The sequence below is a fragment of the Medicago sativa genome, chromosome 4 (genome assembly GCF_051527215.1).
Source record: "Medicago sativa cultivar Bolivia chromosome 4, Bolivia_mono, whole genome shotgun sequence".
Taxonomy (NCBI): Eukaryota; Viridiplantae; Streptophyta; class Magnoliopsida; order Fabales; family Fabaceae; genus Medicago; species Medicago sativa.
This window is the reverse complement of record NC_140752.1, coordinates 27978868-28093152: the sequence shown is the minus strand read 5'-3', so window position 1 is coordinate 28093152 and position 114285 is coordinate 27978868. Positions and strand designations below refer to the sequence as shown.

Genomic DNA, 114285 nt, shown 5'->3' with positions numbered 1-114285 from the left:
ATAGCTAGGCATCTTGGCATCGGTGAGGATGAGCGGATCAAACAAATTGAGGGAAACAATAGACTTAACATGGACACCCTCGTTGCTATAAATTTCATCAAACCTCGTCCACCACTCCATCACCAACTCAAAGCTTAATGTGCCTATTATGCTTTTACTTCCTAACCCATCTCGGACTACCACCGAGGTGGAAGCAAATTTGTTGTATGTTGATGATGTGCAGGTTCTTAGTGAGCAAGATGATGATGAGGGAGACGATGCTAACTTGCACTATGATGTGGGAGAAGGTGCTAACTTGCACCAAGAGGAAGAATATCATGGCCATGAAGCCAGTGAGTTTAATGAAAACCAAAGATGGGCATGGATGCATAATAGAGTAGGAAAGAGGTACATAATGATGGAGATGATGGTGGTAATGAAGAGGAGGTAGGTGCAAACTTGCATCATAAACAAGAAGCCGGTGGAAGCTATAATGATGAACGGCGGGCATAGATGCAAACCAAAGTTCAAAGAATAAGCACCGAGAAACAAGGACAAGGTGTTGAAAGGAACAATGTCCAAAGGAGCAATTGAATAAATAAAGAAAATAATCACATGCTCCGAAACATGACGCAACACCTTCACCCTCCAAAGTCCACCTTATGGACCTCAATGAACAAATGTGAGCTTTCCTCTTCCTCTCTTCCCTTATCTCTTCTCTCTTTCTACTACTCTCTCTCTTCTACTCTGTCTTCTTTCCTCTTCTTCTACTTCTTCTCTTTTAATTTCTTTTTCTTTGAATCATTGAGGACAATGCTTCCCCTAAGTGTGTGTGGGGGGGGGGGGGGGGGGGGGGCTAATAAAGTGTCTAGAGTCGTAGTGTTCCCAAACTCCCTTGAACTTTATTCTTTTGTTTTGTTTTTATAGCAAGAGGCATGATTAGTAGCTTGTTTTTAATGCAAAATATGACATAAAATTTTTTGTTTTGTCTCTTCTTTAAAGGTTGTTTCTTGTACATGAAAGTAGTTTCTTGTGTTCTCGCTATACCCACATCTTGTTTTATTGTGAAAAATCTCCAATGAGAAAAGCACCCAGTTGCAATCTTTGAGCAAGTGTATGAATAGGTATTTTAAGGAGCACGTTCTATCTTTAGTGTTAACTTAGACCATTTAAAGTCTTCAGAGTAAAAGTAATATAAGTTTGTGTGGGAAAATCAAATGTTCTTAATTGTTATATGCTTAATTGTTAAAGTTATAATGGGGCGGGAGAATGGCACCAACATGTGGGGGAAAGGATAATCCCTAACTTCCTAATTGTGGTGGGGACTCCCTAATTTGAACTTAAAGTGAAACAAATTCATCAATGCTAGGGGGAAAGGACAATTACATCCGAGAAGACTTCCTACGCGGAGATGAAATAAATAAATAATTTTGCAACACTGCTTAGGGTGATTTTGAATCTAGGGGAAAGGACAATTACATCCGAGAAGACTTCCTACGAGGATAGATAGCCCCTAAGCATCTGCAGCCCCTTTGTGCTTAATTGTTAATTTAATTTAATTTTAACTTAAATTCCCATCACTCTTATATGAAATGAAGAAAGGACTTTTCTCGGTTACTTTAGCATTAAGGATAGAACCTGTTCCTCATAATATCTGTCTTATACAGGAGCAAGAAAAGGGTTGAACTGCACACACACACTCACTTGAGACTTGATGTTGGGTTGAATAGGTTCACAAGGAATGTCTGAAATTGTGATTAGTGTACTTGAAACAAAATCTTCAAAGAGACTTGTGTTTTCAATTGCATTGCCATAATTAATCTTTTTATTGCTGCTATGTCCATTGCCTTTTGCTTGAGGACAAGCAAAGATTCAAGTGTGGGGGAGTTTGATGAGTCTATATTTAGTCTATTTTTATGCATTATTTAGTTTCGTTTTAATTAGATTTAGTTTTATTTTATTTAAATATTATTTCCTTTTTAAGCTAGTTTACTACAAATTGCATATTTTATATTTTAGGAACGAATATATGATGGAAGGTGTCTTGGAGCAAAAGAAAGGAGTCTGGAGCTGATTTGGAACGAAAATACAAAAGATTCAGAACAAAAATATAAAGCCCCCAAGTCAGAAGCTTGGCACGGCCCGTGCCAACATGTGGCACGGCCGTGCCACCTCTCAGGATGCCTTTTGCTGCTTTTGCTTGAAGCCCAAGTTACCCTGTTTTAGTTTTACCGAATAGCCCTTGTAGTTGCTTAGATTTTAAGTCAATTGTAAAGCTATAAATAGAGTAGCACTCCATCATAAACATTCATCTTTTGTTCTTGGAATAAAAGTTCACTTTTATATTATTGTTCTTTTACTTTATTGCTTTCTCTCTTCTTCCCCTATGTTTACAATGAACGTTAGTGAGTAGACACTTCTTTGTCTTGGGATTGTTGGTAAGTCTAATGACATAATCCTAAACAAACCAAGCTTAAACCCTAATTTCTATGTAACCCTAATTTCTAATCTAGATTCACCGTCTTAACGTGGATTAACAATTATCAAACTTTGGAAGCGAAAGTGGAGGGTTTGATAATCGTTAATCCATCATCCCAAACATCAATTCATAAAGCGAGAGCGGAGCTTTGATGTTGGAACAAGTGAATCTAGACAATAATTGCAAAACAGTGAAATAGTCTTTGCAATTATTGAGACAAAGAGTAGTTTCAATCCTCTATGCATCTTCTAGTAATCAAGTCAGCGAAATAGGCTTGGTTACTAGAAGTAAACTCTCACCGGACTTTCATCGAAAAGGTGAGGGGCTAAGGGAAACCGGTCTTTAGAAATTAAGGTGTAAACCATGAAATTAGATGTTTAAGTCTTGTCTAGTGAAGGGTTTGTTATTATGATAAACCAATAATCCCAAGGCTCTTTTATTATTATTGTTATTTATCTTCAGCAATTAACCCCCTATTTCATAATCTTTCTTCTCTTCTAATCATTCTCTAAAAGCTAATTGAATTCACAACTCCCTAGCGGAACGATACTCTTCTTACTACTATTACTTCGATAGGCCGTGCACTTGGGGTTTGGCTCTATCAAAGTTATTTTGAAAAATTTACTTGTTTCTCCCGTAAAACAAATTTGTAACTTATAAAAACATGCCACAATGCCTTCCGGAATGGCCACCGGAGCAATATCCATCGATTCTGAACATTATAACTCCTGGGAAAACTTATTTGAGGCTAAACTAACAATAAATAACAAATTTAGCAAAAATACCCCAATTTTCTTAGGGTTTGAATGGTACCTATTAAAATATAAAGTAATATTACCTATACTAGTTTCTATTACTAATCAAAGCTAGATATCGCTTGTACATTATATAAATCATAAAACTTTACCTTAAGGAATACCAAAGATCAAATCCTCCATGATTGGGTATTCCACTTCTCACTCAAACATGAAATGGGAGATGGAAAATTGATAGAGTGAAGAAATTAGGGGAGGTTAGAATGGGTTACGAGGGAGAGAGGAAGAACAGAGGAGTGGTTGAAGTGCAAAGAGGAGAAAATAACACTAGGTGGTGTGTTTCTGTTAGTGGCAGAGTGGCCTTGCTGCCACGATCCACTGAGATTCAGCTCTTGTCGGTTCGATTTGTCTTGAAAAAAAGACTAAGTGGTGTGTTTGTGTATACAGGTATGGAAAAGAAAAACTAATGACCCCCTCTATATTTATTTCTATTTTATTTATTTAATTATTTTCACTATTATTATTATTATTATTATTATTATTATTATCCTTATATATATATGACATATCAAATGAGAGCACTTGTTATGGTGAGAGATGAGAGGAGTAAATATGGACCTTTGGATTAAAATGAAAGGTGAAGATTAAAAGCTCCATTTTAAGTTTCACATGCTACTCTTTTTTTCTTCTTCTTCAAGCGCCTCCTTCCTTTCTTCCTCACCCCTCCCCCTTCCTCGGTTCCCTCTCTCTCAAACGCTTAATTTTGCCTGCTCCCGAATTCTCCCTTGAACTTCCTCCCAACAATTTTGGATAATCACCAAAACACTAATGTTTTGCAAAATCATTTTAATGTTTTTTGTTATCTCAATCAATGTCAGTTGAGACCCATAATCTTTTTTCCAACTCCATCGTATTGAAATTAACCCAGCAACTAGAAAACCATGGGTTTTATCATCGAGTCCAAATTACAATGGCCTTTTACCTTTATTACCTTACCTAAGCTCCTTATAATCTTCTGTATTTTCCAAGTCAGATTTTTGGCTTAATTTGTTTGGAAGCAAATAAAAATCATTTCGTAAATCAAAAGGAAAAAAATAAAGAAAAGAGCAGATGCATAAAAATGATAACATGATGATAGTTCTTTTACTTTGAAGGCAAAGGGAAAGAAGGTTTTAGCAGCGTTCAGTGTGAGAAAAGAGAGAAGACCGTGTTTTTTAAGCCTACACGTGACTGACTTAATCTTTCATTTAATCTCAACCATCTAATTCAATCCAAGCGTCTTTATTTAATCCTCTCACCTTCTCATAATAACAACTCCTCTCATTTGATACATCCCATATATATATATATAGATCATTTCAGATATGACCTAATTGAACTAGGAATGATCCATGAATTCGAATTTCGTACTTCGTTCTTAATCCTCTTAGGTCTTGTTCAACGGTTGAATTAATTATATAGAAGAGAAATACTTAGTTTGACACAACCCCAAATCAAAAAATTTAGGCACACAAACAAAAATAATGATAAAATTTAAAAATCGTTTCTCTTTTAAATTTTAACATTCATGTATGTGTGTTCATATAAATTTTATTTATGCTTGTGTCTATGTAAGACTTGTTCTATATAGAAACCCAAAGTAAAATTAATTAAATCATTGAACCCAGACCTTGCATATATTATGCATTGTCCATACCAACTGAGCTTAGCTCACGAGGACAATCATTGAATATTTGATCACAATTCAAAACTGTTAACAGAAATTAAAAATTAATTAAATCATTGATTATTTTATCACTATTCAAAACTACTAACTGTAATTAAATAAAGTAAAAATTCTTGTAATGAATAATTCTATGCGCGATGTAGTTGGTGATGTTTAGAGTATACCGTGTCATAGGGTGCTGGTTCAAGTCATGTGATGCCAAAAGTTGTTTTTTTTCAACTATCTTCTTCGCCAGTGGATTCTAAAATGGGTTATTTTGACCCGCGACTCGACCTGATCGGATCTTCTTTGGTACACAATGTTTGCATGTTTGATATGAGCTGTTAAATTTTATATTACCATTTGTCAGATATCAGTTAAACTTAAAGGAAAACTGGAAGGATGGGAACGAATCCAAACTTGGGAATTACACTTATATCATAAAATTTGGAGATAGTGGGGAAGTCCTGTTATTTGTGCAGCATGTGATATATCAATTTTCATCTTTTTTGTAACTGCCAAATAGCAGTATATATACAACATTGCTGCTCTTCCTTTTGTATTCATTCACTTGCAAGAGATAAATGACTATCAATGGTAGTGGTAACGGAAAAACTTCTTGTCAAATATCAAAAAGCCCGTGAGGAGGTAAGTTTGTCTACATTATCCCCTTGTTTCTTATTCCTTTCAACCCATCTATTTTAAACTATTGTTAATGTTTACAAATTTAATCAAAGTCTTTGGATGAAGTTTTGGCTATCGTTCAAACTTTAAGTTTCGGAATAGATAAGGCCACGAACATTCTACAGGTATGACCAACTCACTGTATTTAAGTTCATTTAGGTTATCATCTTTATAAGTTGTCTTTAAGGCCATGAACATTCTGCCGTTTCTTTATTTAATATGTTATTATGTCATCCCCATAAACACTATCAGGTATGCGAAATTATGCATATCATTAATGTTACATTGTTGTGGCTTTAAAAATTAAAGGTGCAGAGGATTGCTATATGGCGCGACAAATTGTTCGCACATATTGGACGGATGCTTGAAACAAGAAGCAAGCATTTTTGACTTTTCAACCGTTTGTGATATATATAGGATAAAACAAAAAATTAAATTAAATTAAATAGCACCTCTTGTGAATGTCTTCTCATTGGTCATACAACAGTTGCAAAGACCCTTTATGCTTGGCCTTCAATTTTTAAGCCACTAATTTTTGAGCCACTAGAGAGGTTGTTGAGTAGAAAAACCAAGAAAACTTGTTCATGTATAGATGGATGTCATTATTGGAGAGGTTTGTGAGTACCATCAATGGAAGCGATAAAGAGATAACCTCATCTTTGAAAATATGATTTGTCTTTGCACCATAAGGATCAGGGAGTAATGATAAGTGATAACTTTTGGTCAAATGGTTTTTTTCTTTCGGTTTTTCATGAAATTATAGGAATTAAAAAACACATAAGTCTTGTGTAATTGAATTGAATGGCAAGCCTATTGTTTCACATATTCGTGGGATTTGCACGAATTTGTTTGTCGTACACATTATCATTTCTCTTAGAATAATTGGATTCATTTATTTTCAAGAAGATGCATGAACCTGTCAAACGCATATATAACTGCTTGGAATACTCTCATTATTCTTTTTTCAATTCAGCGTTATTATTGACCAACTTATTAAGTATCGGGTTTGCATGTTTAATTGCACGTATTTCTATAATATGTGTAATTTATACATAGTTAAATTGAAACCAACTTATACAAAGAAATATAGTTGCGTATAAATGTATGTCAGCGCAATAGAAAAAATGGATTGCATGCAAGTCCTTATAAGTTATCTTATTAATTGCCAACAAATCATGGCTGATAGGTTCATGCATCTCAATTGGATGGGTTATAGAACATGGCAAACATCAATGTTAAGCAAAATTGTCAAGATAGAAACCACGTTGCAGAAGCCAACATAAATCGACAGACTCAACTTGTGTCAGGGATCTCCCCCAACATCAAAAAGAAGCAAAATTGTGGTTTCTAAACAAAAGTTTATTGCTAAGTCTCCATTTAACCGTTCCAAATCTTTGTCATAACGCAATGTCGACAATGTTAAGTCTCCCAATTTCGATATTAAGGAGGCTAACATAATGTCTAAGGTGAGCATATATCATTAAATTATACTTTTATATATTTTTATTTTTATTTTCTCACACCGTATATGTAATTGATTTCTAATTAACAGTTTGTTGAGATCAACTTCGTAACGACATCAGAAATGAAACTTTAACACGTGGAAGAACATGTTTCGTGTTATGTTTTTCATGCTAAGAATGATCTAAAGTATTGATTTTGTAGCATTAATCATTTTCAAATTCCATGTTGACAAATAATGACATCATATATAACTTTAAAATGTAGTGAGGAATTGTTCAAGGTTGAAACCCTCATAGGCTCACGAAAGGAATTTAAGATTGTGTTCTGGAAGAATAGTTGACACCAATATAATTTCACTTACAACTTTTAAAATAATTGTTTGCAGTCAAGTAATAATACTATTAAGCGATTGTAGATACTTCATATGATGTCCTCTAAGGTGACATGGATTGAGAAGACTATCGATTTACCAACTATCCCATAAATTTAAATATTTTCCTATTAATTTTAGAATTTAGAGTATAAAATTAACTTTTAAATAACCATACTTTATTGTCTTTAGTAATTTGTCACATATTTTAATTTTATTCCGGGTTGTTTCATATTTTATAATAAGGATTAAAACTATATGTTAATGAAATTGCGAATAAAAAATACTGAAAAAATATGTATTCAAATTTTGATTATATTAAAATAGACGAACAATACTATTCTTTTTTAAGTGTGTTAGATTATTATTTTTTTCTTCTAGATTTTCAGAAATAAAAAAATTATTGAGGGAGTAAAGTGTAGATTTTAACATAAGATGGTTGATGAGGCTAAACGTCTGAACAAGGAGTTATTATTGTTTAAAGTGGATTTTGAAAAAACTTATGATTCGATTGATCACAATTATCTAAATTTGGTGATGCTGAATATGAATTTCCCAACACTTTGGCGGAAATGGATTATGGAGTGTGTCGGAACGGCTTCAACTGCAGTCCTTGTCAATGGGTGTCCGACAGACGAATTCCCTATTCAAAAGGGGCTTCGTCAAGGGGACCCTCTCTCGCCATTTTTATTTTTATTGGCGGCTGAAGGTTTCGATGTTTTGATGTAGGCCTCGGTGCCAAATGATCTCTTTCATGCGTATGGTGTGGGAGTTTAAAGGGAGGTCAGGCTGTCTCATCTTCAGTTTGCCGATGATACTCTCATTCTTGGTGAAAAAAGTTGGTTGAATGTGCGTACGATAAGGGTGGTGTTGCTTTTACTTGAGGAGGTGTCAGGCCTGAAGGTTAATTTTAACAAAAGTATGCTAACAAGTGTTAATATTCCTTCATCTTGGTTGTCAGAAGCGGCTTCAGTTTTGAATTATAGAACTGGGATGATACCTTTTGTGTATTTGGGGTTACCTATTGGTGGAGATAGTAGGAAACTCAGTTTTTGGAAACCTGTGGTTGATAGAATTACTGCTAGATTGTCATCTTGGAATAATTAATGCTTATCTTCTGGTGGCCGCCTGATTCTTTTGAAGTCTGTCTTCTCTTCTCTTCCAGTTTACTTTCTTTCCTTCTTCAAGGCACCTACAAGTATAATTTCCTCTATCACCTATTTTTAATTTTTTTTTTTTGGGGGGGGGGGGGGGGGTTGTGAGGTTTCTAAAAAAATTGCTTGGATTAAATGGGATTTTGTTTGCTTACCTGTGAATAAAGGTGGTTTGGGGGTTCGGAGGTTAAGGGAATTTAATTTGTCTTTACTAGGGAAGTGGTGTTGGAGGTTATTGGTGGATAAAGAGGGGTTGTGGTATCGTGTCTTAAAGGCACGGTATGGGGAGATTGGTGGTTGAATTAAGGAAGGAGATATAAATGCATCTAGGTGGTGGAAGATGATCTGTAACATCAGGAAAGGGAGCGGGTTGGTTGTTGGTAATTGGTTCGAAAACAATGTTAGGCGGGTGGTAGGTAATGGGTGTAACACATTCTTTTGGACTGATAATTGGTTGGATGGAGTTCCTTTAAAAATTTAGTTCAACCGTCTTTATGAGTTATCAGTGCTTAACGATTGTTCGGTGGAAGAGATGGAGAGAATGAGGTGGGGGGGAAGGTGGCAATGGGTGGGTTTGGAGGCGTCGTTTGCTGGCTTGGGAGGAGGATAGTGTGAGGGAATGTGTTTCTTTGTTACATAACATTGTTTTGCAGGAAAACAGTCAGGACCGTTGGCGGTGGTTGCTTGATCCAATCCATGGCTATTCAGCTAGTGAGACTTATCGTTTTCTAACCAATATGGAGGAACATGTGACTGATGGTTTGTTAAAAGATGTGTGGCACAAATTGGTTCCTACAAAAATTTCTTTGTTTGCTTGACGTCTCCTTCAAGATAAAGTTCCAACTATATCTAATTTGGTTCGTCGACATGTTCTCCAACCTAACGACAATTTATGTGTTGGTGGATGTGGTCTCAACGAGACGGCAGATTATTTATTCATAGGATGTGATGTTTTTGGAAGTGTCTGGTATCTTATTTGTCATTGGTTGGGTGTCCCGTGTAACGCCCTCCTTTTTATTTAATTATTTTAAATGAGTTTTAGAATATATTTATATGATTAGTGTGATTTATAAGATTTATGTGATTTATATGATTTTAGAGAAATTTATGAGACGTTGTGACTTATTTTATTGTTTAATAAAATAAGATTCGAAAATAAAATAAATATTAAGTTGTGGGGATATTTTGTGTAGAAATATATTTGTTATTTTGCGTGGAAATATATATGTTATCTGGTGTAGAAATATATTTGTTATTCAATGAAGAGGTATATTTGTTATTTGGTGTTAAAATATTATATACATATATATATTGATGAAATATGCTATTATTTGTTATATGGTGTATTATTATATATTTAGTTGAAGACTATATTTAGTAGAGAAATATTATTCATTAGAAAATGAGGATTATTAGTGTGAGTGGATTTGGGGGTTAAAATAGAAAGAAGAATAAGTTGTTGGGCCTAAATAGATTTGGGAGGAATATTTTAGTATTATAAATAGAGAAGCTTAGGTTAGAAAGAGTTTACCGGAAACCGCTTCTTGGAAAGAAGAGAAGAGAAAAGTCAAGAGAATAGAAGAAGACCTTAGGAAAGAAGAACGTTGCTGCTGATTCAGGAATTAATCTAAGGTAAGGGTGAGACTAACTCTCAATATTATTAAGGGTATGATTCTGAAAAATGAATTTAGCATGATTAGGTCTGTGAATCATTAGATTGCATCTAACATGCTTTATGATGAGTTTGTAAGATTATGAGAAATTAGGGTTGTATGAACATGTGGGTAGTGAAGGGTTTTGTTTTTCGTTATTTTTCATCTTCATGATTAATTTGTTGTTTCTGAATTACGATGTTTTTCATACGGTTATGCTATGTTTTGAAATATATAGGAAAACTTCCATAAGATTTTAGTTTCTGTTTTTTCTTTTTATGATATATGCGATGTGGTGCGCCGTTGACTTCCTAAATAGCTTGTGTTTTACGGTTTTCTTAGCAAGTACACATTTGTTTTCCTTTTTGGCCATTATCGTAAAATATTATTATATTGTTTTTGGCTTATGATTTGTCCATAACTTGAATTCGGTTTGTGTGCGATTCTTGCGGTTCAATCCTGCTATTAAATAAACAAATTCAACCCATATATGTATATTTTCTCCAGGGCCTGCTATGGAGAAACAATATTATTATTATTTGGGAAAATTATATTGACCTCCCTTGAGGTTTTATTAAACAACACTAACACCCCCTCTAGTTTTAAAAAAATAGTCACCTCCCTTCAAAGTTAACGGTGTTAGTACTGTTAGTGAGAAAAATACACTTCTGCAATTCTGCAATTTGCCTCTTAACTTCTTAGCACATGACCGTAGCTTTTGCATTTTTACCTTAAATTCCTTTAACGGGTTTCCATTACGTAACTTTCATTTCAATTCTTTGAATTTTTGTTTCTCTAAAACGACACAAATTAAACCTTTCAACAAGTTTGTGTAAGCTGAACGAACGAGTTGACAGTAATGTTAAACCAAACGAATTCATTTCCCCTCTAGTACCATAGTTTTGCCATCATGCACCTTCTGTAGTGACAACACTTTGGTTTTAAATACCAGTTTTTGATTGTATATCTATTGATTTGAATTACAGATATAAAAAATAAAGGCCATGTTATCTTATGCCCTAAGGGCACATGTTAAGCAACCCAGAAATAGAAATATTCTTTTAAATTTTGTGCATTCAATTAATTAAAAGTTAAAAAGTTGAATTCAATACACAAGTTCCAACAAAATTTTTCTACATTTGACACATTAACTTGTGCCCTTCTTAAGGGCACAAGTTAACATTTCCCAAAAAATAATAATAATAAAAAAAAGAGGACATAACAAGGAATTTCAAGGGAAATATAGTGGGTGGAACCGTGGAAGAAAGAAAAGAAAGAATCAGTGCTGCTGTTTCAAAAATTGAGGAAGAAGATGACGATTTATTCGTGTAATTTAACAGAGTGCAAACAGTGTTAACCAAGAGGGGAGGTGTTTATCACATTGAGGATTGAGTAGGGGAGGTTTATGTCTAATTAAAAAATAGAGGGGGTGTAAGTGATATTTTAATAAACCTTAAGGGAGGTCAATGCAATTTGCCCTTATTATTTTGGTTAGCCTGATTCCTTTAAGTTTGCATGGGGAATTTATAAGCCTGAAGTTTTGACAATGTGATGCTTTGTTAATAAGACCAACTTTATGATAAGAATGCAAACATACTAGTAGTGTATAAGTCTTATTAATATGCTTATTGTTTTTTATTATTTCTACGTGCATATATGATTTCGGGAATCCCAAGATATCATTTTCTAAATGATTAGTTAGTGAAGAAAAAAAATATTAAGGGAAAGATGATGTTGTAAAACACCTAACATATTGAAGAAATTTAGATAAACTGAAAGTGATTATTAGGACACAAAATAAATATATTTTGAATGATAGTTCGAAATCGTGAAATAATTAATTGATAATGTGTTATATAGTTAATATTTAAAGATCGTGTAGTTTTAAGATGAGCTTGAAGTAGGAAAGGAAGGATGTCTAGATTATTAGAAGCTGTCCAGGAAAGCCTAAGTTAAGATGTGGTATGTAAAGATGTGATATTTAAGAAGTATAGTTGATGTATTATTTGACTAAGTGTAATTTGTGAATTATTTGATGATGTGAAATTGATGTGTTAATTGATGATGTATAACTGAAGTGCTATTTAATGATGTGTATTTGATAATGATGCTATTTAAAGATGTGTTATATAATGAAGTGCTATTTGGAAGATGTGTGATTTAAATATGTGTTATTTATGATGCTTATGTTGATGCGATGTTTAAGATGTTGGTGTTTATCGTTTGATGCTGTTGACCATTAATGTCATAAAGTTGTAAGTGTCGGTCTAAGTTGTGAAGTCGTAAGAAGTTGTCCAAATTATTGGAATCATATAAGTTGTTTAAGAAGTTCAAGATGTCTAAGTTGTAGGAGTTGAGTCCATTGCATACTCATTAAAGATGGGGGCTTGAGGCCCGGCAGCTTTATGCTCAAACTATGTTGGGGGCTTTAGGCCCAGCAGCTTTATGCTCAAATACGTTGGGGGCTTTAAGCCCGGCAGCTTTATGCTCACTTGTTGAAGAGCCTAATTACGCTCATATATGTTGTTGAATGGTACCACATGCATTTGCATATCAAGAAGTTTCACGATGATTTGAGTCGTTAAGTTGTTAAGAGTGACATTGTCAAGTTGAGTCGCATTGTCGAGTCAAGTATCAAGTTGTATATGATGTCTGATGTTGATTTAAAAGATGTTTGATTATGATTTGATGATGATATTTAATGATGATATATGATGGTAATATTTGATTATGAATTGATATGAAGCTAATTGATAAAGGTTGACATGTTAAGATATTTTGTGTTGTTAAATGCATTTTGATGAATTATATGTTTAATTTATTGACTGTGAAATCTCACCCCTTTGCTTGAAAATGTTGCCCTTCGTATGGGTAACTTACAGGTAATAAAGACTAGAGGCGTTCGTGAGTGGACTCCTCACTTTGTGTCTAGGTGCTCTGATACGTAACGGGATGGGGCTTGCTTTCATAATTCATTCCTTACGTGTCTTTTATGAACCTTTTTTATGATTAAGTATTGAACTAATTTATGAGATTTTCTGATAAGGCCTGCATGCCAAGACTTTTACCATACTGAACTATTTTTCGCTGCGTAGTTTCAGATTTTATGATGTTGAACTTTGAAGGATAATTATTATTATCTATTTATGATTTTTAAGAAGTATGTGACATTCCGTTTATGAAATAAAGTACTCTGATTTATATGAAATTTTTATGTTGGAGAAAACGGGGTGTTACATCCCGTGTGTCCTTCCTAGCTTGGTAACGAAACATTATTTTCAGTTTATTCATTTGGTGGGTCTTTCCGCGAACCTCTCTGGTGTACCTTAATGTTATTTGGCTTGCTTGTACTTGGGCAATTCGGAAGGAGAGAAATAAATGTGTATTAAAAAACGCGGGTATTGATCCTCTTAAAATTGTTGAAAAAGTGAAGCGGAATTCCTTTTTGTGGCTGTCTTCGAATTCTGTACCTATTTCTTTTGGTTTTCATGATTGGTGGCGACACCCACTTCTTTGTATGGGTGTCATGTAATGTAATCTTCTTTTTTGTTTGGTGGTGGCATCGTTGTTAGGCGCTTGTCGTTTGTAACAGACTTTGAGTGATTTATCACTTTAAGCACACCTTGTGCGGGGTGAATCACTTTGTTTTTGAGCAATTTATACCATTTTGATTTGTTCAAAAAAAAAATATATATAAGATGACAGGATAATGTAATTCAAATTTCTCTTAGGGATGGAGGGTGACATATTTTTTAATATATTTAAAATAAGAGGGATGAGAAGTGTATATTTTAAAATGAATGTAATTCAAACATCTTTGCAATAAGAAGACTGTAATTTACTCAAATAAATATTTAAAAAAAGAAACTATTTAAGGGGGACAACTTGCATAATTTAGTGTTTTTTTTCTCCTTAAAAATAAGATTAAAAAAAGAAAAAGTAAAATGGCGAAGTAAGGTTGGGGGTAGAAAAGAAAGAAGAGTTGAAACACGTAGAAACAGAGTTTCAGAGAAGAAGAAGACACAGATCCGTTCCGTGCATCTTCAACAAACTCACACTCTTTTAATTAATCTCAAAATCAATCTCGAATCTCTCAACACTCTTCTCAAAATTCTCTTTCTCCACCACCACCACCACCACCATCATCATCATCATCACCACCATCATCATCAAAAAATCAAAATCAACACAATTCACAATGTCCCTTAACATGAAAACCCTAACCCAAGCCTTCGCAAAAACCGCAACCCTAATAGAAAAAACCGTTTCAACAACCGTTCAAGAAGTAACCGGTCCAAAGCCTCTTCAAGACTACGACCTTCTCCACCAGATCGGTTCCGCCGGTCCCGCTTTAGCCTGGAAGCTTTACTCCGCCAAATCACGCGATCCGTCTCGGCAGCATCAGTATCCGGTTGTTTGTGTTTGGGTGTTGGATAAAAAGGCGTTGTCGGAGGCGAGATTGAAGGCTGGATTGACCAAGGCGGCTGAGGATGCTTTTTTGGATTTGATTAGGATGGATGCTGGGAAGATGGTTAGGTTGAGACATCCTGGGATTGTGCATGTTGTTCAAGGTTTGGATGAGAGTAAGAATGCGATGGCGATGGTTACCGAACCGTTGTTTGCTTCCGTTGCGAATACTCTTGGGAAGCTTGATAATGTTCTAAGTGTTCCTAAGGATCTTAAGGGAATGGTTAGTGTTTTGATCATTTAATGCAAATGCTGTTAATTTTAGTTTATTACATGTAAGTAAGATTTTGAATCACGTCGTGATCTATGAAGCATTGATACAGACATGGACATCAGACACGTCACTGACACGTTGGCACTATAGTGATTTAAGAAAATGACATAATTGAATGTAAGCGGAAGTAGGATTTTAGAAAATGATATCATTGTAATTAAAATTTTAAATTACGTTCGCGTCGTGATCTATGAAACACTGACACAAACGTGGACACCAGACACATCATTGACACGTTGACACTGGTGGTTATTTAAGAAAATGACATAACTGAGTCTAATCATATTTGTTGGTGTCAGACACACATTCCATCAGAAGTGTCACTGTTGTAGAGGCTGTGATCATTGATTGCCATGGAGAATCATTTATATTCTGGGGAATTGGGGATTAGTATGACTGAGATCGGCTTAATTATAGTCTTGTTGTGGTTGTAACTGGTATAGATCTTGTGTAAAATTGCAAGGATATGGGAAAAAATTACGCAAAATAGAGGTGTGAAATTCCACCGTGCATGATTAGGGAGAATTTTTTTCTTGGAATAGATAGATAGATAGAAGATATCGAAAACCTTGTTACTACAGACTAAATTGCAGCTGCTTACCTTTTTTAAAAGGTGTTATTGGTTGTAGCTAGTAATGATCTTGTTTATGATTGCATGGATTTGAGGAAAAGAAAATGTAAGTAGTGGTGTGAAATTTCACCCCGTGTGATTAGGGAGAAGATTTTTCTTTAAATAGGTAGATAGAAGGTATCGAAAAGCTTGTTACGACAAACTAAATTGCAGTTGCTTACCTTTTTTTATGAGGTGTGTTATTTAGACACATAAAAGTCAGACATCGTATCCGACCCTGCATAAAATACAACTCAGATGTGCGTGTCTGGTGTCGAAAATGAGGAGAGAGAAAAACAGTATAAAAGTTGAGAACCATATATACATGTGCTATTAATGTCGGATTATGTCCTAGAAACATTTCCGATTTTTGTAATAAACTATGTATGTACTTGCAGTGCTGTACTTATTGCATTGGTAATTTTGTGTTTTGTGTTGAATGCTATGTTATTGTTGCAATTCATTAATTTGCAGGAAATGGGACTGTTGGAGGTGAAGCATGGTTTACTTCAGATTGCGGAGTCTTTGGATTTTCTCCACAACCATGCCCATCTTATTCATCGAGCTATAGCACCCGAGGTGACAACTTTTTTCATTTCTTTTTGTCCTCTAGTTATCCTTTAGTATACTTTGATTTAGTTAATATTTCGCCATCAGTAATTTTTCTTTTGACAAGAATTTTTTTTTTTGGAAAATAATAAGACCAGTGAAAGTGAGTGCAATTGTAGTTAGAGATGGTATAAAGCATGTGAACCGTGTTTTTGAATTTGGAGATTTTTTTTCTACGTGAGCAACATCTATGAAATTTCAGATTGGTTTATTGAATACAAATTTTATGCTTTGCAGAATGTTTTTATCACATTGAGTGGAGCCTGGAAACTTGGTGGATTTGGTTTTGCAATTTCTTCTCAGAACCCTGGTGACTCATCTAATCTGCATGCTTTCCATTATGCTGTGAGTGGAACATTTGATAAGATTAGGATTTTCTACATTGACATTGTTTACTTCACTTACATGTTGATGTATTAAATGTGACTATACAATAATGATGCAGACAATATGGATATTCTCGAGAAATATAGGATGCAATATATCTGCTATATCTAGGATGTATATAGATAACATAAAAGAATTCATAAAACGTAATATACATCTAATTGCCATTCATAAAATTCAATTAAGAACACACTACCTTGACACTTTTTATAAGCCCTATATCACTTTTCACATATACTAAGAAAAAGTTGGCAGTATAATTGACTTGGACAATTTCTGTATGAATATTACTGAATTTCCCTTCGTGTATAGATGTGTCCGATTATGACTTTTCATCTCCCAAAACAAATTAGCAGTATTAATCTATGATGTTGATGGCGGAGAGCCAAAATCCTACCATAGCGGCGTAGCGGGAAGAAAACACTACGTTGGGCGTAGTAGCGGTACGGTTCAGGATAGCGGCCACTACAGCTGCAATAGCGGTGCATGATCCACTATTGTATTTTAAGGGGAAAATCCAAAATTGACCCTAATTTTAAAACGTTTTGAGGGCATTTTTGGGATTATATACTAACCCTTTACCTCTTCTCTCACAAGATCTGCCAACTCTTTCTCTCTTCTCACCTGACGCCCCTAAACACAAAACACGATCTGCAAAAAACAAAACATGATCCTTTCTCACCTGCCGCCGCCAATTTCCGCTGCCATCGTCTTCCTCTGTTCAGATTCCATCCATTTTCCTCTGTTCTTTCTTCTCTTATAGCTTATGAGCTAGCTTATAACTTATAAGCTATAAGTTCATACGACTAAAAAAGATCCCGCCATTTTGTCACGAGCCTATATCTTATTCTTACTAGCTTATAGCATTTTTTGATATTTCACTTCAAATAGCTTATAGCTTATCATTTTTTCTCTCAATTTTAACCTTGTTATCTTTAATTGAAAAAAATTAAATATTAATTAAACTTATTTTATTTGTCATTTCATTCATATTTATAAGCTAATTCAATCACAAATTTTACCGAACACTACAAATTCGACCAGCTACATATCCTCTATCCGTTATCATCTAGCTTATCAGTTATTTGCTATATGCTAATTTTTCAGCTAACCGCTATTTTTTACCAAACAAAGCCTTAGAGACAATTTTTTGTCCTTTCCAAATGAGGCTTATATTAGGGACTGAGTAGTACTTATTAGACATTATTATTACTAGTATGTGGTCTTAGTTTTGGTTTGGATTTGTGTTTGAATTTCCGGATAGAAGTTTAACTAATGGATGCAACACATATGCTGCAAACCTAGTTGTGAAAAAGAAAGCTATGCAGCACATTATATAGCTGCAAAATATTGAACAATCTGATGATAAAAAATACTTGTTCACTTGGGCAGAAAAAAAAGAAGAAGAGAAATAGCCGTGTTTATTATAATCGCATTTGTGGCAAAGAAACTGAAGATTACTTTCTCTGAATGAAAGGGGCGGAGCCTTACCAAAACCTCTTCGGCTGTATTTAAAGACCGTCAGCCATATCCGAATTAATAATGTTTTTTCTCTTTTCAGAAAAGAAGAGGTTGATTTGATGAAGTATCCAAAAGTATTAGATACATATCCTATAGGATACCAGAATGAAATGTAAGGGGGCATTTCATTTGGTTAAAATTGAGGGACAGGATATGGCAAAATTTACTTTCCATTTTTTTATTTTAAATAGTGAGATTGAGATAAAATCTATGTTGTCACTAAAATAATGAAATATAATCTATGTTGTCGATAGCGGCAAATAGCGCCACGCCGCTATCGCGCCAGAGGCTTAACTTGTTTGTTTTCTTGATTATTGTTTGTATTTACAAGTAAGTTTTGCTCAAGACTCATGACTTTTCTAATAATGAACATTTCATGAATTTTGTATAATCTGTTTCATTTTTCAGCAATTGTGTGTTCATTAATATTAACTGTATGACTTCAAAAGAAAAATTAATATTATCAAGTGAATAATACCTAAAATCTGTAAAAGAATAAGTGTATAATACCTAAATATCAAATAGCTGTCATCCTGCGCCCTATCCCGCAATCACATTTTTGACGCCGGCAGCTCTGCTATCTGGGACTGGCAACATAGGATAGAATACGTCCAGAAATGAAATAAACATAAAGCTCTAATTTTTTTACTCAACAAAACACTATATTATATTTACATCTCCTTCTAATCCTCTCGGACGGGAAATAAATTTTTCTTAAATGATCAGTATCTTATTTCACTATGGCTGTTGCACAGGAATATGATGTTGAAGACTCTGTTTTGCCACTTCAGCCATCCATTAATTACACTGCTCCTGAGATGGTGAGGAGCACCGCTTCTTCAGCTGGGTGCTATTCTGATATTTTCAGTTTTGGATGTCTTGCCTACCATTTAATTGCTCGCAAGCCTTTGTTTGACTGCAACAACAATGTCAAGATGGTAAATGCAAATCTCTGTCTTCCTTTTTCATACACTCGTAATGACATCTGAAATAAATTAGCTTGGTATCACATAAGAAACTGGAACCAGCAAAACTTATGGAAAGAGGTTTATTTTGGTCCCGATTGAGTCTTGTGTTTTTAAAAACAGGAGTTTAAATTTCTAGTAAGATATTTTCCATCTGAGTTATTTTTTTCAGCTTCTGTTACTTGCAATTAGGTTTTCATGTAGCTAGCTACTTTGCAAGATTTTCTAGCACAATATATTCAAGGTATATCATTTTCAATATGCAGAAGCACTAAAATACAACTAATATAATAGTCAGTCAATGCTAACAATACTTAAAGTAGGTTACTATGACTTCGAAAGTTATCAGCGTTCAAAATTTTCTAAGCACGTAGTTGGGGGTTTGTGGCAATGGTTGCATGTGTCTACTCTCTAGTTGAGAGAGAATATTTTTTTTTTTATTAATGATCGAATACATTTCGTTAGATAGATAGGTTACTACTCTATATGTATTTAGATAGACAGAAAAAAAAAATTTTATAACTTGATAACAACAGGCTTCATTATTTCATTAATTAGAAAAGTAATAAGAAATTGTGATTTTCTACTATGCAGTACATGAATACATTGACTTACTTATCCAGTGATGCTTTCTCATCTATCCCATCGGATCTGGTTCCTGACTTGCAAAGGATGCTCTCTTCAAATGAATCTTTCAGGCCAAGTGCAATGGATTTTACAGGTAAATATGGCTTGTCAAATCAATACATTTTCTTCATTCCTTGAATGAAAAGGAAAACAGTCTTGGCACCAAACATTGGCAGGATATCTTGGGGAATTTCTCTCAAACAAAATTTTAGTGGTTGTTAATAAATTAAACTTCTGGTGTCTGATCTGAAGAGGAAGGTCTCAATTAAGGGTGCGTTTGTTTCAGCTTTATAAAAAATAGATTTTGTGTCAAAAGAATCTTGAGATTTTTTTCTAGAGATTTTTTAAAAAATCTGAATCTATTTGTGTTTGCTTACTATCCATAAAAATCTATTTTTTAAAAAAATGAGTTCTAACATGCACATGTGTTATCTCCTTGTTGAAAAAAATAGATTTTGAGAAAAGCTAATCCTAATAGCTTTTCATTTTAGGGTCAAAATAGATTTTTTTGATAAAATGATTTTTCTAAAAATCCTAAACAAACACTTAAAAATGAAAAAAGTGATTTTTTTAAGGGAAAAAAAATATATTTTTTTTGAAAAAAATCTGAAACAAACGGGCCCTATGTCAGATGTGACGAGTGATAAATCTAGACTTCCCTATTTATTAGCTGTGAGTTGGTTATACTGACAGGAAATTGTTAGAACTTTAGAATATTAGGATCATTATTATGTTAGTAGCCTACTTGGTGTAGGCTAGTGCTGATAATTAAACAGTAACAAACGAGGATAAATAGGTGTAACTTTGTCTCACATCACATCCAGTATCAATCTAATGTCATCCATACAGAATATTGTCGCTGTTCTCTCCTTTCCTCCTTTCCTACCTAAACTATTACCCAGTCATATCACCGCGACTTCAAAGTGGTACCGTCTTCAATGGCACAATCCTGCCACTATTCATTCGTTTTCACTCTACTGTAGTTTCTAGTTGCTCTTACACATTTTACAGATGTGCAGCAGCAATATATCTGGTCAAATCTTTACCAGATTACTAGAGCATGCTTGCGTTTGTGGAAAACTCAGCCCTGTCTTGTCCCTCGTTATAATTGAGTTTGGGGCAAACTCAGATTACTGGTTTCATTTCTCCACAACTCATCCGTGGCTTCTTATGGAGCTGATATAATTGATAAGATGCGGGTACAAAATGACACGGGTAACAGTACATAGATTCTTCAAAACTTAAGCTGGATACAACCTAATTACATCGACACTATTTTATAAAAAAATATACATATTTTGGATAATTGCATAATATTTGTACTGAGATGATGAAGCTATGGGGTTTTTGATAGAGGAGAGATATAATAAAGACAGATATGATTCAAAAAGATTAAAATAACTATTATATGTTGAAGTTACGGGGTTTTTGTAAAAATTATTTCATTCAATAATGATATATGGATTTTTACGATTAGATATCTCTTATAGTAACTTCAAATAAAATGAGCTTTTGTTATAAAATTAAAATATTTTAGCAAGCAACTTTTACCTTAAAAGTAACCTTAAATTAAAAATATCTTGGAATTACCAAACAACTTCACTTTACTTTAGAGGCTAAACATCCTAATTGTTTTATCTCCCTATTCTCATCATTCAAAAAACATAGTTTCCAAGTCTAGTTCACCTCTTTTAGTAAAAAAAATGTCTAGTTCACCTATAGACAACTATGATAATTCAAGAAGTCGGTCACCACCATTATCAAATGGATCATGTACATCTCCACTAATTTCTCACAATCATGTCTCTCTTTTTTTACATCCTCAAAATGGATAAAGGAGTATGTAGTCTGATTCCACTCACCATATGATCAACAACAATCAAACCTTATCCAACTAGATGTGGTCAGTTACTTAGATCAAACAACGCCATAATGCTCTCTTATATATCATACCTTTATCCAAACCAAGTCTTCAAAGTCTTTATTGATGATAGTCTCTCCTATGAGAAGAACAAGACTATGCAAATAGCTTTAAGACAAGCATTTGTCATTGAATCCCAAAGTATCGAAGAACATAATGCAGAGGAATTAATGTCAAATGGGAAATAATACAGAAGGATTATACCTGTCCTAACGTAGACCTAAAATAGTGCATTTTACATATTTACAACATTTATTATGATTATCTTTACAGGATACCCCTCATTTTGCAGGCTCACCATTTTTTCGGAATGACACTAGGTTACGTGCTCTGCGTTTCCTGGACCACATGCTTGTAAGAATTTTGATTTATCTTGTTAGAATCACAAAATCATATCATGCAGAATATTTAGAGGTGAGTTTCTTAATGACGTATCCTGTTTTCGTTCAGGAAAGAGATAACATGCAGAAGTCAGAGTTCTTAAAAGCATTGTCAGATATGTGGAAAGATTTTGATTCCCGTGTATTACGATACAAGGTATGTTGTTTGGTTATGTAATATATACAGTGGTGGATTTAAAATAATTTAGTAGCTAGGACAAGAAATAAGTTATCATATTTTTAAAGAGAAAATATTGGACATAAATCTCTAATTGATCTTGACAAAAGACATGAAGACTTCTTTGGTCTATGATAAACAGAAAGTACTCTTTTGACCGCTATTTCAAATTTGTGAGGATAAAATTGATATTTTTTATATTTCTCGGAAGTCTTGATGTTTATTTCAAGACTAATTTGAGTAGTTTATACAATATTACAGTAAGTTTTTATAATTGAATGAGTAAACTAGTTTATAATAGAATTAAAGTGAAGAACTAAGGTAAAGCTGTAAGAGAGAGAAATTGAGAGACCAGAGAAAGAGTGGAAACAATATTTTGTGTTAGATAAAAATAAAAATTTGTTAGACCTAACAAAGAGAAAATTTAATCTGTGAGGGAAACGGCCCCTAATTCCCTTTTGAGTGTATCCTCCACTGAATATATGTGTTTCCATTTACTACTGTCGATTAATTTTATGCCAGTTCACTCTTGCTCTGTCCATCATTTGGTAGTTGGTACTGTCCCCTATGACTTCAACAATTTTGGGTTTGACATAAATTGAATATCTCAATATGGTTTCTGGATTGCATTTTGAGATTATGTCAAACATGTTGAAGTCAACTTATTTTTCCTCGATATGAATTATGTATTTAAATTACCTTTGCCTTCTTTACTTTGACATCTATTGATTCTATAAAATTATGAGTTATTCTTTTACTGTCTTGAATGTAATCATGGAAAATTAAATTCTACACAGGTCCTTCCACCACTTTGTGCAGAACTTAGGAATGTCGTTATACAACCGATGATTCTACCAATGGTTTTAACCATTGCAGAGTCTCAGGTACTATTATCTCTTTCTTTTCAACACTTCCATGAAGTTCCTATATTCCAATATTTGTCATAGTGGTAGTGTTGACACCATTGTAAATAAAAAGCCAATGCATCAAGAAATATTCTTTTGTATAGTGAATGTTTCAGAGTCTCACATTGTGTTGAAAATATGCATAATACATGAAGTTCCTATATTCCAATATTTGTCATAGTGGTAGTGTTGACACCATTGTAAATAAAAAGCCAATGCATCAAGAGATATTCTTTTGTATAGTGAATGTTTCAGAGTCCAGCATTGTGTTGAAAATATGCATAATAGATGTGATGCTAATAACATTTCCTATTAATCCAAAATTTGTGCTTACTATATATCTTCAAATCAAAGCATAATGTGCGTTATAAACCATAGCTAAAGGTTAACCATTTGATTACAAATATAATTCAATGGTCCAGATCCTTGAAATCATTCTCAGCATTTTGACCACACCATTTAGTAGCCTTACCCTATATAAAATGAACCTAGGCACATTTTTACGCATTCCAACAATTAGCAAGAGAATGTAATGGATCCATATTGTTTTTTAATAAAAAGAAATTTATTATGGTGAAGGAAATAAAATAAAAATTAAGTTACTTTTCAGGACAAGAATGACTTTGAGCAATCAACACTTCCAGCCCTTGTCCCTGTCTTAAGCACTGCTTCTGGTGATACAATGCTACTGCTTCTGAAGCACGCCGAGCTAATAATAAACAAGGTATTTTGGAGTTTGAATGTGGTTCCTTTATTTTGAATATTGATTTTTTTGTGTGCATATATGACTATGTTTTAACTTATGCCATTCTTTGTTCATATAGACTAGTCAAGACCATTTAATTTCACATGTTCTTCCAATGATTGTTCGAGCCTATGATGATAATGATTCACGTTTACAAGAAGAGGTGTTGAAAAAGTCGGTATCCCTTGCCAAAGAACTTGATACCCAGGTGAATGCTATATTAGCTGTGTTTGAGTTGTTTTGAAATATTTCATATTAGCTGTTGAATACTTTTTAATGTGGTTTACATGTTTAATAAGTTTAATTGTTTCTCTGTTTGACTTTTTTTGGAGACTGTTGAAACTTTACGGTTTAGACAAGGAAAAGGAGAAAAATAGTAAATGCTAAAAGTTTATTATCAGAGTCAAAAGCTGTTATTCAACTACAATAAGTTAGTGCACCTACCGATATCAACAATTAGGCCAAATGGTGGTGGTACTGCCAAGTACAAACATAAATCTAATCCCAATATTAGTGAAATTGATATCCGTAAAATCTCCCAACTCTTTCCTCAAGTTTAAGCTTTCAAACCTTAAGCTTGCTACTCAAAATAGCAAACCCATAAAAAAACAAAGAAAATAGGCAATTAGGACTCTTCCTGAATTACAACTCTTGGTAATGCCTTGGGTAGATAGCTCTGTAAAGGGTCCTTAGTTACTTCGGCACATGCCTCAAGCTAATGCCATAAGTTTATCGAATCTTTGACCTTTCTCTTCAATGACCAACTTAACCTCCAAACTAATTTCCAAAACACCAAGTTGAGCATTATACCATCTATTAATGACCCAGTAATGACAAAGTGTATTCAAAACACCAAGTCGCGTGTTATACCACCCAGTAACACAAATAGGGGTCCTTTACAAGTGTTGAATGTCTTCAATCTGCAAACCCTTGACAGGAAAATAAACAAACCTAGAGCAATAATCCCCACATACCACACAAAATTACTTCCAAAACTTCAGAGACAACAAAATAGAGGCAGGTCAACATGTCCTCACGGTTTTATTTGTTACCTTGTCTTATCATTTCCCTGAGGCTTATATCATCAGATAACCCTTGGCCCCTTTTTTACTTTTGTTCACTTTAAATGTCTGTTACTCTGCCCTCTAATATTAAAGCAGCAACTTCTATGATGTTCTAATGCTTTTTATGTTCTTTCTTTCAGCTGGTGAAACAAGTGATTTTACCACGTGTTCATGGACTAGCACTGAAAACAACAGTTGCTGCGGTATGTTATATTTTGTTTGAACTTTGAGCTTTTACCTTTTGGTTCAATGCCTCAGACAGTCATTGTATATTTGGTGTCTTGAGCACACAAACCCTAATTTTAAAAATTAATTAGATCCTTATTTTACCATGTTAGTTATTTAATTGAAAGGTAATATTATCAGTTTAATTGAAAGTATCATCTCTGATCTTTCCTATTTGACATATTGCCTTTATTTCTCTCAAATATTTAACATTAGGCTTTCCATTATCAATGCAGTTATTATGATTTTTTATATTAAATACATTTTGAAATATTGGACGTCTTTCTATTAGTTATAACATAAATAAAGTAGATTGACATATGTATATTTGTATATGTACACTGGCAATCTGACGGTTAATTTTGAACTTCTGGATTATTGAATAATAATGCTAGATGTTTGAGAATGCATGGCTTCCACAATTTCTTTCATATGTTGTATCCTACCTTCCCCAAGCCAAATGAGCTGACATTGGGTGGTGGTCCTTGTGTTGGGGTTAGTGAATGAGTTTAGATTGTTTGTAATGGGGAAAATTGATTATGTTCCTAAATAAGAGCTTCTCTTAGCCAATTTATGCTGTTCAGCCAGAGGCTTTTAAGAGGGGTTTTCTTTGTGGAGTTGGAACATGCTAGGAGGTTGTTGAACTTTGCAGTTGGTGAGCTTTCTTGCTCGTTCTTGAAGGGTTATCTTTCATGCAAAGACATTCTTCTCATATTAATGTTGTGAGTTGTAATACTAACTTCAACTTTGTTGGAACTTAGAATAAGCCTTTTGTGTTGTAATGGTTATCTTCGATAGGTCAAAAAGATACTTAAATGACAGTTTTGATTTTAACTTTATTGTTATTATGCCTTAGTTGTGTTATTTCATGTGTGTATTCATAAATATAAATTTATATAATAGGTATGATTTAATTTTCCATGTTATGATCTCACATTTTGTGAACCACCTTTGTCCGATCTTGGCAGGATGTATGAGATTGACAACCTTATGTGCATGTGTGCTTTTAGTTTCACAGTTTACGTTGAGGTAGTAAACTTACATTTGTAATTGTCTCTCTGGTTTGACAGGTTAGAGTCAATGCTTTGCTTTGCCTAGGAGACATGGTCAACCGACTTGATAAACATGCTGTCCTGGAAATCTTGCAAACTATTCAGCGTTGCACTGCTGTTGACCGCTCTCCTCCAACCCTTATGTGTACCCTTGGGGTTGCAAATTCTATTTTTAAGCAGGTAATCAACCATTACTGGCCTGAGTTATGAACTGCACTCGTGTTATTGACTGTTGTGATCAACAATTGTTGGAGTTTTATCTAAGTCTTTTTTTGATTCTTCTTGTTCAGTACGGAGTAGAATTTGTTGCTGAGCATGTTCTTCCATTGCTTATGCCACTCCTGACTGCTCAACAGCTGAATGTTCAACAGTTTGCCAAATATATGCTCTTTGTCAAGAATATCCTCCAGTAATTTTTTATTTTTTTTTTGTTTAAATTTTTTGACATTCTCTATTGTCATTTTGTCCGTCTCCCTTTCTCCTTAATCTCTGACAAGCTTTTGTCTGAGTTTCTTTCTGAACTTTCTGTGTTTCATGCAGTAAGATAGAAGAGAAGCGAGGAGTTGCTGTGACTGATTCTGGAATCCCAGAGGTAAAACTATCTCCTGCAGTTAACGGCCTTCAGGTGGAAGCTCCAAGGACAACCAGCAGCACCGTTGCTTCAACAAAAAGCAGCTTCTCTTGGGATGCAGATTGGGGTCCTAAAGCAACGGGCCCTGCCAATTCTGTCCAGAATTCTATTAATACATCTAATAAATCTGTGATAGGAAACCCTGTGGGTCAAGTAACATCCATACAAAATAATTTGCCCTTATCTGGTGTATCTAATCAGCAAACATCCAATTCATGTCCTTCAGTAGATATAGAGTGGCCGCCTCGTGCATCTTCTGGTCTTACCTCACAATTTGGTGATACTGAAAGGAAAACAGTTGCAGCTGGAACCTCATCCACATCCAATATTGAAGATGATGATCCTTTTGCTGATTGGCCTCCACGCCCTAGTGGTTCATTATCCGGTGCATCTGGAAATTCCAACAATGGTATTTCAGGAATGGCATTAAACAAGATAGGGCATAATTCAATGACAAGCAATTCAAGCAATCTTGGTCTCCAGGCCAGCAACAATTGGTCTGCCAAGCCCCAAAATTCTGTGGAGTCTATCGGTTTGAACCCAAGGAATGCTAGTTCATCTATCAGTAACCTGAACAATGGCTTTGAACCTCAGAGTTCTCTTGGGTTCTTGAAACAAAGTCAGGCTTTTCCGGCATCAAATGTTGTTTCATCATCATATAATAATGTTAAATCAACTGATCTTGGATCAATATTTTCTTCCAACAAGAATGAACAACTTGCACCTAGACTCGCACCACCCCCTTCAACCACAGTGGGTAGAGGGCGGGGAAGAGGCAGAGGAGCGACTTCATCCAGACAGCACTCTCATACCAAGTCAAGCACTGAGCAGCCACCCCTTTTGGATTTATTGGGGTAACTTGCTTCTATTATTTTTCTCTTAGATTGTATATTTATTCAACATTCCATGTTGAATGCTCGGAGACATTTGCTGTGAAGGAAGAGATCGCGGAAAATCTTGCCACGCAACATCTGCTGTAAGAGACTTTGTAAAGGTTTTGTTGTATGTTGCTTAGTCTATAGTGATCTTGCAAAAATTTGGATTATTTTTGTTAATTTTTTGGTCGCCGTATATTTCTTGCTTTTATTCTTAGGCTTTGTTTGCGAGTTGGGTTTTGGAGGGGAAGGGAGGGGAAGGAAAGACTTATGGAGAGGTAAACCCTTGTTTGCGAGTTTTAAAAAACAAGGGAAAGGTTTTGGGGGGTTTAGAAGGACTTCATTTGTTCAATTTTAAAGTTCCCCCAAATTGGGGGGTTTTGGGGGGTTAAGCATATAAATTGACAATTTTGCCCTCGTAATAATTCAAATTGACAATTTTAAATATAACCTAATTATTACGATCTCTTTTCAAAACAACTTTTTCTAAACAGCTTATATATCAAAAACAGCTTATTACAACCTCTTTTCAAAAAACAACTTATTTATGCAAATTAGCTTTTAACGACCTCTTTTTCAAAATCAGCTTATTCAAAACAACTTATTCATCCAAAACAGCTTATTACAATCTCTTTTTCAAAAACAACTTATTCAAAACAGCTTATTTATCCAAAACAGCTTATTACAACCTATTTTCAAAAAACAGCTTATTCAAAACAGCTTATTTATGCAAAATAACTTATTACCACGTCTTTTTCAAAAACAACTTATTCAAAACAGCTTATTTATCCAAAACAGCTTATTACGACCTCTTTTCAAAAAACAACTTATTCAAAACAGCTTATTTATGCAAAACAGCTTATTACCACGTCTTTTTCAAAAACAGCTTATTCAAAATAGCTTATTCATCCAAAACAGCTTATTACGACCTCTTTTTCAAAAACAGCTTATTGAAAACAGCTTATTTATGAATAAGTTGTTTTGAATAAGTTGTTTTTTGAAAAAGATATCGTAATAAGTTGTTTTGTATAAATAAGTTGTTTTGAATAAGCTGTTTTTTAAAAAAGAGATCGTAATAAGCTTTTTTTTTTTTTATAAATAAGCTGTTTTTTAAAAATAGATCGTAATAATTTACTTTTTATGAGATAAGTTGTTTTGAATAAATTTTAAGATAAATTACAAAGTATAACACAACGTATTGTTCTTAAGAGAAAAAAAAGGGTAAAATAGTAAAATTACAACATAAGCCCTCAATTTCCTTTCCTTGTTGGTTTTTTAACTGTCAAACAAGGGGAAGGTTTTCCCTCCTTTCTCCCTTCCCTCCCTTTCCTTCCCTTCCCCTCCTAAGCCTTTCCTTTCCTTCCCCTAAAAACTCGCAAACAAAGCCTTAGGGTGTCAGGCAAATTGTATTCAGAAAAGTCCTGATTACTGGAACTGGGTTAAAAATAATAAAAATAGCGTGTATTCAGAAAAGTCCTGATTACTGGAACTGGGTTGAAAATAATAAAAATAGCGATTAAGTTTCTTAAACAAGAATGATTTGGATTCCATTATGTATGATTTGGCTGTTGGTCGTATGATAGTGTTAGTTCTTAGTTGTAACTTGTAAGTGCTTATATGTTTTTTTTGTTTTTTGTTTTGAGGGAAGTGCTTATATGCTATTATGTTTCAAAATGGAATAATACTTTTTTGGTTTCGAACCTTGACCCCCCACATATAATGTAATGTCTCTACCAAGTGAGTTAAGTTCACGGGGACTGTGGAATCGGTACTTGGAAGTGAAATAAGTTTGCATTCAGTTTTCTTTTAAGACAAGAACTTGCGTGGCTGCAATTGATCGGTTGATGGAAAATTTATCGAGTGAGATATAGAAGTTTGTTTGACTATAGCCATAAAGTAATTAGATCCTAATATAAGGACTCGTGGGACTCGTGTATTTGTTTCTGGTGGAGGATCTATCTATGGTTCACTTCTTTTTGACCTATAGTAGATGACACTGAGGAAACTACTCTAAGTTATTAAAACTTCAAATGAAATCACGATTGTATGTAAAATTAAAATTGTGACGAGATGAATTTAGATAATTTTTTATTATATTCACTACTCTTGACTATATCAAGGAAATTGAAATTGAGACAAAGGGATAAAAAGTTGGAGGTCTTAATTTAAACTCAGACAAAAAAAAAAAAAAAAACTAATCTAACAACTACTAATTTGTAACATTTGCCATTAAAAAAAGAATTAAAATTTGAATTTTATTTGTCTCTAATAACTAAAACATATATCAATTACAATTTTGATCAAAAGAGGCATCAATGTTGATAACCTTTCAGACCTCAAATCCACGATAAATATTATTTAAAGATAATTTGATAAGTGTGTAATGTGAACCGATCCATCTCAAATCGATGGTCAAGGCTAATTGATACATGCAGATTGAGTAATTATTATTTTTCATTCAAAAAAATACAAAGAATCCGTCAATAAAGGTTGGTTGAATTGACCTATACTCTACATCTACAAGTATCTTTGTCGACGTTCTTTTAAGTGAAATTATTAGGTAAATAATAAGAAAAATAAAATAAAGGCAAAAAGTCCAGATCTATGAAATTATTAGGTAAATTATTTATTTCTTCAAAAAAAAAAAAAATTAGGTAAATTATTTATTATGTGAGATTTAGATTTGTCTTTTATTATCATGTGAGAATTATTTTAGTCCTTCCTTTGTCTTATCATCACAAAACGGTGCCGTTTTCACACCTCACACGAATTCAGAGTCTCCACTTTGCACCTTCTCTCTGATTCCATCTCTGCAACACCGTTGAGTTTTACACTGTCACACAGTTGACCTAAACCCCAAATCAAACCCATCAATCACATCACAAAAACCCTAATTTCCCCCAAATTTCACCACACAATCACACACCCATGTTCCCATTCCCAATAATTCTTCACAATTTTCAATTTTCAAAAACCATTGAAAATTGATCCCAAAAAAAAAAAATGCAGAAACTTCCAGTTCGTTACCTTATAGTTCTCCTTACCTTCATCTGCACATCAGTCTGTTACATAGAACGCGTCGGTTTTTCCATCGCTTACACCGTCGCCGCCGACGCTGCCGGAATCAATCAATCAACAAAGGGTACAATTCTGTCCACATTCTACTACGGTTACGCTTGTTCCCAAGTTCCCGGCGGTTATTTCGCCCAGAAAATCGGTGGTCGTAAAATTCTCCTCTTTTCATTTCTCTTATGGTCTTTCACATGTGCACTTCTTCCATTAGATCCAAACAAAACCATAATTCTTGTCACTGCTCGTTTACTTGTTGGGGTTGCTCAAGGTTTCATTTTTCCTTCAATTCATACTGTTTTAGCTCAATGGGTCCCACCCCATGAAAGATCTAGGTCTGTTTCTTTGACTACTAGTGGAATGTATCTTGGTGCAGCATTTGGAATGTTGTTTCTACCTAGTTTGGTTAAGTTTAAAGGTCCTCAATCTGTTTTTGTTGCTGAGAGTTTTTTAGGGTTTGTTTGGTGTTTTATTTGGTTTAGGTATAGTTCTGATCCTAAGAGTTCGGCTTCCGGTGCTGGTGAATCGTTATTGCCGGTTAATAAGAAGATTGATAGACGGGTTTCGGATCTTAAGGTTGGGGTTGAGAAAAATGGGGGTGAGGGGAAGAAAAGTGGGGTTGGAATTCCTTGGGTGAAGATTTTGACTAGTTTGCCTGTTTGGGCTATTGTGGTTAATAATTTTACTTTTCATTATGCTTTGTATGTGTTGATGAATTGGTTACCGACGTATTTTGAATTAGGGCTTAAGTTAAGTCTTCATGAAATGGGTTCGTCGAAGATGTTGCCTTATTTGAATATGTTTGTGTTTTCGAATATTGGTGGTGTTGTTGCGGATTATTTGATTACGAGAAGGGTTATGTCGGTGACTAGGACGAGGAAGTTTTTGAATACGGTTGGGTTTTTAGTTGCTTCGTTTGCGTTGATTGTGATACCGAGTTTTAGAACTTCGGGTGGTGCTGTGTTTTGTTCTTCGGTGGCACTAGGGTTTTTGGCGCTTGGTAGGGCTGGGTTTGCGGTGAATCATATGGATATTGCTCCGAGGTATGCTGGAATTGTGATGGGGGTTTCAAATACCGCTGGTACTTTGGCTGGTATTGTTGGTGTTGATCTTACTGGGAAATTACTTGAGGCTGCCAAGGCGTCTGATTTGGATCTTTCGACTCCAGAAAGTTGGAGGCTGGTGTTTTTCATTCCGGGACTTTTATGCGTTTTTAGTTCGCTGGTATTCTTGTTGTTTTCTACCGGGGAGAGGATTTTTGATTGAGGTAGCCTTGTAACATTCTTTGATTGTTGAATCATTGATTTAATCAGGTGCTCTTATATTGTGGAGATTTTAATTTTTATTATATCTCCATGTTATGTTATTCATTCTTGGATAGGAGAGGTGATGTACAAAGCTACACAGCGAGATTGTATCATCAATGGATATGAGTTTGTTATTGTCATTTGACACTATTATGATTTTTCCAACATGTACTATTTCTAGTTAGTAAAGGTTACAATACTGCTGTATCAACAATGATTCTTAGGTGTTAATCTATGCCTTGGATGAAACTCATATTTTAGTATAAGATTAAAAGATTGTGCACTTCACATTTTGATTCATGTACTTTGTTATTTGTGGAATAAATTTGAAAGGTGACGTTGCAACCATCTACTTCACTCTTTCCACTATTTTTTTCTTTCCGTTTTGTTATTTATCTTAAGCCTTTTATAATCCCTAAATTTGGGTTGGGTGGGGTTGCCTCCCTTTCCCTCGCAGTGTTTTATCATTGGTTTATCGTTTTAAGATTGCTGTTAGTTATTATAACATGCAATTGACTTACATTTGAGGCTTGAAAAAATTGGCTGTGCAATAATAAAAATACATGGAAGCTTGCCTCTAGAGACAGGGATGAGCTGTTGGTGATGTTGGATATTTATGTTCAAGAAAAGGGAACAATTAATGGACAGTTCAAGAGGTTTCGATCACAGCAAAGAAAAGAAAGTAATTGGTAAATGTGGTGATATATCTTACAAGGAGGGGAAGAATCAAAGACGGACCGGTGTGCAACGAAGTTACAGGCTGACAAGTGCTTGAAACTTGAATGATTCTGCAACTGGTAATGATCTGGGCCATTGACTATTTTTTATTTTTTATTTTTTTTGAAGAAGTCTGGGCTATTGACTTCTAACTGTTTGAAAAAATGGAACTGTTTGTCTCTTCCCCAGCCTCATTGTCCTAACCTTTTATTTGTTGATGTAGAAGATATGGATAATTAGATATTGATGACTGCTCTTATCCTTGAAATAAGATGACAATGACAACTTCAATGCATTGGTCATTTTGTTTCTGCTATGTTGTAATCTTCTCTGACTTTAAAAGTTATTGTTGTCATGCTCATGCTGAAAGTATTGTTAACTTTGTTATTTTTATCGTTTCACAATATTTAGAATACATTTTTGATTTTTAAGATCATAATTTTTGTTTACATTCAAAATTTCAAACCTTTGGAGTTTAGGAACTTTTCATTTTTTTGAATCCTATGCTTGGACATTATAATCATGACCATACTAACAGGAAACGAAACATTAGCAACCAAGCGAATCTGAGAGAACTCTCTGGAGACAGTTCAGCCATGTGTATAATAAGATTTGCTGATTCTGAGATCAATGAGTGTGGACAATTAAGCTTTCAATGAGTTTCTCTTGAGGAGGAGCACATTTGTTAGTTACTTTTTATCTTTAGTGTTACATTAAGATAGGCAAGAGAAAATAAGAGGAATCAGGGAGGAAGGAAAAAGTTAATGTGGAGAGGGAGGGTAGTTGGGGCTATGTCAAAATTTCTCACACCAATGGGAGTGAAAATACAAATTGAGATGCAATTTTACTCTTTCATTTTACCAATCCATTTATCTCTATTATCTAGTGTGGGAGTTCAGTTTCTTTTAAACATCACATAATCATTCATTTTTCTTTCTTCCTACTTTTTTAGTTCACCAAACTGACAAAGATAACATTTTTCTTTCTTTTCATTTTCTTTATACCCATCCAAACAATATACAAAATTCTATAAACAGAGTTTATGGTTACTTGCTTTTACTTCTTGTCATTGATTTTCAGAAGCTTGGGTCTGTTTACTCAATAATAATATCAAAATAATCTTCCATTGTTTGCATTTTGCTTTATTGATAGTCTTTTGCAGCAACATTTGGAGTTACTGTCCTCTGATTATTAGATATACATGTGACTTTTAACCATGAAATTGAAATTGGTTAGTTTTGCTTTCAATGAAAGCAAATGGGATTTTCACTATAAGTTATAACGACAATGCTAGCTTTGGCTGAAATCTTGTTTGAACCTATTCAAATGTTAAACCAAAAAAATTATAATTGTCTACAATAGATGTACAATGAGCGCGGCCATTTTCTAAGATTACCCAGTCTTTTCATGTTCTCGTTTAGTTTCCTCTCTAAATCAGCTATCATCTACTTTGTACTCAAGAAGACAAATTGTAATACCAAGAAACTTGGTATAAATATTGGAGGCTCCTTTTGAAATCCACCACATTTCTAAAACACAACACATGGTTCTGGAGTATACACTTTTGGATGCATAATTTGTTCAAAAGTGTACTTTTAGACTCCATAAAATTTACAGTTTTTTTCTTCCAGATGTATGAAACAAATTTCTCCCTAAATACCATATCTTTTGCAGAGAACATTTAAACACAAGGTTAAAGTTTGTTCTCTCCATTACAGTGGATTTTCTGTAATATTGACCGAGTGTAACTCAAATCTATTCCAAATGTGGAGACACTACAAAGTACAACCTGTTTCTTCCTCCAAATCACATTCTATGTACATTCTTGAAATTAAGGCTACTGGGTATGACTATGATCCAATGCATTCAACAGTTTTTTTAGAGCTGAATACAAACAATCCAACAATTCATATATTTGAAATTTGGAATACTAAAATAGAAAGCTATTTTGAAACATGACAACTAAAAATGCTTTTGGTAGACTTGCATATCCTGTGAATTGGGATGAGATGCTTCATATACGAAAACTAGCCATGATGCATTACAGTTTACTTTGTCGTACATTTCTGTCATAGGATTGAAAGTTAATATAGCGTCTTATTAATGCACGAGCCTTCGATTACAAACATGTAATTCAGATTGATTTAACATTTTTCTGCATCTTGTGTTGAAACAGGACATTAGCGAAGCGAGCATTTGCAACTCTGCAATTCCTCCTAACCTCTCCAGGCCGACCGGACTGCAGGTCACCCATTTTCAACATCCCTTCAACAAATGCTTTGAAAAACTCACTTTGATCTCTACTATAGAACCTCACTAACCCTTTTGTCCGAGGGTAAGTGAAAAGTGTTTGATCAGAGTTGAGAAAACCTCTTCCACCAACTAAGTCTTTGAAATACTGGTTATCGAAAATCACAGGAGTTGCATCGAGGTTTCCTGTCTTATTTTGATCAACATCTAGTGGGCAAAGCTTGTCAAGTTCTAGTCTAAAAGCAGGATCAAGTGCAGGGTCGGGTTTTCCGCTACCGGATTGATTGTATAGCCGAAACATGATTGAAAAACATCGACCTTGGCCGATAGAGTGAGATCCTGAGAGTGCTACAAGGTCTTTGACAGTGAGATTGAATCTTTGGAAGAGATCAATGAGAGTGCTTGCATTGGCTCTTGGACTTGGCATGATATTGTCTGAGTCTTCTTGACTAGCTGTTAAGCTGTCCAATCTTCCTAACCTCACCTCCCAATCTGGTCCTCCTGTCTGCAATAACATAAATTGTACATTTGCATATGCAGTCTCAATAATACATCTTGTTTACATGGACAAAATTTGGAAAGGAAAAAATTCAACCAAAAGATAAATATTTTTGATGTGGGTAAGTTTATGTCATGACTCATGACATGAACAAAAACAGATATCACTACAGGGCATGCATGTTCCTATTTTCTTACTGCTTGCTCAGCTAAAAAAAATCAACAAATTTTGAATTCAAATATGCATAACATTTCACCCTTAGAAAACGGCATAAATCAAATAATAATTAGTTTCTTGAAATTTTATTCACTTTATTAAATAATAAATTATTCACCCTTGTTAACTGTTGAGATATCTTTGAAGTTATTCACTAAAGTATCACTTTAGAAGAGTCATATTCATAAATCATAAAATATATATTTATTTTTTTTAAAAGATAAGAGAGAAATACAAACCAGTGCTACAGCATCTCTAGAAGCCATAATTATAATATCAGCACAAGAAACAACTCCAGGACAAGCCTTCTCTACAGCTTTCTTAACCTCATCAACAACTTCAAATGATCTAAGTGAATTTATATTTGATAGGGCCAATTTCTCTCCAAGCATGGTTGGTGTATCATCAAGCAACATAGAAGCATCACACCCCTTCACAAATTCAACAATCCATTCAAACAAAGGAAAAAAAGTTTTTTAATAGAAAAATAATTAAATATATTTTTTTAATTCTCTAATTATCCAAACAACTAAAACAAGCAATTAAGCTCGAGTGGTTAACGAATTTAGACTCTTAGTTAAAGACAAATTGTTCTGAAATATCCAAATTGAAATTCTAATTAAAATAATCTTTGATCAAACGCCTGATCAAAGTCTGGATTACCAGAACCCCTCCTTCTGGAGATCAGTGATCATGATAAAATAAGTTCTATAATCTTGAATCTAGAAATTACAAAACTATTTTTTTTTGTGTCCGGGGTTCGAACCTGGACCTTACATATATTATGCATCGTACTTACCAACTGAGCTAAGCTTTCATGGGCAAACTACATGCCTAAAAACATTAAATTCTGTAACTTGAAGTAACTGTAGAGTAGATATAAGGATTAAACAAAAAAAAAAACGGAAATTTTATAGTAATTGAAAAGATTTAAACTCTAAAAAAAGCTGATTGAAAAGATAGAATTTTGATGATAAGAAAGAGGAAAGAGAGAACATACATTAACAAAGCAATCATGAAATTGAAATCTCATAACAGAGGCAACACTTCTTGGTTCTTTTTTAAGAGCTTTTCTCATGACATCTCTGACAATGGTTTCAGCTTTTGGACATGTTTTTGAGTAAAACCCAGGTCGAAGATCTGATGATGATGATGTTACTATGATGATGTTTATGATGAAGATCAGAAACAGAAACATGGTGATGATGGGTCGGTTGTTGGGAATCTGAAACATGGTACTACGTTTGTTGTTTTGTTTTGAACTATTGAGTATGTTTGTTTGTGTGTGTGGAAAGAGGAGACACTAGACATAAGGTCTTGTAACTTTCCTCTTTGATTTGAAGGGGATATTTAATGGTAGATGAAAAGATTGAGTGAGCTATGGTACTATGTGTCATGCAATAATTGGTTGAGAGTTGCTATATTCCCACCCATTTTTTTCTTATAAAAACAAATCCGTTTCCATGTGTCCAATGAAAGTTGTCTCGGTTGATAAGAAATGACTTGTTTGCAAGATTATGGATACAACTCTCGCAGACAGCATGAGAACCTCTTTGATATGGGTAATCTATAAACACCTATGTTTTTTTTTTTTTTTTGACAAAACTATAAACACCTATGTTAGCATCGAGCTTTAAGATATGCCTTGACTGTGATGAGTTCACCTTAAGTTTCTTCCATAAAAGAAAAAAAAATATGTTCGAATGTATCATTTTGAAAGAGCAGTAATCATGATTTTCTTCGGATGCACTGTTTTGAAGATGAAAAATAAAAGATGTTTTTTTTTGTGCATTAGATCGACTTTTTTTGGGAAATTGTGTGGGACAAAAAGAGCTCTTATTGGTTCTCTTTGTACGTTTACAAAAATTCTGTAACAACTTTTATGATAAATTTCTCTCTCATATTCACATTATGTTTTTTTTCTCTCTCTCTCGCTTTGGTTTTTGTGTCAAAACCTACATTTCTTTGTATATTTTGGTTGTCCCACAAATTGTTCTACAAATTGTCCAATAAAATGATTGTTTAAATAACATTTCTCTTACAAAATCATTGAAATACCATTCCCCGTGAAGAAGAAAGCAACATACAAGTTGCAACTAGGAATTTATTGTCTTTGGACTTGATTTGCAACTAGGATAATTTGCACTAAAACACAAATTCCTAAATTTGCTAAAGTTTTCTTGGTACTTGAGGAAATGTGTGACTAATTTATACTCCATCCGTCCCTATATCTAAGCATCTATTTGACTTTATTTTTGTCCCTAAATGTAAACACCTTTTCAATTTACTAGGTGTATTTATTATTTTTTTCCTAAACATACCCCTAATTAATACTACTAACTTGTTTTGAAATTTGAAAAGTTAAATTTAATACACATACAAACAAAGGACAATTTGGTAATATTAACACACAAAACAGACACATTAATTACACCGACAACTTTTTTTAAGAAATGTGAAAAAAGCAAAAGGGGCTTACATATAGGGACGGAGAGAGTAGTTTGATTAACAAATACTCCATGTGAAATCTGATTTAAGATTATTTTAACGAATGATCAAATTCAAATGTGATGGAATAAATGATTTGAATTGAGAGAAAACCTTAATACTACATCCGTCCCAAATTATACGGCTCTTTTGGAAAAATAATGGGAATTAAGAAAATTGAAAGTGATAATAAATTTTGTTTATAATTACTATTGGTTTTACAATTTTATCCTTTAAGAGAGAGGATTAGTGTATGTTTTCAACATAGTATTTAATGCTGATTGAAGAAAAAGATGTAAAATAAATAGGGGTATATTGGTAAAAAAAACTAATTAATGTACTTGAAAATATCAAATGAGTCTTATAAAAAGAGACAATTTTTTTTTCTTTCAAAAGGGTCTTATATTTAGGAACGGAGGTAGTATAATTGAGGACTAACATATTAAAAATCGTTTGATACAATGGCAAGCATGACAAAAAACAAACAATGTTTTTTGTGCACTTAAAATTATGCATCTGATTTTTTTATTTTTGGAAATTGTGTGGTATAAAATGAGCTCTTAATTGGTTCTTTTTGGACGTTAACAAAATTATTGAAATACCAGCTAGGGGTTAGGATCCTCTCCATTTGATAAAATAAATGGAAGTAAAAGTGTGATTTTATTTTGTAGTGATTAAAAACAAAACTGTGAATATTTATGGGGACTAAAAACAAAATTATTGAAATACCAGCTAGGGGTGAGAATCCTCTCCATTTATAAAAGTAAATGGAAGATGCAATTTGGAGAGAGATAGACACAAAAAAATAAGTGGCGGGTCCTATCATTAAGTGGGTCTCACCGTCATTAATTATTGGGTTAATTAAGTAAATGGTCCCTATAAATATTCATAATTTTTTTTAGTCCTATAAAATAAAATCACACTTTTTAGTCCCTATAAATTTTTCCATCAGCATTTTTAGTCCCTATAAAATTTTTCCATCAACATTTTTAGTCCCTGTAAAAATATTTCATCAACATTTTTGGTCCCTGAAATGCTTAAGAAAAATGTCACATAGACTAAAAAGTGTGATTTTATTTTGTAGGGACTAAAAACAAAATTGTGAATATTTATGGTGACTAAAAACTTAATTAACCCTTAATTATTTTATACTCTTTTTTTATGTGTCTTTATCTCTTTAAATAGATGGAATGGAGAGAGAATCTTGACTCCCCTCGTATGGAAAAATGCAACGTACAAGTTGCATCTAGGAATTTATTGTTTTTGGACTTTATTTGCAACTAGGATAATTTGCACTAAAACACAAGTTCCTAAATTTGCTAATCCATTTATTGATATTTGAGAAAATGTGTGACTAATTTATAGTTTAGGAAAACTATATGTGAAATCTGATTTAAGATTGTTTTAGTGAATGATCAAATTCAAATGCAACAGATTAAGTGTTCAATTTGAACAGAAAATAATCAAGTTACAGACTTAAACTACATTTGGACTAACTCTAGAAGTCTCATAAAAATTTCACTCAATTCATGTTTTTTATTTCAATCTCCCTCTTGGAAGATGCTCAATATTCTTGAACTTTCCCACGACTTTTTTTGACAAAAACAAAACGATATTCATTCATTCAAATTGATAGAGTATATCAGATACAAACATCGCTAAAAACGTTAAAGGGTGAATCTGCGAACAAACTCACAGCACCCAAATTAATAGCATACAACAACAAAATGCCTACAAATAATATGATAAAACCTAAATCACCGAAATACCCATGCTTCCGAATCTGCAAAGTTGACGCCCAAATCATTGGTTGAATTTGTAATTGACTGATGCCGATCTTTCAATAAGAACTAAACCAACACCACGACAAGACGCGAAATCAAACGCCGCACAAGACGACGAAGAACACAATGCCACACTTACACGACGAAATCACAAAAAACACAAAAGGAAAAACTTGATTGTGAAAACCACTTAGTTAGATTGAAAGAAAATGGGAAAAAAGATGTAGAGGGGTGATTCTAGGTCAAAAATTGACCTAAAACCACCACTTCTCGATGAACGAATGAGAAAGAAAATTTAGAGAGAAGTTGAAGTTTCTCTCACTAAAAAACTACGGTTGAAATTGTTTCCCACGAATATTTTTATCTAGTTTTGGTTTGGGGGATTTAAAAAAAAAAAGAGCTAATTCATTGCAAATTATAAAGGAAATGACTTGACATTCAATTATTGTTTTTATAATTTTTTTACAAAACGTAGAAGATATATATTTTTTGTTGTATTAGGAATCCCCCATTTTACATAAAAGATCTCGAAATTAAAGTTTGTCAATTAAATAAACTTTTTTTCTTGTCAAATAAAACCACCTTTTAAAGTTTGTCAAGCAAATTAATCTATCAATTTAGATCGTAAATTAATTTAGCATATCCATCGATCAATTTAATAAAAGATCAAGATGGATAATATGATGATCATCATCAGACTTATTATGTAGGCCCGTAACAACGCAAAATCCACAATGACCATCATCTTTGACATCCATAACCTTTTCGATAAATTGATACATGAACGATAATATTTTGTTCTTGTGAGGGAAATCGACTTGAATCGAAGGAGGGTTAGGAAACTTATTACTATCACAAGCACTTTTCCTACTTGAGTATGATGACTCCGATTCTGAAACCTGTTGATCTGGATCACGAGCATCAACATGCTCCGAGAGAGAAGGTGATCACTTAGTTGACCGTACGAAACATCTACCTTCTTTGGTGCACCTTTTGTGTTTACCTTTTTTGAAGGTGGAACAGAGGTTTTTTTCCAGTAAAACAAACTGCTGAATCTGTTCTTTTATATGCATCTGCATATTGCAATCAACATCTTTGAATCAGGTCTTAAGTGTATAATCATATATTAGGATGATTGTAAAAACAAGAATATGAATTCCGCTTCTTAGAAAGAAAAAAAAATACGCATTTTGTTTCCATTTAGGGACATTTTATATTATATAATCCGAAAAAACACATCATAATTCGGATAATAAAATCTGAAACACCCCAACACTGAGCATAATGGTACACAAACAAGGGGGTATGGCATAGTCGGAAGTGAAGGATAGCGAGCACCAAACCTAGATGGAAAAGAAACAAGTTTGCAAGTGACAAACCTATGAAAATAGAGTTCCAGAATCCACCAGAAATTGAGAAAACTCTCTAAAATATTATTGAATGAATAAAAACTGCCTCACTGGCTACTTTGAAGTGTTAATTACTAAGGAAGGGCCGAAAATCCAAAACAAAAAATAAAACAAAAATTACTGAAATTTGGCTGAAATAAAAATACTAAGGAAACCCTCATACAACAGTCTCCTCTACTTCTTAAGAACTCGACCCCAAGTTCTGATTCTGATAAATAGCTTCCCATGCATGTCGACTCCTCCAATGAACAAGAGACCACCCTTTTGGATTCTATTGAGTGAAACACAAAGATAGTTTGGTTTAAAAAATATAGCAGTTGCCCTTATCCCATTGAAGAAATGTAGAAGCATGCTGAGTACTTTCTAGATCCACCATTTTAGCCTCGACTTTAATCGTGGTACTAGATGACCAATCTGTGAGTGGTGTGAATTTTTGTAAAGTAACATAATTAGATGTTTGGTCGATACCTATAGCAACACGTCGATCCAGTGGTTTCAGTGGCAGAGATGGCACCGACGAGAAAATACAGATTGACGATGACTGTTGTTTGACAATATTCTCTATAACCTGGATAAGATCATACATCAATTGAGGTACACACTCATTATAATGCAGTTGATAATTTCCTACACATTGGAAAAGCGAATCATGGCAATATTGTTTATCAAAAACATTTGCACCTGAACTCAAGCCTAAGTTTATGTGCTTTTGAGAAACCAATTCAGCACCATTTTTATCGCATTCTATTGTTGCAGGATTTTAAACACATGATGACCTTTCTTGATGAACTATATTAGATTCCTCCAAGAAAGGAAAAAGTTATTCTCCTATGTTACTAGGACCATCATTCCTTTTAAATTTTAATATAACTTTCTCTGACTCAGTTAGTGATGGCTCAACTGCATTAGTAGATTATTCCATTTATTGGTTGACTGGATACATTCGATCATCGGCAGGATCAGCCAAATATTCGTCGAAAGATGCTAGAGGACAGCAACTTTGGGTATTCACATCATATTTGAGGTCGAAATCTTTATGAGCAACTGTTTTAAACACCTCTGGCAATGGTTGTTGTGAATTCAATTTCTTTGGTTCACTACGAGCTTCACCAAGACTGTTGTCTCCAATGTTACTTTGACGCATTTCTGCACCTGATAAATGGTACCTTCAAGCCTTTCCGAGTATTGCGTTTCATGGTGGGGACCACTAATACGCGGTGACTTGAATACGAGAGGTGGAGAGTTGAGCCAGAGAAACCCATGTGTCGTATGAGAAGATTTGACAGGCTTTATTGGAGATGGAGTGCTTACAAATCTCAAAAAGGGAGGTTCATCAATCTCCTCCACCTCTAAAAAACTCAAATTATCTAGGTTTCACACTAGTAGTTTACACAAAAACATTGACAAGGATTTTAAGGCAAGTAAGCAACATACATGAAGTAACATAAATTCAAACAACTAATATGTGGAAGAGAAATTCACTTTCAACGTGTTAAAACAAAACTTTCAACGTAATCATTGGCATGCAAGCAATATATATTAGTGGAAATTCCAATTTGCTCTACTCTATTGTCTTTGTGGTTATAGATAAGTGCCCTTTCATTTGTCAATATTAGTGTATCACCATTCTCAGAAAGATACACTGGCAACATATGTTCTAAACGATTAAACTCCGTTGTTGAAAATAAATTCTTATAACCAATTTTTTATAATTGAATCCAAGACTCCTTATCTCCAAAATCTTTCATTTTCCAGATTATAAAAAGAAAGACAATCCATCAAGACCACAAGTGTTGGCCGATAATGCTGCAGATCAACAAAACCCTGAGGCAACAACAATTGAGTGTATGTCTCACTGGAAAGATCGAGTGAAAGGATCACATATTGCTCAACAATAAAACTTTTTTAATAGTAATCGCGACATGCCAACCATTTAATAGTACCACTCAAATACACACTACCATTGTTTGTGCTTAAAAATAACCAGTTTATAGGAACCACAACAAGGAAGCATTGAATATTTATCAAATAATTATCGCTCAAACTGAAAACTTTCATCTCACTAATTGCATTACCATGATCTTCATCCTCCTCCTCCTCCATATGATACACTACCACCTTATAAGTTTCATTCAAGTTATAATAACAAAAAGAGAACTCATAATGATGATGCGAAGAGGCTAAAACAAATTCAGATTTTGTCCAAGTGGTCGGGTTCCAAAAATAGATCCGTCGAGAAGAAGAGCGAGATCCTTTGTGAACTCATAATTCCGATCAAACAAGTAGAGAAACCCATTGCACGAACCAGTGACCCACCATTTGGTCTATATGGCTAATAAGTTTCCAAGCTAGAGGGGGTGAATAACTTTTTGAAAAGTTTTTCCCGGAGTTTTAATAAAAACCAATTCATGAATCATAACAATGTACCGAAAAGACAAATATATGTGCAATAAGATTTAATCTTAGAATTGAGAGATTCACGATACAAATCTTATTATACAATCAAACTTTAATTAACCTTGAGCAATGTACAAAACTTTTAAACAATTTCAAATCAAACCTATATGAACAAAATTACTAAGCTATCAAATCAAAACACAATTCATGTGTATTGAAGAATTGAATAGATTGTGCAATCAATTGATCTAAGCAAATTACTTGAAACCTAATTCAATGAATTAGATTATTTTTCAATGAAAAACAACTTAAATCAACACTAGCAATTATTCAATTGATCACATGCAATAGTAAAAAGTAAAGAGGATAGGGAAGAGAGATAACACCGATATTTTTATAGTATTTCACTCTTTCTCGCCCTCGCTAGAGCTACATCTACTCTTCTTGATGAAGTACACCTTCACCAAGGTCATCAACTAAGCAACAAATGTTGATTACAATGTGTTTACAAGGGTTCCTTGAAATTAAACCTAATTCTTCAACCCTTATGTAACCCTTGAATTTGGTGCTCCTTGAATATTCGAATCCTATATTACCCGTGCACCCCTTCGAACTCTTCACTCAAGCCTTCGATGCTACGTCCGGTAAACGAATCCCCTTCGACTTCAAGAATGGTTAGAAAGACCCCCAAGACCTTTGGAGGTGGAATGAGATTATTCACTTCACTTTGAAGCCTTGATTAAGCCCAATCTATCTTCTTGAGAGAACCAACTTACAATCCCTAATAGCACCCTAGAAAATCAATGTGACTCAATGTACAAAGTGATTCTAAGAAAAAGTGTTTAATCTTGAAGAATTTATGAACAATGAGTTTTTGAGACCTAGAGAAAATAGTTGCAAATGATTCATTGATTTGGGTGTTATGAGGAAGTGTGTATATATAAAAAAGGGTGGCAAGAGCAAAATTTCGGCCAAAAACAATAGACTGAATCGATTCACTTAATGTGTGAATCGATTCAGATAGCTAAATGACAGGCCAGATGAACAATGAAGATCGATACGCATCAGACACTATTTGAATTGATTCAAATATCCCTAGATGAAGATTGATACGATTCAAACTCATATGAATCGATTCAATCAAAGTCAGAAAGTTTTATGATACGATTCACTGACATTTGAATCGATTCAGGCAGGGAAGAAGTGAAAAATTGACGCTGTCAACATTTGAATCGATTCACAGTTTTTGTGAATTGATTCACATATGAATCGATTCAAGAAAACTGTGAATCGATTCACTGTGGGAAAAGACATTTGGTTTCCTCCCAGAACCTTTGCAGGTTTTATAGGAACGACACATGAACCGATAATCCAACTCACGGGGAAGAGGCCTCGACGAGTAGTAACCTGGAACCCACATAAGGGCCCTCCTGCAATTGAAGAGTTTCTTGAGCTCGAAAAGATCTCCAAAAACAGGAAATACATTTTCTAGAGAGGATCCGCCGCTAGCTAAAGCGTCGAGAATCATCAAAAAGTATTTTGCTTCGATGGAATCGTATGATTTTTCTCTTAGGAGAATTTGTTTAACTTCTCCAAGGTCGAAGTATCTCTCATGAAGAAGTTGGGTTGCTCGAGCCACACTAAATTCTGGATGACCACTGTCAGAAAGACGTTGGATAAGGATTCGCTTTCCGACACAAGGGGAAGAATCTGTAAGTTGTAACGCCCACTTTTTAATTACTTGATTTATTCCTTGTTACTTGATTTATTGGTTTATTTATTGAGCCTAGAAATATATTTATATATATTTATATGAATTATGTGATGAGATGTGAATATTATATGATTTCGTATGATTTTATGTGGTGAGAACATTTATGTGATTTTATATGGTTTATGTGCCGTGATATTTATGTAATGTATTTATGTGAATATATTTGTTATTTGTGAGAGATATATTTAATTTATAAATAAATAAGATTATGAGGAGTATATGATTTTGTGAAGTTGTTACGTTGGGTGACTTATTTTATTTAATAAATAAAATAAGATATGAAAAATAAAATAAAAATATTAGAATTTGGGCTGTGGTGTGAAAAGAGTATTTTTAGAGGTGTAAAGAGAAATTAGAGTGAGGTTATAAATAGAAGGAGCTAGGTTGAGAAAAGTTTTTAGGCAGAACGTACGTTTTTGGAGAAAAAGGGAGAAAATTCAGAAAAGAGGAGAACAAGAGGGAGGCCATCGATTTTCATCTATAACCAGGTAAGGGTGAGACTAACTTTCAATATTATTAAGAGTATGATTCTGAAAAATGGATTTAGCATGATTAGGTTGAGTTTTGTGAGAATTGATGAATTAGGGTTTGAGGGAGTTTGAGGATTAATTGATGAAAGGTTGTTAGATTGATGAAGAGACTGTAATTAGACCTTAGATAATCCCCATAATGATTATCAGAAGTAATTTTGAAGCTAAAACTATGTGATTAGATGAGATGTCAGTGAGTTTAAGAATTAGGGTTGTGAGGTTTTGGAAAACGATTTTTTTGAGTGGTTTAAACTTGAATTTTTCTGTAGAATATGATAGAGCTTAGTGTCAGGAGCGCGTAGGCGAAAACGGCATCGAAAACGGATCAACGGTTTGAGTTTTACGACCGAAAACGTGAAAGGTAGAAAATCTGAAGTTGTCTGTCGAACTATGAACGTGCCACGATGGAAGCCCAACGTGCCACGATTTTTCCAGAACCGAAACCATTTTTAGGTTGTCCAAACGTGCCACGATGGTACCTCAACGTGCCACGATGCAGTGTTGACTTAAACTATATTTGACCCATTTTTATGCCTCTAAAGGGTTCCTAAGATGTACAGTAAGGCCCCAAATCAATAAGCTTAATGAGAGGGATTTAATTAAGGGTTATAGGAGTAGTTCCTTGCCATAGTGTAACCCACCTTGTGAGTAAGTGATGCTTAGTTGCCTTGATTAGTTTCCTTGCGATCCTTTCGCACATGTAGTCTTGAGATGACCTTGGGACAGGGATGAAAGTTGTTCATGAGATTATAAAGTATTCAGAGAGCTTAAGCTAAGATGATTTTATGTTAGTAGAAGATGATGAATGATAATAATATATGATTAATATGTGATTTATAAAGATGTTTATAATGTTGTTTCTCATTGAATGATATTGCTATTTTATGATGTTAATTATGTGCTGCTATGTTACTATTACTATTGAATTATGATGATTGATGAGACGATTAGTGTGCTAATGCTATATGATTATTATGTGACTTATGTGCGATGTTTATGACGTTGTTGCCTATTGATTGATGTTCATTATTATGCTATTCCTGAGTTATCATGTTGCTGTTAATTGATTATGTTGCATGAGTCTACTTGAGATGTCGTCCAATTTGTTGGAGTCTTTAAGAAGTTGTCCATTTTAATGGAATTGTATAAGATGTTCATGTTGTTGTTCAAGTTGCATTTAGAGTTGTGTTGTTGCATAGTCAGCGATGGGGGCTTAATGCCTGACAGGTCCTTTATGACCTTAGCGATGGGGGCTTAATGCCCGACAGGTCCAATTATGACCTTAGCGAAGGGGGCTTAATGCCCGACAGGTCCAATTATGACCTTAGCGAAGGGGGCTTGATGCCCTGGTGGTACCACATGCATGTTGAAGTTGTCTAAGTTGTTGCGAAGTTGTCTAAGTTGTTGTTGAAATTGTCTAAGTTGATGTTGAAGTTGTCTAAGTTGTTGCGAATTTGTCTAAGTTGTTGTCGAAGTTGTCTAAGTTGTTGTTGAAGTTGTTGTTGCATTGCAGAGTCGTCGTAACTTATATTTAATGAGGATCTAACGATTTGATGATGATGGTTGTTTATGCTTTGAGTATGTTTTGATGATGATAGTTGTTTATGTTTTGATGATGATGTTTGATGATGATAGTTGTTTATGTTTTGATTATGTTTTGATGATGATAGTTGTTTATGTTTTGATGATGATGTTTGATTATGTTTTGATGATGATGTTTGATGATGATGTTGTTTATGATTGATGATGATAATAATATGATACTAAATGAATATTAATGCTGATGTTATGATGTCTTGAGTTGTTAAATATATGATGATACTTGGTTATGATTTAAAGGTGATTTTGCTTATGAATTAAGAATGATATTTGTTTACGAACTAATGATGATATATGATGATAATAATTAATTATGATTTGTTAAGATGCTAAGTGATAAATGTTTAATATGTTAGAGATGTCTTACGTTGTTAAATGCATTTTGATGAATTATATGCTTAATTTGTTGACTGTGAAATCTCACCCCTTCTGCGTATATGTTGCCTCGACCGTGGGTAATGTGCAGGTATTAAAGATTAGAAGTGTTCGTGAGAGGACTCCTCGCTTGTGTCTAGGTGCTCTGATACGTAACGGGATGGGGCTTGCTTTCTTATCTATTCCTTACGTGTCTTTATGAACTTTTTACGAATAAGTATTGAATCAAATTATGAGATTTTCTGATAAGGCCTGCGTGCCAAGACTTTGTTCATGTTGAACTATTTCCGCTGCGTATTTCCATACTTTTATGATGTTGAACCTGGAAGGATATTTATTAATATCTATTTTATGACTTAAAAGTAGTATGTGACATTCCGTTTATGAATTAAATACTCTGATTTTAAATGAAATTTTCAAGTTGGGAAAACGGGGTGTTACATAAGTAAACAATTCCTTGGTAGAATTCTCAAAACTCTTTGGGTCTGAGCGAGCCTCCAATGGAGGGAAGATGTTTCACGGAAGCGGAGAAAGTTTTTAACACCAAAGGCTGCTACTCTTTCGAAGATGTTAAGCAAATCATCAACTGAAATTCGGTTCATTTTCGTACTCTTCTTTTTGTTTTTTGAGAAAGGTGTACAAAATGGTGGAGAATTGTGAGCGGAATTGGCAATGAATTTATAGACATCCAAAAGAAAATCTCACAGACATAAACTCTTCATGTCTCACGTTGAAATCACCACGTGTCTAGGAAAAGAGCGAATATCAAGGGATATTAGAAGTTAACAAGGCTCAAAGTAGTCAAGAAGAAGGTGGCGCATTAATGACATATAAATACAAAGAGTCGAAATGAAAGAGGCTTAATAGGCAATGAATGAAGGTCTAGAGTTATGAAGACTCTATCAACTTGTCTGCACAAACGACGTGTTCCACAAGACTTTGAAGAAAAGTTTTTTTTAGAGGGGACATGAAAAGACTATGTTCAAATGCAATGATGCCTGTGACGTCATAATGATGGAGAAATAGTGTGTCTAAAAAATGCCAATCCTCTCCTCTCTTTTGAGTTGTATCGTCGAAAATGGCATTTTTGGGGGGCATTTTGTTAGCCTGTAAATTCAACAGGCTCATTTAATATGGTCAACATTTGTTTGACCTTTAACTTTACAGGAATCGAAGGCTGTCTCGTATTCAAACTTGAGTATTTCGACAAGATAGCAAGCTAGCGTGTGTGACTTGGAGTTCGATGGAACAAAACTGAAGAAAGGTCTCGTCGAAGTCAAGCAATAAAGGCGGGAAAGCACGATTTCAAGCTTGGAGACGGTTTCCTTAGTGGAAACGTAGGGCAAGCGGTTGCCCAATGATGGGAGAAGTGCTGATCATGGAGTTAGTGGTTCGCCAGTTAAGTTTTTTAGTATAAATAAGTGTTTCCAAGCTGGATAATGGGTCGCAAATCATTTATATAATTCTACAACACTCAAACTACTGGCGTCTAGGGAAACAAGTTATACAGAATGTATGTAAACTGATTTGTAGACCACCTTTATTTTAATGCAATGCATTTTACCTTTCCTTTAAGTTTACGTGCGTAAACCTTTATCTTTTCGTTTTACTTTATATTGATTTTGTTTGCAATCTCAAACCTGTCGAGAGACAGTGCTCTTTTTGTTTCTAAACCTGTCCTGCTCTCTAAGTAACCTGAGTGCATCTCGTGGCCTTTTTCAAAACCTTTTTTCGATCAAAACCTTTGCACAACATGCTCCTGAGATCTCTAATTCGATCTCACTTGTAATAATCAGAACTAGCCCATAGTTTGCCGAAAACACAGGCAAACACCCTCTCACTTTCTTCTCTTAGTCACAATCCAGTGATTGACTCAATCACAATTACAATCAAATAAGGAGAACAACTCCAATAAACACAACCAAATCTTGAAAGATGCTCTAGAGCGGTTTACAAATAACAATCATACATCTCAACTAAACATACTAGCTCTAAGCATCAAGGTGATACATAGAGAGGTATACAATTAACAAAGACAAGACATGAAACCTTAAAAGACTTTTCTTCAAAATGAATGCTTCGATCATTACACAAAGGTTTGAGTCTTCCTTATATAGCCAGAGAATGCATGGTCTTTTTCTTCAATCAGGCTAAACAAAACCTCTGATCAATACGAATATACGTTCACAATCTTCTAGGAGAAAAATATATTGTTTCCCAAAATGTTTAGGACATTAATTTCAAAAACATGACATGTACTGTAACACCGCGTTTTCCCAACGTAAAAATTTCTTAAATATAAGTCAGAGTTTAATAACTTTAAACGGAATGCTACACTTCTTAAAAATTCATAAACTGAATAAATAACAATTTATTCTTCAAAATCATTTAACATAAGTAATTCAAAACTTCGCAGCGGAATTAGTTCATTCAACATAAAAAGTCTTTGGCATGTAGGCCTCATCAGAAAATCTCATAAGTCTTAGTTCAATATTTATTCATAAAAGTTCATAAACAATACGTAAGAAATAGAAGTAAAGTCAAGTCCCATCCCGTTACGTATCAGAGCACCTAGACACACATGTGAGATGTCCACTCACGACGCCTCTATTCTTGATTACCTGCAAGTTACCCATACGAAGAGCAACATTTCCAAGCAGAGGGGTGAGATTTCTCAAACAATAATATTAAGCATATAAATCATATAAAATACATTCAACAACTTAAACATCTTATAATTCATTAATCATATCTATCAACTTAAACTTCCTTAACTAGTGTCATTAATCTTCTTATATTAGTCGTAAAACTATCTTAAACTAATCATAAACATCTTCATATATTATCAATTACTAATCTTAACATCATCACATAACATCAAATAATAGTCTCCAACAATCATCACATAGCATCAATATTAATCACAAACGTCACCACATTTCATCAAACATTATTTATAAGCATCAACACCTAATATCAAATATAATCATAAGCATCATCATGTAATTTCACATAATTATTATTATCAAAACATAGCATTACCGAGAACAACTTCATAATCAAATTCGTAATCAACTTCATATATCAACATAATTATAACACACGTAACATCTTATCATAAATCATTCGTCTTCATTCATCATAGCACTTCATTAATAACTTATCAACTTGACATCTTAACAACTTGACATCTCAACATCTTAACAACTTCGACTCGACTATGCAACTTCTACTTCTCAAATCATCTTAAATCATCTTAGACATCTTCATTATGCATGTGGTACCACCAGGGCATTAAGCCCTCTTCTCTAAGGTCATAAAGGACCTGTCGGGAATTAAGCCCCCATCTCTAAGGTCATAAAGGACCTGGCGAGCATTGAGCCCCCATCTCTGACTATGCAACGACACAACTCTAATGCAACGACATAACTTTCGTACAACTTAGACAACTTCATAAACATCTATGACATCCTAACATCTTGACATCTTGACAACATAACATCTTAACAACTTGATGACTTCATAACGACTCGACGACTTAACAACTCTTATCATGTCATATCATAATATAACAATATCAAATGATAATAAACAACATCTTTAAACATCATATTCATCAATCATAAACAACTTCATATAACATCGTATTTAAACATCAACAATAATTCACTATGTATCTTTGTAAAAACATAATAAATTATCCACAACATATTTTCATGTCAAACCAAAGCTACTGGAAAGATATCACAAATATCAACAACTTTCATGTTTACAACAAGGATCAATTCAAAACAGAAACATATGAACAAAACGTAAAAACATGAAACAGAGAATGTTGTCACCGTACAATTTCGCTAAGACCCCCTGTAGTATTTTTATCATAACTCAAAGACCAAACATCATTTTCATGTCAAACCAAAGCCACTAGAAATCTAACAAAATTATCTAAAACTTTCATGTTTACTCTTAAGACCAATTCTGTACCTATCAATATCAGTTTTCATTTTAAATTCGGAAAAGTTGTGCTGAAAGTCCATAAAAATTCACTGTGACGTACTTGCAGTAATTTGACCATAACTCAAGTTCTATAAATCGTTTTGACGTGAGACTAATGACATTAGAAAGCTAACATCCATACCTACAACTTTCGTGTTTACACCTAAGACCAATTCCGCACCGATCAATACCAGTTTTAATATCAAAATTCGGGTAGAATGCAGATTTTCTTCAAGTTTCACCTAATCTCATGGTGCTAACCTCAAAACTGATTCTAATTATCATCCTAATGATTATCTAAGGTTTGTACACAATTTCTACATCAATTCAACAAGTTTTCATCATCCAATCATCAAATCTCTCTCAAAACCCTAATTCTCAAATTCTCACAAACTCTCCCCAACTTGTTAGATGTAATCTAATGATTTAACAACTTAATATTAATGCAAGATAGTCTCACCCTCACCTTAGATTAATTCCTGAATCAGCAGCAGCGTTCTTCTTTCCTAAGGTATTCTCCTCTTCTCTTGACTTTTCTCTTCTCTTCTCTTCTTTCTTGTTCTCCTCTTTTCCAAAAAGCGGTTTAAGGTAAACTCTTTCCAACCCAAACTTCTCTATTTATAATACTAAAATATTCTTCCCAAATCTATTTAGGCCCAACAACTTATTCTTCTTTCTATTCTAACCCCCAAATCCACTCACACTAATAATCCTCATATTCTAATAAATAATATTTCTCTACTAAATATATAATAATACACCAAATAACAAATATATATCTATAACAATTAACAAATATATTATGCTAGTAAATACCAACATATAACATAACAAAATATCACTCAACAAAATATATTAACTAAATTATAAAAAGACATCTAATCTCAACAAATCATATATCCCTCATATACATATAAATATATAAATATATTCTAAAACTAATTAAAATAATTAAATAAAAAGGAGGGCGTTACATGTACAAGTTTCTAGAAACACACACCTCTCACAACACAAGCTACGTGAATCAATTCTTCAAACAACTATTCTATGATCTCACGCGTAAATACAGTATTCCAAGAATGCGAAACAAAGAACTTCACCTTAAGCTAAGATGTCGTGCTTACATGTTTAGGACATCTGGTACTACTTCTTGGTAGAACTTTTTGTTTTAACAAAATGCAACCAACACATAATCAAAAACCCAACAATCTCCCCCTTTGGAAAATTTTGGCTAAAACAATCTTTACCCGAAATCAAAGTGTGTAGGGGATAAAATCAATCTTAGCCAGGCTGCTTCTTCACTAGTAGTAGCTAGTGCTATCATCTCAGATTCCATTGTGGATTGATCCAGAACTGTTTGGTTTTTAGATTTCCAAGAAACAACTCCTCCAACGATGCTGATATATATATCCACTAGCTTCTTCAGAATAATCTGATAAAGTGTTCCAATTTGCATCATTGTTCCCTTTAAGTACAACAAGATACCTTTGATAATGCAATCCTAGAGTCATGGTCCTTTTAGGTATTTAATGACTCTCTCACTAGCATGCCAATGCTCCTTACTCTGTCTATTTGTAAACTTGCATAAGAGTCCCACGACGTAGGCAATGTCAGGTCTAGTACAATCAGCAGTATACCTGATGTTGTCAATGATGCTTGCATATTTAATCTGTCTAACACCATCCCCAGTGTTCTAGAAGAGTTTTACACTTGGATCATAAGTTGTGCTTGCATGTTTACAGTCAAAATAATTATATTTCCTTAAGATCTTCTCAATGTAGTGAGATTCATCCGAGGAAATTCCTTTTCTGATCCAGTAATCTTGGTACCTAGAATTGTTGCTCAACAATGATTTCATAGCATTTACATCATGAATGTTTGAACCAAATATGTGTAAGTCGTCAACATAGAGAACGTAATCCTTATGATAAATGAAAATAATCTAAACCAAAGCAATCCTGAAGAGCCAACCAGTTATTTTGACTACTAACAAACTTGTAAAGTGGAAGCACGAGAAAGAACGTTGCATGGATCTTCTCCAAACAAAATAATTAGAACCATTGAATTTCGAAGAAAAGATAACAGAATTTGGATCCTCGCTAGGTTGAACAAAAAATGCATAGTTGTTATCAAGATTCTGTTGTTGAAGATGAACATAAACAAACCGAGGAGGCATGATTCTTGAACAATCAACGAAGATATGAAGAATTGTGAAGCATGAAGCACAAAAAATGTGATAAAATTAACGAAATTGATGAATCAATCAAAGAAAAAGTAGCAACATAAATGCAGAACAAACATAGAGTGAAGAAATCAAAACGAACAAGATGAATCGCAAAATCAATAGATGATTGCGAAGAGAAAATGAAGATTGAACGAAGAAGACGAAGAACTATGTAGAAAATTCATCGAAAAACGAGAAAAATGCACAACGAAAAACAATTACGAATCGTAACAAACTTTCTCGCGGAGGAAAATCTGATACTGTATTACGAAGTAAACAAATTGTGTATTAGTGTTCGTAAATGAGTGTATACAATGTATTGATAAACTGTTTATGTTGTAGAATAGTAGAATCTAAGGTAGCATACATCAGATCAAAGCAAACTAGTCTAAGCAAGGCTAATAATGAGTTACTTGATGGACAAGCTAACTCAGCGTTTTCTTCATTCTTCTCATGGTGTAATACAATCTTTTAAATTTTAGAAAACAAGGGTATTCTTGGCCGCTAACAGGAAATTTCTGTTTTCCAATTTCTGTTTTTTTTTTTTTTTTTTTTTTGATAAGGCAAGAGCAAATGACATAAAAATTAATGGCTCCCAACTAAATTGGTACCCAACTCTAATCTTTTGTCAAATGCTCATATATATTATTAAAAAAAGGAAACAATACAAAAAAACTGGGGGATAGAAACCTAAACGAATCCATGTACCATCAACTCCTTGCAGCAAATGACAGCAAGCTAAATGACCCTTTCGAGTCTCACAGTCCAAATCAAACATAGTGAATAGAGAAACTAAACCGACGTATGAATCGTATGCCAACACATAAGCGATTCCAGATCCATCAACTTCCTGCAAAACAACATCAATCTATAATTGCCCTTTTGAGCTAAACCATCTGAAATAGAAACGGTACAAAAACCACATCACACATGAATTGCAATAATATCCGAGCGCTCAACTCCAAATCATACACGTTTCTCCAAAACAGTGGGAGATGAAACTGTCCGTCAACACGGAAACAAGTCCCCGAACCCACCACAAAAGCCCTTTCGAGCATTATATTTCAGTCCAAAGACGAAGGATTCAGAACCCAACAACATTGAATAAGAACAAACTCGGAGAGAACCATAAACACCTCCACCAGAAGGCAAGTGACGATAGTTTGTAAACCTATAAACTGACCACCGCGACAACTCCGACGGTGGTTTTAAGAAACCATATCCGGATCGAAATTGAGAGAACAGATCCTAGCCGGATTTTCACTAACTCACGTTTTGTGGTGAAACACACGCACAAACATGTTTTCAACAAACCAATAGTCACCGACGCAAAGGACAATGCTGGAGGTCTAAGAACAAAAACGTACCACCACCAAGGACGGCGGCGACACCTGGAGAAACAGACCCTCGAAGGAGTTTGGTGATGACGCAGCTGTGGAGGCTGATTGCATCACCATCTCTGTAGCTACATGGTGGTCGAAAAGTTTGGTAAAAGGATGAGGAGGGCGGCAGTGGAAGGGTAGGCTGAAGAGAGAGAAGAGAGCGATTCTATTTTTCATTATATTATAAATTAATATAATGAATTCCACATAAAATAAAATAAAAACATAAACAAATGACAAAATAAAAGTTTCTAGGGTTCATAACATGAAAATGAAATTAACTATCTTGGCAGTTCGGCTATTGCTTGATCAATTCCACGAAAATGAGTAACACTTTGAAGAATGTTGGACCCCAATTGGGGATTCTAAATCCTCCACCTGAAATAAATCATAAATTATATAAGAAAACCACTATTTTATTTTATTTTCGAGAAAATATATAAGAAACAGAAATTAACAATACATAAACAAAACAATGTCAGTCTTTCCTATTACTACAATTGATGAACCTTATTATTATTATTTCAAAACATAAATAATGACAGAATCTTGTGGCATCCTACAAACAGTGTGTGGCAATGTATGAACACCACTACAAGAAAGCTTGTGTATTCCGACCAAAAATTTCCGAGGAACAATGGTTTCTCGCTAAAATTAAGGATTTCCGAGGAACTTTTTCCTCGGTATGTACATGTCAGAATCTCTGCTTCCACGCAGTGCAAACTCAGTGAGGCGCGCTTTTCCAAGTTAAATACCGAGGAAAATGTTCCTCGGAAAACATGTTGTCATTATTAAATTCTTTTCAAAGCGTGTAATGTATTAAACAAGGATTTTCAAACATGTTGTCATTATCAATAACAAAAATCATTTTGATACATTGGAGAGCACATTCCTCTCTGCTTCTCACTCTCTCTCTCTCAGAAGGCTAGATCTAGCGCTTCTCACTCTCTCACAGAACCAAACTCTGTCAATTTTCCTTCTCACCGTTGAATAACTCTCACCGAATCCTCCCTTACCGTAACCGAAGCTGGGTCACACAACCATTGAATACATATAGTTCTGCTGTTTGTGCTGCTGTTTGCATCTTCTGTTTTTGGTCTGGCAGGCTCCTTTAAGCTGTTCAGTGCTGTGCTGCTATCTGCTGGTCCATGTAGCGGCTGCTGGTCCATGTAGTTCTGTGTTGCTTTTTGGATCACCTGTTTTTGCTGTTGCGGTTTGGGGAGGGTTTTTTTGGGAGTTTTTTTACTGATATGAGCTCTTTCCCATGGCTCAATTAGGAGGTTTTTATTGATATGAGCTCTTTACTGATATGAGCTTTTTCATACATTTTGCTGTGATTTTGTAACTATACTGGATTTCCAAATTGGTTGGCAAGAAACCCTTGCATTCAATTAAATTTTTGCATATTATTTGTTAAGTTGTTACCTTGCTTTACGGTGATGTTGTTTATTTGTAGTGTTTAATTTATGTTAAGGCTTGATGAAATGTTAAAAGATTTTATTCTCTCTTGTATCCCTTCAGATGTCAAAGAGAATAAAGGAATGCATCTTAGGGATTCATGTTCATTGGAAGAAATTGACAGCTGTGTTGGAGGAGTAGATTTCATAACATTGGTATGAGCTTTTCTCTTTTTGAATCATCATAAGTTTGATGATTTGGTGCATATGTATGTTAGAATTAATGCTAGTTAGAACTAATTAAGTTGTTTTTGTATTAGTATTTGTATTTGATATGTATTTGCTAGTTAGAACTAAAATTTGGCGTTTTTTTTTTTTAAATTTGGAATTTTAAAATATTTGATGCTTTTTTAGAAATTTGAAATTTAAAAACGGGCGCTTTTTTGAAATTTAAAATTTTGAAACACATGAAAATAATTATAATTTTAATATTTTTTTAAATGTAATACATTCCGAGGACAAAGTTCCTCGGAAATGCTAGTCACTTCTATGTCAGCCACAACAGGTGCGTCAGACTGTGTGTTAGCCATCACATCTTAATTCCGAGGACATATTTCCTCGGAAACAAAAGTTCCTCGGAAATTTCCTCGGTAATTGGATTCCAACCAACTATTTTTCCAGGACATGAGTTCCTCGGAAAAAGTTGGTATTCCGAGGAGATTTGGACGATTTCCAAGGAATTTTGTGCCTCGGAATTTCAATGCTTTCTTGTAGTGCACTGGAATTGTAAAGTACTGAAATAAATTCAATAGCCGTTAAAAACCAAATGCAGCAACATCAATACTTGTGTTCATGGCCGTGACATAAAAATGTACAAGTCGAATCAAGACTCTGATAATGAAGACTGGTTCACGTAACAAAGAGAACATACTAGTGACCTAGAAAAGAAACATGTACAAGTAGCTTAAATAATGTAGTCTCAATTATTATCTTCCCAAATCTGAGACTAATTCATTTTTCTCACCTATCCTACGGAGGGAATGAATTTTCCTAATTTCGTAGAATCATTTTCCTAATATAATATTTTAAATTATAATAAGCATAAAAATGAAGTCAAATTCATCCAATTCATTATAGCCAAAATTCCAACAAAGGTCAATATATAAATCACTCAACAATACGCACAAGTTAAAAGGTTAACCCATCATACATGAAGTAATATAAATTCAAACAAGTAATATGTACAAGAGAAACTCACTTTCAACGTGTCGAAACTAAACTTTCAACATAATCCTTGGCATGCAACCAGAATATAGTATTAGTAATTCCAATTCTCTCTACTCTATTGTCTTTGCGGTAATAGATAAATGCGTGTTGTTCGTCATATGTCCATATCAATGTATCACCATTCTCAGAAAGATACAATGGCAACTCCCCCAGGAAATATTTAACCTCCATTGCTGAAAATAAATTCTTATAACCAACTTTATATAACTGAATCCAAGACTCCTGAACTCCGAAATCCTTCATTTGCCATATAACAAAATCGGTATTTTGGAAATCATGACAAAAACAAAGACAATCCATCAAAACCACAAGTGTTGACTGATAATCTGGCACCTTATCAAAACCCCGAGGAAGCACCAGTTGAGTGTATGTCTCAGTGGAGAGATTGAGTGAAAGAATCACATATTGATCAGTACTAATACTATTAATACTATTATAATAGTAATCTCGAACGACCAACCAATTAATAGTACCTCTCAAATGCACACCACCATCTTTCCAACTTAAAAATAAAAAGCTTACTGGAACCACCGCAGGAAAACATTGAATATTTATCAAATAATTATCGCTCAAACTGAAAACTTTTATCTCGCTTATTGGGGTACCATGCTCGCGTTTAGTTATATGATACGCTACCACCTTATAAGTTCCATTCAAGTTATCATAACCAAAAGAGAACTCATAATACTTATGCGAAGAGGCTAAAACAAATTTAGATTGTGTCCTAGTGGCCGGGTTCCATAAACAGAGACGTCGAGAAGTAGAGCGATCAAACAAGCATAGCAATCCATTGCATGAACCAATGACTGACCATCTCCGGTAACCCTTGGTCAATTGAAAGTAAGGATCGTATTGAATTGTGGTTGATGGATTCTTGAGTAAAAGAGACATGGGTAAAGTTAAAACACTTAAATCAGAACTATTATCATATTGTGACATTACCGCAAGGTGCGGGTTTCGTGCGGAATTCTTGAGATGCAGTTGAACAAAGTGAGGATCAGAGATGAGAGTGTTGAAAGATTTGTTGACGCATCTGAATCGCATAAGATATTTTACTGCAAGAAAGGATAGGACTTCAGCCACCAGTTCGCCGGGGAGGACCGCCGCCACTGACTGAGGCCGCTTAATAGCTTCCATGAAGCCGCCGTGCATGTGGTCACATTGAAAAGAAAGGAATAGATTTCGTTTGGGTTGTTTGTTTGTGAGTAAAGAAGGGGTATAGATTTCGTTTTGAAAAAGGCCATATATTTTAGGGTTAAATAAATAAATTTTTAGTAAACTTTTTTTTTTTTTTGAAAGGAAATTTTTAGTAAACTATTACACGGTAAATTTTACAGTACATTAAAAAAGTTGTTTAACATCAGTACATCAAATATTTAAATTAATAGTTAAATGGGTGGTTTTTAAAAAATTAAAAAATTATCATTTACAATTATAATAACTAAATCTTATTTATCAAAAGTGTCGGTAAAATAAAATATATTTTTTCGAAATATTTATTACTCATAATAGAGAATATTGATTATTTTTTGAGGATAAAATGTAAAAAATTTACTATAATTCTTATAAGCAATAAAATGATTTTATTTTTTGTTATGAAATGATATTTTCTAAGATATTAAAATAGTTTTAATATTAAAATAGTTTTAATATTCATAGTTTTAAAAAATAAAAGTACCGGCACACCACAATTTACAAATGTGGTGTATAAGTTCTCCCAAATTACACATCTCTAGATGTTTAAATTACATCATTGTATCCTCGTGTTAAAATGTGTACGCTCCATTATGGACATTCCATTACGGGAACTGTTTGGTTAGGTTCTTTGCAACATTTCTTGTCGGCTAATTTCTTCCGTGACCGGGTGGGTTTGCCGAACTACCAGTTTCCTTAGTTTATGGGTGTTTCTTATTTTCTTCTGAGGGTTTTGGCTTAGTTTCCCCCTTGTATATATTATTTTCTCCTTTTTTTAATCGTATATATAGAGTAGGTGGTAAACGATGGAGGTGACAGTTGGGTGACAACCTAGTTGGGATGTTTCTGTCGCCTCTTGATACCCTCCCTACTTCTTTGCCTATTAAAAAAAACAAAAATGTGTACACTCCCTCACCTCCCCTCTACTCAAAATCTATTAGAAAAAACTAGTAAAAAACATGTGAATACACATGAGTCGCGTAAAATTATGATAATTATATAAGAAAAAACTAGTAAAAAAACATGCGAATACACATGAGTCGCGTAAAATTATGATAATTATATAAAAAAGAAATAATTACATTGCAATATTGTAAATGTTTAAAGATATTAAATGAAAATTTTGAACACTAGCGGAAAGACAGACACTCACGTTGCTGTCTTTCCACTCTTTTTATGACAATAAAATGTTACAAATGTTTGTGACTTTCAAATTAAAACAAACCATTTGTATCTATTTCAATGACATTATCAGTACAACAAATTTTATATAAACTTTTATCTTTTTTATTGACGCCAATAATAAATAGTACTATAGAAAAATTTGTTTATTGGTCTAATTGAAATAATGAAAAATTCAGTCCAAAATCTCTTATTCTCTTTATAGATAGAATAGATAAAGTAGTTTTTTCATTACATATATATCTTTCTTTTATATGTAATTTCAGTTAAATATTTGCATCGCACCCATTTCGGATTTTACTTGTCTATAGCTACATAAATAAAATTTTGATGTCTCGATATTAAAAAGGCAATATGATAAAATTTTGAAAATTCATGACTATTTTCGAAATACCAACATTAATGTATTTTTTCTATTAAATATTTAGTTTATAATGAAAAAAATGATTACGTATTTGTTTCGATTTTATGTCCTTAAATTTGTGGATACAAATATCTTATCTAGTGAAAAATATGTATCCCATATTTAATTTTATATATATTAGATAAGAACTGCTTTTTTGGGCTCTGGTCTCTTTTTGTACATTAAAAAGTTCTATTGAGTGCATTGTAATCAACTTTTCTACTTCTACTTCTGCTGTTAAGACTGACAGGTACATCTGATGGAACAATAATAGTTTTACAGGTGTTATTCTTACTGTGGATGGTTGCTGCCATGGTACTCCTGTTAGAAACGAGTATGGTAGGGTCTTGCGTAATGACGCAGGTTTATTCCTTGCGGGCTTCTCTGGTTTTATTCCAGGTTTAGGTGACATCTTGTTAGGTGAGCTTTCTGCTATCTATCACAAGCTGATCATGGCTAAAAATTTGAGTTATGCAGAACTTGCTTGCTATTCTGATTCTCTTGCTTGCATCAACCTTATTAATGGCCCCATTGAGAGATACCATATCTATGTTGTTCTCATCCAATAGATAAAACAAATGCTTCAATAAACCAATGCAACGGTTTCTCACACTCATAGAGAGGGAAACCATTGTGCAGACTACATGAGAGAGCTTGGAGCTTCTTCTGATGTGGAACTTCTTCGTCATGATGTCTTCCCTGCCGGTCTTGTTAATCTTCCAAGTAGCGATGCAGCTGGCACTTTGTTTCTTAGGGAGTAGCTAGCGTGTTTTTTTTCCTTTTGTTTTGTTTTTCTATCCTTTATCATTGGAACAAAAAAAAACCTTGTTTAGTATCTCTAGGCTGAAACGCCAATGGCTAAAAGGTTGGCTTCAAAAAACGCTTGTAATACATGAGAGTGAATGAACGCACAATTCTCTTCACAATCAATCAAGTCATGCCATCAATATAACATTCCATATACAATAAATGATGTCAAGGTAGCATCACAAATCACAGTTCTGCCAAACTATATATGTTTAAATTTCATTTTATGGAAGTAATGGACAGATCTTTTTACAGTTGTAATTAGAGATCCATAACTTAGTTAATTAACCCAATTCTATCCAGACATCACACATGAAAGCACAACCATGATGCTCATATACCGACACAAACACGACATTCACATGTTTCGGTATCATACACTGACGCATGTCAGACACATGCCACACCTTCAATAAAAAATTTTAATGCTTCAGAGCGTACAAGTTTTCCCAATGAATACAAAGAGGAGAACACAACCCAGATGGTTAAAAACAGGAGCAGAAGAGAAAGAATAGTTGAATAGACAAACACAATTGCCATGATTAAACTCAAAATGGACACATTTTCAAGCACCACCAATCAAGTTTTTCACTTCACCGAAAGATCGATTATATGACATCCAAACAATCGAAATCATGTCCTAAAAGGAATGGACAAACATACAGCTTTGCCATTCATAGAGCAAACCAATCACAAACCAAATATTCATACAATCTATTATTATAAACTGATAACAATTCCAAGTATGAGCCTAAACTAATTTTCATATCACAGATCAAAAATAGTAATATTTCAATGTATCAAACACGAGATAGATCTCTTTATAACGTATCTGCTGTACTCGGACCAAATTATCACAAGCAATGCAAGAGTTATTGTTAATGTAAAACAAATAAAAGTCAATGAAACCAGCCAAGTTTCCACTTCAAATTATTAATTCACTACAGTGATACCATAGCAGAACATAGGTATGTCACTAGATTGGAGTAATAGTAACAAGAAAATCAAATTCATACTAAACAATCAAAACCCCTAGGGAGATACTCCAGATACTATCAAAATTCATTGAGAGTTTGCGGCAAACAACATTGTACGCGTCATGTTTCCTCACCAAAATCCTACAAGAAGCCAACAGTTAAATAATGATAAAGCAAGGCAAAACATTAACCATATATTATTATAAACTGAAAAGGATTTTAAATGAACATAAATTCAAACAAGTAATATGTGGAAGGGAAACTCACTTTCAATGAGTCGAAACCAAACTTTCAACGTAATTCCATGCTTCAAACCACAACATCTCTTTATTAGTAATTCCAATTTTCTCTACTCTATCGTCTCTGCAATTATAGATAAATGCCTCGTTTTCTTGATTATTTGCCAATATTAGTGTATCACCATTCTCAGAAAGATACAATGGCAAAAAATCCAACCATTTAGACTCCATTGCAAAATCGCAGTAGAATGAAAAGAAATTCTTATAAGTAATTTTAAATAATTGAATCCAAGACGACTGAACTCCAAAATCCTTCATTTGCCATATAACAAAATAAGTTTCCTCATAATCATGACCAAAACAAAGACAATCCATCAAAACCGCAAGCTTTGGCTGATGACGTGACACCTTATCAAAACCTCGAGGTAGCAACAATTGAGAGTATGTCTCAGTTGAGAGATCAAGTGAAAGAATCACATACTTCTCAGGAGTAATAATACTACTATAATTTAAATGAAAATAATCTAAACCAAAGTAATCCTGAAGGGCCAACCAATTAATAGTACTACTAAAATACACACCATCTTGAGTACTAACAAACTTGGCAAGTGGAAGCACAGGAAAACATTGAATATTTCTCCAACAATTATCCCTCGTACTGAGAACTTTCACTACGCTTCTTGCATTACCACTCTTTACCTCTATATGAAACGCTATCAGCTTATAATTTCCATTCAAGTTATCGTAACCAAAAGAGAACACAAAACATTCTTGAGAGGCTAAATCAAATTCAGATTTAGTTCTAGTGGCTGGGTTCCATAAACATAGCCGTGAACCATGAGATGGATTCGTATCTAAACACAAGCATATCAATCCATTGCATGAACCAGCAAACAGCCAAGGACAGTGTGGATTCTCGTTTTTTAATCGATAGTAAGGATCGTAGGGAACAGTGCTCAATGAATTCTCTAGTAAAAGAGAAATTGGCAAGTTTAGAACATTGTCATCAACACTATTGAAATTATGTTGTCGTGCAATTACCATGAGGTTAGGGTTACGTGCGGAATTCTTGAGATGCATTTGAACGAAATGGGGATCAGAGATGAGAGTGTTGTAAAACTTGTTGACGCACCTGAATCGCATAAGAGGTTTCACGGGGAGAAGAGAGAGTATTTTCGTCATTAGTTTGCTTGGGAGAACCAACTGATGCCGGTTCTCCATAGCCTCCGTTGAGCGGTTCATTCGTCAAACAGAACCCTAGCCACCTGCGAAACCAAACAAGTAACCAATATATAGTACGATTTCCTTAAATATTTTTTGAGCGGAGTACGATTTCCTTAAATTATATTATACAAAAAAAAAATCACAAATTATAATAAGTTGGTTGGAGTTTCCATAAAAAGAAAAAGTTGCCTGGGTCACTTAAAAAATAAAATAATATAAGTCGGTCATTTTAGTGACTGTACACACATACTATTAAGAAATTTAATTAATTTTGTATAGAAAAGACAAATTATATTTTTTTTTACATATTATTCTTAATTTATGATATAAAAAATATAAATTAAATAATTGGAAGAAAAAATAGTCACAAATAGTTAATAGTATAATATGAAAAGTAACATTAGTGTTTTTCCGAAGGAATTAACATTAATGTTTTATTGATACCGTGAAACGACTACTAATTTGGGATATTTTCTTTTTCTTTCTTCAAAACGACTTATAATTTATAACATATGGTAGGGTATTCACGTTCAAACCATAGACAAGTAGTTGTACCCATAGAAGCAGGGTATTCACGTTCAAACCAATGCAAAATAAAAACCGATAAAATAATAAAAAAATCAGACAAAATCAAGATAAATGGCTTGGAACATTTGAGCCATTGTCAAACAGAAGCTAAACATATGAATTTAATAGGGAAGTCGCATCTTTATCAATTGCCATTGAATTGTTGGCGATGCCAATGAGTTTGAAAAAGATGATATAATTCTACATGACATGGTTCTGCACTCCGATTTCGAGGGCTTACAAATAAATGGATTTGGTGGTGTGAAATTTTCTAGTTCGACCAATTTATTAACAATTTTGGTTCAATTGAACTTATTGAATTGTTAAGGATTGCAATTTTTCGAACTCCCATTGTTGCATGTCAAATCATGCCTCCGCATGGATAATTTCCCTCGCCCGGAGTGCATAGTCAATGATAACAATAGTGATAACTCATCATCATTTTGTGCGTTACTTAGAGATATATTTCTTTCCGAGTTAAATAATCTTAAAGGATGGTGTAACTGTAGGGAAGAAGAAATATCAAGGGGTTGTTGTCATCAGTTTGAGAGTCTTGAAACCTTGTGTATTTATATGATTGTTATAATCTAGTTTCAACTCCACAACACAAACATGTCCGGAAAGTAATTCTTACAATGGTCACAGAGACGATATTACAGCAAGCAGTCAATCATTCCAAACTAGAGTATCTTGAGATAGGTTTCATACTCAATTTTAAATCTCTATATGTAGTCTTTCAACGTCTAAGTACACTGTCTAAAGTGTGTATCAAAAATTGCGAGGAGTTTGATACGTGCAATGATGAAGATGGTTGTTACAGCATGAAATGGAAAGAACTCACGAACCTCAAAGTGTTGGAATTCAAAGAAATCCCAAAAATGAAACATTTGCCTACGGGGCTTCAATGCATTAGAACTCTACACACTCTAAGAACCGTGCATTGTTTCAATCTTACATCTATACCTGAATGGGTAACATCACTGGAAGTATTTGATATCAAAGGTTGCATAATGAGTATTAGCGTTGACAAATTGTGTATTAGCGTTCACAAATGAGTGTATACAAGAGATTTTGATAGACTGGTCTAAGCTTGGCTAATAATGAGTTACTTGATGGACAAGCTAACTCAGTGTTGTCTTCATTCTTCTCATGGTGTAATACAATCTTTTAAATTCAAGAAAACAAGTTATTCTTGGCCGCTAACGGGAAATTTCAGTTTTCCGATTTCAGTTCTATTTATCAATTATTTTTGGCTATTTGATAATTTTTTTATCGCAAAACTATATTAAATTCTTAATTATAAGTATGAAATAATTCATAAACCAAATTTCATTTTGTATAAACTAATATAAGAATTCCACATGAAGTGATTCAATAAAATATAAACATAAACTGATGAAAAAAATAAAAGTTTCTCGGCTTCATAACATGAAAATTAAATTAACTATCCAGACAGTTCGGCTGTAGCTTGATCAATTCAACGAGAATGAGTAAGACTTTAAAGAACGTTGGATCCCAATCAGGTATTCTAAATTTTCCACCTGAAAACAAATCATAAATTATAAGAAACAAAAATTAACAATACACAAGCAATTTTGGTTGTTATGAATCTATGACAGTCTTTCCTATTACTACAATTGATGAATCTTGTGGCATCCTACAAACAGTGTGTGGCAATGTATGAACACTGGAATTTTAAAGTACTAAAATAAATTCAATAGCAGTTAAAAACCAAATGCAGCCACATCAATACTTGTGTACATGGCCGTGACATAAAAATGTACAAGTCGAATCAAGACTCTGATAATGAAGACTGGTTCACATATCAAAAAGAACACACCTGAGACTAGTGACCTAGAAAAGAAACTTGTACAAGTAGCTTAAATAATGTAGTCTCAATTATTATCTTCCCAAATCAAGGAATAATTCATTTTCCTAATTTGGGAGAGTCATCGTCTAGCCTACTACCTTTACAAAATATAATATTTTAAATTATAATAAGCATAAAAATGAAGACGAGTTCAAACAATTCATTATAGCCAAACTTCCAACAAAGGCCAAAATAAAAATCACTCAACAATACACACAAGTTAATATGTGGAAGAGAAACTCACTTTCAACGTGTCGAAACTAAACTTTCAACGTAATCCTTGGCATGCAACCATACTATAGTATTAGTAATTCCAATTCGCTCTACTCTATTGTCTTTGCCGTTGTAGATAAATGCTTTTTCTTTATCATAAGTCCATATCAATGTATCACCACTCTTAGAAAGATACAATGGCAACAAACCCTGGAGTTAAAACTTGAGTGAAGACAATAAATTATTGTTTTCAACAAGTGTTGAAAATAAATTCTCATAACCAACTTTATACAATTGAATCCAAGACTCCGTAACTCCAAAATCCTTCATTTGCGATATAACAAAATGGGTATTTTGGAAATCATGACAAAAACAAAGACAATCCATTAAAACCACAAGCCTTGGCCGATAATCTGGCACCTTATCAAAACCTCGAGGCAGCAACAGTTGAGTGTATGTCTCAGTGGAGAGATTGAGTGAAAGAATCACATATTGATCAGTAGTAATCCTACTACTATAAGAATAGAAATCTCGAACGACCAACCAATTAATAGTACCACTCAAATACACACCACAGTTCCTACTAAAAAATAAAAGGCTTACTGGAACCACCGCAGGGAAACATTGAATATTTATCAAATAATTATCCCTCGTACTGAAAACTTTCATCTCGGTTATTGGGATATTATGCTCGCCCTCCGTTAAATGATACGCTACCACCTTATAAGTTTCATTCAATTTATCATAACCAAAAGAGAACTCATCATACTTATCATACTTATATGAAGAGGCTAAAACAAATTCAGATTGTGCCTAGTGGCCGGGTTCCATAAACTGAGCAGTCGAGAAGCAGAGGGATTCATTGTGGACTCATAATACCGATCAAATAAGCATAGCAATCCGTTGCATGAACCAATGACCCACCAACTACGGTAATCCTCGTTCAATCCAAAGTAAGGATCGTATTGAACTGTGGTTGATGGATTCTTGAGTAAAAGAGATATTGGCAAGGTTAAAACACCATAATCAACACTATTGTCATTTTGTGACATTACCGCGAGGTGCGGGTTTCGTGCGGAATTCATGAGACGCAGTTGAACGCAAGGTTATCAAAATCGGGACTTTACTTCAAGTCGAAAGGGGGTAGCAAAATCGGGACTCGTAAAATCGCAATCAAAATCGAAGGATTTTACTCAAGGACTTTTGTAGAATCGATGTAGGATAGCAAAGTCGGGACTCGTAAAATCGCAATCAAAATCGAGGATTGTACCAAAACAAAAATAATGTTTAATATATGTTATAAATTGCATATAGTCATAAATGATTAAAGTTCAAAGTCCACAAAATACATATACATAAATGTGGGGGAAGTGAAAGAATGAAATTTTTTAGCCTTTTGGGTCTTTATAGAACGGGTCATGGATTCAAATCGGGTCAATTTACGAACTGGGTCAAAAATTAACCCTTATCAAAAAAATGAACAAAATCCTTTAAAATCCATCAAAATCCTGCGATTTTGAATGGATTTCACGATTTTGTGCGATTTTGTGCGATTTTGATAGGATTTTGTCTGTTTTTGGGACTTTGCTATGGATTTGAGTCGTTGAAGCTACACAAAGTCGCAAAAACCAGGATTTTGGGACTTAAGTCGGGTTTTTGATAACAATGGTTGAACGAAGTGAGGATCAGAGATGAGAGTGTTGAAAGATTTGTTGACGCATCTGAACCGCATAAGAGATTTTACTGCGAGAAAGGATAGTACTTCAGCCACCAGTTCATCGGGGAGGACTGCCGCCATCGACTGAGGCCGCTCGATAGATTCCATGGAGCCGCCGTGCATGTGGTCACGTAGAAGAATTAACCCTAGAAAGTGAAACCAAAACGAAGCAACCAAGTTTTTTTTTTTTTGAGGGAAGCAACCAAGTTGAATAGTGCGACTTTTTAATATATGTTTCTTTTTCGGCTGTTGTATAATGGGTTTTTTTTTTTTTTTTGAATAAATATAATGGGTTGTTTGTTTATTTTTTTTTTTTTGAAGAAATAATGGGTTGTTTGTTTGTGGATAAGGTCTATAGATTTAGGGTTAAATAAATTTTTAGTAAATTACCCGGAAAATTTTGCGATACATTTAAAAGGTTGTGTATCGGTCCTCGTGAGCTTAGCTCAGTCGGTATGGATGCATAAAAATATGCAAGGTCCGGGGTTCAAACCCCGGCCACTACCCAAAAAAAAAAGGTTGTGTATCGGTATAAAAAATCTTCAAATTAGTAGATAAATGGGTAGTTTTAAAAAAATAAACAATTTTTTTATCATTTACCAATTATAATAACTAATTCTTATTTATCAAAACTGCTGGTGAAATAAAATTTAGATTTTCCGAATTTTTATTACCCATAATAGAGATTATCGCTTATTTTTTACAATAAAATGTAAAAAATTTAGTATAATTCTTTATAATAATTGAAATCATGTTTTTTTTGTTATAAAATGATATTTTCTAAGACATAAAAATAGACAAATAGTTATTTATTTCGTAATAATGATCGTTAATTTATAATTTGAAAAAACAAAAGTATACATATACCCCTCAATTTGAAAGCGTAGTGTAGAAGTTCTTCTAAATTACAAATCTCTAGATGTTTTTTCTATTGAAAGAAAATCTCTAGATGTTTAAATTACATTATTATATCTTCATGTTAAAATGTTTATACGTTTACCTATCCTCTACTCAAAACCAATTAGAAAAAACCAGTAAAAAAAAAACTCATGTGAATACGCATGGATCGCATAACATTACGATAATTATATAAAAATAAATAATCATATTGCAATATTGTGAGATGTTTAAAGATATTAAATGAAAATTATGAACACAATCGAAAAGACAGACACTCATGTGTCTGTCTTTCCACTCTTTTTATTGCAGTTTGTATATTATGAAAGATTTTCCTTTATGAAAAAAAAAATGTTTGTGACTTTTAAATTATAACAAATCCAAGAAACCATGCTTATTTATTCCAATGACATCAACAATATAGCAAATATGATATAAATTTATATTTTTTAATGACACCAACAGTAAACATTATTATTGAAAAAATTGTTTAATGGTATAATTGATATAATGAAAAAGCCGGTCCAAATTCTCATATTTTCTTTTGAAGGATATTTTCTTTATATATTTTATTTATATTTTCATTATATATAGAATAGACTTTTTTGACAAATTTATATATACTATAGATAAAGCAGTGTTTTTATTAAATATATATTTCTTTATTATATGTAAAATCTGTTAAATATTTGCACCGCATCGACTGCAGATTTTACGTGTTTATATTTGTATAACAAAATTTTTTATGTCCCAATATTAAAAAGTTGATATAATAAAATTTTGAAAATTCATGACTATATTCGAAATATTTGTATATATTATATTGAAAAAATGATTACATATTTGTGTCGATTCTATGTAGACTTTGTGTGCGAGTCTAGCTTTTGTTTCTCTTAGCTTGGAATCCAAAAAATTAAATAAGATAGAGTTGTTAAAACAAAGAAGTTGCTAGCTCTCATTTTCTTACCCTAAAGGTGTAACCTAAACGCAGTGAAGCAATGATCACGCCTACAATGAAGAGAATCCATGACAACCAACCGCGTTAGAAAACAAAACAAAATTTATTTGAAGAGCACAGAGACATAATTTCAATTAGAAAAGTCCGACTCCGAAGAAAGTGATGGCGTTTTCTTGAAAACATTTTTGGAATTGAATCCTCACTAAAAGAAACCTTGTTTTGTGACATGTTTTAGATCCAAATTGTACCTAATGATATGCCTCCAATGAAACTTCTACTCGTTTCTTCCTGAAATGCCAAGTGACTTCCAATGAAACTTCTACTCGTTTGTTCCTGAACTACTCATTTCCATTTCCAAAATTACTTCAAAGGAGATTAAAATGTCCACCTTGTTAGTTTTATGAGTGGTGCTAGGACCCAAGGGATTGTTTACGAAGGCTGTTCCCTAGTTGCTCGTCTTCTGTTCTCTGTTGTCTTTATGCTGCTTTAGGTTTTGCAGATGCCCTGGGTAGCAGCTTCTTCTTGGGTGTGTTTTGCGGTTCTTTACTTTTGTGTTGGTTGATTGGATTGTTCTGTTGGTCAGTCGAAGCCTACCTGTTTTTTGTGTTATTCATCTTTTGTCACTAGCTTTTATGCGTCTTGTGCCAGCTATGTATTAATATTTGAACTATAATGCTGATTGTTTAGAAAATTTAATCTTATCATTAGCACTGTGTGCTTAGTGACTCAAACATCTCTAAAGAAACAACATGCATCAGACATGAAATAAGTACAAACTACTAACTGAGAACAAGTTCAAATTAGCAAATTCAAAAAAATTACTAACTCAGAATTAAATGATACTAACTAAAAAGGAATCCAAATATTTTCTAGACAATAATAGCACATTCTAACGATTGAAAAATTATGTTATAGAGTGTTGCATCGACACTGTCAATTGCAGGCTGCCCGATCTGGACTTCACTTTCCAGAATGCCTCTTGTACATACAGCAAGTACCAATTACCAATTAATTCTAGTAGGTCACATATTAAACATTGATAGCAAGTTGAAATTAATCAGAGATTATTAAGTAAGAAACCATTAAAACATTGTTGCTTCAAAATAATTTATTGGCTAAAAGAGTGCAAAACTACACACACTAACGTAAGCAGCAGCAAAAGATACAAAATAATTTAGACTCGGAATGCTTTGAGAATATTGGCAATGAAATCTATCAAAGTTACCATAGATGCATAATCAAACAACTTCAGAAAAATATCATTAAAAAATCTCAGCACTAACATAATCATTTATCTCTAACCATCAATTGTTATCTCTAATCAGAAGAAGTAAATACCGAACATGACGCTATGATGTATGATATTTAACTACTAACTATTTATTCATGAATGAAGGGTACATATTTCGAACAATATAAGCGTGTAGCTTATGGAAGCCCCATGTTATTAGCTGACACAGAACAAAGGGAAACAAAGGGAAATGTGTAAAATTTCAAAATTACAACAAACTACTTGCAAAATACAGATATTGAAGCTAGTGTTGTCAAGTAGCGGTTAGAACAGCACTAACGCAATTTGAAAAAATCGTTATTATTCTATGATACGCTAATTAGTACAAATTGTTGCTAAACCGCGGCGCTATAGCACTGTGGCATGCTGGATTTTGAACAAGCCTCCATTTTCCGCAACTCGAAATTCACAACATTGATGGAAGCACAAGTAAACAAAAAATGCAAAGTTGGAAACAACACAGAAGATCAAAAGGGATTCGGCAGAGTTTAAAACATACAACATTGAGATGTTTTTCACAATTTTTGTGATTGAATGAGGCCAAAATAAATTGCAACAAAGAAATTTAAAAAAACCGAAGCTTCTGGGAAATAAACCACCAAGTGTTGAACCTTAAATCATTCGAGTTTCATGAGTGTAGAGTTGTGCATTTAATACTCCTTTTTTTGGTTTACTCTTTAAGATCCTTAACATGTGATAGTATCAACGATTTTGTGCTAATTGTTCTCACAGGCGTATTCCTTTCCTACTGTTGCTTCAAACTTGAGACCTCTCATCTTCAAGCTTATAACAACTATGTATATGAAGACAAGTTCTTACCAATATAAACAAGCTAATTGGCTAAGCCATTACACAAAATATTCACACAAAATATTCATACATGAAGAAACATAAATTAAGAAAAGAAATACATCAAAGAGAAACTAACTTTCAATGAGTTGAAACCAAACTTTCAACGTAATCTTTAGCCCACGACCACAATATACTGTTATCAACTTCAATTTTCTCTACTCTATTGTCTCTGCAGTTATATATAAATGTCACCTCATCTTCATCGTTTACCAATATCAGTGTATCGCCATTCTCAGAAAGATATAGTGGTAACAAATCCAACCCTCTAAACTTCTCGACCATTGCATAATCGCAGTAGCATGAAAAGAAACTATGATAACTAATGTTAAATAATTGAATCCATGACTCGTGAACTCCAAAATTCTTCATCTGCCATATCACAAAATGAGTTCCCTTGAAATCATAAGAAAAGCAGAGACAGTCCATCAAAACGACAAGTGTTGGCTGATAACGTGGCACCTCATCAAAACCCCGAGGCAACAACAGCTGAGTGTATGTCTCAGTGGAGAGATCAAGTGAAACAATCACATATTTCTCAACGGTAACACTACCATCTTTCCAACAAAAATCATAATTTGAATCAAAGTAATCGTGAAGGGCCAACCAGCTAATAGTACCATTCAAACACACACCATTGTTCTTATCAGGATAAATCCAATAAAGTGGAATAACAGGTAAACATTGAATATTTCTCGAATATTCATTCGCCAAGCTGAAAACGTTGACAACACTTTTCAAACTACCACCCTCCCTGTACACACGGAATGCTACCACCTTATAAGTTTCAGTCGAATTATCATAACCAAAAGCGAACTTAAAATTACTAGGCAAAGAGATTGAAATTCTTCTAGAGTAAGTCCTCGTGGCTGGGTTCCAAAAAAAGAGCGAATCATAACTGCCGGAGCAAAGAATATCAATCAAGCATAGCAATCCATTGCATGAACCAACAACCCTACATCTTTGGTAATTCTCGTCAAATCGATGGTAAGAATTTTCATGAAGAGTGGTATGATTCGGATCGCTTTGAATTAAACTAGAAATAGGGAAAGTTATGAATCTACAATCCCTACGATTGGGATTGTCTTGCCACATTAATGCGAGGTGAGGATTTCGTGATGATTTCTTGCGATGCATTTGAACGAAGTAAGGATCGGAGATTAGAGTGTTGAAAAATTTGTTAACACACCTGAATTTCATAAGTTGTCTCACGGGGAGCCATGAGATGACTTCCAGGATGAGCTCATTAGGGAGCATCTTCGTTGACGCCGCCGACGACATCGATTCTTCTTTAATTGAGCGGTGATTCTTCTTTTCAAGTTTAATAACCCTAGCTGCCGTTCCAAAGTGTGGGAGAGAATTTGAATCTACGCGTCTATATATTAGTAAACAATTGAGCAGTGTCTTCGAAATACCTTCTTTCTTTATTTTTTTGCTAAAAGAGTTTTATTAGGAGTGCTAAAAAATAAGAAAACAAGGGTACTTTTCCTCAAAAAAACAAAAAGTAAACAAGGGTACTTTGGTCTTTATAATAGGGTGTAACTGGTGTTCTCAAGGGTGAGACTAGAAAAAGTCATAATTTCTTTTGGAAAAAGTCATAATTAAATTGATTGATATTCGTTAATTTAATAAATTAATATGATATTTCATAAATTCGAACTCACCACCAAATAAAATGTCTACTTCCTTCAAAAAATAAAATATTAAAATGTATACTATTTTTTTGGTTGAACTTTTTAATACTAATTTGTATTTGAATTATAGGAGTATTTAATTTTATAACGTTCTTCTAGACATGAATGAAAAACTTTCATTTAACTGAATTGGTAAATTAGGGTTACGTTGTCAATGAATCGAATTAACTCAAAAATAACTCAAGTTATTTGTCAACTTGTTGAATTAGATTTATTAATCAAATGAGTTAAAATTAAGGTCAAAATCGATTTCATTATTATATAATTACATTTAAAAGGTAACATTTATGGCTACAAGCATCATAGAAACATACCTAATTCTAACATTTCTTAACAAAAGATGACCCTTAAATAGATAGCTCATGAAAAAGAGGACAACCTTATGTTGAACAAGGTTACAAGACTTAAAGAAAATATCACATCTTGAACTGTACTTGTTGAAATAGAATATGTTCTTGATGCAATTTAAAGTTAATAAAATGAGAATCTACACCTCTATCATTTATACGAAAAACAAATTCGACCTCTAACATAGTAAACAGTCTGCTATAAGTATCACATATTTCTATTCTAACGAGAAAGTACGATAAAGTTTGACATATTTCCCATTGCCTTTTTTTTTAACATATTTCCTATTTTGTTGTCTTGAATGTGTTACCAGGCATCATTCTTTCGGTGTTTTAGGCTTCCCATCAGAGTCTTGCTTGCTAACTTACAGTTGGACCATGGAATCATCAACAAAATCAGATCTGCAACAAAAAAATATTTGCAGCTTTTAGGGATTTAGATTTGGAAATGCTTGCTAAAGTTGCACCCTTATTGATCCATTAAAAAAATGCAATATGGATCTAAATTAAATACTTGCTAACTATATATGCAACATAGACACTTCAGATTGCTGGCAAGTCCGATATGCAACATCGACACTGACACATATGTTCACATTCAACCACTTCCATTTTTTAAAATTATTACTAGTATCAGTATCTTGTCAAGGGATCGTGTTTCATAGAATGTAGACTCACTTGGATAGAGAATTGATTTTTTAACCCACAAGAGACTCCAATTTGGATTCTTCTGCTCTGCACATTATGAAATACATAATAAGACTATATGCTTCATAAATTGCAAAAGAAACAAATGAAAAGATGCATAAAATTTAATTAAGGACGGCAATAATGTAAGGATCTTGTATGATAAAAGGCCTATTACTGAAATTAAGAATAACATAGAAAATAATTCTTGTTCAAAAGTTCTTTCAATTGAATCTGAAACTGAAATTAAGAAATGATATTCTAAAATATTCATAAAAAATTAGCAAATGATAGTAAAACACCGGCATTAATGTTGCTCTTCAGACAAAGTATACTTACATGGCAGATACCTCTGCAAGCTTCTGAAGTCCAAATTCTTCTTCCTAGTAGGTAGTATCCATATCAGTATGCATGATATATACATAATACATGTGTCTGTGTGTGTGTGTGTTTGCAAACAATAATTTAATAATAATCATAAGAGTTTCATACTCACCTCATCTACTGAAACATCAAGAAGTTCCCAGCGTTCTTTCTTGAGATTTAACTGTTCCACATCGCCATCATCGTACAAAATCTATTGAATAGTGATACGAAAAATTAACAGACATGCTTAACTGATTCAATACTTTATGCTTCATTGCTTCTCAAGTTAAGGGCTCTATCATTTAAACACCAAATTTTTGTTTCATAACCATTTCAAGAATTTCTGTTTTTACTTCCATTGTGCGTTGGCAAGGTGCCAAAAAGAATGAGAATAAATTTAAGAATAACATTTTCTTGTCAATTAACTGGTAAGTCATCACACAGTTAGTAACAGAAATCTCACCTTGTGCTTTCCTTTGACATGATCGTAAGCATCGACAACACCTTCATAATATCTGAAGAAAACAATTATACAAGTATTGTCCTAATTAGCTAAGGTCATAGTAATCTTTCTTTGAAATATTGATATGGAAATTCTTACATCTTGTCCAATGGCCACCAAACCTTGATCCTTTTACCAACCAGTGAGTTACCAAGGTCTTGAGGTTCACATGCCTTAAAAATTATTAAAATAAAAGTTAATTTGTTAAGAAAAATAATAATTGAAGGTCTATATTATAAAGAAGACGAATGATAAAGGAAAGCTCCTTAAACAAACAAATTAGACGCCTGATTCTAATTTTAAACTTGTTATACCTTCATAGCAGACGATTCATTGAAACCTTTATCAGAAGGAGCAGTTTGCCTCCTTCTTTGACCAGTTCTTCCCTCTTCTACATTCCCTAATTTCACATTGGTACTCGACTTGGGTTTCCCTACATCTTCACAAAGAACCTCAGGTTTCATCGGAGAAACTATTGATTTAGGAGGCATGAGAACTTTCCCGTCAATCTTTATAGATATTTTGAAATTTCTAACATGTGCCTCATGTTTCACTTCAGAACCCTTCCTTACTTTAGTAGATGGAAAATCACTACCTTTATCACTACTTACAGTTTTAGCACTTGACTGCTTCTTATCCTTTATAGAAGTAGGGTCATCAGAAGGTGTAACAGGATGGCCATTATCACGAGCCTTTTTGGAACGAGACGATTTTTCAGTACCCGATTCCTTATGAATCCAAGAGTGGACATAGCCTTCATCTGGATTCATTAAAGATTTAGGTTTACGAGTTCTCTTCCTTGGCACAGTATCCAGCTTAGTTTCTGAGCTCGGTTTCTGAACTGTCTCAAAGTTGCCAGTACAGGTTCTTGAATTTCCTTTTTCGGAGTTCTCAATAAAACTAGAATGTGTATTACCTTTCGAACCATCACATTCCGCAACTCCACCGTCCATAGTTGTAGAACTTGTACTTCTTATATTCGACAGTGTGTCATCTATAGTTTGTACATCTCTCGCACATGTATTATCCGTTTCAAGCCCTTTTGTCGCCTGATTTTCAGACTAAAGATAAATGTGTTACATAAGTATAAGTATTGACCAATGATTTAATGAAGCGAGCATTTCAATTGTGAATGAAAGTTTAAAAATCCAAAAGCTCATTGAGAAAGGAAAAAGTAATTTACATCACACGGTTCTTCATTTGCATCTTTAGGTACATCAAGAATTTTCTCAACAACCTGAAACATTGCAACATAATCAATCCGTACATTAATTTCAAATTCTCAGTTGTTATGTCTTTTATAAATAACTTAGCAGTTAAGTATGTTCATTAAGTAAACATACTAATGAAAAAATAACAACAGCAACAGTACAGGTTAAAGGTTAAGTACCGCCGTTGAATGATTATGTTCCGGGGACACAGATTGATTTTTGCAAATAGAAGATATTATTTGTGCATACTCATCAAGATCTCTTCCTGAGGATTCAACTGCTTGCATAAGATAAGTTTTAAGTTTAACAGCACAATTGGTAATTATTTTCTCCCCCAAGGTCCAAGTAATAGGTGAAATAGTCTGTGAAAATCAAATAAAAGGACATTAAATAATAAATAATCAAAGTAGATTAAAAATGAAGAATGCAAAGCATGTTACCTGGTTCTCCTTTCTTACACTATCCAGTAATGGCCTGACTAGATCCGAGGAAACATCTTCACTTTCATCGAGTATCCCGGTCATTACTATTTGCATTGATTCAATTACATTACTTGGATGGTTTGGCCTTTAAATTGAGCAAACAATAACTCAAGTCGTTAATAACACCAGAAGTGAATGAAAAATTAAAATTGGAAAAAAGAAAGAAAAACATATCTACTTTTTAGCAATATAAGCAATATCTACTTTTTTTTATAGTTTAAAAAATGAAAGATTTTGTTTGGAAGTAGTTCAAATTCATACACCTTAATACTAAAGTTTATCTAACTGCTAACTCTTACAAGAATTGATTTGAACCACTCACCAAACTTGAAAGAAAATAGAGACTTATAAAAAATCAACCATGAGTCTTTCTCTTTTATCTGGACTTGAGACCAACCGTGTAAAGATTTGCAACAAAGCACGACATAGGTAGAGTTTCTTATTACACAAGTAACAGAAATGATGAAAAATCAAATGGAGGTATTAAATTTTATGTAGGCAAGTTTGGAACCAGAATTAAACAGCACCAACACTTCAGATTTAAGATATGGTGTCGGACACTAATGCAACATAGTACATGTGGTTACAGGTGTTGTTGATGTGCCAATGTCTGTGCCGTGTCATGCATCTATGTTGGTGTCAGTGCTACATAAACCAGAAGTAACATAAAAATATATGTTGTAAGGGCACTAACCTTATAACTCTCAAGAAATTTTGAAACATCTCAATAACCAGATCATCACAGTCAAGGTCCAGCATGATCAAATATATTTTGATCTTTGAAAATTTTTCAAGTATAGTAATTGCTTTTTCGTATCCGCGGCCAGATACACCAGACAATTTTTCAATAGCATCCACCGTAAGCTTCAAATATTCCTGTTCTCATGAAATGATATGTAAATTATGTATGATTTGAACAATCAAATATGGTTGCAACAATTCATATTCATCAACTATAATATGTAGTATACTTGGATATTGAATTGAAAAATTAAAATTGCATCAAATTAAAACAAGCACCTTCATATGTTCATCATTATAAGGTGCATTTGGCGCTGTAATTCTTGCAATCTCAGTGAGACAAGCTGTAACTGAAATCTTAACATCATCGTCTGTGTGTCTCAAAAGTTCATCGGATATCAATGTCTTCATTGGAAGCACAAGTGATTCTTGAATTGACTTGGCTGGATCTTGATCTAAATTTAACAATTCCAGCTCCAATTTCTAAAAGTTAGAATCAATTTGAGGTTAGATTGCCGCAAAAATCAAACACTTGCACCACATTAAAAAAAAATAAAAATCACCGTGATAACATATGTGTTCAACAAACAGATAAAAATTGATGGGACACAATTCAGCAAAAAGAAAATCGATGCAGTAACATATGTGATCAAATCAGAAGATACAATTGAATCAAATAGACACAATTCAAAAAAAAAAAAAAAAAAAAGATATACACTTGTGAATAGGTACAAAAATCAGAAGAAAGACAAGAAGTTCAATTCAAGGACACAAAACTAGCAGAAAGATGTACATCTATCAAAAGATACGAAAATTAGTAGAGGTCAAAAGATCAATTCATTAGGTACAATTGAATTCATGAAGGAGTATTAAGAACGCGATTCAGGGTTGGATCTGAACTTCGAAATAAAATTGTTCCAAGTCAGAATTCGAACTCAAATTCTCTGTATTCCTCTTTAACTAAAGTTCATTAACCACTTGATTTCTTCCTAACAAATCCAACAGAGGAAGGACAGGAAAATCAATTCAGGAAATAAAATTGAATTCGTGACACACAAATCCAGCAGAGAGATAAAGATATTAAAAATAATCAATAAATAATAAAAAATGGAAGAAAGGCTAAAAATACATTACATCAAGTAATTCAAGAAGCTTATCAACAGAAGAAGCAAGGTTTTTGGACAGCTTTCTGCCAACATGTCTAAGCCTCTTCACTGTATCTCCATCATCACTCAAAACAATCCTATCACTAGAAGAAGCCATTTTTTGACACACTCACCCTAAAACCAAGCACTTTATATAGCCCTAAGAGTGCCAATGTACAACTCAGCAGCATAACTCAATTTAAGGGTATATGTCTAAGTGTTTGACATGCAAGCAGAAAAAATAAAAATAATAATAAAAATAAAAACTTCAATGAATTATTCTATTATTCTGACTTGCTTCATTTTCTGAGTTTCAGATCTCCTATACAATGTACTAGGAAATATATTTCCCCCTTTTAACGCAATTACCTTCTAAGAAATTCTCTCTAAAGAGATTTTTATTCATTTTATTGGTGCTTTTTTTTGAAGTGGCCCTTTTTAATGCTGCTTTAGTGCTTATTTTTAAGCATTGAGAGTCCAATATGTACTAGCTTAGTGGTAACAAATTGGTCTCAAAACCTAAGTAACAAAGTTTAATTCGTGTGTACAATGGTCATTAATATCACTTCAATTAATAATAATTTCCTCTTTCCCAAAAAGTGTTGAAGAACTAAGTTTTGGTTATCACTTGTTTTCTTGCATTTACCGTGTGTTGGTACGATAAATAATAATTTCAACTCACTTGTATGGTTTCTCTTGACCCAATGTGGATGATCCTCGAGCTCCTCTCGTGACGCAACTGTGGTACGATAAAAATAAGATTAAGGAGAAGAAATCTACCTACGTCTGTGGAGAGAATAGCTCTCTGATCCATGATTAATGAGTTTCCTATAAAGAGATACAACAGTTACAAGCAATTAAATTAACGATCAACAAGTTCTCCAATAGTAAACCCTAATTTCTACTACTTTTCCAATCTCTTCCATTGAACGAGACACTTGATGATTTTACTACCCAATGTGTTTTCCAACCCTATAATATATCCCAAAGGAATAAATCATTAGTCTTTGATCTCCTAAAGATCTCCTCTTTTAGTAAAGTTTAGTTTGACTCGCTCCCACCTCTCTATTAATCAGAAGAACTATAAGTAACATAGGACTTTCTTAAAATGTATCTTTTCAACCAACACCGACCATGGAATCATCAACCAAATCATATCTCTAACAACAGAAATATTCACAGATTTAGAGATTTATATTTGGAAATGCTTGCTGAAGTTGTACTCATACTGATCCATTAAAATTTCAACTAGGATATAAATTAATCACTTGCTATGTAACACAGACACCACAGATTGAATGCGAGTCTGATGTCCGACATCAAGACAATACTGACAAGTGACACATATGTTTACATTCAACCACTTCCATCTTTGAAAATTATTACCAATGTCGGTATCTTGTCTGGTTGTGTTTCATAGAATGCAGACTCGCTTGGATAGAGAATTTGAATTTTTCACTCTTGAGAGACTCCACCAATTTGGATTTTTGAAAGCTTTTTTCTACTCCACACATTATGAAATACATAATAGTATAAGGCTATAAGCTTCATAAATTGTAAAAGAAACAAAAGAAAAGATGCATAAAATTTAAGAACACCAACGTAAGGATCCTATAAGATAAAAGGCCTATCACTGAAATTAAGAACAACATATAAAGAAAGAAAAAATTGTTCAAAAGTTCTTTTAGTTGAAACTGAAATTAAGAAATGGGAAAAGCCTTCACTTTAATTTAATATTCTAAAATTTTCATAACAAAAATTCTTCAGACATACTATACTTACGTAGCAGATGCCTCTGCAAGCATCTGAAGTCCAAATTCTTCTTCCTACTATACTTACGTAGTATCCATATCAGTATGCATGATATATACATGATATATCATGTATATCATGATATATATTAAAAAATAAATAAAAAAAAAAATATCAGTATGCATGATATATACATAATACATGTGTCTGTGTGTGTGTTTGCAAACAATAATTTAATAACATAAGAGTTTCGTACTCACCTCATCTAATGAAACATCAAGAAGTTCCCAGCGTTGTTTCTTGAGATATAACTGTTCTACATCGCCATCATCGTACAAAATCTAGTGATAGGAAAAATTAACAGACATGCTTAACTGATTCAATACTTTATGCTTCTCAAGTTATGGCCTCTTATCATTTAAACACTAGATTTTTTTTGACATGATCGTAAGCATTCACAACACTTTCATAAAATCTGAAGAAAACAATTATACAAGCATTGTCCTAATTAGCCAAGGTCATAGTAATCTTACTTTGAAATTGATAACAGATATTATGAAAAAACTAGTGATATAGAAATTCTTACATCTTGTCCAATGGCCACCAAACCTTGATCCTTTTACCAAACATGAGTTACCAAGGTCTCGAGGTTCACATGCCTAAAAAAATTAAAGCAAAAGTTAATTTGCTAAGAAAAATAAAAATTAAAGGTCTAAATTATAAAAAAGAAGAATGATAATGGAAAGCTCCATAAAAAACAAATTAGACACCTGATTCTAATCTAAACTTGTTATACCTTTATAGCAGGCGATTCATTGAAACCTTTATCCGAAGGAACAGTTTGTCTCCTCCTTTTGTTTGACCTACGATTCTTCCCTCTTATAGATTCCCTGCCTTCATATCGGTACTCGACTTGAGTTTCCCCAACTCTTCACAACAAACCTCAGGTCTCATTGGAGAAACAATTGATTTAAGAGGCACGAGAACTATCCCTTTAATCTTTATAGATAATTTGATTTTTCTAACATGTGCCTCGTGTTTCACTTCAGAATCCTTCCTTACTTTAGATTTATTTTTATGCTTAGCAACAGGGGATTTCAAAGAAGTTCTCTCGGGTAAAGAAATCAAATTAGCATCCTTTAATATAGACACAAAATTATGATGATCATCTTGATTACTAATGCTACTGTTTTTCCCTCTCCGACCTCTTATGGCACAGCTTTCGTCATTAATGTTGTACTTTGTAAGGGGAACAACATCTGTATTCTCGCCATTTTTAAGTTCCAAAAATAAATATTTATGAGTTTTGCTCATATCTTCATGGAGTTTGCAGTTTAATACCCTTGGTAGAAGCGGGACTTTCAGTAGATGGAAAATCACTACCTTTATCACGGGTTTTTGTTGATTGTGCATGTTTTTCAATCTTTCCATTATTCACCTTAGAAACTAGAGCTTTACTTAAAGTTTTGGAACATGACTGCTTCTTATCCTTCATAGAAGTACGGTCATCAGAAGGTGTAAGAGCATAACCATTATCACAAGCCTTTTTGGAACGAGATGATTTTTCAGTACCCGACTCCTTATAAATCCAAGAGTGATCGTAACCTTCCTCTAGATTCATTAAAGAATTCGGTTTACGGGTTATCTTCCTTGGCAGGGCATCCAATATTAAGTTTTTAAGCTCAGTTTCTGAATTATCTCAAAGTTGCTATTATAGGTTTTTGCATTTTCTCTTTTGGAATTCCGAGTAAAACTATATTGTGGTTTCTTTTCCAAAACCAAAACATTCCATTACTCCATCGTCCATAGGTGAATAAAAGTTTAATAATCCTATAGGACTAGTTTTATTCAAAATTGTAATGCTTGCTTCATTAAATCATTGGTCAATACTTATATAAGACATTTATCTTTATTCTTAAAATCAGGTGACAAAAGGGCTTCAAACGGATAATACATGTGCTATAGATGTACAAACTATAGATGACACACAGTCGAATATAAGGACTAGTTCTACACCTATGGATGGTGGGGTAATGGAATGTTCTGGATTGGAAAAGAAACCACATTTTAGTTTCACTAGAAATTCCAAAAGAGAAAATGCGAAAACCTGTACTAGCAACTTTGAGATAATTCAGAAAAACTACGCTCAAAAACTCAGTTGGATGCCCTGCCAAGGAAGAGAACCCGTAAACCTAATTCTTTAATGAATCTAGAGGAAGGTTATAATCACTCTTGGATTTATAAGCAGTCGGGTACTGAAAAATCATCTCGTTCCAAAAAGGCTCGTGATGATGGTTATGCTCTTACTCCTTCTTATAACCCTACTTCCATAAAGGTTAAGAAGCAGTCAAATTCTAAAACTGTAAATGAAGCTCTAGTTTCTAAAGTGAAAAATGGAAGATTGAAAAGCATGCACAACCCTTAAAAACTCGTGATGAAGGTAATGATTTTCCATCTACTGAAAGTCCTTCTTCTGCCAAAGGTATTAAACTGTCAACTCCTAAAGATATGAGCAAAGCTCATAAAGCTTTATTTTTGGAACTTAAAAATTGCGAGTATATACAAATGATGTTCCCCTTACAAAGTATAATATTAGTGAAGAAAATTTCACCCAAAGAGGTGGTAGAAGGAAAAGGAGTAGCATTAGTAATCATGATTATCATCCTAATTTCGTGTCAATATTAAAGAATGACAATTTGATTCATGTACCTGAGACGGCTTATTTGAAATCCCATGGTGCTAAGCCGGAAACGAAATATAAAGAAGGAAGGAATCTGAAGTGGAACATGAGGCACCAGTAGAAAAATCAAATTATCTATAAAGATTGACGGGAAGACTCTCGTGTCAAGATGTGGGTAAACACTAGTGGGGTATGGATATTGGGAGGAGAAAATTAGGGTTAGGTTGTGTTGTATCCCAAAAAACGGAGGTGAGAACTGCAAAATCCGGTTCAAAAATAAGAAATCATGAATATGCTCAAGAAGTCAAGAACCAAATGAACTCGGAAACCCCTTTCTAAAAAAAAAACTAAACAATGAAACTATACACAATCTTCATTGTATTTACATTGTTCCTTATTGATAATATATTTGAACAAACACTCCTTTGAGGAATGTAGATCTTTACATGTATCCACACTCTTTTATTGCTCTTGATTCCACATAGTAGTAAAATTCAACCTTTCAAAAACAAAACAAAAATCTTATCACATTTCACAGCAAAAAGATTAAGAAATGTAGAACATAATTTCTCAAATTAACAATTTGGCAACAAATGTTCTATAAAGGAACTTAATTTTTTTTAATTAAAGATTTGATAACAACCAATCCATAGACCAATATATAGACAGAGAAGAAAAAAAGTTATAACTGAAGATTTCAAAAAGACAGTTGTATCTTCTTGGCAAGTATTACCTAAAAAATTAAGCTTAATACATCTTCGTGGCAAGTATTACCTAATGAATATGTACAAATAATGTGATGAAAGATAACAACGAACAATTAAGTCAAGGGTAAACATGAACAATGAATGTGTACAAAATTAAGCTTAATAAAATCGGAAAAGAGTATATAAAATACTAAGTCGTTACCTAAAATTAAGTTAAGGGACAAAATGAACAATTTTCCCACAAATCAATCATATAACGAGATCTAAAATAAACACCAATGAATCTTGTTAGTCAAACCTTGATGAAAATCCAATGATAGACGATCAACGTTCTTGAAATTTGATATCATCTGCAGTTATTGCAAATCATCAAAGACTCAAATACCATAATTAATGCAAGATATTGGACAACTTACGACCCCATAAGCATATAAGCAACTAGAAGAGATACTAGTGGGCATATGAACAATAACTAAACGTAAGAGTAACGATGAAAATTGTTTTGAAATGTACCTTCTTAGTCAAGATCTCACTTGATCAACATTGATCCCCTTGAAAAAAACACTTAATGAGTATCGAGAAGATGGATTACAACTAGGGGTGGACAACGGGCGACTTCGGATGGGTTCGGGCTCAAAAGCTCATCCCAACTGGACCCGAGGGTGAAGATACCAGACCCAATCTAACGGCTCGGTTTTACATATTGGTTTGAACGGGTCATCAAATCAGTTAATACGGGTTTTAATATACACAAAATGCTGAAAACGAAATTCCAGATCTTCCTTCATTAAAAAATAAATTAAAATAATTCCATATCTATAAGTTTTTGTGTGGTAATGGAAATGAGGGAAGCAATAGATTTGTAAGTGAGATAAAATTTATAAGATGAGAGAACAAAAAAATGCAGGAGTTAAAAAATGAAACTCCGGATCTTACTTTACGAAACTCTAGATCTGTAACCAAGATAAGATTTGAGGAGGGGAAGAAATGGATTTGAATTATGTTGAATCAGATGCACAATCGTGTAGTTTTCTTGCTAAGATATGAGTGAAAGAGGAATCAGATGAAAGATTTGAGAGAAGTTGAGGGAAAGGAAAGATTGAAAGAAATGAGGACACTGAAAGAGGTGAGGGGATGGAAGAGAAACGGTTGTATGCTTTGTAAGAGAGACAATGGAGTGACGAAAGTGAAAGTAGCTTTTTAGTTCACCCCTCTCTCATGTAATTAAATATTCAGATCAGCAAAAACAAATATTGATAACTCGGACAGGTTCAAGCAACGTCGGCTTGGATTTGTTAACCTGGACTCGCCCGTAACAACCCAGATCAAATCAAAATTTTGGCCTATTGATCTGCAACCTGATTGGAACCACCCGTTTCTCTCTTCTTATTTTTTCTATTTTTTGCGGGTTGGGTCGGGCCTAGGTTATTTTTCCAACCCTAATTATAACTATTGATGACCATGTTAGTCATTTATGACACTAGATTCAAACCTTTCATAGATTTGTGTGATTGTTCTCCAATCAATGTGGGACTTATTAAAACACCCACAATTAAGCTTTAGTTGAAAGACTCTTCACCAAGATCATATTTATACAATATACACGAGTAGGGCCTAGTTTTTTTCTAGTGAGAGAAGTTTCTTCTTTTCTCAAACCTATGTTCTTCTTCTTCCATAAGAGCAGGTATCGGGTGAGTCAACGTTAGTTGGCTCTCTAGAATCCTTACGTAGTGAGTCGCTGCCAATGGTACCGGGTCAACTAGAGGTGGCAGCTTTTTAGGACCACTAGTGTGAGGACTGGTCAGAGAGTCCTTCGTGTAGGCTTTGGGACTGAGGATGATGATGAAATGGTTTCATTGATTTCTTCGTTGGCATTGTCGTGGACTGTGTGAGTGTTAACCATCTTATTCGACTTGAAGATGGCATGATAGTTTAGATCCGCTGCGTAGAGGGAGTGATTTGTTGTTCGTCCGTTGCGGACCCGTCGTGAGTCCTTCTCCACCAAAGGGGGTGGTATACTTGCACGTGATCCAACACTCAAGTCAGTGAAGTTTCGAGCAAGTAAGGCAAATATTAGTGTAAAGAGTGAGATACTTAACTCAATTAGGGATGTCAATGGGTATCCGTGGGTATGGGTAGTATGATATCTGTCCCCGCCCCGTTGGATAAATATGGTACCCGTATCCGTCCCCATACCCGTGCGGGTATCTCTATACAAGCAATCCATGGGTATTTAGATACCCATGGATATCCGCGGGTACCCATGAATTTTTTATTTTTTTTTTGTACAAAGAAAAATCCAACCTTTAATTACCCACAAAATTCAACCTTTAAAGATCCATACATAACATATTCCATTCAAATTTCATAATCCATACCATAATCCCAAGCAAATTCATCATACCAAAAAAGATTAAATCAATTCAAATCCATAAAACAATTAGAAACCCTAAAATTAGTTTATTCCTCTAAAATTAGAAAGCCCTAAATTCTAAAATCATAAACAAGTAATCATTCTAAGGAGAAGAAGAAAAGAAAAGAAAAGAGGTGAAGAGAAATTTTTGACGCTCTTGAAACCACACTCTTATATATATATATATATATATATATATATATATATATATATATATATATATACATGAATATTGTAGTAATTTACATAATTTATTAACGGGTATGGATATCCGCGGGCACGGGTATCATCAAATCCATGTCCGTGTCCATAAAGTAATGGGTAGTTAAATACTCGTTTAATATATCCGCAGGTACCCGTTTAGCTACCCGGTCCGTGCCCATGATGGGTTTTATCTGCGGATACCCGCGGGCACGGATTTTTTTGCCACCTCTAAACTCAATGCTACGCATTAGTATTTATAGAAGATAAGTAGGGTTTTTAGTTGTCAAGTCTTCACTTGGACAGGTGTCCATAAGGATCACTTGTAATGATTTGAGGGTGTTTCCAATATTGGATCAGGACGGGATGGTCTAGATCGATGGTACGGGCCGTTATCAATGGAATCAGGGTGTGTCCATGATATGGACTTTCATTACATCAGATTTTGATCGAACTCGGGTCTAACCCAGATTGGAGCTTAGCCCCGTCCAAAACAACCCTTAAATAGATAACTCATGAAAAAGTGGAATACACATTATGCTCGGGTGTTTCTCCTTATGCCACCAATATCTCTAAGGCCCCCTAAATACACATCCCGGTAGTTATCTTCCAGATGTACGGTTTTTTGCCAAACATATATCTGGTAAACTATCTGATGTGTATTTAGGAGCGTTAGAGATATTGGGGGGGGCCTAAAAAAGACCTTCATTATGCTAAATAAGTTTACAACTTACAAGATTTAAAGAAAATACAACATCTTGAACTATCCTTGTTGAACTAGAGTATGTTCTTTACGCAATTTGAAAGCTAATAGAAAAAGATACACCTCTATTATTTATTAGAGTAATGATATATGTATATGCATTGGTGACGACATTTTTTTCCCTCTTCTTAACACACACACACATAGAGAGAGAGAGAGAGAGAGAGAGAGAGAGAGAGAGAGAGAGAGAGAGAATAAGCGTGCATGATGTGAGTATAAGAGAGAGTTGTTCAAAAGTTGCCACAATGGTTGTACAGATTAGGGATGTACATGGGTTAGGTCAACCCAGTCAAACCCACTAAAAAAAACCTTAAAAAGTTGTTGGGTTGGGTTATTTGGTGAGCATTGTCGCGTCATTTTTCGGAGATCGAGGCTATTTGATTAGCTTTTTGACTCACTAAATTATTTCACGACTGACCATTTAATTTTTTAAAGAAAAGGGGAAAAAAGTTCAAACTACCCCATATTGAAAAGATTTAGGGTTCGGGGGTTAGTTACATAAAGGGAATGTATTAGCACCCTTTATGTCCGTAGTACTCTACGGGAACCTCTCGGTCTTAGCTAAATATATAATGTGTTATAACTTACTTGCTTTTAAAAAAGGAATTTGAAATGATAAAGAAAGGAGACCTAGTTTATCAACATTTTATTGATTTGGAAGGACGAGTTCCCTTTGCCTACGTACCCGTGAGGGATCAAAATCACGTAGTTCGTGGTAAAAATTGACATTTGATTGGTTGAGTGTTTTTTATTAGTTTTTGAGAAAGGGTTTAAAAAATGAAAGAAAGCCAAAATGGCAAATGAGTATTTGTTTGTGTTTTTTATATTAAAGAAAATTAAATCAAAATAAAGTTAAATTGATTGATATTTGGTTAAGAAAATAAAACAAAACGACGGTCACTTGATTTAAGATCAAGGTTTATTTAAGAAAAATATTTTTGTGATTTTTGGTTATCTGCATGTTTTTTGTTGTTTTTTTGAATGATTGGAATAAAGTTAAACTAACGGAGCAGAAAAAATAAACGTGTAAGGACCTTATGGTGGCGTTGGACCACCACGAGGACCTTTAACCTAATCTAGAATCATAAAAAGAAAGGCATACACACACGCACACACACATGCTCCTAAGCTATTACAAAAAAAACCTATTAATACATTCTAGGGTCTGCGGAGAAATAAATATGCATGATAATAAGCCTAAACTAAGGATGAATTTACATTAAGCCTAAATATACATTCTAATATATGCGACGTAAAATAAACTACAAACTAAATTAAAATGTGAAATGCTAAAAAAATAAAATATGCATGACTTATTTACATTCAAGCCTATATATACATCCTAAGTTCCATATGATAAGAAATAGACGACACAAAATAAATAAGTATGTAATAGATAAATGAATGATAGATATACAACCTAATCTAATAAATATAAGAATGATAAAAATGCAAAAGAAATAAAAATATGCAAGATGAAAATTAAAATGCTTGAAGAAATATGAATAAAATGATATAATGCAAGACAGGGGGTGTAGGAATTAAAGGGGGGTGTACAGGATAGTAAAAAGGTCAGTTGGGCCTCAGGAAACAGGCAGGGGCGCGTTGGGCTTAAATGAATTGACATGAGCCGTCTGATTGATCAGACGGCCTTGATTTAGCCTGGGTTGAGGCAGACATAGGTCATCAGATCAAATCACAAGGCTGAAAGGATGAGGGTGTATCCTTAGCGCATGGGCTAGCACGCATTAGAACAAAGGGGTTTATAAATAGGTTGTGAAGCCATTTTTCTCTCATTTCTTTGATCCGTTTCTCTCTATACTTCTCTCTTCTGCAAAATCTCTCTCTCTCTATGTCTTCTTCTCTGACGAGAAGGGTCGGGCGGCCGGAACAAACACCAGTGTGGTGGGTGGCCGGCCAGGGTGGTGGCGCCACCGCGCCGGACCTAAAAAAGTCCTCTTTTTGTTTTTTTTCGTAATTTTCACTCGGTTTCCCTCCCTCTTGTTGTTTCTAACCTTAAAATTCCCAAAATCCTTACCCAAACGCCTAAATCAAAAAAAAAAAAAGGAAAGGAAGAGGTTTATACCTTTTGAAGCCGCGACGGATCTGCTTGCTGGTGGGAAATGATTCGAACGGTGTTCGGATATGTGGGTCTTAATCTCTGAAGTTGTTGTTCCGATTCGTCTGATGATGTGCCGTTGTTGTTTTCGAACCGTCTGGGTTGTGTTGGTTTTTACTTCGTGATTGGGTTCTGTTTGAGTTTGGATCGGATTGCAGTCGGTTGTTGATTTTCACGGTTCTGTTGATGTTAGAATCGGCTGGGTCTATGGTTTGGTAGGTATGGATTGCGGCTGTGTCTTGGTTGATGAACGATGATGACGATTGGTGATTGTGTTCGAATTTGGTTACTGATATGTTGGTTGTTGGTTCTATGATATGTTACGGCTTAATTGATGATACTATAAAATTGTGTTTTGTTTTTGCAGGTGATTGTTGAGAATGGGTTGTGCTATGGAAATTGTTGTAAACTGCAGGTTTTTGAATCGTAACAACGGGTTCTTTGGATCTTTTTTTTTTGCGTGAAATTGGCTCCATGTGCGTCTGATGATGATTGTCGTGTGTGTGTGTGTGTGAATTGGTTCTGTGATTTCGAAATTGGCTTTTTATTTGCAGGTTTTGATTGCTTATGAAACTGCAGGTTAATTGTGTGAAATCGGCCTTCTTCGTGTGTTCATTTGCAGGTTGTATTTATAACGTGAGGGCTTGGATTAGGGTTTGTTGAGAAAAAAGCCAAAATTATGGGCAGATTGTGTTGAGATTTGGATTATGATGAGAAGAAAGAAAACACGTTTATCCCTTTGCTGGGATTTTGAAGCGCTGAACTCGATTGGATGTTGACAGACTGTTTTTTGGATTTTTACAAATAATAAAAATGAAAAATAAAATAAAAAAACAAAAATTCTGCATACTTTGGACTTATCTAAAAAAGTAATTACTTAAAAAAGAAATGAATGACTAATTAAAATAAAAATGACTAATTAAAATAAAAATCAAATTAATTTAAACAAAATAAAAGATGGAAATAACGACTAAGAAAAAAGAGAAGAGGACCCGACTCGGAATCAAAAATGAGGTATTTTAAAAAACACCTCTCTGTCGAAATTTTCACTGAAACATCAGAGTCCGGTCAGGGTCAGGTGACACGTGTCGGTGGGATCTTAGGTCAAAAAATGGGGTATGACAAGTATGATTTTAAAGATGAAAAACCCATAAAAAAATAACGGGTTTCGGATAAAACCATATTCAGACACAATAAACTCACTTATCCAATAATGCTAACATTTTTATTTTTATGTTTAATGAAGGAAGGAGAATACCAAAAGTTTTGGTCATAAGCCAAATCAAATTTCCAAAATTGACTCAAGACATCCTCTATATTGAAAATCAAATATGCTAGAGTTACAAATTATGATGTTGTACTTTTTAGTTATTTTGATGCTAATGCAATTTTATGTCATGCAATTTAGTTTGTTGCAAGTATTTTATGATTAAATTTATTATTGATTTATCATTTATTATTATATGACGCTAAAATATAGTGAAAATAGGTTACATAATTTTTTAAAAAGTAAATAAAAAGTTGAATAATTTTTATGAAAAAATACGAGGATTGGTCATTTAGTCCATTAATATTAACAAAAAAAAAATAGAAAAATAATTTGGGTAAACCACTGCGCAACTCAACCCAAACCAAAAATTAGTGGGTTTGCCTAAATCAGTCCAGTTATACAGTATAACGGATTGTTATTTTATCTCACCCAAACCGAAATACTCTATATGATTTGGGTCTTAGGTTTTGTGAAACTAAACTCAAATCGACTCATGTACACCCCTAATATAAATATCATTTCTCTAATTATTATTATTTATACGAAAACCAAATTTGACCTCTAGATAGTAAAGTCTGCTTCCGTCAAAAGAAAAATAGTAAAGTCTGCTATAAGTTTGACACATTCCATTCTAATGAGAATGTACCTTAAAATTTGACCCATTTACTATTTGGGTTTTTTTTACTTATATCCAACAATTAAACCATGAATCATCAACCAAATCATATCTCCAACAACAGAAATATTCACAGATTTTAGAGATTTATATTCGGAAATGCTTGCTGAAGTTGTACACATACTGATCCATTAAAAATTCAACAACGATATAAATTAATTACTTGCTAACTATGTAACACAAACACCTCAGATTGAATGCATTGTTGTAAATTTTGAGGATATTTCAAAAGTTTTAAATATTTTATGTCCCATATTTTTTTAATTGAGAAATATAGAAAATTATTTTCATATTATTAATTTATAATATGTTTGACTTGGTTTTGTACACATGTATTTAATTTCCAAATTGTTGTAACGTCCTGATCATGTCTCTTAAAGGAGGAAATAATAGTGCCTAGTCACAGCTTAATTTTCTCAACCGTTTCATTTACCACGTTAATTGTGTTTTACTTGATCAATGACTCACTAAGATTTAGTGGAATAACATTTGTAAATATATTAGATGCTTATTGCTTAATGCTTTTTCCATTATTTTTAGTAGGGTCAGTTATATATGTATCGGATCATCAAAACAAATATGTATCAGAAGTTCACCATTTTTAGTACCAAAAAAAAAAGTGCTCAAACACAACATAGAAAAAGACCCTCGCATATTTATGCTTTGAGTCATGTACAAAACAAAATAAAAAACAATTTTTGTCAATCAAATACACAACTTTGGGTTTCATCTTCCTGAAATATTTTTCTGTCAGTTCTGTATCATTGGTTTTAAACCAAGAAGAGCCTGCTGAATTCTGGGGGATTTGCGCTTATGAGGCGGATAAATCCTTAAGGACAGTGCGATCAGCACGCCTCAGGTTATACACTGTTTTACTATTGTGTGGGTTTCATATGAATTGTTGGTGGAGGATATTGATGGAACTATGTCGATGGCCAAGTCATACAATAATATATAGCACAAATAAGTTTACTTGATATCTCTCTTGTTTATTCTCTTTAATATTAATTATTTCTTATTTTTATATGTTGATTATTATTTGGATATAATTTTATGTCAATATTTTACAACAAGTCTGATGTCCGACATCAAGACAATACTGACAAGTGACACATATGTTTACATTCAACTACTTCCATTTTGAAAATTATTAACAATGTGTCCGGTTTTCGTCTCTGTGTTACATAGATTGCAGACTCACATGGATAGAGAATTGAATTTTTCATTCTTAAGAGACTCCAATTTGTATTTTTTTAATGCTTTTTTCTACTCCACATTATGAAATACGTAATAGTAGTATAAGGCTAATATGCATAAAATTAAGAACACCAATGTAGGGATCCTATAAGATTAAAAGCCTATTATTGAAATTAAGAACAACATAGAAAAAAGTTCTTGTTCAAAATATAGTATAACATGGCATTTATGTCCCTTTTCTGACAAACTATACTTACATAGCAGATGCCTCTGCAAGCTTCTAAAGTCCAAATTCTTCTTCCTAATAGGTAGCATAAGTATCAGTATGCATGTTATATATATACATAATACATGTGTCTCTCTGTGTGTGTAATAAAAATCATAAGAGTTTAGTACGCACCTCATCTTGTGAAACATTAACATCAACTAGTTCCCAGCGTTGTTTCTTGAGATTTAACTGTTCCGTATCACCATCATCGTACAAAATCTATTGAATAGTGATAGGAAAAACTAACAAACATGTTTAACTGATTCAATACTTTATGCTTCTCAAGTTATGGCCTCTATCATTTAAACACTAGATTTTTTTTTTTTCATGATCATTTCATGAATTTCAGTTTTTACTTTCATTTTAATTAATTGTGCGTCTGTGATAGGTCCGCAGGTGCACGGAAATATCGGTTTTAGTATAAAAGATGTCGAATCCGACAGAGACCAATGTCAAGTACCGTTATCTATTGTCACGTTGTTTATCTAAGGCGATGCTAATTAATTTGGTTGCAAAATTGGGAAAATAACTTGTTTTTAATTACTTTTAATGACGAGAGCCCGGAATATAATTCGCGTCGACCGTGAGTACTTGTTAAGTTATATTTTATTATTGTAACAGGACAATATTTTCGTGCGTAAAAAGAATTAAATTAAAGGGGTCGCCAGCTTTCGCGTGTACGACACCGAATTTATTTTGACTTTGTAATCTATTCGACCGCTTTCGCGTGTACGCCTTACAACTTCAAAACTCTCTTTGAAAAAATAATCAATTTACGTTTGAAAAGTTATTTTTAGTAGAAGTTTTAATTTAAAGGTCATGTTAGCTTTCGCATAACCGGTACCGTATTTTAAACTCATAGACGCCGGCTTTCGCGTGTACGGCCATAAGTTTAGAATAGCATTTTTGAAAATTAGAAATTTCTAAATTAATTAAAAAGAGGCTTTCGCTGAATTTTAAAATCAATTTCTGAATTTTCTACGATCAGATACATGTTTCACTATTTCGATATAAAACCGGTATCACCTTATTTCAACTTTCGTTGTAAATATTAATTGTTAAAGATCAGAATTTTCAGACTTAAAAACAATTACTGTTACAACTTCTAAGCATACAACTTAACAGAGTACCATTGGTACGACATTCATCATATTCCGGACTCTATAGAAATCTACTCAGACATGGTATAACTAATAAATAAACAATTGTTCATGTTTTGCATCATAATTGAAACAGATAAACAAAAGAATAAATTGAATAATTAGAAACAAATAGATAGAACCTGCAATTCGATGGACACTTGAAATCAAAAGAAATAGCAGCTGATGCAAATAGGTGATTGAATTGAATGGAATAGCATTCACGTACAGCAGCAGGGAATGAATTCGAAAACGGCAGCGGCGAAACAGTAACAATTATCAATTGGAATTGAAACAAATGAGTGAAGCCTTTGTTAATCACGGCAACAGGAACAGCAACGCAGCAAGTGAGAATAAATGAATAACAGCAGCACAAGTGTACATCAGCCGTAATAAAGTAATCGATTGGAATTAAAGTAGCAACAACAAATAGTAACGAGAGTAAAACTTGGCTGAATGGAATAAAACAAAGGTACTAAAAGTATTAATATTCTAAGGTAGCATAAATGTTTGGGAATGAAAAGAAAAGCAACTGAAAATTGTAATCTGCAAATCGCAAATCAGCACATAAAACTCAGAATATAAGCTATTTCTAATTCACTAATTTCTCTCTAAAAAGCTTGGTGTCTACAACTGAGTTTTCAAGGTTTATTTATAGGCTGTAATCTGCCCTGAAGTGCTTCTGATCATGTCTCAAGTAGTGGAGAAAATGAAGGAAGTGGGCAAACTGCTTCTGAAACGTGGGGAAAGAATTGGTCAGGCTTTTACTTTCCACTGACTTCTGACTTTTTAACCTTTTCCTTTTTTACCCTTTCTTTCCTTTTTTCACCGAATTTCATCATTTTGACGCGCGGAGACCTTTAACTGATAAATACCTGAAGACACACAATACCATCATAACATTGCAAAAATTTATAAAATCAAAATCAAAAAAATGTGTAAGACGAGTCAAAATAATAGTGCATTTTACATGTTATCAGTCTGCACCGTGCCAAAAAAAAATGAGATTTATTTACCTTGTGCATTCCTTTGATATGATCATAATCATCCACAAAACCTTCATAATATCTGAAGAAAATGATTATACAATGGCCACCAGACCTTGATCCTTTTACCAACCAATGAGTTACCAGGGTCTCCAGGTTCACATGCCAAAAAATATTAAAGCAAAATTAATTTGTTCAGAAAAATTAAAGGTCTAAATTATAAGGAAGAATAATGATTGTGGAAACTTCCATAAACAAACAAATAAGACATCAGGTTCTAATTAAAACTTGTTATACCTTCATAGCAGACAATTTGATGAAATCTTTATTAGAACGAGCAGTGTCTTTCCGACTTTTGCTAATTTCTGTTTGACATGTGGTTCTTCCCTCTTCAAGATTCCCTACCTTTGTGTCTGTAATAGACTTGAGTTTCCCCACATCTTCACAGAGAACCTCAGATTTAATCGGAGAAACTATTGATTTAGGAGGCACGTGAACTTTCCCATCAATCTTTATAAATAATTTGATTTCTCTAAATAATTTGATTTCTCTATGTCTGGTGGATTCTGAAACCCTATTTTCACAAGTTTGTCGCTTGCAAATTTCTTTTCAATCTAGGTTAAGCGTTTGCTAGCCTACGCTTCCGACTGCGTCAGTTGCTAGCCTACGCTTCCGACTGTGTCAGTTGGTATGAGAGCCTGGTTTCTCCTATTATTTCGTGAACTTGATTCAACCTTGGGAGATCAACCGGTTTCGAGGTAGAATTTGACGGTTTAACTGCAACCATCACAGTTTTGGCGGATCAGATGGCGACGTTGACGGCTAAGGTCGACGACAGCATCAGCAACAGGGCCAACAACAACAACAATCGCAACAACAACAACTGCAACAACAACGACGACAACGATAGAAACAATCGAATTATTGAGGATTCAAGTTCTTCAAAGGTGGAGAAAACTGATATCGAAGAGAAAATGTTGAATCACTGGAAGAAGATGCAGATTTTACGAGAACATGCCAAAAATGGTTATGGATCAAAAGCAACATACTCGGTTAACCCTGTATCACGTTCATCCAAGGATGTGGGGTCATTTATGATGTTTGCAAATAATAAATAACCGGTTAAAAAGTCCCTCACTTCACCAATCTCCAATCCTCTTCAAGTAGATAAATTTCATAATACAGTAGATGTCTTTGTGGACCGCACTGTTACTGAATGTGAGCCAGAACTGGAAGTTTGTTACAAAGAAGATAGTTACCATGTTGTGAAGGATATTTGTGTTGATAATGGAGTCTAAACTAAACATAAGTTTATATTTGAGGAAATCAGCAAGATGCCGCAAATTGAAAATATTAGCCAAATTGAACAGATGATCATTATCGAGTCAAAGAAAGAGGAAACTATCACCGAAAACCAAGATAGTAAAGCTGTTGAGATGTCAGATGAGATTAGCAGCAGCCAATTGACTTTTGAATCTTGTCCGGAACATCTTTTGGAAGCAGCGGTGACCACAGTTTTCCACAATAATAATAATAATATTCATGATAACGAGGTATCATTTTCTACATCAGTCCAGGACGTCTCTGGAAGAAAACCTGAAGTTTCTATTCATAATGTCTGAACTATTGATTCAAAAGGTTATTCAATTGATCAATCACCTGATACTCTAATGCTAAAGGATAGGTCACGGGTCGACACGAAATTCTCATCCAGTCATTGGCTGAAGGCACCACCACCAACCTATCCTTTTGAAAAGGATAGGATGAGAATTTTGTGTCGACCTGTGACCTATCATTTACCATTTGAGTATCAGGTGATTGATCAACTGAATAACGTTCTAAATTAATAGTTCGGACATTGTGAATAGAAACTTCGGGTTTTCTTCCGGAGACTACTGCGTCCTTCACTGATGTAGAAAATGATACCTCGTTATCAAGAATATTATTATTGTGGCAAACTGTGGTCACCGCTGCTTCCAAAAGATGTTCCGGACAAAATCCAAAAGTCAATTGGCTGCAGCTGATCTCATCTGACATCTCATAAGCTTTACTATCTTGATTTTCGATGATAGTTTCCTCTTTCTTTGACTCAATAATGATCAAAAATTCAATTCGAGTGACATGTTCAATTTGCGGCATCTTGCTGATTTCCTCAAATATAAACTTATGTTTAGTATAGACTCCTTTATCAACACGAATATCCTTCACAACATGGTAACTATCTCCCTTGTAACAAACTTCCAGTTCTGGCTCACATTCAGTAACAGTGCGGTCCACAAAGACATCTACTGTATTATGAAATTCATCTACTTGAAGAGGATTGGAGATTGGCGAAATGATGGACTTTTTAACCGGTTGTTTATGATTTGCAAACATCATAAATGACCCCACATCGTTGGATGAACGTGATACAGGGTTAACCGAGTCTGTTGCTTTTGCTCCATAACCATTTTTTGCCTGTTCTCGTAAAATCTGCAGCTTCTGCCAGTGATTCGACATTTTCTCTTCAAAATTAGTTTTCTCCACCTTTGAAGAACTTAAATCCTCAATAATTAGATTTTTTTTCTATTATTGTAGTCGTTGTTGCGGTTGTTGTTGTTATTGCGATTGTTGTTGTTGTTGTTGTTGGCGTTGTTAATGATGCTGTCGTCGACCTTAGTTGTTAACGCCGCCATCTGATCTGCCAGAACTTTGATGGTCGCATTTAAACCGTCAAATTATGCCCTCGTAATCGGTTGATCTCCCATGGTTGATTCAAGTTCACGAAAGAACAGGAGAAACCTGATCTGATACCAAATGACGTAGTCGGAAGCGTAGGCTAGCAAGCGCTTAACCTAGATTGAAAAGAAACAAGTTTGCGAGCGACAAACTTGTGAAAATAGGGTTCCGGAATCCACCAGAAATTAAGAAAACTCTCGAAAATATTATTGAATAAATAAAAGTTGCTTCTTAGGCTACAACTTTTAAGCTTAAATAGGGAAATAACAAAACCTGAATGCGTCATAAATAACAATCTAAAAACAAAACAAACAACTAATAAAATTAGGCTGAAATAATAAAATACTAAGGAAACCCTTCTACATCAGTTTCACTTCAGAATCCTTCCTTACTTTAGATTTCTTTTCTGGCGTAGCACAAGGGGATTTCAAAGAAATTGTCTGAGGTAAAGGAATCAAATTATCATCCTTTAATATTGACACAAAATTAGGATGATCATCATGATTACTAATGCTACTATTTTTCCTTCTCCGCCCTCTTTTGGCGGAGCTTTCGTCGCTAATGTTATACTTTGTAAGGGGAACAACATTTGTATTCTCGCCATTTTTAAGTACCAAAAATAAAGCTTTACGAGCTTTGCTCATATCTTCGGGAGTTGGCGGTTTAATACCCTTGGTAGAACCAGGACTTTCAGTAGATGGAAAATCACTACATTTATCACGGGTTTTTATGGATTGTTCAGGTTTTTCTATCTTCCCCTTCGTCACCTTAGAAACTAAACTACACTTACTGTTTTAGAATTTTACTGCTTCTTATCCTTTATGGAAGTAAAGTCAGCAGAAGGTGTAGCATAGCCATTATCACGAGCCTTTTTGGAACAAGATGAATTTTCAGTACCCGGTTCCTTATGAATCCAAGAGTGATCATAGTCTTCCTCTAGATTCATTAAAGAATTAGGTTTACGGGTTCTTTTCCTTGGCACGGTATTCAGCTCATTTTCTGAATTGTCTCAAAGTTGCCAGTACAGGTTTTTGAATTTCCTTTTTCATAGTTCTTAGTAAAACTATAATGTAGATTACTTTCCGAACTAGAATAATCTGTAAATCCACAGCCCATGGTTGTATAATCAGTGCTTCTAGTATTCGACTTTGTGTCATCTATAGTTAGTACGTCTCTCCCACATGTATTATCCGTTTCAATTAAATCATTAGTCGATACTTACTTATGTAACACATTTATCTTTATTCTTAAACCAAGTGATGAAAGGGCTTGAAACGGATAATACATGTGCATGAATTACTAGTTCTACAACTATGGGCGGTGGATTTGCAGATTATTCTAGTTCGAAAAGTAATGTACATTCTACTTTTACTTGGAACTCTGAAAAAGGAATTGCAAAAACCTGTACTGGCAACTTTGAGACAATTCAGAAATTGAGCTGGATACCGTGCCAAGGAAGAGAACCCGTAAACCTAATTCTTGAATGAATCTAGAGGAAGGCTATGATCACTCTTGGATTTTTAAGGAGTCTGGTAGCGAAAAATCATCATGTTCCAAAATGGCTAGTGATAATTGTTATGCTCTTACACCTACTCATAACCTGACTTCCATAAAGGATAAGACACAATCAAATTCCAAAGTTGTAACTTGTAAATAAGGTTGTAGTTTCTAAGGTGAAGAATGGTAAGAATGCAAAACATGCTCAATCCATAAAATAAAATGTGATAAAGGTAATGATTCTCCATCTACTGAAATTCATGTTTCTACCAAGGGTATTAGACCGTCGAGCACTAAAGACATGAGCAAAGTTGATGAAGCTTTAGTTTTGGAACTTAAAAATGGCAAGAATACAAATGTTGTTCCCCTTACAAAGTATAACATTAGTGAAGAAAGTTGGACAAAAAGAGGTAGTAGAAGGATAAATAGTACCATTAGTAATCATGACGATCATCCTAATTTTGTGTCAATATTAAAGGATGACAATTTGATTCCTATACCTGAGATAACTTCTCTGAAATTCCATCGTGCTAAGCCGGAAAAGAAATCTAAAAGAAGGAAGGATTATGAAGCAGTGGCGGATCTAGAGTTATTTTCTTTGGGGTGCCAAAATTGTATGAAATATATATTAAGCTGTTTGAAGAAAAGATCAAAATTGTTAACTCGTTCAGTGGTTTATTTCCCTTGAATGCAGAGTAGGGGGTGCGGGTTCGTATCCCCCATAAGAGCCTTTTTTTAACAAAATAGTAAAAATATAAGAGAAATATAAAAAGGAAGAAGATGGAAGGGTCGAAAACGCGACCTCCAAAAGAAAAACAAACTTCATTACCACTGCGCCAACTAAAATCTAGTGTTAAGATTAGGCCTGGTCTGATATATATAGAAAACTTGGGGGTACCATGGCTCCCATGGTCCCAAGGATGATCCGCCACTGTTATGAAGAGAAACATGAGGCACCCGGTAGAAAAATCAAATTATCTATAAAGATTCTCATGTGAAGATGAGGGGAAACACAAGTCGAGTATGGATATAGGGAGGAGAAAATTAGGGTTAGCTTATGTTGTATCCCAAAAAAACGAAGGAGAAAACTGCAAAATGCGGTTCAAAAATAAGAAATTATGAATATGATAGAGAAGTCAAGAACTAACTAAAATCAGAAACTCATTTAAAAAAGATATACTCAGAAACCAATAAACAATCTTCTTAGAATTTACGTTCCTTGATTGCACATAGTAGCAAAATTCAACTTTTCAAAAACAAAACAAAAAATCTTATGTTATCTCATATCACAAGAAAGATATTAAGAAATGTAGAACTTAATTTTCCGATTAACAATTTGGCAAAAAATGTTCTATAAAGCAACTTGATTTTAAATTAAAGATTTGATAACAACTAATCCATAGACCAATATATAGACTGAGAATAAAAAAGTTATAATTGAGGATTTTAAAAAGACAGTTGTATCTTCTTGGCAAGTTTTACCTGAAAAATTAAGCTCAATAAACAAAGGAAAATTGTGCATGTGGTCTCTAAATTAATTTCAGGTAACGATTCGATCATTTATCTTTTTATTCCTTTCTGATTTGGCCCTCTATGTTATAAAAATGTTAACACGATTATCAATTTTTACAAAAAAAAAAAAAAAAAATTGAAAACCATAGATAATCATCCAAAAAAACTCAGATCTTCATCGCTAAACCTAGAAAGTTATTCTTGTTACGCAACTACAGCCCACCAAACCCCCATATGCGATGAAAATGAGCAAAATAATACAGAAGCAAATGTTTAAAACAAAGGAAGGATGTTTACCACATATAAGAAAACCATTATAGTACCCCAATCGAATGATTCCACAATTAGAACGAAGAGACTTTTGCTAAAACCACCAACGAATCAACCTCAATCTCCAAGGAGCAATCTGATTAAGACAAGATTATACGGATTAATGGGTGTGATGTTGTTTTAGAAAAGATTCAAGGGATTTAATATCATGATAGAGAAATGAGATTATGGATTAGTGCTTGTGATTTAGGCAGATCTGGGTTTTAGAATGAGTGTCTAGGTTTTTGTTGAATATGAAGATGAATGTTATGACTTTTTTCGGTTTTTCTAATGAGTGTGTAACAGAAGAAAACCATTATAATACCCCAATCGAATGATTCCACAATTAGAACGACGAGACTTTTGCTAAAACCACCAACGAATCAACCTCAATCTCCAAGGAGCAATCTGATTAAGACAAGATTATACCGATTAATGGGTGTGATGTTGTTTTAGAAAAGATTCAAGGGATTCAGTATCATGATAGAGAAATGAGATTGTGGATTAGTGGTTGTGATTTAGGCAGATCTGGTTTTTTTTGTGTTTTAGAATGAGTGTTTAGGTTTTTGTTGAATATGAAGATGAATGTTATGACTTTTTCGGTTTTTGTAATGAGTGTGAAACAGATAATGTAAAGAAGGATATCGGTGTTAGTATTTTATAACAGAGTATAAAATGGTAAAAGAATATATAAAATACTAAATCGTTAGCTAAAATTAAATTAAGGGATCACATGAACAATTCTCCCACAAATCAATCATATAAAAAGATCTAAAATAAAGTCAAATGTATCTTGCTAGTCAAGCCTTGATGAAAATCCATTGATAGATGATGACAGAGCATCATATGACATTTTTTGATATGTTTTTAGTACTTTTCTTTGCATTTGAAGGCAAATAAGTTGAGAGATAGAGGATTTATTAATGTTTTGAGGAGCATATTGTATTGTTTTCAATCGAGTCGTTGTAATTCACTTTCATCCTGGATCATGCAACCTCATAGGTGTTTTGAGTTGTTTTAAAGTGAGAAATCATGTAAATCGACAAATCAAGACATCACGTGAAAGATCAAGGATATGAATATTGAAGTCAGTGGTTCTTAGAAGATTTTTTAAGACAATACAAAGTTAAAAAATTCATTTCAAGTTATTAGGAGTTTTAAGACGGGAGAACGATCGAAAATGGGCAAAAAACGCAAGAATTCCCACATCCAGGGATGTCCTGGGCATGACTCACGCCTGACTGATGCCTGAGGCAGTGAGGCTACTGCCCTGGGCGTGGCTAGCGCCCTAGTGGGAAAGGCTAGCGCCATCTGTTGGCAAATTTTGCCTGCAACTTGTTTTTCAAGTCGGGTCAGCGCAAAAAGCCTATTTTCTTCTCTTAAACCCTACCCAATCATTTTCTATAAATTGAGACTCTTGCTCTCATTATTATTCATTCAGAAACAATTGACGGTTGGAGGCAAGGGTCAAACATCAGAGCTTCAAGGCAGGATTCTTCCTTCTCTTGTTCTCTCTAAGGTATGTTTTTCTATGGTTTTATTATGATGTATGTTGCCTTGAGCAACTAACACTCTTGATTAGGGTTCTATGATGAAACCCTTCTTATTTGTTGGATATTATTAATAGTCTTTTATTCAGTTTATGTCTTACAATGTTCAGATTTAAATTAAACTCCTCTGTTCTTTAATGCTTTTTTCAATTGGTTAACTATGTGGGTAATCTTGAAGAATAATATGTAGGATTAAAGTATGCACTGACAACCTGAAATTATTCAGTTTCATTGGCTTTTCTAATTACCACCTTTTTGAACGCCCTAAGAAGTAAAGGGTTGAATTCCAGTTGTTTAATTACTCTCTTCTTTGGACAACGTAGTACTCAATTTAGGTTGGTCCTGCCATAGTTGTTGTGAGAAGCTTTGTGTGAGGTTATACGCTTGTTTCATTAAATCGTAAGTAGCATACATAATTGTTTAATACCTTAAGGTTTTTATCCAACAAAGATGAAGGGGAGATTCAAAGGATTCCCTAATCACCGTTAATCATCTGAATCAAAACCTTAATTCTGCACTTAGCAGAGTAATTAAACCCTGCAATCTTATTTAAATTTAAGTAACTTTTACTGTTTAAAGTAAGTTTTATTAATTACTAAGTTGAACGACATTCCCTGTAGAGAACGATAAACTTACTACTTTATTACTTGTTACGATTTGGTACATTTGTCAATTTCGTCTATCAATAGACAATCAACATTCTTGAAATTTGATATTATCTCCAATTATTGCAAATCGTCAGAAACTCAAATACCATAACTAACGTAAGAGATTGGCAACTTACGACTGCACAAGCATATACGCAACTAGAAGAGATACTAGTGGACATATGAACAATTGTTTTAAAATGTACCTTCTTAGTTGAGCTCTCACTTGATCAACATAGATCCCCTTTGATAAAATACTATACGAGTACAAACAAGCTCCCAATCGAAAAGATGGGACTACACTAGTTGTTTATGACACTAGATTTAAACCTTTCACAGATTTATCTCATTGACCTCCGACCGATGTGGGACTTATCAAAACACTCACAACTTATCAAAACACTCACAATTAAGCTTTAGTTGAAACACTCTTCTCCAAGATCATAGTTATACACCGTAAATGAGTCAGGCCTGGTTTTTTCTTGTGAGAGAATTCTTCTTCATCCATCGGGGCAGATGAATTTGGATATATTTTTATCACAAAATCACCTCCTTACGTTGTTTTTCTCTCCTTTTATCTAAGTAAGCGCATAGAAGTGATTTTTCTCGTGATTTCTTCGTCCAATTTAGATTGACAATCATTTTCGACTTATTACAGATTCACCATTTTCTACTTATTGCAGATTCACCGTAATTTGTCACTTGTGAGGATTTTCAGACATTTAAATCACTTTAATTTCGTCACTTGCATTGTTCGTAACAAATTAAAATTATCAACTCGTAACATTTAATTAAACTTATAAATTTACGAACATTATAACCATGAATCACTGGCAATTGTTAGTACGACCGTTACATGTAATATAAGTTTAACATGGTAAAATTTTAATAAATAATTTCAACATTAACATCAAATCACTAGTAAAAAAAAAACATTTTTGACATAAAATTTTAATAATTTCAACAGAAAGCAGCCAATGGAGAGAAAAATATATCCATTAACAAATATTCAAATTGTTGGTCTTGTAAACTCGTCAAAAATGCTTTACAACTTGATCCTTGTAAAGCAAAATACATGTGTTTCATCCAAAATCACAGGATGGCATAATCTGAAGTTGAAAAATAATACTCGAAGCATTAAAAAAAAAATATTCTTACAGAAAGGAGGCAACAGAGATATAAAACATACTCATTATTAAAATACTTCAATTGTTAGTCTCATAAACCCATCAGAAATGGTGTGCTATCCAATGATTATAAAGCAAATTACATCAGTAGCATCAAAAATTGAGTGCAAAATCCCAAAAAGAAACATTAAATGGTATGAAAGTAAAAAGAATATTGAATAGAAAAACATGATCAATCTTTTCAAGTCGAACTTGATACCATACTTCCGGAAAATGGGACAAGCCCAGAAAACATATATATACTAACAAACTAGTCGTCTTCTATATACACAAACCTTTTTCATCACCTAAATATCCTGGCAGGAACAAAGAATTGCGACGAGACCTTATCCTCAAAGGTATGAAATGGGACAGGAGCAATCGCACGCTCCAAAAATTCAACAAAACATGAAATGACGGCAATTTGTTAATATCTGTAACCAGAAGAACCTGGTGGAGCAGGTGGTAATCGGTTAGGAGTACGACGGCTGCCAGAGTTTGGGCCAGAGTTCAAGTCACCATTTTGTGCAGGATCACTATTATGTCGACTATGACCATTTGATCCAGATCTTGAACCACTACGGCTAACAGAGCCATTGCTAGCTGCATCAAAGGCAGTTCTCCAGTCATCACCTGGTCCGCTGCTTCTTGGGCTACTCTCTGCAAAACAAATGTAACCTAAGTACACAAAGTAGAAGAAGAAGAAGAAGAAGAAGAAACAGATAAAACAAAACGGAAAATTAATATTAATTGGAGAAGCATAAATCATTGCAGAATAAATTTAAGAAAATACTATCCAAGACGAATTCAGATTCATTGCCAGGTAATTAAGATAATAGAATAGTTACAAAGTGCAAATGGTGTTTGCTAAGCTAATCATAATAGAAAAGATTGAATTCTAAAACATTTATAGACTATTATCTATGCATGTAAGGGTAAAATTGTTCTCCAGAATATGACGAGAAAACAGTATCATGATTCTAGATTACTGTCATTAATCAAGGAAGATAATTTTGGGGACCTAAAAAGGAAATACCCTCGTCCATTAAAAGAATGCTGATAATTGAGTCATCCAGTGAATCTGTAAATGAGTACAAATAGTCGTCGACCTTAGTCGTTAACGCCGCCATCTGATCCGCCAGAACTTTGATGGTCGCATTTAAACCGTCAAATTATGCCCTCGTAATCGGTTGATCTCCCATGGTCGATTCAAGTTCACGAAAGAACAGGAGAAACCTGATCTGATACCAAATAACGTAGTCGGAAGCGTAGGTAGCAAGCGCTTAACCTAGATTGAAAAGAAACAAGTTTGCGAGCGACAAACTTGTGAAAATAGGGTTCCGGAATCCACCAGAAATTGAGAAAACTCTCGAAAATATTATTGAATAAATAAAAGTTGCTTCTTAGGCTACAACTTTTAAGCTTAAATAGGGAAATAACAAAACCTGAATGCGTCGAAAATAACAATCTAAAAACAAAACAAACAACTAATAAAATTAGGCTGAAATAATAAAATACTAAGGAAACCCTTCTACATCAGTTTCACTTCAGAATCCTTCCTTACTTTAGATTTCTTTTCTGGCGTAGCACAAGGGGATTTCAAAGAAATTGTCTGAGGTAAAGGAATCAAATTATCATCCTTTAATATTGACACAAAATTAGGATGATCATCATGATTACTAATGCTACTATTTTTCCTTCTCCGCCCTCTTTTGGCGGAGCTTTCGTCACTAACGTTATACTTTGTAAGGGGAACAACATTTGTATTCTCGCCATTTTTAAGTACCAAAAATAAAGCTTTACGAGCTTTGCTCATATCTTCGGGAGTTGGCGGTTTAATACCCTTGGTAGAACCAGGACTTTCAGTAGATGGAAAATCACTACATTTATCACGGGTTTTTATGGATTGTTCAGGTTTTTCTATCTTCCCCTTCGTCACCTTAGAAACTAAGCTACACTTACTGTTTTAGAATTTTACTGCTTCTTATCCTTTATGGAAGTAAAGTCAGCAGAAGGTGTAGCATAGCCATTATCATGAGCCTTTTTGGAACAAGATGAATTTTCAGTACCCGATTCCTTATGAATCCAAGAGTGATCATAGTCTTCCTCTAGATTCATTAAAGAATTAGGTTTATGGGTTCTTTTCCTTGGCACGGTATTCAGCTCATTTTCTGAATTGTCTCAAAGTTGCCAGTACAGGTTTTTGCATTTCCTTTTTCATAGTTCTTAGTAAAACTATAATGTAGATTACATTCCAAACTAGAATAATCTGTAAATCCACCGCCCATGGTTGTATAATCAGTGCTTCTAGTATTCGACTTTGTGTCATCTATAGTTAGTACGTCTCTCCCACATGTATTATCCGTTTCAATTAAATCATTAGTCGATACTTACTTATGTAACACATTTATCTTTATTCTTAAACCAGGTGATGAAAGGGCTTGAAACGGATAATACATGTGCATGAAGTACTAGTTCTACAACTATGGGCGGTGGATTTGCATATTATTCTAGTTCGAAAAGTAATGTACATTCTACTTTTACTTGGAACTCTGAAAAAGGAATTGCAAAAACCTGTACTGGCAACTTTGAGACAATTCAGAAATTGAGCTGGATACCGTGCCAAGGAAGAGAACCCGTAAACCTAATTCTTGAATGAATCTAGAGGAAGGCTATGATCACTCTTGGATTTTTAAGGAGTCTGGTAGCGAAAAATCATCATGTTCCAAAATGGCTAGTGATAATTGTTATGCTCTTACACCTACTCATAACCTTACTTCCATAAAGGATAAGACACAATCAAATTCCAAAGTTGTAACTTGTAAATAAGGCTCTAGTTTCTAAGGTAAAGAATGGTAAGAATGCAAAACATGCTCAATCCATAAAATAAAATGTGATAAAGGTAATGATTTAATCTACTGAAATTCATGTTTCTACCAAGGGTATTAGACCGTCGAGCACTAAAGACATGAGCAAAGTTAATGAAGCTTTAGTTTTGGAACTTAAAAATGGAAAGAATACAAATGTTGTTCCCCTTACAAAGTATAACATTAGTGAACAAAGTTGGACAAAAAGAGGTAGTAGAAGGATAAATAGTACCATTAGTAATCATGACAATCATCCTAATTTTGTGTCAATATTAAAGGATGACAATTTGATTCCTATACCTGAGATAACTTCTTTGAAATTCCATCGTGCTAAGCCGGAAAAGAAATCTAAAATAAGGAAGGATTATGAAGCAGTGGCGGATCTAGAGTTATTTTCTTTGGGGTGCCAAAATTGTATGAAATATATATTAAGCTGTTTGAAGAAAAGATCAAAATTGTTAACTCGTTCAGTGGTTTATTTCCCTTAAATGCAGAGTAGGGGGTGCGGGTTTGTATCCCCCATAAGAGCCTTTTTTTAACAAAATAGTAAAAATATAAGAGAAATATAAAAAGGAAGAAGATGGAAGGGTCGAAAACGCGACCTCCAAAAGAAAAACAAACTTCATTACCACTGCGCCAACTTAAATCTAGTGTTAAGATTAGGCCTGGTCTGATATATATAGAAAACTTGGGGGTACCATGGCTCCCATGGTCCCAAGGAAGATCTGCCACTGTTATGAAGAGAAACATGAGGCACCCGGTAGAAAAATCAAATTATCTATAAAGATTCTCATGTGAAGATGAGGGGAAACACAAGTCGAGTATGGATATAGGGAGGAGAAAATTAGGGTTAGCTTATGTTGTATCCCAAAAAACGAAGGAGAAAACTGCAAAATGCGGTTCAAAAATAAGAAATTATGAATATGATAGAGAAGTCAAGAACTAACTAAAATCAGAAACTCATTTAAAAAAGATATACTCAGAAACCAATAAACAATCTTCGTAGAATTTACGTTCCTTGATTGCACATAGTAGCAAAATTCAACTTTTCAAAAACAAAACAAAAAATCTTATGTTATCTCATATCACAAGAAAGATATTAAGAAATGTAGAACTTAATTTTCCGATTAACAATTTGGCAAAAAAATGTTCTATAAAGCAACTTGATTTTTAAATTAAAGATTTGATAACAACTAATCCATAGACCAATATATAGACTGAGAATAAAAAAGTTATAATTGAGGATTTTAAAAAGACAGTTGTATCTTCTTGGCAAGTTTTACCTGAAAAATTAAGCTCAATAAACAAAGGAAAATTGTGCATGCGGTCTCTAAATTAATTTCAGGTAACGATTCGATCATTTATCTTTTTTTTCCTTTCTGATTTGGCCCTCTATGTTATAAAAATGTTAACACGATTATCAATTTTTACAAAAAAAAAATTGAAAACCCTAGATAATCATCCAAAAAAACTCAGATCTATATCGCTAAACCTAGAAAGTTATTCTTGTTACGCAACTACAGCCCACCAAACCCCCATATGCGATGAAAATGAGCAAAATAATACAGAAGCAAATGTTTAAAACAAAGGAAGGATGTTTACCACATATAAGAAAACCATTATAATACCCCAATTGAATGATTCCACAATTAGAACGAAGAGACTTTTGCTAAAACCACCAACGAATCAACCTCAATCTCCAAGGAGCAATCTGATTAAGACAAGATTATACGGATTAATGGGTGTGATGTTGTTTTAGAAAAGATTCAAGGGATTCAATATCATGATAGAGAAATTGTGGATTAGTGGTTGTGATTTAGGCAGATCTGGGTTTTAGAATGAGTGTCTAGGTTTTTGTTGAATATGAAGATGAATGTTATGACTTTTTTCGGTTTTTCTAATGAGTGTGTAACAGAAGAAAACCATTATAATACCCCAATCGAATGATTCCACAATTAGAACGAAGAGACTTTTGCTAAAACCACCAGCGAATCAACCTCAATCTCCAAGGAGCAATCTGATTAAGACAAGATTATACGGATTAATGGGTGTGATGTTGTTTTAGAAAAGATTCAAAGGATTCAGTATCATGATAGAGAAATGAGATTGTGGATTAGTGGTTGTGATTTAGGCAGATCTGGTTTTTTCTGTGTTTTAGAATGAGTGTTTAGGTTTTTGTTGAATATGAAGATGAATGTTATGACTTTTTCGGTTTTTGTAATGAGTGTGAAACAGATAATGTAAAGAAGGATAACGGTGTTAGTATTTTATAACAGAGTATAAAATGGTAAAAGAATATATAAAATACTAAATCGTTAGCTAAAATTAAGTTAAGGGATCACATGAACAATTCTCCCACAAATCAATCATATAAAAAGATCTAAAATAAAGTCAAATGTATCTTGCTAGTCAAGCCTTGATGAAAATCCATTGATAGATGATGACAGAGCATCATATGACATTTTTTGATATGTTTTTAGTACTTTTCTTTGCATTTGAAGGCAAATAAGTTGAGAGATAGAGGATTTGTTAATGTTTTGAGGAGCATATTGTATTGTTTTCAATCGAGTCGTTGTAATTCACTTTCATCCTGGATCATGCAACCTCATAGGTGTTTTGAGTTGTTTTAAAGTGAGAAATCATGTAAATCGACAAATCAAGACATCACGTGAAAGATCAAGGATATGAATATTGAAGTCAGTGGTTCTTAGAAGATTTTTTAAGACAATACAAAGTTAAAAAAATTCATTTCAAGTTATTAGGAGTTTTCAGACGAGAGAACGATCGAAAATGGGCAAAAAACGCAAGAATTCCCACATCCAGGGATGTCCTGGGCATGACTCACGCCTGACTGATGCCTGAGGCAGTGAGGCTACTGCCCTGGGCGTGGCTAGCGCCCTAGTGGGAAAGGCTAGCGCCGTTTGTTGGCAAATTTTGCCTGCAACTTGTTTTTCAAGTCGGGTCAGCGCAAAAAGCCTATTTTCTTCTCTTAAACCCTACCCAATCATTTTCTATAAATTGAGACTCTTGCTCTCATTATTATTCATTCAGAAACAATTGACGGTTGGAGGCAAGGGTCAAACATCAGAGCTTCAAGGCAGGATTCTTCCTTCTCTTGTTCTCTCTAAGGTATGTTTTTCTATGGTTTTATTGTGATGTATGTTGCCATGAGCAACTAACACTCTTGATTAGGGTTCTATGATGAAACCCTTCTTATTTGTTGGATATTATTAATAAAGTCTTTTATTCAGTTTATGTCTTACAATGTTCAGATTTAAATTAGACTCCTCTGTTCTTTAATGCTTTTTTCAATTGGTTAACTATGTGGGTAATCTTGAAGAATAATATGTAGGATTAAAGTATGCACTGACAACCTGAAATTATTCAGTTTCATTGGCTTTTCTAATTACCACCTTTTTGAACGCCCTAAGAAGTAAAGGGTTGAATTCCAGCTGTTTAATTACTCTCTTCTTTGGACAACGTAGTACTCAATTTAGGTTGGTCCTGCAATAGTTGTTGTGAGAAGCTTTGTGTGAGGTTATACGCTTGTTTCATTAAATCGTAAGTAGCATACATAATTGTTTAATGCCTTAAGGTTTTTATCCAACAAAGATGAAGGGGAGATTCAAAGGATTCCCTAATCACCATCAATCATCTGAATCAAAACCTTAATTATGCACTTAGCAGAGTAATTCAACCCTGCAATCTTATTCAAATTTAAGTAACTTTTACTGTTTAAAGTAAGTTTTATTAATTACTAAGTTGAACGACATTCCCTGTAGAGAACAATAAACTTACTACTTTATTACTTGTTACGATTTAGTACATTTGTCAATTTCGTCTATCAATAGACGATCAACATTCTTGAAATTTGATATTATCTCCAGTTATTGCAAATCGTCAGAAACTTAAATACGATAACTAACGTAAGAGATTGGACAACATACGACTGCACAAGTGTATAAGCAACTAGAAGAGATACTAGTGGACATATGAACAATAACTAAACATACAGTAACGACTGAAATCGAAAAGATGGATTGAAACTATCGATGACTACACTAGTTGTTTATGACACTAGATTTAAACCTTTCACGGATTCATCTGATTGACCTCCGACCGATGTGAGACTTATCAGAACACTCACAATTAAGCTTTAGTTGAAACACTCTTCTCCAAGATCATATTTATACACTGTAAATGAGTCAGGCCTGGTTTTTTCTTGTGAGAGAATTCTTCTTCATCCATCGGGGCAGATGAATTTGGATATATTTTTATCACAAAATCACCTCCTTACGTTTTACTTTCCTTTTATTTAAGTAAGCGCATAGAAGTGATTTTTCTCGTGATTTCTTCGTCCAATTTAGATTGACAATCATTTTCGACTTATTACAGATTCACCATTTTCTACTTATTGCAGATTCACCGTAATTTGTCACTTGTGAGGATATATCGTAACATTTAATTAAACTTATAAATTTACGAACATTATAACCATCAATCACTGGCAATTGTTAGTACGACCGTTACATGTAATATAAGTTTAACATGGTAAAATTTTAATAAATAATTTCAACATTAACATCAAATCACTAGTAAAAAAAAACATTTTTGACATAAAATTTTAATAATTTCAACAGAAAGCAGTCAATGGATAGAAAAATATATCCGTTAACAAATATTCAAATTGTTGGTCTTGTAAACTCGTCAAAAATGCTTTAAAACTTAATCCTTGTAAAGCAAAATACATGTGTTTCATCCAAAATCACAGGATGGCATAATCTGAAGTTGAAAAATAATACTCAAAGCATTAAAAAAAAATATTCTTATAGAAAGGAGGCAACAGAGATATAAAACATACTCATTATTAAAATACTTCAATTGTTAGTCTCATAAACCCATCAGAAATGGTGTGCTATCCAAATGATTATAAAGCAAATTACATCAGTAGCATCAAAAATTGAGTGCAAAATCCCAAAAAGAAACATTAAATGGTATGAAAGTAAAAAGAATATTGAATAGAAAAACATGATCAATCTTTTCAAGTCGAACTTGATACCATACTTCCGGAAAATGGGACAAGCCCAGAAAACATATATATACTAACAAACTAGTCGTCTTCTATATACACAAACCTTTTTCATCACCTAAATATCCTGGCAGGAACAAAGAATTGCGACGAGACCTTATCCTCAAAGGTATGAAATGGGACAGGAGCAATCGCACGCTCCAAAAATTCAACAAAACATGAAATGACGGCAATTTGTTAATATCTGTAACCAGAAGAACCTGGTGGAGCAGGTGGTAATCGGTTAGGAGTACGACGGCTGCCAGAGTTTGGGCCAGAGTTCAAGTCACCATTTTGTGCAGGATCACTATTATGTCGACTATGACCATTTGATCCAGATCTTGAACCACTACGGCTAACAGAGCCATTGCTAGCTGCATCAAAGGCAGTTCTCCAGTCATCACCTGGTCCGCTGCTTCTTGGGCTACTCTCTGCAAAACAAATGTAACCTAAGTACACAAAGTAGAAGAAGAAGAAGAAGAAGAAGAAACAGATAAAACAAAACGGAAAATTAATATTAATTGGAGAAGCATAAATCATTGCAGAATAAATTTAAGAAAATACTATCCAAGACGAATTCAGATTCATTGCCAGGTAATTAAGATAATAGAATAGTTACAAAGTGCAAATGGTGTTTGCTAAGCTAATCATAATAGAAAAGATTGAATTCTAAAACATTTATAGACTATTATCTATGCATGTAAGGGTAAAATTGTTCTCCAGAATATGACGAGAAAACAGTATCATGATTCTAGATTACTGTCATTAATCAAGGAAGATAATTTTGGGGACCTAAAAAGGAAATACCCTCGTCCATTAAAAGAATGCTGATAATTGAGT

The 114285-nt window shown here is 33.8% G+C and overlaps 9 protein-coding genes, 2 long non-coding RNA genes and 4 pseudogenes across 13 annotated transcripts in view; 4 read left to right on the top strand and 11 right to left on the bottom strand.

Moving 5' to 3' along the window:
• Positions 1-13167: 13167 nt before the first annotated feature.
• Positions 13168-48375, top strand: LOC146927472 (uncharacterized). The gene is made up of 2 exons (XR_015005681.1): positions 13168-13199; positions 48183-48375. It is a non-coding gene; the product is annotated as an uncharacterized LOC146927472 (long non-coding RNA).
• On the top strand, positions 14197-29280 carry LOC146927476 (SCY1-like protein 2 A). Its single transcript, XM_085700726.1, has 15 exons — positions 14197-14932; positions 16068-16172; positions 16440-16547; positions 18866-19048; positions 19670-19796; positions 21916-21977; positions 22074-22160; positions 22979-23065; positions 23697-23810; positions 23911-24039; positions 25036-25098; positions 26191-26352; positions 26463-26581; positions 26713-27896; positions 29070-29280. The coding sequence occupies exons 1-14, from the start codon at positions 14441-14443 to the stop codon at positions 27659-27661; spliced, it is 2787 nt and encodes a 928-aa protein (XP_085556852.1). The 5' UTR covers positions 14197-14440; the 3' UTR covers positions 27662-27896; positions 29070-29280.
• On the top strand, positions 30364-32402 carry PHT4;6 (phosphate transporter 4;6). Its single transcript, XM_085700727.1, has one exon. It carries the CDS (start codon positions 30682-30684, stop codon positions 32011-32013), a length of 1332 nt encoding a protein of 443 aa, XP_085556853.1. The 5' UTR covers positions 30364-30681; the 3' UTR covers positions 32014-32402.
• Positions 34564-37057, bottom strand: LOC146927474 (peroxidase 17-like). The gene is made up of 3 exons (XM_085700728.1): positions 36737-37057; positions 35976-36167; positions 34564-35526 (listed from the first exon to the last, which is right to left on the bottom strand). Exons 1-3 carry the CDS (start codon positions 36968-36970, stop codon positions 34906-34908), a joined length of 1047 nt encoding a protein of 348 aa, XP_085556854.1. The 5' UTR covers positions 36971-37057; the 3' UTR covers positions 34564-34905.
• On the bottom strand, positions 42901-45298 carry LOC146927473 (uncharacterized; annotated as a pseudogene).
• A 9975-nt stretch (positions 48376-58350) lies between the features above and the next one.
• On the bottom strand, positions 58351-59514 carry LOC146927471 (F-box/kelch-repeat protein At3g23880-like). The gene has a single exon (XM_085708158.1). It carries the CDS (start codon positions 59512-59514, stop codon positions 58351-58353), a length of 1164 nt encoding a protein of 387 aa, XP_085564284.1.
• A 3348-nt stretch (positions 59515-62862) lies between these two features.
• Positions 62863-64434, bottom strand: LOC146927470 (F-box/kelch-repeat protein At3g23880-like). The gene is made up of 2 exons (XM_085708157.1): positions 63208-64434; positions 62863-63081 (listed from the first exon to the last, which is right to left on the bottom strand). The coding sequence occupies exon 1, from the start codon at positions 64419-64421 to the stop codon at positions 63210-63212; it is 1212 nt and encodes a 403-aa protein (XP_085564283.1). The 5' UTR covers positions 64422-64434; the 3' UTR covers positions 62863-63081; positions 63208-63209.
• A 481-nt stretch (positions 64435-64915) lies between these two features.
• On the top strand, positions 64916-66025 carry LOC146927469 (putative disease resistance protein RGA1; annotated as a pseudogene).
• Positions 66026-67086: 1061 nt separating this feature from the next.
• On the bottom strand, positions 67087-68878 carry LOC146927468 (F-box/kelch-repeat protein At3g23880-like; annotated as a pseudogene).
• Positions 68879-72837: 3959 nt separating this feature from the next.
• On the bottom strand, positions 72838-73980 carry LOC146927467 (F-box/kelch-repeat protein At3g23880-like). The gene has a single exon (XM_085708156.1). It carries the CDS (start codon positions 73963-73965, stop codon positions 72847-72849), a length of 1119 nt encoding a protein of 372 aa, XP_085564282.1. The 5' UTR covers positions 73966-73980; the 3' UTR covers positions 72838-72846.
• Positions 73981-74863: 883 nt separating this feature from the next.
• On the bottom strand, positions 74864-80088 carry LOC146927466 (sister chromatid cohesion protein PDS5 homolog D-like). Its single transcript, XM_085708155.1, has 13 exons — positions 79930-80088; positions 79075-79278; positions 78749-78930; positions 78013-78139; positions 77752-77934; positions 77545-77598; positions 76676-77410; positions 76461-76534; positions 76323-76374; positions 75990-76070; positions 75833-75876; positions 75485-75541; positions 74864-75208 (listed from the first exon to the last, which is right to left on the bottom strand). The coding sequence occupies exons 1-12, from the start codon at positions 80056-80058 to the stop codon at positions 75505-75507; spliced, it is 1902 nt and encodes a 633-aa protein (XP_085564281.1). The 5' UTR covers positions 80059-80088; the 3' UTR covers positions 74864-75208; positions 75485-75504.
• Positions 80089-94443: 14355 nt separating this feature from the next.
• LOC146927465 (uncharacterized) lies at positions 94444-97784 on the bottom strand. 2 transcript variants are annotated; one of them, XR_015005680.1, is made up of 3 exons: positions 96409-97784; positions 96142-96261; positions 94444-96000 (listed from the first exon to the last, which is right to left on the bottom strand). It is a non-coding gene; the product is annotated as an uncharacterized LOC146927465 (long non-coding RNA). The 2 variants fall into 2 exon arrangements; XR_015005679.1 differs by having other exon boundaries at positions 96142-97784.
• A 150-nt stretch (positions 97785-97934) lies between these two features.
• Positions 97935-99945, bottom strand: LOC146927464 (uncharacterized). The gene is given in 3 exon segments (XM_085707083.1): positions 97935-99611; positions 99614-99837; positions 99909-99945. Coding segments are annotated over 3 exon segments (684 nt in total). The 3' UTR covers positions 97935-99188.
• A 5576-nt stretch (positions 99946-105521) lies between these two features.
• LOC146927463 (uncharacterized) lies at positions 105522-108703 on the bottom strand (annotated as a pseudogene). Its single transcript, XR_015007950.1, has 3 exons — positions 108678-108703; positions 108055-108062; positions 105522-107899 (listed from the first exon to the last, which is right to left on the bottom strand). The product of XR_015007950.1 is annotated as an uncharacterized LOC146927463 (transcript).
• Positions 108704-113226: 4523 nt separating this feature from the next.
• Positions 113227-114285, bottom strand: part of LOC146927462 (dynamin-2A-like) — a 12668-nt gene continuing 11609 nt past the window's right edge. Inside the window, exon 22 of the mRNA XM_085700723.1 lies at positions 113227-113876. Within this exon, the coding sequence (XP_085556849.1) occupies positions 113644-113876 (233 nt within the window). The 3' untranslated portion in view covers positions 113227-113643. The remainder of the gene's footprint in view (positions 113877-114285) is intronic.

Coding starts and splice junctions, on each gene's coding strand:
- LOC146927470 (XM_085708157.1), bottom strand. CDS start 64,421: ATGAACCGCTCAACGGAGGCTATGGAGAACCGGCATCAGTTGGTTCTC.
- LOC146927471 (XM_085708158.1), bottom strand. CDS start 59,514: ATGGAAGCTATTAAGCGGCCTCAGTCAGTGGCGGCGGTCCTCCCCGGC.
- LOC146927467 (XM_085708156.1), bottom strand. CDS start 73,965: ATGAAATTCAGGTGTGTTAACAAATTTTTCAACACTCTAATCTCCGAT.
- LOC146927466 (XM_085708155.1), bottom strand. CDS start 80,058: ATGGCTTCTTCTAGTGATAGGATTGTTTTGAGTGATGATGGAGATACA. Junction 78,931..79,074: donor ATAATGATGAACATATGAAG/GTGCTTGTTTTA, acceptor TCATGAGAACAG/GAATATTTGAAGCTTACGGT. Junction 77,411..77,544: donor CAAATGAAGAACCGTGTGAT/GTAAATTACTTT, acceptor TCTGAAAATCAG/GCGACAAAAGGGCTTGAAAC.
- LOC146927474 (XM_085700728.1), bottom strand. CDS start 36,970: ATGTTTCAGATTCCCAACAACCGACCCATCATCACCATGTTTCTGTTT. Junction 36,168..36,736: donor TTCATGATTGCTTTGTTAAT/GTATGTTCTCTC, acceptor GAATTTGTGAAG/GGGTGTGATGCTTCTATGTT. Junction 35,527..35,975: donor CTAGAGATGCTGTAGCACTG/GTTTGTATTTCT, acceptor ATGTTATTGCAG/ACAGGAGGACCAGATTGGGA.
- LOC146927476 (XM_085700726.1), top strand. CDS start 14,441: ATGTCCCTTAACATGAAAACCCTAACCCAAGCCTTCGCAAAAACCGCA. Junction 14,933..16,067: donor CTAAGGATCTTAAGGGAATG/GTTAGTGTTTTG, acceptor ATTAATTTGCAG/GAAATGGGACTGTTGGAGGT. Junction 19,049..19,669: donor GCAACAACAATGTCAAGATG/GTAAATGCAAAT, acceptor TCTACTATGCAG/TACATGAATACATTGACTTA.